At 50.2% G+C, this 141,323-nt stretch overlaps 3 protein-coding genes and 1 non-coding gene across 11 annotated transcripts; 1 reads left to right on the top strand and 3 right to left on the bottom strand.

The window, feature by feature from the left end:
• Positions 1-10,649: 10,649 nt before the first annotated feature.
• UACA (uveal autoantigen with coiled-coil domains and ankyrin repeats) lies at positions 10,650-33,049 on the bottom strand. The gene is made up of 19 exons (XM_074155734.1): positions 33,014-33,049; positions 29,148-29,281; positions 28,559-28,647; positions 27,341-27,405; positions 26,766-26,823; positions 26,178-26,248; positions 25,965-26,071; positions 24,869-25,050; positions 24,404-24,441; positions 23,339-23,404; positions 22,088-22,195; positions 21,000-21,032; positions 20,294-20,392; positions 20,054-20,090; positions 19,100-19,152; positions 14,980-17,703; positions 14,213-14,365; positions 13,216-13,281; positions 10,650-12,520 (listed from the first exon to the last, which is right to left on the bottom strand). The coding sequence occupies exons 1-19, from the start codon at positions 33,047-33,049 to the stop codon at positions 12,449-12,451; spliced, it is 4,191 nt and encodes a 1,396-aa protein (XP_074011835.1). The 3' UTR covers positions 10,650-12,448.
• Positions 33,050-64,234: 31,185 nt separating this feature from the next.
• MORF4L1 (mortality factor 4 like 1) lies at positions 64,235-88,111 on the bottom strand. 8 transcript variants are annotated; one of them, XM_074155730.1, is made up of 14 exons: positions 87,953-88,111; positions 83,181-83,227; positions 82,582-82,720; positions 79,994-80,061; positions 77,538-77,624; positions 76,730-76,810; positions 74,062-74,124; positions 70,083-70,108; positions 69,340-69,428; positions 68,940-69,041; positions 68,239-68,327; positions 66,833-67,005; positions 66,424-66,508; positions 64,235-64,946 (listed from the first exon to the last, which is right to left on the bottom strand). In XM_074155730.1, the coding sequence occupies exons 3-14, from the start codon at positions 82,600-82,602 to the stop codon at positions 64,862-64,864; spliced, it is 969 nt and encodes a 322-aa protein (XP_074011831.1). In that variant the 5' UTR covers positions 82,603-82,720; positions 83,181-83,227; positions 87,953-88,111; the 3' UTR covers positions 64,235-64,861. The 8 variants fall into 8 exon arrangements, with proteins under 8 accessions (XP_074011831.1, XP_074011826.1, XP_074011832.1 ...); XM_074155725.1 differs by lacking the exon at positions 82,582-82,720 and adding an exon at positions 78,056-78,121 and having other exon boundaries at positions 87,953-88,005; XM_074155731.1 differs by lacking the exon at positions 74,062-74,124 and having other exon boundaries at positions 87,953-88,081.
• A 192-nt stretch (positions 88,112-88,303) lies between these two features.
• Positions 88,304-88,376, bottom strand: TRNAK-CUU (transfer RNA lysine (anticodon CUU)). The gene has a single exon. It is a non-coding gene; the product is annotated as a tRNA-Lys (tRNA).
• Positions 88,377-89,564: 1,188 nt separating this feature from the next.
• ADAMTS7 (ADAM metallopeptidase with thrombospondin type 1 motif 7) lies at positions 89,565-133,199 on the top strand. The gene is made up of 24 exons (XM_074155749.1): positions 89,565-89,658; positions 90,446-90,798; positions 91,755-91,926; positions 94,438-94,634; positions 95,309-95,392; positions 96,037-96,161; positions 97,198-97,347; positions 98,036-98,179; positions 101,633-101,777; positions 102,237-102,329; positions 103,000-103,145; positions 105,481-105,650; positions 105,887-106,020; positions 107,942-108,062; positions 108,460-108,704; positions 111,824-111,965; positions 113,873-113,999; positions 114,531-114,744; positions 117,695-119,497; positions 120,958-121,110; positions 121,745-121,918; positions 122,517-122,663; positions 122,885-123,044; positions 132,457-133,199. The coding sequence occupies exons 1-24, from the start codon at positions 89,565-89,567 to the stop codon at positions 132,627-132,629; spliced, it is 5,466 nt and encodes a 1,821-aa protein (XP_074011850.1). The 3' UTR covers positions 132,630-133,199.
• The last annotated feature ends 8,124 nt before the right edge of the window (positions 133,200-141,323 follow it).

Below are 141,323 nucleotides of genomic sequence, written 5' to 3'. Positions count from 1 at the left end.
GGGCAGTGTTTTGGGGTTTAATAGCGCTCAGTTCCTGGGGCATCCCAGGGGTTCTGAGATGGGGTGACCCCCCCCCCCCGCCAGGTCTCAAACACCAACAAGTACGTCCCCTACCAACTCGTGGCCCGTTACTTACGGTCCTGAGGGGCTCAAATAGCCGATGTAAAACCTCCCAATGACAAGAACTCCTCCGAGGCAAGATGCCAAAGTTGAGCAAACAATTTGTACAGTATGTTAAGTGTCGGGGGAAGCCACGGAGCTTGTAACGAAGCCACCTCTTGTGTTTCCCATCAGGGGCAGGCAGGACCCAGTGCGCTACGGCAAAGCTACCGAGCCAGACAACAAACCACGGGGGGGGGAAACTAGGGGGGAAGGAGGGGGAAGCAAGGTGGAATTAAAAGATTATTTTCTGTGGCTTGTTGAACAACATGACGTAGTTATTCCTGGGTAGGGAGAGGATGGGTGCTTGCAAAGAGCACGGAGCCATCTGCTGCTCATCAGATTCCAAAGCAGATTACGGAATCTGGGTGGTTTGGTTATTTAAAAAAAAAAAATTAAAGAAAAAAATCACTTTTATTTCTGTTGCCCAGCCTATACAGCAAAACCCACAAGGGACAGCACTGAGGTGAGGGCAGCTCCCGCCTGGCACTTCAGAACGAGTTTCAGAGAGGAGTGGATGTGATGGGGATGGATGGGAAAGCGGAGCAGAACCAGCGAGGCTGCCCCAGGAGGGCTGGGTTCGGGCGCCTCGTCCTCCAAAGCACAGTAGCGAGGCTCAGCTGCATTTCCAGGAGACACCTCACGCCATACCCCATGGAACTACTTACCTTGATGGAAAAGGCAGCATAAAGGCCTGTAGAAGAGGGGAGAGAGCAGGCGTTAAAGCGGCTGTTTCAGATGGCTCCTGCCACACGCTGGAGTCCTCCACAGATCCCTCTGAGCATCAGGAGGAGTTGACGGAGAGCAGGCTGATCGGTGCACTCTCAGGACACTGAGGAGATGGTGTTGAGTCACCATCAGTGCCCAAGGAGAATGAAGTTTCCCAGGTCTGGAAGAGCCTCAGCACCCAAAGAGCCTGGGCTCGCTCTTCGGGAGCGCTGAGGCTGCAGAACAGCATCTGTGGTGAAGGACGACGTCGGTGTGAGACCAGAAGCGGCAGAGAGCTGGCCACCAACCAGTTCGGGACACAAGCGATGGGCACCAGAGCCAGGCAAGCAGCACGGCTTTGTGGAACAAGCCCTTCCTGACAAAGGCAGCCAAGGGAGACCACCAGGCGTCCCAGCAGGCACAGCTCCGCTGATCCCTACCTCCAGACATTAAAAACCACGAGTAATCCCACAGCACGAGGCTTCTCACGGGGCTGAGCAGCTCCGCTTCTGCCGAGGCAGGGCACGACTAACCCTTGCTTTTCAGTGCAATTCAATCACATCAGGACAGGGCAAACTACCCTTAAAATCAGAATTAATTGCAATGTCTTCCCCTAAGCACAAGAATTCAGAAGTTCTTTTCTCCCTTAAATTGCCTATTTATGGAGAATCTCATTTTAAGGTAAGTTGTAGAATGAGTTATTCCTTTTAAAGGAATGCATCTCCCACTGACTCTCCACCTCCTCCTCTTTGTGCCACACAACATTTCCACAGCAAACACAGGGGGAAGCTTTGAAGAAGTGCCCACACAAACACTCAGAGGAGAAACATCTCTTCCCGCTACCTTCTGCCCAGCGGTACAGAACACGCCATGCAGCAAGCGGTTTCCCTCCCACAGAAACGCTTCTGCCTAAGAGCATCCATCTCCTATTCCTTCGTGCTGGGCACTGGCAAAAGGCAGGATCCCTGCCACCTCGTCATCTGCCTGATGATCGTATCAGGCAACGCTTATGGCCCTTGCAACCACCCAGCTCTTTTCAGAAGGTGATAAGGCAGGAAACCACCCGCAGAGCCGGGCCTTCGCTCCTCTGAGCTTCCCGTGACTCGCAGTTAATGAACAGAATATATATATAATTTTTTTTTTTCCCCAGCATTTTTAACCTCTCCTGGGCATCTCTATTTCAACAGAAACACAAGAGCGTCTCACGCCGGAGATGGGAATACACCAGATAAGCACATTCCTGGGTAAGCACTTTGCATGGAGGTAGAGCCAGAATCCTCTCAGCAGCTTTCCCTCCCCCGTAACACTCGTTAGACAGTTTCTGACTTGCCGGATGGGTGCAGAGCGAACGCTGTCAATTAGCAAAGGCAGCTGGCACAGAAAGCCCCGGAGCCACGGGGCAGAACATCGTCTCTGCCAGAGCCTCCAGGCAGAAGCTCTGTAAGTACATCGCAATTAAACGCATTTGAAACTACCAGGGGAAAGTACGCACCCTTCAGAGACAAGTCTGATAGGAACCTCGACATGACAAGCAAGATGCCTTCTCCCCCCGACAGCCCAGCAGTCACTTGCCAAAACAGCAGTTTTGCTAGTCGGGGTTTATAGCCCCTTCTGCATCTTTATCTTGCCTAGAAAACCGTTCAGCCTTCTCTCCATCTCCCCAGCCCCCTCCCCTCCCAGGAAGGGCCCCGAGAAGCTGCCATTGGCAGAACATCTGAAGGTTGAGCAGGTTGCCCGGAGAAGCTGTGGCTGCCCCATCCCTGGAGGGGTTCAAGGCCAGGTTGGAGGGGGCTTGGAGCAACCTGGTCTGGTGGGAGGTATCCCTGCCCAGGGCAGGGGGTGGGACTCGAAGATCTTTAAGGTCCCTCCCAACTCAAACCATCCTGTGATTCTATGAATAACCACGTGGCCAAACCTGGACCTGGAAATTCACCTTCAAATCTCACCCAGCTTCAAGAAGAAAACAGGAATAAAACCAGCTTCCAACACAACAGCCAGAGACGAACCACACCAGAGCCCCTCTTTTAAGTGTTTTGATCCCTTTTCAGCTCCGAGGTGCCTGACAGAGGATGAGAACAGGCTGTGAGCGGGTGGCCCAGAAGTGCTGATCCAGTATAAACTCCCTGAGCCAGCTCAAACACATTCCTGAAGCGTTGGCACATCAACTTTGTCCCAGCCGGCTCTGTGCCAGATCAGGTCACCTCTGTCCTCAGCCCGGCATTATCTGATGGCGGAGGAGAGGTTAGGGCAGAGCAGGGACCATCTGTTATCCCAACGGCTGGCACCAACCCCACCAAAGCCAGTGCCGAGCCCAGGACTGCCTGTTCCAGCTCCTCTGACAAATCCGATGACAGGATGGCGCTGGAGGGAGACAAATTTGTCCTGCCAGGTGATCTGGTGGCAGACAGTTAATGATCGCTAACCCGCGGTCGGGAACACTTGGAAGGCAGCCCACGTCGCACAGCTACCGCTGGGAATTCCGCCTCATCCTGGGAGAGATCCCTAACAAGCGCGTACATCACCGACCGGCACAACCTCCCCGCTCCCGAGCGAGAGCCGGGGCAGATGGAAGAGGCAGGAAGACAGAGCAGAGCAGGTTGCCCCGAGCAGAACCACGCTCCTCCCAGGGGCTCCCCAGAGGTCCCACAGCATCCATTCACTCAGGGGTGTTCCCCAGGGCTGAGCGAGGGAGCGGTACCTCAGATATGCCCTTTTTTTTTTCTTTTTTGCACAGCTGTGACCGGTTGCGTCTCACCGCGCAGACTCCAAACAGGAGGTTGCTGTGTAGTAAAAGGGAGTTGCCACTTCTGTTAAACTCCCCCTACGAGTTCACCGAGCACCCGGAGGTTTTGTGTGATTTAAACAGCGTTTGTGACACAACATATCCGTCCTTCACTGCATCAGAAACAGAAGGGGTAAATCGACTCCTTACTTAACGTCCGACCCCAAACCGTATTTCTGTGATTACCTTTGCAATGCCCAGGAAATCGGAGCAGCACCCCCATACCCCACATCCCCTCTCACTAAACGTAAATAAAACCAGCCAAGCCAAAATACAGAACTCAAGAGACAAAAGAATATCATCCAGATGAACAAATTGTAGCCTAGCGTATTGTCCTTCTGGCCGACGTAGAGATATCATTTCATTGCTCTTAACAGACAGAGAGCCAGAGAACTTTTTTTTTTTTTTTCCAACTCACTTCTCCAGTTGGAAGTGTCAGACACAGCAAGAAGCTGATGCCCTCACTGCGGAACACAACGAAGTATTTTACTCACCCAGGCCAAAGCTTCGGTTGGGATCTCCAAGGGCAAAGCCCTTTGCGAGGCCGTAATGGCAGTGTCCTCACGGCTGCGGCTGCCCGAGCAGGCTGGGGAGGTAAAAACAAACACCTCCTAAGCTGACACCCCCATCGCCGGGGTGGGATTTCTGTTCAGTTGTTGCCTTTTTTTTTTTTTTAAAAAAATACGGTCAACTCAATTAGAATGAATAAAAATCCTCTTTAAAAAGCCAGCCGATAGCCAGTGTCAGTGCTTCCAGAGGCACAAGAGCACTTCAGAAGCAGATTGGTTTATTTGTTCCATGTAATTTACTTTAAAATGCGTCCCCGGATTCCCCATCAATCGCGTTTGAGATACTGCAAAGGTGACCCGGGAAGCTTCTAAATCCCGTGCTCTATCCGGTGCCACAGGGAAGCCCTGCGCCTGCCAGAGCTGGGCGTGTGGAGGGGGGGCACGGGGGCTGTGCTGGTCTCTCTGGTGGGGGGTGTTTAAATAATCTCACTCCGGCTTCCCGAGGTCAGGTTCCTGGCAAGGGCAGCAGCGAGTGTCCGCAGCCAGCCTCCACTGAGGGGCAGAGGAAGCACCCATGGAGTGGAACAGGACAGACACCTGCAGCCTGAAGCTGGTCACCTGGTGAAGCACCAATAATTCTCCAGCTCTCCCTCCCTTCATCCCCAAAGCTTTCAGCTCTAGGGCAGCTCAGGAGAACAAGCAGATTAAACACTCTCCTAAGGCTCGCAGAGAAATTAATACTCAGCTGAAGATGTCCCGTGCAATGTCACATCTCCGTCCTCCAGAACATCCCTCGTTGTGAGCAACAGAGCACTCCTCTGCTGGGACTGGGCCATGGCACGGAGCACCTCCCAGCACACGGAAAAGCTGTCACTGGTGTCCCTTCCTGAGGGTGGCAAGCTTTGGTCAGCTGCAGCTGAAGGAGCCTTTTCCTCAACAGCACCTCCCACAGCAAAATTCAAAACTCAGCCCCGGAGGAACAAGAAGATGAAAGCTCTTTTGTCCTGCTGCAGATAGAAAGTTCTTTCAGCCCTCCTGAAGTTTCAGCCCTGGTCTGGTAGGAGGTGTCCCTGCCCAGCGCAGGGGGTTGGAACTGGATGCTCTTTAAGGTCCCTTCCAACCCAAAGTGTTCCGTGATTCTAAGTGGGTACGCAGGGGAACACCCGTGGAATCCTGAGAGCCCTCTCCTGTGCTCAGAAGACCTCAGCTCTTTTTATACCCTCATTCAGCAGAGAGAAAAATCACAGGAGCCTGCCAGGATTCTCCAAAGCTGACCAAATCAATGTATTTTTGTACTTCTCTCGCTCTCCCCAGGTTGAAAAAACCCTAGGAGAAGGCTGTTACCCTTTTTTTCAGACCCTGCTCTCCCTCCACCCAAACCTCTTCCAAGTTTTTGCCTTTTACCAAAGAGCTGCCTCTTATCACCGCGTGGCACGACTTGAATGCCCACTGATCCTACAGCAGGATGTGAGAGACTGAACTGCCCGAGGCCAGGAGGAGACTGCTGGAATAAGGTTACCGTCTTTCTGCCTCGGATTTCTCCTACGAAAATACGCAGGAACACCAGAGGTCCCATGTCTTCCGAAGGCATCACACCCACTCCTTGTACATGTGGAAGAATCCAACACAGCACCTCCCGGAAGACCTCCCACAGCTCCAGCGTGTCAGACTTGGGAGCTGATACATGCACACACCAGTTGGCTTTTACTCTGATTTAGAGGAATTCGGCAACTCTGTTGAGTCTCAGATCATAGAATCCTAAAATGGTTTGGGTTGGGAGGGACCTTAAAGATCATCGAGTTCCAACCCCCCTGCCCTGGGCAGGGACACCTCCACTAGAGCAGGTTGCTCCAAGCCCCATCCAGCCTGGCCTTAAACACTTCCAGGGATGGGGCATCCACAGCTTCCCTGGGCAACCTGTTCCAGTGCCTCACCACCTTCACAGATCAGAGCAGGCTGCCAACAAACCGCCCAGGATTCCTAAAAGGAGACAAGGTCATCTTCCTCCAGGAAGAAGACAAGGTGAATACCACCATTTGCAAACCCAGGCCCTACCCCAGTCGATGCTGGAATTCCCAGCCCATGCAAGATCAGCATTTAAAGGTCTTGCGCCCCATCACCTAGACCTTCAGTTCCACTGCTGCAGCCACACACCTCCCCTTCCAAAGCCACCGCGACAGCTTCAACTCTCCCGTCCACCCAGCAGCGAGCAGTGGTTGCTGTAGACCCCCGGTTTCTGCAGGGGCGCAGGAGACGAGGACGCAGCCCCCTCTTTGCTCTCTCCCTGCTCCATTTCAAACCGGGATCTGTTCTTCAAATTCCACACACACACCCCCCCGCCATTAGAAGCGTGATAAACACACACCCCCTCGCAGACGTGGGGGGATTTGTGCCCTGCAGAAGCGCTGCTGCGGGAGAGGGGGCTCCGTGCCTCGTCGGGCAGCGCAGCGAGTCAGGAACGCATCCCCACGTGGTGAAGTTTGCCAGTTCTCTGCCTCAGCCCAGCGCGACCCAGAGCGATTAGTTCTGCAGCTGTTTTCAACCCGTGTCCTACAGGCATCAGAAAGCCCTCGCGCACACATCATTCCAGCATCCTCCTCGGAGCAGCAGCAGATATTCTGGGGCAATTTTTACACTTCAGCTCTGAAGCGGAAGGCAAGTGTAGGTACCTCCCTGCCTTACCGACAGGAATTGAAGAGTTCAGCGTTTCTGCCTGTGTCACCGGGTGAAACTCGGCTGAGCATTTCCGTGGTTTTCCAGCTTTACCACCCCAGCAGCAAGGCTGCCTTTTCTCACCAGAGAAGCCAGCGCTGTCCTGCTCCCAGAGATGGAGGCTGCCCACTGAAGTACAACTTGACGGGTCTCTCCGTATCTCCCAGCCCAGGCACCACCAGCAGACACCAGTGTTTTCACCGCCTCCCCTCAGCCGCCGCCAGAGTGGGGAAGGGTCGCTGCCTTTCCATCCATTCTTGAGCTAAAACTCAAACTTTTCGAGATGTGATGTAACTCGCCAGAGTCCACCCGCGGGCAGGGCTCTCCTTGCTGCAGCTGTCAAGCCTCGAGGGCAACGTCCTCTCTGATTTTAAGGCCACGCACTGGTAGCTTCAATATCATACCTCAGCACCCACTCTGCCATTTCCAGTGTGTTCCTGTAACTGCTCACCAGCTGGAACATATTCCAGTTTCATAATTGCAAGTCAGGCCCATAAATACTTAATGGGTATTTCTCAACCCAGTTCTTTTAAAAACCTGTCCGTTATTCCTGCTTGCAGCAAGTATTGCTTTTAAGTCCTTGGCCTCCGACAGACACACAGAACACCCCACCCACCCGCTTTGGCCGTTTCCCTGAAGCTCGACCCACTGCCATATTCTGGAAGGGTTTTTATTCTGGTACCCCACAACTGGTACTTCCCCCCCACCCCATCCCCAAGTTCCTATTCCTGCTTTTTCCCAGTGAATTTCTCATTGACAAAAAGCTATCTCCTTCACCTCCCCCATCCTCGCTTCCCTCAAAAAACCCTTCACTGCTTCTTTCAGAGGAATCTGCAATCTGGACTGCAGCTGGGTGGTCAGAAGATCGCCCTTTTTCATAGCTGTGATGTTTATAGACAACTATTTTAAACCAAAGGCACAAGTATTCCCACCCATCGAGCCCCAGAGCTGGTTGGAGACAAAGAGTCACTTGTCCAAGTCCATCATAACCAGAAGATGCTACAACTTCCCTCAATCCACACTCACCGTCTCTAAGTTTGTCCATTATTCGATGTCCCACAAGGCCTGAACCCCAGCGAGTAGCATGGCAAGACAACGACACCAACTAAAGTGTCTCTGCGTCCCAAATAATTCCTGTACCACACCTGACCCTCGAGATGAGAGGAACCCCGAAAAACCTCCCGTCTTACTTTGAAATACCCCCACATTAGATTATAAAACTCCAACTTGATGCCCTGCTGAGAGTTTTTTAAGTCTTCTCCGTTGTATTCTAAGAGCATATAAGCAAAAAAACCCAACATTTAATGAACTGTAAAACTAATTATGATGAAATAAAACTAGCTGTTCACAAAGTGGAAAAACATCACATTTTCATGTTCTATTTTCCTGTAAAATGTATTCCCTTCCCATCCTCTAGCATACTTTGCAAATGCAAAAATAAATATTCTTCACAGCAGAGTGCTGGCTTGAAGGCTACGAGTCCAACAATAAAAAGCTTCACAATTTAATGGCCCTTAAATGCTCAACATCTTTTTCACTTAATGTAAAATCCATCTGATCTAATAGCTGTGACTGAATTACATGTATGTTTTTTTCTATTAAAGTTAATTTTCTGAGTTGGCAGAGCAATACAAGCATTAGATTAAAAAAGCAGTAATCTCTATAAACTTTACAGGATTCAGGGATATTTCTGAGTCAGCTACTCAAAACAAAAAAAAAAAAAAAGAAGTCACATATTCACTTTAAAAAGTGTTATTCCATAACAGGAGCATTGTGCCAACAATCAGTTATAGGCTGCATTACCCTATTAATGTTGCTTTACTGTTCCATGGAGCAGATCCCAAAATGCCTCGTGAAGCACCCCCAGAACTCTCAGATACATTTCATTTCCACTGGACATCTTTGTGACCTCCCATTCCTTCCTTGCGTTTATCAGCGACATTTGTCCATGAACGCAGAAATACATACAGCTTCCTCCACTGGGCAGGTGACACCCCATGGCTGATTTCACCAAACACATGGATTATCGCTGCCACGGGAACCTCACTGATACACGGACACAGCCCAGACTGAACCTTCACCTTCACGAATCAATGAGCCAAAACCCCCAAACTTAACACAGAGCATTGCCAAGGGACTTGTTTCTTCCATTTGAGCCTGGAGACATCCCTCTTTGTGCAGTATTTAAACAATCCACACCTATTAAAACCCAAAACGCTAAGCTCACTTTCTTGCACGCTATGATTTTAGGGTATCACCAACACCAAGGTAACAAAAGTCTGAGCTACAATCTATTACATGAAATATTGAATTGCTGTGTTCCTAAGGAAATTCAGATTTAGTTGATCATCTCTATGGAATTCTTTATCTTGCATTTATTTCTAAAGTTGGACTTTTTTTTCCCAGGTAAGTACTTGAAAGCCCAGACAGGACTTTTTTCCCCAAGAGCAATCCTGCTGTTACAAACAGAGTTAGGCAAAAGACAAAATAACTGCAGTTAAAACTGCCACCAAGCTGGCAAGAGCTCTGGGGCGCTGCTCCTCCAAAAGGGAGACGCTTTCTGACGTGCAACTGGAATGTTACTGCAGACTATACACAATTGGGCTTGGTGGGTTTCCCTCTGCCCTGCTATGGGTCAAGGAGTGCAATAATTGAGTGTTTTCACCCAGCAGCTTGCTATTGAAGATGCTTCAAGCTGGCGTTTAAGTGCATGTTAATCTTCTCCCCTTCCTTTAAAACAAAGATGGCAAAAGTAAAAAAACTCCAGTAGAAATTATTTTGTCTACTAAGAAACAAATTAGCATATAAATATAATTGAAAAAGCTTTTAAATAATTAGCCTCACTCCACAGAAAAAAGAAAACAAACATGGTTGGAGATCAGAATACCCTTATATTACACCTGAGAAACTTATAAAGCTATCAGAAAATTATAAGTGGAAAGCACTTCACAATACCCCATAGATTAACAGTAAAGCTGACAGAACGTATCCGCTGGCAGAAGGACGGTTTAGACATATCAAATCTTGAAACAGTTCCTCTTCAGAAAAAACTCAAATATATATATACACACACTCGTATACTTTTTATTCCAAGGTCAAATTAGATCTTTACAAGAACCCTGAAGAGAACTTCTGCTGACTAACTCAGAATACAAGCAACTCCTCCAAAGATTCAAGGAAGAAAACATTCTTCTGGTCATTGTTTAACCACAGCGAAGTTTCACTAATCCTGCTCACACCCCAACAACCAAACAACCCGATTCATTTTCATGCCCCACTGGCTGGACAAGATATCCAAATAACCAAAAATTAAGTTAATGGTGAAATTAGAGAGCCCTTCCCTTTCAAGTCACACCAAATGAATGGACTTTGGTAGTGCCAAGCAATGATTCTGCAAAGATCACTCAGCATGAAATCAGGCTGCAGTGTAAGCTATTAACTGAATTTCTTTTCTTAAGAGCAGCAGTAGGACTTGGCTGGCTCACCCCAAACTACCAACTGACAGAACACACAGCTTGCCCCTTGCAGCGCAGGGGTGGCCAGAGTCCATTTACTCTGAAGAATTAACTGGTAGAAGGTTTTGAGTCTCGATCAACGACACCAAAATTTTACCAGCCATAAACTCCAGAAATAGAAGAACCCAATAATCCCAGTGGACATCTGAAAAATGTGTGACCTGGTATTTGAGATTATTCAAGCTAGTTCCACAGCCTTCACTACCCACACTATTTTGCCAACCTATTTACGTTTCTTTACCTTTTACAGAATTAACCACGACAAAAAGAAGAAAACTTTTTATTGATAAGGTAATACGGGAGAAATTTAGAAAAACACACATAGAACTCCCTCAATAAGGAAACATACAATATCAAAATACGCCAGAGTTAGTATATCAAAACAAACTCTCTCTAATAAGAGTTTCAAGTAATGCAATCATAAAAGAATTTGGCTAAAAAGTAACATATATACTGAGATGTTTTCTGTAATAGTCCTCTAAGAAATTAAAGGAAAGCAGCAGTAGATCTGTTTAACTACAGACACATATTTAGTAAATATATTAAGTGTATTTATATAATAAAAACTGCCCTGCACATTCATCACTAGGTCTGTATCCTCCTCTATGTGGCAGTTTTCTCTTCAATTCTACAAGACTCTGCCCAAAAAGGAACAAAAAAAGGAAACAAACATAATACTACTAAAAAAAGCAAGACCTAAGCCTGAGGTACAGCTTGTGGGGAAGCCCAGGCAACGCAAGGCAGAGAACTCTGCGCTCCGACTTAAGTCTTATTTTTCAGGAACATGGAAGAGGAAGTTTGTCTTTTCCGTGTCAGGATCCCAGATTCCTACTCACTAGTTATTAAATGCTTTCGACCGAGTAGACTGAAGTTACCACAGCTACTGATAGCACTTCCACTGTTTGCTCTATTACAGCAGCCACGTACGTTGTCAGACTCATTTCCCAATTTCTTCCTTTGAATAGTCCCAAATTTTGTGTTTCCTTTCATAAAACTTACTTATGGGAACATCATCCTTCAGTTAAAAGTGAAGCCCTGTCTCGTTTAATAGGTAGATTCCAAGCAAATAAAAATTCTCACTTCATTAATCCTTATTATTTGCATCTTTCCCCATAAATAAGATTATAGTACATAATTTACAGTTAAGAGGAAAATACCTTGAACTTCCATGAGATAGTGTTTGAAAATCCAATACCTGAATTATCTAGCGTACAGCTTAATGAGCTGCTCAGTCTGCACCCATATTAGGCCTAATGAAGAATGAAATTATAAAGAAGCAGGACTATTGCATTTAGATCAAAATGCTGCTCTGCAAACCATGACACTCCACTCCCAGACACCACTTTAGCCCACAGTAATCAGTATTACAAAGCATTCCTGAAAAATCTTGGGGAAGGGGAGGCAAACATAAAAGTTAGTGTTTTGATAGTAAAACCTGATTTTTAAGTCTTGCAAAAAAGCAAAGGCACTACATCTTAAGCTTATATTTAAATAAAGTCTGTAACTTGGCCAGCCAAGCTACAACATATACCTAAATACTTTCCATCTACCTTTGCAGCTGATTTATTAAGCGTGTCTTAGTGTGTCTTCATCAGCTTATGTGACAAAACAGCCACTTTCTCTTAATCATTAAAGGAGATATACAGCTACAATACTTAGCCAAGCTCATTTGAATAGAGTTTATTTTCAACCATACCATGAGAGTTCAAGTTATAGGATAAACTGGAGTTTCTGGGTATAGACCTTGCTTTAAAAAGTGGTCAATCAGACATTAAAATAATTTAACTACCATGTCATCATTTTGACATTCAGCTTGTCTATCAATTTTAAAAGACGTTCTACATCTTTTATTAATCTAATGAGAGGTGTCAGATCTGAAACTCAGTAGCCCTATTTTTCTGTTTTCCAAGAAGAAAATATTTCAGCTAAGTTGTTTCATATTTGGAGGTTCTAATTGCAGCTATGTTATCACGATTATATAAATCTCCTGAAGGTCATCACTACCGTCACCACAGCACTCCTACAAGACACAGCAGCCTTCAAGAACAATGGCACTAAGGACATCAGCAAACGAGTCCCTGTCTCATTCGGATGATCTGTAGTAAAGCAGCTTGGACGTCTTCATCCATGTGACCCTAGAGCAAGCAAATGCTTAGTTAAATTAGAAATCCCACAAAGTGTCAACCATCCATCACTAACATTGGGCTAATTTTGAAGAATCTCCTAAAGTCTTAATTCATTGCTGTATTTTCACCACTCTCTGGGAAAATCTGCAATATTTTAGGAATCTTGTTATTTTTCTCTCATGAGAAAGAAGGGTCACTGACACAGCAGTTTCCTTCATGAAAATACAATGGGGGAAAAAAAAAAAAAACAAAAAACTGTTCCTACCCTCCGGCTCCACAGCTACTGCTGTAGGAACAGTCCCTCTTTTGCATCCTGAAGTATCTGAAGTCATAAGACTTCATGAGAGCCACTGGATAACTCTGCATTAAGTTTCCAACTTCTACTCAACTTCTCTCCAGCATTACCTGAGCTGATGCAGAATTGATAACATGCTCACATCACCATCGCCCTCCAAAGCGGATTGTTACATATAATTACACATAGACAAATGGTAATAAGATGGTACAATAAGACTACAGCTGTGGTAGGTGTTTGCTTTTTTTGTTGGATCAGTCCTTTCTAAGTTAAAACTCTCAACATGAAAACACGTACTTGATGCTAGTTTCAAGTTTGAGGTCTTCCAGCACAGCAGTTAGAAATGTGTCTCAAGGATCTCTACATTGAAATGACAGAGTAAAACAATCTGAACTCGGGACTCTCATACCTGTACAGCACTGAGAAGATGGGTCCGATAAACTGAGACTACCTCTTGATGCTGCCTTTTAGCATCCTATAAAAGAAGAAGGAAGAGGAGGTCAAGTCATCAAATTTTTAATATCTACTCTTGCCTATTTCCAGCTTTTTGGGCTTGGTTTTGTGCCCTTATAGACTAGCCAGAGCAGAAGTTCAAGGTTAAAGTTAGCTATATGCCCGCTATTAATCAAGAAAAAAAGTCACTGCTTCACTTTTTTTCTTGCTTACTTGTAGCAAAGCAATGTTGCTGACAGGCTGTCAAGGAGGTGCTAAGATTAAACACTTTTTTCCTCAACAGCATTAGCTATTTGTTGTAAAACCACCCAATTTAAGAACACATTGCCTTGTAAGGGTCAACTTTGCAAAGATGTATTCTGCTTCTGTACAGATTTACAAACAACTAACTTTGCTCACGTACACAGCTTTAATGATGAGCTTTATTGAAGGGGCCACAAACGTGTTTGTGCACAAACTCCCAGCGCTTCCCATAAAGTGTTCCCCTTTATTGTTAGTGTTTAATAAGGAACACACTTCACAGCATTTGCAGACAAGGGAACACAGTCAAAGCCATTAAGGGCCACCTCACTTTCTTTCAAAGTGAGAAAATACATGACCGGTGGTTTTTTGAAAGAAAATATTAACCTGGAACTTGCATACAGAAACGGGCTTGGCGTGAACTATAGCAGCGTATCTCATAAGCACGAATTCTCTCTAAATTCTGTCTTTTTTATCCGGAAAAGTTCCCAAGTGTTGTAACTGCACTGTGTAGAAGGAAGCAGACAAGTTTCCAGAGAAGCAAGCAGTCATGGGAAAAAAAATAAAATTAATGAATGCTCTACTTTTGAATTTAAAGTCTACAGCCAACCCCAGGGCTCCAGTGGCCACATTCATATTTCCTTGTTCACACAAGGACTGTAAGCAACCGTGATGCTACCGCATTTCAGACAATGCCTCGCAGGAGTACTTACCGCTAACTGCTGCTGCAGGCTTTTCACTTGGTTCTGGAGCATTTCAACCTGCTGGTTTTGCCTCTTTGAGGGGATCCCGGTGGTGTATGTGAGCTGAGACAAGCCATTAAGAGCCTGCTTTAACCGCTCCACATCATTAAGCAGTTCTGTGATCTTTTTTAAAAAAAGCACACAAAAACCTCAGTATAAGGACGTCTCACCGAAACCTAATATTCTTTAACATTCTTTAAAGACTGATGAAAATTAGCAAGCATTGAAGGGTCTCTGTTCTGGCTTGCCATGGCACTGCCTAAGAGACTTCTCAAAGACAGAAGACTTCATTTTCATGCCATGCTATCACTGGTTCCCATCCCGCTTCCTAGAATTGGAATTTGTAAGGTCTGGACCCTGAGGGTCGGGCAGCAACATAAGTGATTTATGCTCTAAAAATATTCTAGGTCTCATTTCTAAGAAGAGCAATGAACCATCAGAAGGCCAGCCAGAGATGCTAAACAAACAGCTCCAGTGGAAGAATGAGCCGGTATCCCAAAAGTCTAAAACCCAGCTTGGATGAAGAGAGTTTAAATACAACCCATGATGTTCGAAGCACACAAGGAATTAGAAAAGCTTAGTACAATGCTAACAAAACCAGGACTTCACCTTAGCAGATGTGGGCCAGCCCAGGGTACCTAATGCTCAGGGGACAGAGCATTAGTAGCTCTATTTGAAGCCCAGCTAATGCTTTCGACACCTTCAGTTCAGGGGTATGGAACTACCCCACATCCTACCTTGTTATCCTTGGCCTCCACCTGCTTTGCAGACTCCTGTATTCTCTTCTGCAAGTCGATAATTGTCGTCAAGGATTTATCACACCTCTCTTTCTGGTCTTTAATTTCTTGCTCAATACTGCAGCTCCGTAACTGTAGCAACTCCTTCTCATCCTTTAAAGAGAGCTCGCTTTTTTTAGCTTGCAAAGCCTCCTCACATGCTTCCTCATACTTCTTGTTCATACTGGACAAGTTATCAGCTATGCTGTTAATCTGGGCCTCCAGAGTACTCTTCATGGATTTGTATTCTGAGATGTCAATCACTTCTTTGCTCTCTAGGTCTGTCAAAGCTTGCTGAGTAAACTGAATCTCAGACTGCAACTTCAGGATTTCCTCATTTTTAACTTGGTTTTCTTCTTCCTTTTCTTTCAAGCTGTTTTTGATGGCTACAATTTCTTGTTCGAGCGTTTCCTTCATTCGTATATATTCTACCAAGGGTATTGAAGACTTTTTCAGACCTGACAATTCCTGCTGTAGTTCTCCTACTTTTAGTGTTTCTTTGTCGTAACATTCCTTCTTATTTCTGAGGGCTTCCTTGAGCTCCTCTATCGTGTGACCAAGAGCCTTCTTCAAGGCTTCAATCTGTTCCGCCACCAGAAGCGGAGCCTGTGCAGCCACAGGCTGTGGGGGACTCTCCTGCAGCTCGTCTTTCTCCTCTTTGTCCCCTGTGTATTTCCCCAGCAATTCCCTCAGTTGCTGATTCAGCTCCTCCATTTTGCTTGTGAACATTTTTTCCATTTCCCGGGATTTCTCAGCGAGGATATAGTTCTGCTGCAGGTCATTTTGGATGGACAAAACACCGTTCTTGAGCTTTTCATTCTCCTCTTTACATTTCTGGGTTTCCTCCTCACTTTCTCTGCACTTCTGCACCTGCTCCTGCAACTGCGCTTTTAACTCTTTCACTGTGGCTTCGAAGCTTTGTTCTCTGTCTTCAAAGGAGGCAACCGGGGCATATTTTGACTGAATGCATTCTTGAATTGTGTCAAGTTCCTTCTTTTGGGCTTCAATTTCTTCATGCAACTGTAAAATTTCTTCTTGACCCCTCTTGTATTCAGCCGTAATGGCAGCATTGTTCTCCTGAAGTTCTTGCAGGCTTTTATTTAAAGCAGTCACTGCAGTTTCATGATCTTTGAAACTTATATACTCAGTCTGTAACTGGTTCTGTAAGAGTTTCACCTTGTTTTTCAGAGTTCTATTTTCTTCATTTACCCTCATGGATTCTTGCTTTATCTCTTCAGTTCTTTCCTTCAGGTCTGACAGCTCCCGATTAGTCTTCTCTAGTGTGTTATTCAAGACTGTTTTCATCTCCTCGTGTGTCGTAGCCAACACATACTGATCCCTGAGCGTCTCCTTTATGGCTGCATTTTCAGAGACTAGTTTGCACACTTTGGCTTGTTCATCATCGTATTTTTTCTGAAGCTCAGCAAGCTGCTTTTCAAGTTCCATACCATTAGATCTTAAAGCTTCCATTTCTTTTTTGTGCTGCTCTGGAGACAGGTATACAGCCTGGAAGTGGCCAATATTCTCACTTAAGCTGTTCTTCTCTGCCAGCAACTTCTCAGCTTCCACTCTGCTTTCGTTGTACTTCTTTGTCACTTCAAAAAGCTTTTTGGTCAGGTCACCAACAGCCAGGTCATTTGTTTTCTTCAATTCTTCGTGAATTTTTAAAGGCACATTCTGGCTTTTAATTTCTGTTTTCAGCACTTGGATTTGCTGCTTAAGCATCTTGTTATCAATCTGCAATCTTTCCAGTTCCTTCTGCAGAGTCTGATTCTTCTGTGATAATTCAGAAATTGTCTTCCCCAGTTCCTCATTTTTCTGCTCAAACCCACTCCTCATTTGTTCGTGGTCTTCTGGCCTTACCTGCTGAGCCAGTTTAGCTCTCTGACTCTCAGATTCCCTCTTTAAAAGCAGAATCTCTGCCTGCAATTTTTCGTACTCTCCTTCCATCTCTGCCAACTTCCTGGCTTTCTCATTCACTTCATTTGATAACGAACTCTTCATGTTTTCAAATTTCTCTGAAGTTACAGAGTGGGCTAACTTTGCCGCTGTTTCTTTGAGCTGCCCTTCTAACTCCATGACATTTCTCCCCCTTTTATCTCGCTCCATCTCCAACTTCACAAGTTCCTTCTGCAACCTTTTATTTTCCTCCACCAGCCTTCCTTCATCTCTCTTAAATTCTGCCACCAGCAATTCATTCTGCTTAATCTGGTTCCTCAGTTTTCCCACTTCAGCAGAGGCCCCTTCGTACTTCGTCTTCATTTCTTTCAACTGATCCTTCAGCTCCTCTGTTATTTTACTGTTTCCCGAAGCAGCTTCGTTAGTCAGGTGATCTTTCAGAGCTAGAAAGTGGGTCTGCATTTGCTTAACTTTGCCTTCAGAGTCAAACATCCTTTTCTGCACATCTTTTAAAGCATCTTCCAGCTGTTTTATCTGTCCATCAGATTCCGCCTTGGTTCTTTCACACTCTGATGCCAAAGCTTTACACTCGGATACCTTGTGAGACAGTTCTCTCTGCAATTTGCCGATTTCTTCTTTCGCTGCACTGTAGCAGGTCCTCACGTTGTCAAGTTCCTTCTTTAAAGCTTCCTTCTCTGAGCTGGATGACTGGGTAGGCAGGGAGAGCTCCAAGGGCCTCAGCATAGACCTTGACTGAAGATAAATTGGCACAAAAACGGATACGTGCTTGAGTTTGACAAGTCATATACACACGAGTTGTCATAGACATAACTGTCTTAAACCTCTGTTGATACGAGCATAAAATGTCAGAGATTTCTTTTTTTCCCTTAGAAACACACTAATCTACTCTTGCCCATATTACAGAACACACGCATTTCAGCTTTTAACAGTAAAAAATCTTGACTATAGCTCTATATTACTGTTTTTCCCCAATCATCGGACCCTACTGAGAATAAAGTGCAGGTATAGTGTATTCATTTTGTTTCTCTTGTTATTCATATTTAATGACTCATCTGCCAGAAGAAATTTAAGAGAATTTCCCCATCCCTCAAGCATGTGAATGTAATTTTAAAAGGAATCAGAAAAGAGTATGTCATGGTCAACAGAACCTTCTCTCTGAAATGTCTAAGGAAACAACAGTCATTTACTGTTGAGTAAAGGCTACAGAAAACCCCACAGAACAGTTTTGGTGGCCTGCCACATGCTCTTCCCTCCCAGCCATGGTGGCTATTGATGGCACAAGTTTGCTCCAATGATCTCATTCACGTCCCAGGGACCAGAAAGCAGTAGGTGGCTTCCAGACACGGCTGGCTTAAAGCCACTCAATTCCTGCTTGGGACATGGTTTGGGGCTTTGGGGTTGGTTGGCTTTTTGTGTCAACATTCCCACACACCCACCTTTTTTTTTTTTAAAAAAATAATCACATATCAACTAATTTTAAACTTCAACTAAGAATAAAAAAAAAAACTCCCAAGGCAATTGGAATAACCTGATGTAAAACATGGCAGAAGAGACTGGATTTTTCTGTCTCACCAGCAGAACACACAAATACATACACCAGTGAGATCTGGCAAGAAAGCACAGGAGGTACAGATTTATTTCTTGTCATCACTCACTCCTGGAAGCATTACAGCTGAAACACTCAAGCGTGAGAACAGCTTGTTGGTTAGGACCAGTCCCTATCAGAAATAACTCACTGTAAGGGTCTGATCAACCTCATTTATAACTGAACTGTTGCTTTAAAAGGTAGGTACCTATCAGCAAACAAAATTGGCAGGAAATTATCATATAGCTGGCAGGAAAGTAAAGTCTTCTAAATTTCAAGAAGAAAAAAAATATAGAGATGAAAAACAATTGCACTTTACACTGTGACAGATGATCCAGTATTAAGAATGCTCATTATACACCAGAGCTTTCAGCATTCAACAATTTCACTGCATTTAAAGCGATGTCACATTTGTAACTCTAGAGGGCACCAACAGTTAAAAATAAACATTGCAAAGCAAGTGGTATTGAAAATGCACTCAGCAGCAGTGTTTAAAATATGTACATTTGTAAGCATAGTTATGCTTGTGAAAGCTAAATATCTTAGCATTCTCTCAAGTAGCAAAATATTTATTACCTGTGATTCCACAGCAAACCCTTGGCCTTGCTTAAGTAATAAGTCTTCTTTTCCTAGATTTGCAAAGCAAACAGCATTTAGTCTCTGTTTAAAACCAGTAACACAATCACAAGAACTACGATTTTCCTTCCTAATTTTACTGTGTTCCATGGGACTGCACCAGGCTGCAGGCTTGTATTTAAGTAATTGGTATTAAAACAACTCCACCTTAAGCCACAAAGGAAGTCTGGACAAATTCTTCCTAATGAAAAAAGCCCCTGCTGTGCTAGTAAGGTAGATAAATTGTTCTGCAAAACAGTGCTGAAAGCCACCTTGCGCTGGCTGCGTGTCTGCACAGGAACACAGCAGGAAAAGGCATCCCCTTGTGCTCTCAATAAATGATCCTGACAGGCAGCCAAACAGCTCTCCCGACGGCTCAGGACAGATTAAGTAACATTTGAAGTTACACAAGAGCAAGACAGGCCTGTAACCAAGTTGGATGCAAGAGACTTCAGTTTCTGGAAATGGAATCATTCCTAATAGAAGCGTAAGCTCAGGCCTTGTGTTTAAAGTCTCTTTCAAACCTGCCTACACTCAGTTTTCACGATGTCCGTAGTTTTCTTGTCATGAGCTGGACATGAGTGTTGTTTAAAATAGGAAGAATGGAAAGGGGAAGACTCAGTTTGGAGCCCAGACCTTGATCAGCTTGTTTTTCACGTTATTAGAAGATGCAGCAGAATTACAGTGCATATTTCACAAGAGCACTCACTCGTGAGCGAGACTGATGGACAGTGCCCTGTAGGAACACAGCCGGGCTCAGCTGACTCCGTCCTGAGCCTGGGAGCATGGGGACACACATTATCCTTGGCTATAATTAAGACCAACAAAAGAAAGATGACAAAAAACCCCACCCTTTGTCTACATATTCCAACACTGCATCAGGCATGGAAAGTTTTAAGAATTAAATATACTTACTATTACCAAAGCCGCTTCCAGATCCCACAAGGTCAACCTAAAAGCAAAGAGCAACACACACAAAAATAAAAGCTGAAAATTCATTTCATATTTTTACTATATGTTAAGCTAAGGGTTCAAGGGCAGGAAAAGCTTTTACAATGAGATAACAATTTAAGACTTTCAAGAATTTAAAATTGCTTAAGTATTTACTGTTGTAAATACCAATTTCTTTATCACATTTCAAATCCGTTAACGTACTTCATAATATTTGAGTTTAGCTTTGAGAGCTTCAATAGTTCTTAAGCTTTCTTCCTGCTGCTTTTCCTTGGTAGTTAGGATTTTCTTCAGCTCATCTTTCTGAAAGAGAAAGAATGCCAATAGCCAAAGCCACAAGAAGGGCCAGATTTATAAGATCTCAAGCAGCTTAACTTTAGGGAGAACTTCAACCAAGATCAGCACCGAAAGAATCCCTACATTTTTGGTTCTAAAGTTCATCTACAACAGTGCTCCTCCACAAGAGGAGTCCTGAAGAGTGAGTCAAGGGAATATGGACCAATATAATTTACTATTAATTTATTCATGTTAATTAGTCTTGCATTACTGAAAGTCACTAAAGAGATACTTATCATATGAAGTCTGCTTTAAAGGTGCCATCGGGTTTACATATATTATTTGTAATAACAAATGCTGTGCAGCTGTATAAATGGAGTACATAGCAGTAGATATTTAGCATTTATAGATACTTTTTCTCTTCTCTGTAGCTTTAAATACCATTATTAAATGTGGTATTATATTTCTATAGAAGAATTTTCTATATTTCTATAGAAGAATTATTGTATTTAAAATGTATAGAATCTATAAAATTCTTCTTATAGAAGAACACATTTAAAATCTATATTTCTATAGAAGAAATACAGTAGAACTATTTCATAGTTCTACTCCAATTTAAGGTGATGTATCATACCTCATTTTCAAGATCATCTGCAAACATTTGCTCCTGCAAAAATAACAAAAAATCCCCCCCAAAATCATTTTTTTCAATAATGTTTAAGGGGCTTATACACAGTTCATTAGTTGACAAGTCTACCCCAGTCTCTAACGCTACGTGTTCTGACAGCTCCCGTTTCATGGCCCATCTAACCTCTGGCAAGAGAAATAAAGAACAGAAGTTAGGAATGTTTGAGATCTCTTGACCTGCATTCTAGGAAACTAGAATATCTCTTCAGTTATCTAGATCATATGCTACTGAGGCAGAAAAGTAGAGTTTTTCAGTGGAAGTTTGATTTTGGAGAGCAACAATTAAGCAGTGGGTTTGTTTTATAAAGGCAATGCTAAAGAGCGAAGCTGAGATAAGCCAATGATTCCAAGAAATATCCTTTCTGTCCACGTGCTGCATTAGGGGAAGCTGCATACAATTTGTACATACACCCCTACAAAAATACAGTGAAGGAACAAATGCGAGCCTCCACAAAGCAAACAAAAGAAAAAATTCTGAGTTTTTCTTCCTCAATTGTACTGGTCATATTTAGACCTCTAAGAAGAGGAGGGAACTTCTTAAATGAGAAATTCCCTATTGAAAACCTTTGTTTCTGTTTTTGCCAACTGAAGATTTTTCTCTGTGTTTCCACTTAGAGTAACAACTGGAAAAGAAGCAGTGGCTACAATCAAGTACTGACACACAACACCTACAGTTAATTGTGCAGATGAAGTTTAGTTTCCAAATTGTAACATGCCAGATCACCTCACAGTTCACATCCCATTGTGAAGTACAACCATAAATGTTCCTGCTCAAATGTACGGGTATCAGTAAGTGATGCTGTAACAGGTCTCCTCACAGTTTGAGCATCATTACAAGACCAAAGGCTTTTGCAGCAGAAGAAAGTGACAGTGACACATACAGGAATAATTCACAGGAAAGCAGGGAAGATTCCAGCCTAATTACACATGCACATTATCACACATTACACATTTCTACTTCTACCAGCCTTCACTGTCAGCATCAGTTAGTTACCACAGCTTTCAAGCCAGGTTATTCCAACACTAGATGTTTACCTCATTGAGTTGTAGCTGTAGCCCACTGATTCTGTCCAGCAGCATCCTTTGCTCCTCCTGCACTTCTCTCATTCGATCTTTTAAATCTTGATTTTCTAATTCCAATTCCTTAAAAAGTAAATAAATAAAAATTTAGAAAACCCACCACGACACTATACACACACTGGGAAAACTAAAGAAACTGAAGCAACAATTTTAATAGTCATTACACCAAGCCTTGCCTAACAAATCCCCTAGTGATTTTGTGGCCTTACTCCAGGTCTGGTTTGTTCTGAAGGTTTACGTAGCACAAGCTCCAGAGCCTTCAAGCTTTTCAGCTCTCGACAGCTCATTCTCATATAAGGGTACATACAAGTTTTGAAAATGAGCCGAGTAAGATTACACTCAATGCTGACAGCACTCCAGAGGCTGCTTATCTGCTGTCTGTTAACAAGTAAAAATGACCAACATTAAAACAGTTCCTGAAACCCAAACACTGCAGCCAAAGGTGTAACGGGAAAGCCTCACCGGCACGAAGCACAGCAACCTTTAAGTGCACTAACTGTTCCTGCAGCCACAAGAATCACTCCAGTAACGTATAAATCCAACACGTGAGAGCAACAGGTCTCTGCACCATCAATCAGTCCAGTGCTCACATGCAAACAGTAAAGCACCTTTAACTCTTGCCTGATAAAGTATAGTTACCTTAACTGTGGTAACTACTTTAGCTCAAACCAGAAAATTTACATTTAGAGATCTTTATCCTTTTATTACAAAGCATTTCAGAACGAAGGCCTACATTTTTCAGTGGTTTGTTCCCCACAGCTAAAAACATTGTTTACCTCTTTGAAAACTGTAATGATATAGTAACACGATGAGAAAATTAACAGTAATTAGTAGAACAGTTATGACACAGGCTGGTTTTAGTAAGACACTTGAACATCTCTAGAGAATGTTAAAAATATATCTTCCTGGTTTGTGACCCAGTTATTTTACTGCAGGCGAAAGTAGGAGGCAGAGGGTCAAGAGATGGACAGGGATAAGACACCAAGAGACTTCCAACTATTTGTTACACAAACAAGTACTTTTTTCCTGAAAAAGTTTACAGCTTATCTGTATAATTGCCACATTACATTCATGTAATTAAGTTTCAAGTAAACAGCAATATATATGACCCTTCTAAATGGAAATGCTAACGCTTATTTAACAAGCACATCTCGTTTTTATTATGTCTGGCTCATTCTGCGTGTGTCAGAAACCCTTCTCGCTTACCTGAGCATTATGTTCCTTCTGGTACAGCCTGACATTCACCTCCTCCTGCGCATGAAGCCGGTTCCACTTCTGGGACATATTAGTAAGCTGTTATTGCAACAGTAAAGCATTAATTTCTATTCCTGGTGCTCTCTGAAAACATCCGTTTCTGGGGAACAGGGGGTTGCTCTCAGCCTTCACGCCAGCTTCCACTGGGGGGCAATGCCACCAACACCCCCGTTTTGGCAGATGGCTGCTCAGCGAGAGGTCACTCCTGAGCTCACCCAGACAGGACACGGGATCCCTGTCAAAGCTCTAATCCTCAACACGCACATCACTGAATATTTTCCAAATGGAAACAGACACACTATCTGATTACAGAGGGAACCTTCGCAGCTACATATGAAGTTAAGAATTCAAAAAATACTGAACGTGTTGTGCATCATGGCACAGTCTTAATCGCCCTCTCAACAAGGCCAGGGGCACACTGCCTTTCAGCAGGCAGAAGCACGTCACATTTTACATCTTTCGATTTCATACAGCTATAAAGGTAATTTATAAATTGCCTTTATAGGGCAGCTTCACAGCAGAGACAAAAGCCCAGTGAAACTTATATCACACACCTGTAATCTTTTTTTCTGTGACATATATACTGAATACTTGAATTAAAAAAAAAAACTTGGAAAAAATCTCCAAGTCAGTTAAAAACTATTCTGTTTTATTCCCCCCACCCCTACTTGTTTTTAAAACATAAGGTGTCCCCCCAACACGTTGGGAACATAAGGTCAGGGACACGTCTGCAGGGCAAGCAGCTTTTGGATGTGCTGCAGTGACACAGCTCCCTGGTCAGCAGTAGCTCACGCCCAGCTCTACACAGCAGAAAGTGTAAGGAAGATGAACACTGGCCCCAAACCAGGCTCAAAACCCCCCAGTCATTCGGGGGCCTGTATCATAACTCATTTTTCACCCCAACAGGGAAATAGAAGGGTATAACGCTACAGAAGAATGAGACTTCACTGATGCTGTGTGGCCTCTCACGTTTATTTCAGAAACTAGTCTTAGGAGACACTGTATAGCAAGCCGTACCTTTTGTTCAGGCTGCCCCTTCTTCATGGTGTCTCTTGCTAAAAAAGCACCACAAAAAATAGGAAGTTAAAAATGCATTTCATTCAGACTCAGTCAACACATTCAGTTATTTCTATCAAGTTTCAATCTTGAGAGGACATTTCAAGAAATAGATTTCCCCCCCCCAGAATCTGGAAACATCCACAAGTACAAAGTTTTTCCATAAATAATGCCAGATAATTCCTATGATCGATACTGCAATGCCAGGATCAGCAATGTTAATACCTTGAGGCATCAGAGCCTGGATTAACCTTAAAAGCTTTACTAAAAACAAACAGAAACCAAAAGCCTTCTCTCCCCTCCCAAACAGGCAGTTTATCACCTTTTTGTTTAAAGGACTACAGCTGCCCCCCAAAGAACAGCTCCTGAAGACACACGATTCAAATGAAAGAACATTTCAAACGCTTATAGCCACGTTCTTCATACCTTTGCTGGAATCCTCAACGGCAGCTTTTATTAAAGCCAAAATGTCAATATTGTCACCAATTCTGGCATAGTAAGCACAGTCATGACCAAGGCCATCAGTCAAACTAACATCCGCGCCATTTTTGAGCAAAACTTCTACTGCATCCTTGCAGCCGTATTCACAGCCTAACATTAAGGCAGTCCTGAGGATGGGGAGAAAGAGCATTCAGAGACTTGGGGATCGGAGCAATTACAGAAATAGTCCTTCCTATACTTAGGTCCAATCATGCAAACTTGAGCCAAGGCATCTTTCCTCTATCAAGAGGAAAAGTCATTTAGTCAACGTCTAAATATTTGTTAAAAAGTAAACAAAAACACTATAATAAGCAATGCTTTCGTGAAACCCAGCATAAACCCACTGCCTTTGAGTGCTACCCAGTGTTTTGAAAACTTATGCGACCTTTGGCTTCCTCTCTGCTTAGATACAAACATCAATAGATACAAACAAAAGACAAAACGTTTAGCCAGAGTTGGGATGAGTGCCAGGGCGCCCTGGCAGTGCCTTCCCACCACTTGCCAGCTTCGGAGCATGCAATGCCAGTCCCATGCTTTGTCCCACAGCAGCCTCGTGCCCACTGGCCACCAGGCTGGCATCCTCCAGGGAATAACTGGCAGAAGAAGCGGCTACAAACAGAAAACCCCTCCCTTAACTCCCTCCCATGAATATAGAAGCCAACATTTCAAGGCCTTTAGGTCCTTTTGGAGCTCCAGTAGAACTCAAGTACTTCTCCACAGAGTAACATTTCCACCATGACCCATTTTGCTTATTAATCCCAAAGGGTGCAAGATGCAGCTTTGTACAGACAAACCCTTCAAACCCCAACTGTTGTTTCTTTGCTAGCAGTAACAAGCCTGTGTGTATTTCACATGCAAGAACAAGCAATATGAAAATGCCAACCTTATCTGCATTATTGAATTGGCATATGTACTTCTGAACTAAATCATGGGCTCTTTTCCACTGAATTTAGTAGATTTGTTCCATAGCCTGAAAGCCAAGGGACAGCTTTCTACCCTTGGAACGTCAGCAGGGATTCTGACACCACTCTGTGTGCGTTACCTGTTCTGTTTGTCCCTGGCATTGACATCCGCTCCTCTGTCTATCAGAAGCTGACAAACTGTGGGACGACACATCTGAGTGGCCAGCACTAGTGGTGTCCTCCCATCCTGAGGAGAGGAAGGAGGAAAGAGATAAGGAAAGGGAGAAAAAGCAGAGAAAGCACAAGAACTCCAGCAGGGTTTGTACAGGAGAGCGCTATAAGCAGCAACTTACTCCGTCTTTTGAGTTCACTGAGGCCCCATGGTCACACAGTAGCTGTATGCTAGAGGAACAGTCTGACATAGCTTTCAAGAGAAAAAGAAAGAACAAGTTATTCTGCTGAAAATCGCCTTCCTGAAACGCCAAATGCCTCTTTGGATGTATGTGCTTCACAAAAATTCATGTCACTAAGCTAAAACACAACAAGGCTTTGTGATTTAGTTCTCACATAACCATCTCAAAAGCAGGCAAAAGAAATCAAACGTTGCTGTTGAAGACACTGCAAAGCATAACGAGGGTGCAGACAACCCAGAGAAAAGGTATCTTAACCTTCTAACACCAGTGCTCTGAAACGCTGCTCGTGGGCCCTGCTTAAGATTTTACTAGACAATTCATAGGCATCAGAAGAGACTTTGAGACCTACAACCCCTGCTAAGCCCGTTAATGAGTTTGCTATTGAGAACAAACATCATGACAACATAGAACATTTTCTCCTACTACAGTCACCCAAATTAACGGAGAAGAATTTGGCCCATCTGAAAATTGATTCATTAATTAAATCTAGATTTAATACTACAATACCAGAAAAGCAAAACCTTTTACCTGCATCATGAAGAGCAGTTCTTCCTTGAAGATCCACATTCTCCGTTGGACAATTGTACTGTTAAAATAGGTAACCCCAGTTAGCAATTAGGATTCAGATTGCACTTCCAAACATGAAGTGTTTTGAGGTTTGAATTAAAGCAATAAAAAGTATAAACTGTCCAGGAATAAATGAAGAAAAAAAAAAAATCACAGAAACCTAAAGGCAGCCCCCCCCAATATTGTTTCATTAATGAAAGATTATGGATATAAATGCTCATCTTCTGAAGAAAACACTACTCTTGAGCAGACCTTTCAGTGTCACTGTTCCTAAATGCAAATGTATTCAGAAAAGGAACACTAGTCTTTAAAAGACATTCAACTTCATTTTATTTAAGAGGTAGAAATTACAACTTGATTTGATGGTCTGTATGTAGAGAGGAAAAGATGGTTATTTTCTTGATTTTAGCACTCTTTCAGTCACAACCTGCTATTCAATATGAAAAGGTCTTTTCCCCATGACTGTCTTATTTTTAAAAAAGAATGTATTTGTTTAAAAAAAAAAAAGAGAGAGATGAGTGGTATTTTTTCAGTACCTGCAACAGCTTCTGCAAACACAAAGCGTGTCCGTATTTTGCAGCTAGGTGCAATGCATTTCTACCTGAAAAGAGAGATCAGCATCCATTCAGGATCTGCTTTGAACACACAGTTAGAAATACCACAAACTCAACACTCCTGTGCTGTTTCTCACAGTCTGTTACTAATCACACAATGCTAATTCATAAGAAATTAATTTGTGCCTCACTAAAGCACAAGCACAGTTTATTTCATCTCAGCAAAAACCTGTCTTCTGCCTCCTCCGTGATTCCATGCACTTCATTCCTGCTCAAGTGTTAGATGTAGGAAACATCAAGACACAACATTAGACTTCTGGATTGATTTCCCAAGAGACAGTTTAGATAAACATCCACATCATTTTAGACACAATGCTCACTTTTTTTCCCCTTAATTCTGCCAGTACTGTAACTAAGTCATCTATTTCATATATACTTCACTACTTGCTAAACAGTCTTTTCTTGTTTTATTAGACAATCTGCAACTAAGGATTCAAGTTCATGAATAGTGAAATTAATCTCAAAATACTGCAAATGACTCCACATACAAATTTTTAAAAAATAAAAAAAAAAAATAAAAATCTGTCATAGAAAAGGAGGCTAGATTTCTGTAATGAAGCTGGAAACAAGGCAATATTTGGTTACCTCAATTTAACACTCAAAAATCCCAGGCAAAATTAGCAACCATTTTTAATTACCTCTTTCATAACACTTGCACATAAACTCTGATCTCACACACAAAGCAAGAAGGTAGCACAGAGGCACACTGAGGTTCTGTGGGCTCCGTAGGGGTGCACAACACCCACTACATCATTTAATTCCAAGCCTCCTTCCAAGCCAAGTACAGTACTTTACAAGTCTAAGGGAAACACACTTTGCATTTGAATGAACACAAGTTCATTTAAAACAGTTCTTGTATTGTTACTCTCAACCAGAAACACGGATCTCTCCAGTGAGCCTGGAACAGACTATAAATACAAGTTCACAAGTTCTCCTGCGTGTCAGGGGCATTCACGAACTTGTATTACTGGACAGGACCACTTTCATTTCAGCAACAAGCCACACAGATAATTGTTTTGCCCACCACAGGGATATCCATGGAAAGGAAGAACATCTATCCTATAGTTTAGCTTAATCTCACTCCAAAACAAAAACCAGGATGAGAACGTTTGTGAGTTGCAGCGAGCTGAGGAAGCTGACCTGCAGCATCAGTGGCTGTGATATCAACTCCGTGAACGAGGATGGTGTTCAAGCAATCCAGGTTTCCCTTTGACGCTACAACATGGAATCTAAAAAAAGAAATTACCTTGCTTCAGCATAGTTGGTTTATACATAAAACCAGTACTATTAATCAGGAGAGTCAAAGCAAACAGCTGCATACCAAAAGCATTACACAGCACAAAGTCAGCTTTGGACAGTGTTCAGCTCCAGTTAAGAGTTTTGCAGATCTTACTGGAAGGAACAAAATTACTTTTTGGAAAAGTAATCATTATTTACCTTGGATTAGTGAGCCAGGTGAAAAGCCAACATGCTTTCCATTGCTCTTTAACACTCAAATCTGGCAAGAGCAAGTATTTAAATACTGATCTTCACTTGGAAGTGAAGACTATTTATGAGAATTTGACATTTTAGCTATCTGGTACTCCAGTCTAGATGAGGCTAGAATCTAACATGATACATTACATAGATTTATATATTGAAGAGTTTTTAGAGCAGCAGCAAGATTTAGGAATTGAGTAACTTTCAGCAGCTTCCCAACACCATTACTGTAGTATTGGGTGTTACTTACGCAGATCTCCCCTCCACATCCAGTTTAGTAGGACTGACTCCTTTTTTGGCAAGAATTGACGAAACCTTTTCCACATCGCCCCTTTCAGCTGCTTTCATTAACCTGTCATCGTACTTGTTCCAGTCCGCATTCAGCTGTGTAGAAGAATTAGAAAAGCAAGTGAGCTCATGGTACTCTACTGATCTACCAAAGGAACTTCAATAAAAGGCAATCATACACAACTGGGAGGGATACAACAAAAAATACCTTGGTTTACAGACAGAGCTGTACCTGTTGAAATTTTTAGAGTTATTTATGTATAACATCACTGTGGCATTTCAATCAGGCTGTTAGCATTGAATGTCCAATGCTCCAAGACAGTCTGGATAAGTCACTTTGGTCCTGAAGGAGACCTTTAGGATCAAACCTCTTTGGCTTTCCTCATTCTGCTTTGCTCTAATAGGACTAACCTGAAGGCACACACAGTAGTTCCCTATCTTCATTTTCAAATGAACTTTTCAGACAGTTTCTCAGATTAGTTTGTCTGTAGACACCTCCTTCTGGCCCCTCTCTCTGACACGTGGGGCTGCCAGGACAGCAATCTTTTCACTGCATCATTACTTTCTCTTCTCTCATCACAGATACTTCAATCCTAACCAAAAAAATAAGTTTCTCCCCCCCACTGTGGCTGATTAACAAACACGAGAAACTGCTCCGTAGGGCTGTGACAAACCAAGGACTTTACACGACGCAGGAAGGGCTAGCATGTGTACTTGTACACGTACACACTTTGTAGGAGAACAACTTGGAACATCTCAAAACCATCACAATGTGTCTAGAAGGGACGTAGAAGTGATGCAGAGGGAGCCCCACATGAGCCCAGCTCTGCATTGCTGTCCTCGTACTCATCTTAACTCTCAAAAGCTCCACTGAAGGAAGGGGTAGAGTGTCCAGGGAGACCTGCAGTTCAGTCCCTCATTAATTGTATCAGAGAACATTCTTCCTAATGCCCAGTTACCACATTTTAATCTCTCCACTATGCACATTAAGAACTGACCCCCTCCTTTTCTCTGCAGCACCCATATATCTGAAAATCTGTCTCTTCTCAGTCTCATGCCCTTTAGGGAAGGCACATCAACTGTTCTCTCACATCAGCAAGTCAATTAACTCCATTAATTATATGAAAAATTGAGGTTTTATTGTCCATATTTATTGTCAATCATTTTAATTGTAATAGTCTAAATAAAATCAATTATTTCATTTCTATAGTATCTGTCCATGTCTCCAAACTTAAAAGTTAATAAACAAGGTGCAACACAGAGGAACAGGTAAGTGAGGAACTGCAAGTAAGAGCCCAAAATAGCAGTGCTAACAACTTCCCATCTCAGTAACCACCTCCACTATAAGCTTTCCAGTACTCATAAGAAAATTGTTTCATAAGGAAATGGGCAGATAAGACACAGCTGCTACAATTTTCCCCTCCATCAACCCTTCTATAGTAAAGGTGCCAGAGAACTCACCAGGTGAGACTAAGCTTGGAGAGAGATTTGAACAGGACAATTATGAGATGTGATCAACATCAGACTTCAGTTTTCATGAATTCAGCAGTCAGCGACACATAAATGTGTACTAAATTTAGCCGTCTCTAAGCCAAGTTCACATTTCTCAAGAACAGCTGAGCTTCCCAGCTTTACTGAAAGTCACACTGCTTTTCATGCCCAATGCATAACAATAATTGAAGAAAGAACATCAGAAAAGCCAGAAGCAGAGACCTCATTCTCCCTCCCCAGCCACTCACCCCCCACTGCATGTGCCTGGGGATCATGCTCTCCCTGCGCTGCCCAACAAGCTCATCCATAAGAAACATGATTTTTAACATCAAACAGGTGCACTAAAAATACGCAACAGGACAGTTTTTCCTGACTGCATCAGACTGTTCAAAGGGTCAAAATTAAGCGAAGTGTGGTATTCAAGAGATGAACATCTATTGAGCTGTAGAAGAAAGAAATTCAACATCTATAGCTTTAAATTACCTGCAATTACCAAAGCAATGTAGAACGCAAAGAAAGTACAAGTCACTCTGAATGCCTGGTGGTCTCTTTATGGTCTCAGACATTCATCACTCCTCACTTTTTTCTTGTTTACTTCAAATTAAGAATTTCAGGCCACAGGCCAAGCATCCCACCCCAAAACACAGGGCTTGTTCTCTTCTATTGCCTAAACCATCCTTTCTGAATTGCTTTACGCTTTTCAGGAAATTCTGTTCCATGACAGTAACCTTACAGCCAAGCTGGACACTGATTGCTTGATATTCGAGAAGTTTTTAACAGAAGAAAAAGGCTTATAGAGGAGTATTATATTTGAATCTAACTCCACGCAGCAAAAGAATTCACTGATAACAGCGAGATGTAAGAAGTCTGTAGGGTCATGAAGCTACTATCACAGCAGATCAGAAGTTCCATGCCTCACTGAATAAAGATCATTAGAACTGGTAAACCTAATAACTTCCAAAATAGAGCAGTTAAAGAGTAGCCAAAAACATTTTTGTTTCTTGAAGCAAGAAAGCAGCCTATGAATTGCATGTCCTTCACACTGGGTTCTTCACAATGCACTCTCCACCTCCCTTAAAGCACCAAACCCACTACACAAAAGTCTTACCAGTCTTCACGTGAAAACAAGAACAGTAACAGGTAAAACCCAAAAGCTATGTAATCTTCATGTTAAAAAAACAGTTACATTCTATCAAGACAGAACTACCCTCCCCTTAAAACTGCCTTGTGAGCAAAGACCAACATTTTTCAAGATTTAATGCAATAAAGTCTGGAAGACCCACAATGGAGTGGGCCAGTGCCAATTCGCCCGTTCCAAAAGGGCAAGAGCCCAGAGCTGCAGAAGGTCTCGCCCTGCACCAGAGTCAGGGTTTGCTGGGGAAAAGAGGAGAAACAGAAAAGAAAACCAAAAACCCACTGCCACCACCCTGCACCTGTAGAAGGATTTGTGTAATGGAGTTGCAGTCCTGATTATTCCCCGTTCTCACGATAAACAAGATTACAGTACTCATGAAGTCTTAGCAATAGCTTGTTCAGTACAATAGTTGCTAAAAGTGACATGGAGGAATAAAAATAGACAGCTAATGAAATTACAGCCACTAGTGCTGCCCAGCTAAAGTGCAGTGCCGATTTGTCAATCAATTAAAACATCTATTAGCTTAAAAGCCAAGCCAGCCTGGTTGGCAGAGGGAAGTCATTGCATCGGTGACATTACTGTTCACAGCAAGAGCTGCATTAATAGCCTGGGGAAAGACAGTATTCCTCTGCAGCCTGGCAAAGTTTCCTCTGCTAAGCTACTTCATTAGGCCAGTTTTATTTTTAAATACCTTAGAAACTGTACATGCAGGGCATCAGGCTCTGCTCCCTCTCAGTTCTTTTGCATATGATACATTGCACACCCTTAGAGGAAAGGGATCCCACCTTGCATGTCTGCCCCGGGTCCAGATTGCTGAGTTTTATACTTCCAGCTTATACCTGCTAGCACAATCTCACCCAAATCTCTAGAAATCCCTTCACCAGCCATTCCTTGCTCCCATTTCATAAGCCTTCTGATTAACGAGAGCATGATTTTAAAAAAAAAAAATACCATCATCTTAAATGTTATAACCAAAGGGAGAAAAAAATTAAGTAAACAGTACATCATAGGAAATGGATACAAAAATCAAATATTGTCACCCAAGCTTTCACATCGAAGGAAAATTACTTGAAGGAAGAGTTGCTGAAGACAGAAATAACACATTAATTAAAAAAACTATTACAAAACATTTACAAAAATTCAAGCTTTTGCATTTTGCAGTGCTAAGCTACTGCCAGGGATATGAAATCTAAGATACCTACTGTGTCTTTAGCTGCACAAGAAAACCAACAAGTCATCCTAGAAGCGGCAGCTTCTTGCTGCCAGAAGCGATGGCTTTATCTCGCATCAAGTTACAAACCACAGCAGCTCACAAAGCACCGAGCCAGAGTTCAAACGGGCTGCTTGGAGAAACGCCTTCTCTCCACCGCTCTGAAGTCATTTTGTTCCACCCTTCACTTCGCTGGGATCCCCGAGTGCGTTTTCCCCATCCTCAGGATCGTCTTCAGACTTCATAACTCCCCAAACCCCACAGGCTCCCCCTGGCCAGAGGCTGCCCGGGCGGTGAAGCCCGTGGTGGGTCCGGCCGCGGGCTCAGCCTGTTCCTCCCCAGCAGGTCCCCAAGAAAACCCTCCGGGAGGTTTTGTTGCTGTTGAGACAAACTGCCGGAGTGAGTCAGGCTCACGAGTAAATATTGCCCAGATCCAAAATATCTTGTAAACAATACGTAGACAGTCTCATCAGCCCAGATCTATTTTCTGATAATCCAGTACTTGATAGCCAAGCGATAGAAAGCAATAGCTATTAATACATTCTCCGCATGCTCCTGCCCTGAGTAATGCATTTTAGATTTAACGTTAACTAACGAGACAAGCATGCATGAAACTTTACTACAGTGTTTTTATGTTCCGCAGACATGCAAACACTCACTTTAAAATAACAAACATGTTAGTCAAATTAACTGTCCGCTGACATTAACGAAGGTCATACTTATCACCACTAATAACACAGGGGGACTGAAATACTCGCAGGAGTAATTTTTTCCCATTCCACCACACCACAAAGCCGAAACCAGACTCACGATCAGACTTCAGACAGTTACGACTGCAGAGCAGATGGAATGCAAGATCCTATTTTGACAGAAATGTAACCGATTTTAAATTAGAAAACACACATGCCTCTGCTTAAAAAAAAAAATATCTCCTTTTACAGTGATGAAACCCATTCTGAATAGAACCTGGTTTCAGCTTACTGCTGCTGCCAGTCTGTCTCCCAACGTGCTAAATGAGAGGAGTCACAGAGGCTGTCAAAACATTCAATAGACAGCGTAATGATTAACGGCAGGGAAGATGCAGACTCTCCTTTCACAAGGTTTAAATTTAAATGGAGATCTCCGGAGTGCCGTATTTAGAGGACTAGGTCAACACGACACGCAGCGCACTGTTCTGTCTGCAGAGGAGAAGCACGGTGCATGGCCAGAAAAACCACACACACGAGACTACAAATAACCTACTAAATGGGTCTTCTCAGGAAAAAGAGTTTAAAAATCACTCATTCATATTTGCACAAATTCACCCTTTCCCAGCATCTTCTAAACCATCCCACGTCATAGGCCGTGAGGGCCAGCCCTTTGCCTTGCAGCACTAATGTGTTTCTTCAAAGAACATTCCAAGACTTCTCTGCAATTAGTGTCCACGTGACAAAGCCACTCCAAAAGAGTGCAATGACTGTGTCATCTCAAGTTATCTTCTGACCACAACCAAGTCTGTCTCCTCAAGCTAAAAATGGCATTTTTTGGAAAAAATAAATGCACTTCACAAGTGACAGCAACAGCAAAAAAAAAAAAAAAAGCACCACACTTAACTGACATGAGTTTGGTGAGAAACCACATAGGTAAGACTAAGCCTTCCAGGTGAACAGTTTTCTCCCATTTATTTACCCCAAAGGTTTAATTTCTATCCATTTTTATCTGCCTGCAGACATTCCTCATGGCTCGTGAGCCACACTCATCCTTTATGCTGAAGATCCTCCCAAAACAGTCTTGACCACGAGATCTGAGATTGCTAAAGCGCATTCCCTGCTCCCGCCCAGCCCTGGCACAGACAGCAGTGCCCAGGAGACACAGCTCCCAGCTCCAGCAGCTTCGGGAAACACAGCCCGGCTACAAACTTACACCCATTAAATCGTTCTCCAGGGTGGCTCAATCTCAGAGAGCTTGGAGGGTTGAAACCCGTGAAGTGCGCTTGGGTTTGGTTACACTGAAAGAACACAAGTTTGGAACTTAATTCAGATTTGGCTTTTCAGAACAAAGACCATCATCATCATCAGATGACCATCAGATCCACCAGCAGCACAGCTCTGGAGGTGCCAAATTGCCAACTGTACCCCAGCTGCCCGGCTAAGGCCAATCCTGTCTGTTTCTGCGAACACAGAGCACCTGTTTCCCTAGGCTCAGCCTGTCGGGAATTCTTCCCAGCTCCGGGTCTCCAAAGATAAGGGATTATCCCATCCCCACCGTCTGGCCAGGATCAAATGCAGTGTTTGTTCCTATCAGCTGGTATCTGGTGTGCTCTCAGTTTAAGGGCTTTACAGCGAGTAGACACACCAGGCATCTGCGTGCGCTCTGCACCTCCATCTGGTGGTGTAACACCTCCAGGAGCGGTGCAGAGATACACAGACACACCAGCATGCTCAGGAAAAGAACAGAAACTGAACAAGCACAGAATCATAGAATTCTCTGGGTTGGAAGGGACCTTTCAGATCATCTAGTCCAACCATTAACCTAACACTGACAAAAGCCATCACTAAACCAGCTTTCAATCAATGATCTAAACTTCCTGGGCTACAGGGATTCTACCTACATGCTTAACAATTCTGAATGAATTGCTCTATTACCTTACCCAGTTTTTCCTCAAGTCCAAGTAACCTTTTGACATCCTCAACACCCTTTGGTAAGGGACTGTACAACTTAACTGCATGTTGCATGAACAATTATCTCTTCCTATTCCCTCTGAACCCAAACCCCTTTATCTTATCAGATATTTAGCAGATCAGAAGTTAAGCTACTTTACCTATCTGCAGTCCTCATCTTGCAGATCTCTTCGGACCATGACACAACACCACATTCCCCTGTGCTGTGTGCCGCAGCGCTCTCAGCCAGCAGACAAAGAACATCACCACTGTGGGTTTTTACTACGAGAGCACACAGCATAGTTCAGAGTCAAAGTTTATAGGAGACTAAAACTACAACCTTCAAAAACAAGCCTGTTCATCCTCCATCATTATAATAAAGTATTTAAATGAGAGCAGCAAGAGCATTAATGACTGCCACTAAAGGTATTTCCACTCAGGGCATATTTGGTACCCAGCCTAATTACTCTCACTGTTCCAAGCAAAGCAAGACAAGATGTTCCAGTTACTGAAGGCAGAGAAAAGGGCACACCGTTGCCGGCAATGAAAGCCATGAGGTGCTGTCAGCAAGGGTAGCTCTGATAGGCTACCAAAAATATATATATATTTGTACACTGCTGAAAACCTGAGAAGCAATTAGCAAAATTAATGTTTAAATTTTTTTTATTGCTATAGGATATATATTTATCAATAAACATAGCATCATACTTATGGAATCTAAGCTTGAAGCTGCTGGGCATCTTCTCCCTCTCAACTGAAAAAAGAAGAGCAAGTGGAGTTCCTGAAGCTGTGCACAGTACCACTGCCCACCCTGCCATCCCTGTCCCCACTGAGGAACTCGGAGCAAAGTGCTTTAGTGGGAATCCCAAGACACACAAGAGGAAAGAATAAAACTGGGGTTACAGGGACTCAAACGGGACAGACAAATGAAGATCCCAACCCTGAAGGCCTTTGGAAAGCAATCCACAATACCCCTTAATCCCAGCAGCTTTCTGCTGAGATTTTTCTCAACCCAAATATTCTCCGGAGTGAAATCCTAGTAGCCAGAAGGGAACTCACTCATGCCAGCAAGACGAGATTTCTGCTCACCAGTCTGAGCACGATCAATGAGGTATGACTCCTGTTTGAGAATGCACTGACTTTTTTTTTTTTAAAAAGGGCAATACAGGGCCAGGGACACAAGAAATACTGGTCTTAATATTGCAGTGAAAAAAATTGTGACATGTTCACTTGTTGCTGAAATAGTATTGCTCAGGAAACCTCCACCTGAGCTGGGACTCATCCAGAATCTCTAAACATTTTGCCTACACAGCTGCAGAACACCGACTGCATAAATAAACAGCTTATTTAAATAAAGCGTGGACAATCTTTAGCAGTCACCTAACTCACTTCAGAAGTACCAGTTGCAATTCAGAGCAGTTCTTAAACCTTTCAGCTTGAAAGCTGACATAAACCTGTGAAAGTGAACACAGCCCCTCGTCACTGCTGGGGTTAGGCACATAATCCTATTAATGGGAAAAACCAAACAGGACACATCCTCCTCTAATGCCATTAGCGGGTGACATAAGCACAGAACACACTGAGAGCAAAGAGCATGGGGAAAACACTGCCATCACGATTTACAGCAAGTGCTCACAAATGTATGAATGGTCCTAAAAAATTACCTAGACAAAAAACACTAATACTTTATGGAAATAGCTATAAAACTAACACTGCAGTTTCTGAAGTCTGAGAAGACAATTAGATAGAACAATTCTTGTCAAAGAAGAGACTGAGAACTATTAATTTTAGGTCCATCTTTGTCACAGGATATTAGTTTTTCCAGTTTAGCTCTCATGCAGTTTTCCCGCCGAGAAAGGCAGACACTCCCTGACAAAGGAGAGTTCCTTAAAAAATGTGCATGTGTCCCGTACGCCGAGCACAGGAGAGAAGGGCAGGCTCGGCACATCAATCAGCCCGTGCATTTAATTTTCCTGCTCGCTCTACAGAGGTCAGAGTACATTTGTGATCAAAACCAACATCTGAACAGACACACCCTGCGATTTTATATGGCACAAAATGACGATTGCTTTTGAAGTAGTTTGATTTATTTAAAGACCGCACAGACTGACAAAACAAAAGGCTAGGTTAGAATATTGAAACTAGTTTTAAAATACACACCAGGTGTAGTTCCCCCTACAGTACAGAGGCACATCAGCTCATAGCCATCTGTCTTGCAGGCTTTGGCTTACCTGCAGTTGCCTAGAAAATATTGCAGATACAACACTTGGGAAAGTGTTAGCTCACATGTTGGGGAAAATGGCATTTTATAAGCATATCTTGCTTATCAGGGTATGTCTGTATTTACACACAAATGTTCTGGAGTAAGACGTGCTGCTTAGTCTACATTAGGGAAAAACAGACAAAGCTTGAACACAGGGTTCTTGTTTCACCCAGCAAGTTCCCACATGCAGCATGTCATGTTATCACCTCAGATTCCGCAATTTCTCCATCTACGGAAAAGTCACTGAATGCTACAGAGTGGGTGAGGCTCAGTCTAAACAGTGCTCAAAAGCAACAGCCTTCCTAGGACCACTCTGGTTTTGTGCTGCTCTCAAAATGCTCTTGTCAAGAACTCCTAACAGCAGTTGTGCTGTTGCATGGCTTGTTTATATGTAAGTATTACCTGTATTAATTACAGGATGCACTCTCCTAAGGAACAGGGTAAAGCAAAACAAACAGTAACCAACTAAAGCCTCAACATAAACATTCCTGATTTTACCCTTTTCTTAAGGCATTTTCCTTCCTACTACAAGTCAGCATATCCCCTCAAGATCAAATTAAGTATCAAGAAAGTATTCAAATCTAGTTCTAGCTACCTATGTAACATCTCAAATAGTCCTCTCAAAACCATCAAAAGGGCTCTAATCTGTGTCAAACAGTACAATTCCATCCGCAAGGAGTGACATGGACCTAACAGCAAAGCCAGGTTCTTTCCTCCTTGGCTGGGGTAAGGGGAAAAACCACCAGCATCAACTACAACAGCACACAAGGGGCAGTGGAGGTGCCAAAGAACTCTGGGTCCAGCTTCTGAAGGATACAAAGCCTGCTTTAAAAAAAAAAAAAAATCTATTTTGTTTTTAAACACAACTTCCTCATGTTTCATTGTCAACATACAACTCAAGTGCACTTTATTGCTAAAACATCCTCAAATTCTCAGCCCTGAGATACTGACCAACTTGGGCACTAAAAGTGATCAGAATTATGCACTCTGGAAACAAACCGGTGTTTTTGCAGCTATGCTTTAAAACAGTCTGTTAAGTTCATTTTATGGGAACCGGGGCTGGCCTCACACACATCAAAGAACATAACACCCTTTTACAGCAAGGAGAGCAACGCAGCTCTCACCACAAACACGGTGGGAGCTGGGGAGCCCCGGCCCTGCTGCAACCCGGCTTTGCCCCACAGGTACCCAGGAGAAAGTATTTCCCCTTTAAATGGGGAGAAAGCAGCGGCGAGGTCAGAGTCCGTATGGCACTGCCTTCCTCCGACTCCAGGCAAACCATTAGCTTGAAATTACAAGGCTCTCGGGCAAGGACCGATTGATTTGTGTACTATTTACTAATAAAAAAACATCAGAAAATGTTGGGGCGGGGGGGGGTAGGGGGAGTGGGTGGTGAAACACAACATGATCATTACACTCATTGTAGAGGGAAGCAGCCTCAAGCACACATGGATGGAGAAGGGAATACCACGTTACGGTCTGACTCGATCCTGTTCAGCCACCATGAAGTGATGAAAACATGTAGACAGTATCAGTCTCTCAGATGTTATAAGCATTTGCTTGCTAATAAATATTAATATTTAAATACTGACAAAGTACTACGTAAGTTGTATCTGAGCAAAAGGTCAGAAACACTTAAAACAGATAACCAAACAGCCTTATCTGCATAATTATGTCTGCAAAACAGCTAAGGATATTTAACTTGCACACAGGCACTCACTGCACTTCCAATTTTTAAAATATTTTTAATTGCTACATTCCAAAATGATAAAGCATTGATAAAGACTCTTTTTTTAAGGAGCCTGAAAATTATAATGCACCTGTAAACAGGCTGCACCACAAAGCCTTTGCTGAACCACGAATTGCCTATCTTGACCAACCTCGCATTTTTTCAACATCAGCCACAAACATCACACAAACAAGCACCTAATTCTATTTAGCTACATGCAAATGAATCACAAAGGTGGCTTTTTTTCCAAGGAGCAAGCACATTAGCACAAGCCTTAATAAAGCTTCCTGGAACACAAACATACTCTAAAGAATAACCCCAGCCAGTCTGGGACTTGACATTTGAATATTATAGCATTGCTGATTCCTGGCTGCCTTGCCTGAAGATGGCATCCTAAAGTCACCTGAGGTTGCCCACAACAGACCCGGGGGAGGCAGAGGAGAGGGAAGAGTAACTTTGCTCCGGTCAACAGCAGCAATGCTGGAAAAATCCTGCTGAGAGATCATAGCACTGGGAGCAGCGTGGCTGACAAAAACTGTTCGTCTTTGCACAGAGCAGAGTCGTGACAAAATGGCCATGAAAATCTTGTTCGTTGCCACCAGCAGCACAAGTTTTTTTTCTTTTAAGAAGTTCAACACCCAAGTGATCTTTAATCTTTGGTTAAAACCAGGTTACCAGACATCTATTTTTTACTTAATTCCATCAGTTACTCATGCATATTCTACAGCACACTGGTGCCACAAATCATTTTTGACAAAGTTATTCTGCCGGACACACAAAGATATAGTGCTGCTGATTAATCAGCAAATTCAGACGACAAACAGTATCCTTCCATTTCCTTAATAAAAATGATCAAATCTGAACAAGAGGTGATGCCTCCTCTCCCTGCTGCTGACAGGGCAGTAGTAGCTGTTTAATTGTATATTGGGTCAACCCAGAAAGTTGCACTCCTTCCACAGAGTCACCCATTTACCAGAACTGGGCAGTCTCCACAGGAAAAAGCACTAACACAACTTTAAACCAGTTCAGCTGTCACTGACTGCACAACTTGTTCAGATATTAATTTAATAATCACAGATCATCATACCAGGGCAGGTGCTCAGATGTCTACCTTTGTTTCTTGCACAATGGTTTCCGCTAATTATAGATGATGTTCAGTTTCTCTTAATTAAATAAAAAGAAAATCCAACATCGTTTTTCCCGGAGGAGGAAGGATTGACAGAAGTTTTCACGTGGTTTTACATCTGCTCAGCCTCATTACTTGCAGGTGCTCCAGGCAGTCCGCTAATTTCTGAAGCGCGTGTGTATCTCACACCAGCTCTGTCTTTGATGTTGTATCTTAGGATGCGAACAACTCAAAAATACAGACCTGCTGCTGCTCAGCGATAGAGCTCCAGCTCTGCTCAAAGCGCTGCCAGGAATCCCGTGTTTCACAGGAATTAGCCATCCTCTGGCAAGGAGTCCAGAAGCCCCCTTCCCTGAATTCTAGGCCTCTTCACAAAGGACAGAAAAGTTAAAACGCCCACATTAATAAGATAATGCACCTCAAATTTAACGGAACACCTCCACACCTATTTCCCAAGTGTTAAGAAATAAGAAGGAAACCTCCTCCTCCCCCCCACCCTGAGTCAAACAATCTCACCAGTGAGAATCTAGCAAAGGTCTGAAATAAAAATAACTTTGCAGAACAATAAACCAATCTTTCTCCAACCATCTTCTCAAGAAAAAACAGTCAGTGAGCACCTCTTATTTGCTTCTTGTACACAGAGCTACAGACAGAATTTATAACTTTACCGAAAGAACACATTTTCTAAACACAAACTAGATCACAAACACACTTACAATATCAGCGTGTATTTTGGAATCTCAGCAATACCAGCAGTGCACGCTGCTGTTGTCACCCCAATAGGATTGGCTACAATAATTAAAATCTATCTTATAAATGTTGATGAATAAGGCATCATCTCTGACTCAGGGCGAGGACCATGCTCTCAAGGCTTCGTGCTCCACAGAACGTGGTGTTAAAGTTTCCAGCCTCCACCGCTGCAAATGACAAGCATTTGTCTCACTATTCAGAGCGCTGAAGCTACTGAACAGGCTGCTCGGATTATTTTCCAAGCACCATCAGCCAGCTGGAGTTCGCAAAACCAGATAGTTCCATTTTCAGAGAGGACGTTCTAGATAATTGTGGAATTGGTAGTAACTATCATTTTGACTTTCTGCTGCTTTTCATGGCTTCCCTCCATCGCGAGACAGGTAATAAAGTCATTTCCGAAAGCTCCCCACCAGAAGACAGAGGGCACGTAACTACTACCCTAACCTGGAGGAAAAATTTCAAAAGCACGAAGGGATTAAGTTTCTCTCCACCCCCCAGGAAATAGCACTGGGTGGGGACAGGAGAGAGGGATGAAATTTCTGAAACAGGCAGCTCTTTTACACTGGTTTCAAGCAGGCTCTATAAAGCTCCCGCTGGCAGGATTCCCACCCACTTCCCCAGCAGTCAGACACACAGACCTGGCTTTACCCAATCACCCCGCCTTCACCCTCACAATTAACACCCACCCACGGGGATGAATTAATGAATTATTTTTTTCCCCCAAATAGAAGGTTATAAGTTGGTGTTTGATTAGCTGGTAGAGTGATCATGTAACCAAAATACATAAGAAACAGGGGAAATATGAACATCATGGCTACAAATCCCTGTTTTTAAGGGATCTCAGGAAAGTAATTTCCCTTCATGTATTTTAGAATAACTTCAGCTCTTAAGAGTATTAAGACTGCGCAAACGTACTTTGAAAGAAAGGTTTATTAAGCCTCCACCTATGGAAGTGAAAAATCTCCATCTCTATTCAAAAACAAATATGGATGCTGTAAGTGATTGTTTAAATTTAATTATTCTAGGCTTATTTTGAAATAACAAACAGTTCTAAAGTATAGGACAATTAATGAATAACATAAACTGATGCCAGCCTACACATGGCAAATTATCATAACAGACATCTGAATCACTCCTTCGCACGGTGAGATGCTCAGCACAGTGATGCACTTCCACACTGAGCTGTCATTTTGTCAGACGAGTTTGGTCAGCAGTTTACAAGCCTGAATATCTGCATATCTTTCAAATGAGCCATTATTTTCAAGTAATAGCTGCATATCCAAGACAAATGTGCAGGAGTATTTTGAAGATAGCTAATATCTTAAAAGACAGCTGATAAAAGTCAGTGTACCATATTAACCTGCCCTTTTCCACTATTCCAAGTAGCCAGCGGCAAGTTCAGCAGAGCAGGGCAGGAGACAGCAAGCAGCTTTGGAGCCCAACTGCCCCGGCAGACTCCCAGGGAAGCATTTACTGAATGGTCACAATTAAAGACGATTTACCACAAAGAGTCATTTCCCAATATAGCTTTCTCCAGTCACAAAGACCTTTCTCACCAAAAGTAATCTACAGAGATGAATTAAGGAAAAATGAAAACCAATAAGGTCACTTAAAGCCAGCTAACACTAGCCTAAATTTTGGAAGCCATAGAGAACAAGATACAGACAACTGCATCACCACAAAGGTACCACATTTCCAGAGGCTGCAACTCCCCCAGGCCCAGTACTCCCAGGCTGGATGATCAGAAAACGCAACTGTGTAAAGTCACTAACCACTCTGAAAGCTTTTAGCGCACTTTCTGTGTGCTGGGATAAGTGCCCCAATTTTGCCACAGGAATTACTAATACTGAACAAGCTACTGACAATGCCTTGCACACATATCTCGGCAAGCCCCAGGGCAGGTCGCCAGTCCGAGCTCAGCACTAGCTCTTACAGGAGGAAAAAAAAAAAAAAAAAAGGCGTTAATTTCTGCTATAGCCAGAAAGCAAAACTGAAGGTAGAGGTGACATGCATTTACAGGCTTGCCTTCCGAGCTGCAGGTTACCTAGGGCAGGCTGAACAGGAGGCCGTGTGTAGTGTATATTCCCATCCCGCTCAGAGACTCCCTCTCTGCGGTGCCTGCTCCCCGGGGGCTCACCGCCTGCCCCCGCGCTCCAGCCCCGAGGGACCCCCACTCCTCCAGCAGACCCCCAAGGAGCTGAAGCCCAGCTCCCCCGAGTGCCAGGGTGCTGCCGCCCCACGGCTGCCCCACAGAGCTCACTCCCCACAGATCCCAGAGACTCTACTCCCCTCAGTTACCCCAGCTCTCTGCCCCCCAGCAGAGCCTCAGCTCCCCAGGGAGCCGGGGCTCCCTGCACTCTGACGCCCCACAACGCCCAGCTGCCCGGCCCCTTCTGCTCCTCTCACCCCGGCTCCCAGGCACCCCACAGATGCACAGCCCTCCTGCCATATCCACCCCCGGAGGCCTCAGAGCCTCCCTCAGCTCCCCCAGCCTTACCCCCAGGCACCCCCCGGCAGAGCCCACCTTCCACCCCAGCCCACCGCCCCACAGGGCTGCGTGCCCACTGCCCGCCCCCAGCGCTCAGCCCCACCGCTCCATTCCTAGGTAACCCCAGGGGGCTCAGCTCCCACAGCACAACAGCCCCGAGGCCCGCCTGCCCTCACGGGAGCCCGCAGGCCCCCCGCCCCCGGGGAGGCCCCCTCTCCCCGCCTCCGCCCCCGGCCCAGCCCTGCCGGCACCCACCGCGCTGCCCCCGATGACCGCTTCGTGCTTCTTCAGGCGGGACTTGAGGCTCTTCATGGCGCGGCCCCGGGCGGGCGGGCGCGGTACCGGCCCCGCGACGCGCACCCGCCGCCGCCACGGCCGGGACGGGCCGGCCCCCGCCCGCCGCGGCACCCCTTAGCCCGCCGCCCCGCCCACCCGGGGACTTCCAGCCAATCGCCGCCCGCCCGCGCGGGCGCCGCGGCCAATCACCAGGCGGAGCGGGGGGAGGGACTTCCTCGCTTTAAAGGCCGCCTGAGGGGGGTGTGGGCGGGAGCGGCGTGGTGGAGCCGCCCGCCCGCCAGGGGGCGCGCCGCGGGCGGGGCAGGGGCACGCGGCGGGCGGTGCGCCGCTCTGGCGCCAGGGCAGCCCCTCAGGGGCACCACGGAGAGGGCGGCCGGGCCCGGAACCATTGTGGGACACGAGCAGGGCCGCCCCGCTGTCTGTGTCCCGTCCCCCGGGAAGACACCACCGCCATCCCTCTAAGCGTGACGGGTTGGGGCGGGGGGACAGAGCTCCTGGGCCTGGTGGTGAGAGGGAGAGGGTAGGAGCCTGGTGTGCGCTTGCCGTGAGTGGAAAATGCAAAGGGATTGCTGCCCTTGCAAACATCATCCTCCCTATTAATAAAGGAGGCGTTTATTCACAAGAGATCTTACAAGCCGAGTAGAGGCAGCATTTAAAACAATGTAATTAACCCCCTGCTTGTGCGTAAGGAATGTCTGAGGGTGGCAGTTTGCTTGTTCTGGTCACAGCTTTGTTCAGCCCAAAGTCTATTGAACATCTCCTTTTCATCGCATTACTCACAGCCCTGTCACACACAAAGGCACAGCTCTGGGAACTTTAAGGTCATGCACGGTTTTGAGACTGTTTAATTACAACCCATGGATTGTGTTTAAACTCTTAAAACCTTGCTTATTACAGCTGGATTGGAGTTATTCAATCAATATATCTCTCTAATGTAAGCAGAGCTCAAGGTAAATGTCACTGCTTTTTAATCAATTCAGGCAAAGCACATATTCAAACCGGGGTTTCTCTACAGGGGGCCTGTTGAGAGGGAACGATACCTGGTGGTTTTGAATATAGACTGTCATTTTGTGCACATCGGTGTCGCTGGGAGGTACCGGCGTCCTCTGAAATTAAACCCTTCCCCGGAGGAGGGTAACCCCCAGCCTGACCTCATCTAAAAGGGATTAAGTCCGGATCTGAACCCTTCGCAGAAACCATGCTCGTGCTCGGAATGCCATTTCGTGGTTTTAGGGTTCTCCTCCCTAAAAAGCCTGCACTTTCAGGCAACCTCTCTCCTTTCAGGAGCCACCTCCTTTCCCCCTCTGGATGCCTCCATGCTTTTAAGGCACCGACAGAAACTCCGAGACCGGCTTCTCCTCAGAGAAGAAACAAAAAGCCTCTCAACACCTCCATCATCCCACCAGCACCGCTCCGGCTCCCACAAGCCTGTAAGTCCCCCTTCAACCCTGGATCCCACCACGTCAGCCTGATACGGCCATGCTGTCACCCTGGCACAGGCAACGTCACCCTGCCTGGCACGAATCGGAGGGACGTGGGGGGTAAAATGACAGCGGCAGCTGGAAGCTGGGGAGATCAGGATTCCCCGGTTATTCCCTGCCCATGGCGGTACAAGCAGTGGTTCCCTGTCATTCGCCGAAGGCACGGAATTGGAAAAGCAAATTCCTAGAGCGCGCCCGAGCTGCAGCACCCCAGAAGGGTGTTTGCAAAAGGATCTGCACAAACCTGAGCCAGCAGCGTCGTGTCCACTCACCAACCCCAGCGCAAAGCTAAGCCCCGGCACCAGTCTGAGCTGGGGCGGGCAAACTGGTTTGAGTTGTTCAAATCTCTGACAGCCTGCTGAGCTGTCGCAGAAAATAGTTGGTTCATTAAAAATAAGCTTTTATTACTGAAAGTTTCAGCTTTACAAAATGCTACCTGACTTCCAGGACCAAGCTAACAGCAGTAGCTTTCTCCTCCTTCCACCAAATTTACGCTGTCTAAAGGAAGCTCCCTCTGAGCCACCCCAGTAGGGTGGAAAGCAGAATTTTAAAAATAACTCCTTGCTGTCGTGCCAGTGCTGAGAAGCTGCACGCGGCAGTTCCAAGCACTCGACCAATTCCGGAGCCGTTCCCCGTCCCCAGATAATCACACGTGTACACGCGTTTGCACCGACCAGCTGGGGCTCTGCTCTCCTCAAGGCTCAGCAGCCGCCGCCGTAAGAGGATGGCATCTGCCCTGACAACCAGCTTCCTCCTGCTGGAGTTGGTCCTGGGCGAAGCTTGTCCCCAGTCACACCACGTTTCTGATCAGCCAGATCAGCCGGAGCGGAGCCTTCCCTTTTTTTTCACCCATCAAAGCCGAAAGAAAGCTCCCTATCCGAACACCATCTCTCAGCCCTCGCCATGCACGTGTCAGCACAAGAACAAGATGTTTCACGTTAAATTACAAGGGACTGACTCGTGCGTTTGACTGGCATCCAGGCCGTGCGGATTCCGGAGGGAACCCAGGGAATGGTACCTCTTCGGCAGCACGTCCTGCGGCTCCCCCCGTGGACTCCCCAGCCCAGGCCGGCCATAGCAGCACGGTCCGGACGGATGGCCATGCTCTGGCCCTTCCTCAGACCGTGCCACCAGAACTATTCCCCGATTCTGAACACAGCTACTACAGTCTTTTTCTCCAGACTTCTCACTCTGCTCTCCAAATTCATTCAAGCTGCTGCTGCTAAGGTTCTTGGCGTGTAGTTCCCACTACATCACTACTCTTCATTCCCGCTCTGCCTATTAGCTGGACACATCCCCGTTTGTTCTGCAGCTCGCTCTCACCATCACTCTGTTACCGGTTCTTGGCTTCCACTGCCTCATTCCCCGCTTGTCCGGCTAGACTTTCTCCCTGCTCCCTTGTAAGCCACTCTGCTTGTGTTTGCTTCGCGTGGGCACAAACAGCAGAGCACAACCCGAGGGTGGTTAGATAAGGTCACTTCACAGCTGACGAACAGAGAGGCCACATGGAAATTTGCAGCTCTTGCTGGAGCTTTGTCCCACCGTCCCCCCGACTCCACATGTTTCTTTCTCTGGGGCTTTATCCTTCAAACCCCGTGTTTCTTTGGAACGACGGCTGACGGGGGCTGTATATCTCCTCACACACTGACATCGGGTCTGGTGGATGCCCGTTAGGTGTTCATCCATCAGCGATACGGTCCGCGCTCCCCGCTGCCAGGGGTGGCCAGCCACAGGGACTGCCAAAGCGCTGCTGGGCACGGCCGGGCCACACGCGCCGATACACACTTAGTGCCGTTTCAGTAGCCATGGCTCAAATCTGATCTAAACAAGCCACTTGTGTAGCTCAGAAACTATCACACCCTGTATCTGCTCAAATCTTTCATTTTTGTGACAACCTTCGCTTACAGCAGCACAACAAAGGGTATATTTATTCCACCAATGTTTGTGTGATAAGTACTGAGTTAATGGCACACACAATTTGCTGGCCGGGCCCCTAACAGGCCTGGGATCTAATTAATCTCTGGCAAGTTCCCCTGAAACAGAAGCAGTGCTGGCCTGCCCATGGAGCAGTGGAGACAAACTAATTGGAGCCAAGCCTCACAGTGAGATGGGGGAAGGAGTAGCGTTGCCGTGGTGGAGGCTTTTTCAGAGTTACAGCACCAAAGTCTGTGTTTCTGCTCTATCGGAAGAGCCCCGTTTGTGCAGTTCTCTTACCCGCAGTCGGAGTTCAAGGAGGAGTATTTGACAAACCAGCACAAAGCCGGATGGTCACCACTCCACCAAGCGGGGTGATACCGGCTTCCCAAGGCTGTGAGCAGCAGAGACAACCGAGCAGCGGGCTCCATAGGGACAGTGACTCCAGGACCTCCACCTGCGCTCGGTGACGTCTGCCTGCGGCCACGCAGGGACCTGGCTGGGGAGCACCCTCTGAACCAACCACGGCATGGCAACATGTCTCCAAAAAGAGTCCCAAGCAGCTCTGGTTCTCAGCTATTTTGTAAGACAGGGAAGCAGATCAGTCTGCAATTCTGCGGGCACTTGGTTCATCAATCGGTTTGTACCAGGACTTACAATCAAACCCCAACACGACTGAAAGGGAAACACACTCCTCGCTTTCTATTTCTGCCTGGGTCATTAAATTACCCAGACACTTCCTGCATCACTTGCTGCCTTAATCATCTGGGTAAATTAATCTCCATGCCAGGCACACGCATGGAGGAGGAAATAATTTTATCTCCCTTTGCTCTTGAACCCATGAAGAGTCCATCTTCACTGCAAGGGTACAGCGGGGCCTTGTTCTCCCGGGATGTCTCACAGCCCGGACGGATGCAGAGCACCCGGCAGAGCCACACTTCTCCATCCACTGCCTTCCTCAGCTGGGTCCCGTTCCTCTGGGAGCAGCCTGCAGCGATGGCCACGCAGAACCGGAGCACGTACGAACAAGGCAAGGTGTGGGAAGTCTTCTACAACGCACAGGCAAAGCAATCCAGTGTCCAAGCTTTTTTTTTCACTCCTTTCACCCCCATTTTGTTCTGGGTTCCAAGAAAGGGAGAAGGGAGGAAACATGTTTGGTCGGAAACCTCCGTGCAGCCAGTGTTTGCACAGCGGGCTCCTGAACCAGGCTGGCATGGTGCCGAGCTCAGGAAAAAACAAAGCCTGTGCCAGCCTCTCAGGAGCTGAATTTGACAAAAGCTCGGCTGCCAACTTGGCCGCTCTCACTTACTACTAGCGGCTATTCCAGAACAGTGCCCGGCAGTCACAGGAAACCCACGGAGCGCAGTGCCCAGCCCAAGATCGTGCCCGTGGCAGAGAACTGCCCGTGCGGAACCAACGGGGCAGCAATGGGAATGGAAACAGGTGGGATGCGACTTTCCAAAGCTGCACGTCAGGTCAGAAGTGGGTGTAGAAACTAGGGCTGCTGCCTGCCGCCAAGAGAGCCAACAGAACAGGCTGTCCTGTGTATTCATCACTGATGGAAACACACCCCAAAAGAAGATCACATGCCAAAGGAAGGGAATCTGTTTGGCAGCGGGTGCAGGTGAAGCTCAGGTTGTGGATGAAGACTCAGACAGAACATCTCCTCAGTTTTCCATACACACACGCATTTGCAGGAAAGTGGAAAATTTAATTTTCATGACCACATGGGACTCTAGTTCTGGCTGTAAGGGGCAGATTTTGCAATATTGCCAGGGAAGATGTACATGTAAAGGCATCTTATCTTGGGTCTCTATCCGTTACCAAGCACCTCAGCTGCTGAGAGAAAGCAAAGATGTTTTCAGAGAAATTAAATTGTTGTGATGAGGCTACAGCACTGAGAGACAGCCGGTAAACCCGTGATGTTTTTAGCACTGTGGTCTGCAGCATCCGGGTAATAAATTGTATTAATTAAGCAGCACATTCCAACAAGCATAAGGGAGCTGAGTTTCCAAGTGAAACTCAAGGCAGTGTGTCACAGACCGAAGTGTTCACCCCAAAAAGCTGTGGTTGAACCCCGTGTAACACGCACTGTGGTCGTACCCGAGGATGTGAATGCTGCGTAGCCAGAATTAGAAGCAGAAGTGGGTGCAAGAGACATGCCAAAACCTTCTCGCATTCACACAAGCGTCAGGAAATCGTCGCCACTAGATTCTGGTTCCCTGCACAGCAAAGAAAAGCGGGGTTTGCTCCTGCCTCTGTTTATCAGCAGGAGCTTCAGTCAGGTCATGCAGCTCCTGTAGCACAGGAGCTTCTGTCCAAGGGCCTCCCGGGACACCATGGTCCCCTGGGCAAACCTGCAGAGAGGGAAACGGGCAACGCTGTGCCAAGGGAGAGCCCAGCGTGGCCCCGCAAGGCCCAGGGGATTAGCTGAGCAGTTCAGGAATGGCTGTGGAGGCAGAAAACACGAAATGAGCATCTGGAAACGTGGAGATCCCGAACTCACGCTGTAAGCGCTCCCTGACAATAACTCCCCCGGGGGCTGGCTGACAGCAGGGAGCCCAAGGGGAGCCGCAGGGGCCGTTTCCTTCTGGCAGGCTCCTACGCTGCCCGGCTGCCACGTCTGCCCCCGCTCAGAGGCAAAGGGAACATTAGCAGCCCCCGTGCCTGCACCAGTGCGTCTGGGGCTGAACCAAGTGAAATACGGCAATGGCAGGACACAGCCCCATCGCCCATGGGCTGGTTTGGTCATAGAATCATAGAATTGTCCAGGTTGGAAGAGACCCTTGGGATCATCGAGTCCAACCATCTACCCTACTCTACAAAGTTCTCCCCTATATCACGTCCCCCAACACCACATCTAAATGGTTCTTAAACACATCCAGGGATGGTGACTCCACCACCTCCCTGGGCAGCCTATTCCAACGCCCGACCACTCGTTCTGTGAAAAATTCTTTCCTAATGTTCAGTCTAAACCTACCCTGCTGGAGCTTGAAGCCGTTCCCTCTCGTTCGGTCACTGAGATAAAGCTTTACCATAAATACAGTGACAGGGAGGACAGACAATTAGAAGGGATAAAGAGAAGTGATAAGGAGTCTGAAGGAATGTAAAGATCAAAAGGGACTTAACCAGAGCTGAGTGCCTTCCTCTGCCTGACAGAACCCACCGGCCAGGGAGTAACCCTGCTCCACTTAACCGACTGATTCATTTGCAGGGAAAGAGAGAGAGAGAAATGTGTCTCTGGGAACGTACAGTGTGGAAATCCACCTGAACACTAGCAGGGCTGCAGACAGGTCTTCAGGGAGGCGATGCCCTGTCTGTGGGGAGCCAGCCCGGTCCAGCAGAAAGCGTCTCAAATGGCTGTTTGTCGTTAGCACGTCTTTCTCCGTGCTCCCTGGATGGGTTTTGCTGGCTGGGTACACTGGAAACCACAGCTCCTAGGCAACACCGGTCGCAGTTTCCAAAGCTTTAGCGGTGGAGTCAGTAGCAAAGGGAGAGCTCTTCCTGAGCTGCTTCTCCTTGTATGTCTGATGTCTGGGGTTGGACCATTAACAGCTCGGAGCCTTGTTTAGGCTTAAATGGATCAACAGGGAAACCGGAGCCCCTTGACCTTCAGTAGCTCCCTCACACCATGTCTCCTCTTGGGAACTCCTGTCAGCACAGGAGAGATCCTTGATTCATGTTTAGGTTGATGAGGAGCAAAGCAAGCAGGATCTCGGGTTAGCAACCATCCAGGCATGGATTTGCAATGTAATAACAGCAACCACAGCGGCTCCCACGATAATCCTAAGCAGCAGTGTCTCCTGAAGCCAGAGAAACACCACACAGCTCTCCGAGCCCTGCAAAATAGCTTCATTCTCTCTGCCGTACTCTCTCTGCTCTCCATCTGGTCTGATCAGCGGGCAACCAGCGGGGTTTGAAATCCTGCCTTCTGCTGAGAACCTGCAGCAGCAAAACCGGTGGCCACAGGAGGAGCGAGAAGGGAGCAGAGGAGAAAGGGTAACGCCAGGAGGATGGAGTGCAGCGCCCGGGGTGACCTGCCAGGCTGGCGCAGGGCTGGCAGCTGGCACCCGCGCTGCCCTGCTCCTGCACCTGGAGACTTCATGATCCTGCAAAATACATCTTCTGCATGCGTTTACTGCTCCCTCTTGGATGCCGGCCGATGGTAAACAGGGTGTGAATTTCCTGCGAATGGGATTCGGTTCTGGAAAGGAGCTTTGGCTCACGCTAGGCAGCGACCTGTACACAGAGCCGGGAGCTGACCTAGCTGTGGAGCAGAGGCCTCGGCCCTCGGAGCAGCCCTGGAAGAAGGTGGCACACTGTGTCCCGATTCCCGTGCCACCCCACAGCACGCCGGACAAAGCCCCTGGGCAGCGAGAGGCTGCCTGAAATACCTGCCTGTTGGGTTCAGCAGCCACGTAACATGAGCCCGCTCCCTGTGCTGCCAGAGCTATTCAAGGAGGGATTTTCTCAAAGTCTCGTCATTTCAAGAGAGGGGAAAAAAAACTCCCCCACGGGTCAAAGCATCCAAAGAGCCTGAGAACAGCACTGAAAAGAGTCCTTTCCTCTGCCCCTTTCACGTGTGCCAAGTGCCGGGGCGCTCTCAAAGCAGGCACCAGACACTGTCTCGACAGTCCAGAGCTCCTCCAGCACCGCCGGGATGGTGCGTCTCCCCCAGGAGGGCACATCCGCCTCCGAGCATCCCAGGGGGGCGGCTCACTGCCTCTCCAAGAGCACCCTTCTCTGGCTACGCGGGCAACTTCTGCTCCCAGGCTTGGTGCCTAAATTCAGGGCTTATTTTAGCTGGGGAGACTCCAGCCCTGCTAAACGGTGTCAGTCTTCATCTCTCTGGGATTTTGTTATTTGAACACACTCGTTTGCTCAAGTTTTTCAGGTCGAGTGAGCAATCTGCATTGTAACTCCACTGATAAAATAACCTCTGTCCTGCTAACAGGGCAGCTCCCACTCTCAAATTCCTCCTCGCGTGCGACCTGGGAGGCGCTCAGAGTGGCCTCTGCAGCAATAAGCTCTGCAGCAACAATCGCCCGCGCGTGTGCGATTGCACGGCACCGCTCCCTCTGCACCGTCCCCCAGCCAGCCTTGCACGGGTAAATCCAGTTCAGTCCCAGTTTGCTGGACTGGAATGAACTCTGCCGTAAGGATTTCCCCCATATTCCGCTCCACAGCAGATGGCTCCGTGGCCACAGCCTCCCTGCGTTTTCCAGCTCGAACGAAAACAGGAGGCGCCTGAGTTACTTCCGAAATATTAACTACAAAGAGTCGGAAAACACGGGTCAGGGTAAAGCGGGCAGTGAAAAGCATTGGAACTAGGATCTGAGGAGTCTAATACAAAATAATAGTAAGTGGTAAAACCCCAAAAGCTCAGGAGACGGTGTTCAGGCACAAAGCCTTTCCCTCTACGAACTCCAGCGCAGCAAGGCAAGCCCTCCCGTGCCACGGGCTTTGCAGTGAAACCGGCAGGTGCACACAGAGATGCTCTGCCCGCACGGACCTGGGGGATTTGTGGCTAGGATTTGTGTCCTGGTTTGCACATTCGGGCCTGGAGAAAAACCCGGTGTAGTTTCAGAGGCCCGTCGGCCACCCGGGCTGGTGGCGTCTCCTGCAGCCCCGCTGGGTCGCCTGCCGGTCCGTGAGACAGCCCCCGGCACGTCGGGTCCCGCTGGGATCGCGGGGGTGTCTGTGCTAACACCAATAGCCTCCCGCTTTAACGTGCCCTCGGAGGAGCGTTCCAGGCTGCCTGCACACATCACTCCACCATCACTCCACCGATTTACAGCTGCTCGATGTTTTGATATTTTTCTTGTTTGTGCTGATGAGGGAAAGAAAACTACTTGTATTATAAATAAAAGCCTAAATCCCGGAGCACAAGACCCAAACGTCGGGGCAGAGAGCCTGTTGCCAAGCCACCCTAATCCGAGCACTTTCCTCTGCTGTATTTAGCATTCCTGACAATGGAATTTGGACTAGAGCTAATGCTGATTAACATTTCCATGTTAATTATTTCACATAATCTTTTCTCCAGCTGTGGCAGAGACCAGAAACACCCAGTTACACTTGTTCAGCCTCTGGTGAAGCTTTCCTAGCTCTCGCCAGCCACCGGGAGTGAAAGGCTACTATGTTTAACTGATCCTAATATGGTTCAATTCCTAAAGGCAGGAATGGTGTCCTTTCCCTCTAAACCTCCGCCTGGATAACAAGATTTTGATTGCAGGCTAATCCTGGGGTGGGGAAGGGCGGGAGGCGGTTGGAATGAAGCGCGGGAGGCAGCAGCGCGGACAGGAGGCAGCACTGGTAACCGCCAGCCCAGAAATAATACATCTAATTTTACACCTGCACTCATTCTTCCGTGCGGGGGATTCAGCGCAGATATACCGCCGCCTAAAATTAGCGCGTGTCACAGACGTGATCTTTAACATGTTAAAAGTAGAAACGTGCCGATGGATGCGATGCTCTGGCCCCCTCGCTCCGGCCTGTTTCCACTCGGGGCTGGCGGGGACATACCAGACACGGCTCGGGGGCACCCGCAGCGTTTGGTGTCATGGCTTGGGCAGCGCGGCACGAACGTGGCCCCCGGCACGGTGCTGCGTGCCCCCTGCCTCGGGGCTCTGAGCGGAGCAGCCCCCAGCCGCTGCTCCCGAGGGACAGGAGGTGGTGGGGTAAAGGAAGACAGCCAGAGGAGGGGCTCTAAAGCTCGACCACCGGATCTTTCAGTCGCTTCTGTCAAAGGCCGGCAGCATCGCGGCAGCTCGGGGCGGTGAGAGACGCGGGCAGCCCAGCGTGGCTGAGCAGAGGTGAGAGGGTCCCCAAGCCCACCTCTGGCAGCTCCCTGAGACCGCACACCACGGCTGGCAGGTCTCTGTCCTACAGCACGTTCTCCTTCCAGCACCAGCTGCTCGACCTCCTCTCACCTCCTCCTGCCTCAGTTTCCCCTGCTCCGGTGATTGATTTCACCTCCGTATGTGCCTCAGAGGCCTGGCTCAGGCACCAGCTTGGGATTATTCTGGGGTAGCTGAGTTTTCCCCCATTTAAAAAAAAAAAAAAAAAAAGCCAAAACTCTTTGTGACACACGAGTTCTCAATCAAAATTAATTTTTATAAATCATTAATTCTCCCAGGATGAAAAAAAACCCAAACCACTAGCATGTGTAACTGCATCTCTTTGCAGGACGTTATCTGGGCACTGAGATACCTCTGCCGGATGACGGTGAGAAGAGGATCTCAGGAAAGCAGAGGGACCTTCACAAGCAGCTTGTGGACCCTCAGCCCCACCTGCGGATGTTGGCTTTAGGGCAGGACCGGCATTTTATCCGCCTGGACGTGCGAGCAGGTGAGGTTACGGCTGCCAGCCGGGTTCAGCTGGGGCAGAGAGACACATCGGAACAAATTACAGGGAAGAGCTGCTGATGTGAAACTCCCGTGAGAAAGAACAAACAGGAGAAACTACTCCCCAGCCGCTCCCAAGGGCTAATTGCTGAGCGCGACGGACCAAGAAGCACACGAGGAAGGCCCAAGCAAGTAATTATCCCGCCTCGAGAGGAGGATCACCACCTTCATCTCAGCCGGGTTCACGCCGAGGCTTGGAGGTTGGTGCAGGTCAGGGCTCCCGACCGGCAGCCCCATCACACTGGTTTGGGCACGGTGGAGATACCGGCCCCGGGCTGGGCTGGTGGCAGGACCAGGACATCAGGACTGGCAAGGGCTGCCGGCAGCAGGCAGGAGCTCAGCCAGCCCTGGCATTCCTCACTCCCGGTGTTCCCAGGGGTCACACACCATCACTGATGTACGTCAGGCAATCCAGGGAATAACCAGGGAAAAATCCCTTGAAAATCAGCACAGCCCAGTCCCTGCCACGTGGCTCTCCTGCTCTGTCCCGGTGTCCCTCAGACGTCAGCAGGCACCGGAGCAGCAGCGCTGGGCGGGAACCCAGCCGTCCCTTCCCTTAAGCCCTGAGCATCTTCACAGCGTGGGGAGGGGACCGGGCTCAGCAGCTGAGGAAGCCGGTGCTCGGGGAGGTGACCGGGAGCAGAGCTGGGAGAGAGTGTGGAGCCCTCGGGTCCCCACCTGCGGAAACCTGCCCCTTTCCTGCCGATGCTCAGCCCGTTTCCATGGAGAGCTCAGCAACGACGATAAGAAGAGGCGAGAAGGGGTGGGAGCTTCATGAGTCCAGTTCAGAGAGCTGGGCCCCTGAATAACAAATCCCTCTTGTTTGTTCGGAAAGGGGACGCCGGGTTTCCACTCTCCACCCAATTAAAACACAAAAGCAGTGATTGCAGCAGCAGGAGCGCCCGACTGATAACGAGCCCGCAGCCCTGCAGGGCAGCCACCCCGGCCACAGAGCCGGCACACAGCGGGGCGCCTCAGGGTTGGGCTCCACCATGCCCCAGCCGCTTTCCTCTCCCTCGGGGTGCTCACGGGGGCTATCGCAGGGCCAGGAGCCAAGGTGGATGGGTCACACCATCTCCCGTGCATGGGCTCCCAGGTTCAGGTGTGCCCGTACCTCACCGGAGACCCACCGACCTCATCTGCTGTGCTGGGGACCTGGTAAAGCCACCATGGGGCCAGCGCACGAGGAAACAGCAGCCAGAGGACAGCAGATGGGAACGGGGCTGCGTTTCATCCCGGACACCAGCTCGGTGCTCCAGAGGAGCAGGAGTCACCATCCCCAGCGTGCTGCAACCTGGGAGGCCACGGGCGCAACAGCGATGGCAACAACCTCCAGCAGGAACAAATGCAACAACAGGAGAAATACTCTCAAAAGAGCACCTTTGCCAGGAGCCGTCCCCAGTTTAGGACCAGCTGGTGGTTTTGCTCCCAGAGCACACATGGGCAGCACGTCTGTCCCCGCTGTGGCGCGGGTGATCCTCGCCTCCCTGCACCCCAGCCACCGGCCGCCCTTCCCCGGAGCCACATCGCCACCAGCCTCTGCCCTGTCCCGCCGGAGCTCCTATCTGATGCCCTTCTGGGCACCAGCCACCTGGGACACCGCTCCTTCCCACCCAGCTTCTCCAGCCTCACCTCAACCTCCCCGGTCCGCCGAGGGCTCTGACGCCGGGGACAGGCAGCTGCGGGCTCCCAGGGTAACATCAGCCCCCGGTTTTGTGTCAGTGTCTCTGCCAGCCCCGGGGAGCCCCGCAAGGCGCCTGCCTCTTCCCTGCCCGCTGCCCCCAGCCCTCCCGAACACGCTGCCAGACAGCAGCACAACAAGACGGAGCGGGCAGGCACCCAAAGCTGCGGTTGCCCGAGGGGTCGCTGCCGGCTGACCCCACGCTGGCTGGAAGGAGGGCTGTCCTGCACAGTCTCCGGGCAGCGACGCTCCACCACCCCACAGCCCCACAGCCAGCACCTTTCCCAGCCCTCCCGGGGCCCAGACGCAGCCCCACGGGGACACATCAGGCGCCAGCTGAGGCTCTTCGAGGCGGGCAAGCTGGGCCCACGGTGCCATCGTCCCCGGCTGAGCCCGCCTGGGCGAGGGGCAGCACTGCAGGGACGACAAACCAGGTCTACACCGAAACGGCACAGGGACCAAAGCGAGACACCGAGGCTGTTTTGAGGGCAGCGCAGCAGCTTGGGGGTATTTCTCTCTTTTAAACATCATCTCATTTTGCTATCGAGGGACTCAGGACTTCCCCTGCCGGGTCCGTGTTCGCCAACTATGGCTCTCAAAGCTCCAGGGCAGAGGGAAGGCAGCCCCTTCCCCACGCTCTGGTTTCCTCCAGGGAATCGTCCCCGAGCCCCTGCGGGTTTGGGTGGCCCCTGCCCCGCTCCCCAGCTCCAGCACGCCCTGGCAAAGCGACTCGGCTCCCTCCTTCCCGGGGCCGGCGACTGAATCCAGCACCCAAAATCCAGGTGGAAAATGGTCCGTGTCAGGAGCAGGGAGGGCAGCTGGCGGGACACGGCCCCGGGCGGCAGCGTGCCTGGCACGCAGCGTCTCCCTGCCCACACAACAGCTTCAGGCAGAGTCACAAGGCAAACAGAGCAACGAAAAGGTATGCGCAGGCATGTCTGGGCACCAGGGCGCTTTCGCAAGCCCCTCCTCGGCAGCTGAACGCCTTCCAGGGAGCTGCTGCAGAGCCCCGGGGTGCACCCGAGAGCTCCTGTGCGCTGGAGTTAAAACAAGGACGAGCCTTTATGTCCCAGAGGACAACTAGAGACAAAACACCTCGGCTTCTCTGCTGGTCCAGCACGGCCGGGATTCCCCCCTGGGGGTGGACGAGGGGCCGAGTGTCTCCCAGCAGTGCCGCGCTCCTGGAGCCTCATCCCTCTGTGCCACTGCAGCGTCGTCTCACGCTGCGAGAAGGTGCCTGGTGAAGTTAGAAGGGCCAAGACCTGCAGTTACTCTGCTGCCCCCGGCCTTCGCTGGGAGGGTGGGGAGTTTCCCACGAGATTGTTTTGTAGTGGCATAGAATGGTTTGGGTTGGAAGGGACCTTAAAGCCCACCCAGTGCCACCCCCTGCCCTGGGCAGGGACACCTCCCACCAGACCAGGTTGCTCCAAGCCCCCTCCAACCTGGCCTTGAACCCCTCCAGGGATGGGATGCAGAGATCTGGGAGCGGTTGGAAACCCTGTTCTGACGTGGCAGGAAGCCACATGCTGACATTTTGGAAAAGAGCAATTTTTCGGTAAGACTTTTTTTTGCACAAACATTCTCCAAATTTAAAAAACAAAACCAGAAAAAAACCAATCCCAAAACTTCCTAAAACATTGGTGTCCCCCTGCTCCATAAGGAGACGCTTCCCTGCAGCTGCCCTGCACGCCCCGGGGGACACGAGGTGACCGAGCGAGTAGGGGAGAGAAAAAAAGAGAGAGTGAGAAGAAAACCCATAAAGAACTAAAAATGGTGCAGCCCCGTATTTCATTTGCGGAATTTGTTCAAACGCGCAGTTTCCCCGCAGCCTTTCAAAAGCCTCTCACGCTTCTCCGCAGAATCCCTGGGGACTGATGTGATTTCGCAGCAAATCTGCTCCTAAAAGCCGCTCCTGGGAGGAGCAACGTGTCGCGTCCCGGTCCCTGGCCGCGCAGGGACCACCCGCAGGAGCCTTTGCTGCTTATCCCTAAATGAAAGCACCGGGGGAAGGAGAGCTGGTCTCGGCCACCGCTCTCAGCTGGTGACACCCGCGCTGTCACCCAGGCTTTGATCTCCGCAGTCTCCAGGAAAGGTGAAGGAGGGAGAGCGCACACACGCTCGCTTTCTCCAGCTCCATTACCTGACCTCACGCAGCCGTGACCTCCCTCCGCAGCCCCAGGAGGAGGAAGTGTTTCCAGGATGATTTAGTTGCTCCTGAAAGGGCAGCTTTAAAGAATAAACTAATTAGCAAGCAGCCTTTGTTTCTGCATTTAGCAACCCTTCGGTGCAAATTAAAGGTGAGGGGCAGCGTCGGAGCCGGAGCCGCACGCGAGCCTCGCCGGGAACTCCTCACCCTCCTGCCGAGGACGGGTCTCTGCACGGGACCGGGAGCACGAGGAAGACTTCGGGGACAGCGAGCGGCTCCAGACAGGGTGCTGCATCCCACGGCCCCCGGAAAGAGCCAGCGTGGGCTGTGATTTCCCAGCGGGAAGGATGCCCTTGGCCCCAGAGGCGGGGGACGTCCCGCAGGCACTGCTCATGGGCAGGGGGAGGCAGAGCCCCTCGTCCTTCCTCATCCCTCGACCCTGCTGGGGCCTTCCCTTCAGCATCAGCTGGAGGAGGTGGTAGAGAAAACCACCCGGGCCATTTATCCGCTGCGCTCCAGCTTCCTCCTCTGCTCACTGCAAATCTTTCTATAACGATGCTGACTGTGGCTAATGGGGTCTCCTCTGTGGCTTCTGGGGGTCCCCCCAGGGTCCCCTCCCTTCCCCGGTGGCAGGTGAGCTCCTGCAGACATCCCAGCTCCCCGGGCAGTAACTCCAGTCTTCTCCTTCCTCTCCCTCCTGTGCTACAGACCCCTCTCCCTCTTCACACAGATATTTAACAGCATCGGGGAGGTCTGGGCGATGCTGTGCAAAGGGGTTTGGAGGGAGCAGCAGGCGATTGCTGCCGCGGCTTTCGGCACTGGGGGGGGGTGTCCAGATTTACCGAGCAGGGAGGAAAACCAGGTTTTCCAGAGGGACACGATGTTCCTCGGAGTATCTGCTCCCCAGACACGCCGTGCCTCCAGGTCCCCAGACCTGGTGTAAGATGCCAAGGGGGAAAAAAAGAGAGAGGGAATGCCATGGAAATCGGAAGTTAATGGTGCCCCCCCAGCAGCCGCTGGAGGGTTCTCGAGGGGAGACAGGGTTTCTGGCAGAGCCGGGCACCCCCTGCTCCTTCCCGGCCCCGGAGCAGCTGCAGAAACCTCATTTACTTGGAGAGAAGCTGATGACGGTTTCCTGACCCCCAGGGAGAAGGGGGGGCGACACACACCGATGGGCCCTTTGGGGCGATGGGCCGGTGGCACTCGGGGAGCGGGCTCTGCCGGGGCCCTCTGCGCTTCCCCACCCTTCAACTCGCCAATTCCACTTGCTGTTACTAATTAACAGGAGCGAGCAGGGCACGGATTTGGCCTGATCCCCGCGTGGCATCAGAGCGCGTGTAAAGCCCGGTGAGCGCCTGCAAAAGCCTATTACAATTAACAGGGAGCCACACGGAGGCTTAATGGACTTTGGCTGCAGCCCCACGGGGGGGACCTGTGAGCTCTTTATTCCCCGGTGTAAGCGCCTTACGGGCCACACGGGCGGCTGGCACCCCACAGCCCCCCCAAGGAGGGGATGCGATGCCCCCGGCACATCCCAAAGCCCCACGGACACCACGCACCCGGGGAGGACACCGGGGAAGCGCTCACCCGTAAGGATGCCATGGCTGAGCTTGGGAGAAGCTGCAGGAAGCGCTCGGTGGTCCCCTCTCCTCTCCCCTCCGCCCCGGGGACACAGCGCCGCGGCCGAGCAGGGAGGGACTGGCCCGGAGGATGGAGGAGCATCAGGATCCCATTTGAGGCAGGCGCTGCTGCGCTGGGCAGGCTCCGAATGGCAGCAGGAAAAGGAGGCGAGGGTGCACCCAGCCCTCCGCACCCCACGGCACAGGAAACCACCCCGGGACCGGAGCAAAGGAAGGAAAAAGGCGAAACAATGCGTGGGGCAGGACACGGGGCTGAAGCGGCGGCCGCTGCGCAGCACCAGCTTCCAGCCACCGAGCCAGGGTCACCCCGAGAGGCGGCTAGTGATCACTGCACATCGACAACCGCCAAAATAAAGTATTTTTCCTTCTGCAGGGGAAAACTTGGCCAGTTGAGCTCCCCCAGGCTCGGTCGCTCCCTGCTGGGTGCCGGGAGGGAGGCGGGGGCTCTTCTCAGTCTACTCCGTGGGGGGCTTGTGGTGCCCCACTTCCAACCCCCTCCCCTCCAGGCCACCCCCTGCGTTTCCTCCTCTACAAACGCTGCGGCAGCTTCCCCGGGGGGTGTAACCCCGTCCCAGGCACTCCAAGCTCTGGCCCCTCGAGCCACACAGCCCCCCCAGGGTCCGCACAAGGGCTGCGAGTGCCCCATCCGCCTCCCCAGGCATACGCGAACCAGACGGACAGACGGATATTGGCACAGCTCCATCACCCCTTCCCTGGCTCAAAAGAGAGTCGGGTAACGAGGGAGACGAGCCCCCAGCGGTGGTCTGGCCTCGGACCCACGAGGTCACCGTGCCTTGGGACAGGCCACACATGCCCCACAGCGTTTGGAGCAGAAGGTGCTTTTCCTTGAGCGGGTACAAGGCACATGTTGCAACCCTTCACCTTGAGAGAGACACAGCCTGTGCTTCAGCAGGGCTTTAACTCCCAGCTCAGCGTGAAATTGCTGTTTGGAAGCAGATAATTAATGCCTCGGGGCAGGAAGAGTTCACCCTTCCCGGGAGGAGCTGGAAGGAGCAGAGCCTTCCCAGCTGGGAGAGGCACCATGGCACCAGGCACGTCCTCTCTCCCTGGGGAGGCCGAGTGCCACCGGAGCAAAACCCTGGGGGCCTTCCACTCCTGCAGCCAAAACGTCCCCCACCTGAAATGCCCTGGGCAGGGGGACACGGGGACAGGGCTGCCTCCGACTGCCTGCTCGCCTCGCTTCCCGGCACGGCGGCCGCCTGCGAACACAGCCAGGAAAAAAGAATGGATAATTTCTCCCAAATTCAGCACAGGAGCAGTAAAGGAGGGAAGTGGAGCAGGCTCCCTCCGTGCAAGAGGGAAACTTCTGTGACCCTCCCGGGGTCACCCCTTGCCCGAGCTGGCAGCACCTCCGGCTCCCTGGCCCACCCTCATCCTGGCTGTCCTGTGCTTGGCTCTCCAGGGGGCTACCAGGGAGCCCCAGGTGCCAGCCAAGGGGTCACCAGAAGATCCACGCGGGTCTCGGGTACAAACGCTGTTCCGCAAAGACGAGCGCGCCGACAGCCAAAGGTTGTTTTTGCTCTTGGGGCAGCTTGGCAAAGGATGAACACATTGTTCGGGCTCAGAACAGAATCTTGGCTCTTCATCTGGGTAACGGCCATGATAAATAAAAAGCAGTAGCTAATTAGCCTCATTAACCCAGTTAACAATACCAGGCACTCAGCAGAGCACCCATCTCCTCACACCCACTTTCCCCCACAGCTCCGGGGCTTCTCCTCCCACCGGCCCGGAGCTGGGCGAGGGGATGGGGAGTGGGCGAGGGGACCTGCAGCCCCCTTCGCTGCTGTCTGTGTGTCTGTCCATCCGCTCCTCTGGACAGATTCCTCTGCAGGAATCCACCTTCCCAGCACCGCAGCTGCTGCCCAGCACTGCCTCCGTTTCCATGGCAACCTCCACTCACATCATTGCTCAATATTGTTCTTTTCCATGAAAGGAGAGATCCCGCTGCTCCTTTAAATAGCGCATTGTTGGTGGAGCCCCAGCAGACCCCCCCCTCGCCCAGCACCACCCCACACAAAGCACAATCAATTTAGTGAGCGTTTTGTGCTTTGGAATAAAAGGGCAGAGGGAGGGCAAGGACCCAGCTGGATCTTCGTCCAGGCACCCACCTCAGGAGCCACCAAGAGCCTGGGCACGGTCCCGTCTTCACACACAAGCCACAGCACGGGAGGGTCGCTTGGCCCCCACGGGAAGGGCCACATTCACACCCACGGGCACCGGAGCAGCCCCTGGGCAGAGCAGGACCCAGATCCCCACATACTCCTGTTTCCTGCCATCACGTCTGAGATCAAAACCTGGTATTTTGCCTTGAAACAGCAGCTCCATCGAGCAGAGCCAAGTCCTGCAACGCTTGTGATAGATGTGATCAAAAGCCTCCTTCCCCCTCCCATCCTCGCCCCAGGCAGCGCCATGCTCCTGGCTGAAGGGATGTGGAATTCACCCGGGATGGAGTTCAGGGCTTTGCTGTCCATGGGGGATGAAGCCACTTCCAGGGGGAACCCAGCTCCCGGCCCACGGACACAGGACCAAGGTGAGAAAGCGCTGGCCACGCAAAGCCAAGCCGCTGTGCCATGACCCAGGGGCTGGCTGGATTCTCCTCTCATCGAGGTGGGGAATTAGCATCCAATTAATGAAGCGTGTGGACACACGGCTCACAAACAGCACGGACCTACTTTAAAAGTGACCCAAATGAGCCCTTACGGAGTTTCTCAAGAGGCCCGAAGGCAGGAGGAGCCGTAGACAAAAGGCCTGAAGAGGAGATTGCTTCCAGGCAGAATTGCGCTGGGGGCTGGAATAGCCCGATTTCTGATTTCATGGTGCCTGAGCAGAGAGAAGCTGCTTTGGGAAACACCCAGGAATCAGAGAAAAGAAAACAAAAGCGAGACAGGACAGACTGACACAACAGAGCGAGCCAGGAACTGTGCAGCCGACAGAATTCCATCAGTGACCTTCCCAGAAGACATGTGTGAGCTCGCAGGGAGCTTCAGCATCCAGGAGGAAGTTCTCCGCGTCTGACACCGAGGGGCCGAAGCCAAGCACAACATGTGTCTGCCCAGGAATTAGCACACGCGGGGCACCCGGCAGCTCCCGCCCCACCTCTGTCAGCGCCACCTCTTATCTCTCCAACAACCATTTCTTTACCACCCATTTCAGCTCTTTTTGCCGTGGGATTGAGACACGCATCGGAGCGTGGGGAATTGTAACAGCCTCCAGAAGGACATTAAATCCATCAGCCCGAGGTGCAGGTCTCAGCACACCCCGCTGCCCCCCAGCTCTCCACCGCAGAGATAACTGCGCAGGGAACTCCGAATCGGAACAGGAGAGGGACCAGCAGAAGCCGGGCAGCGCCTGCTCTCAGGGTCCTGGCTCTCAGGAACAAGCCTCTAAAGAATTCTGCAACAAACACGGTGAAACCGCGTTATCGCTGCTTACGGACCGGGCACTGATCCTGGAGGAAGAGAACCTGCTTCACCCACCGGAGCTGGACGGATGGGCTGTAACTACAACTCCTTAAGCAGCAACACGGCGTCTCCAAGTTAATCTTGCAGAACTTTACACTACACTTCGCTCGCACCCGACAGGACGCCATCACACGGCAGCGACCGATGCAAACACAAATATTAGAAACAACGTTTGAAATTAAAAAAAAAGTTTATTTGAAGATTTGTAAAACAGCTCTGTGAAAGATCAACATTTTCCAGGACACTACAATATGATAATGCATTTTCCTATGGTTAGAATATAAAAAAAAGTCACAGTCCTTCAGCTACCGAGATAAAAGCATACATTTATGGACCAAACATTTCACTTCCAACACCGAGAAAGTGAGTGGGTTTGAAAGTCAGACTCATCGATAGCACCAACAGCGGGTGAGCACCACCCTCACGGCTCCGAGAGCCTGCGGTTGTCGTTACCACGCAATAAAGCCAATTAGTGAAGCAAATCTTAACGTCAGAACAGACCCACGAGCACGGACGAGTTCACACACCGAAACATAACGCATTCTTTTACGTTCCACTGACGCAAACCACAGCAGCAAAGCCAGAAACACCAAAGAGCTCCCGTTAAACTCCAAGCCCCCGTTTGGGGACAAGAAATCTTCAGAACTTACAAATGCCGGTTCCACGTTAAACACACAACTTTATTCACTCTCCGTTTACACAATCTGTGCAATAGAGACCCGTGCAATAGGAAGGTGAAGAACAGGATGCAGACAGTACGACAAGGATGGGGTTCTCGGGTGGCTGCAAAGCAGCAGAGGATTATACTGCTTTCCGATGGTACTCGGGAGGGGCTACTTCATAGTCACTGGCACTAAACAAGGCGGAGGAATTCTTCGCTAAATACCTAGGAAAAAAAATAATAAAGATTAAATTATCTTCTTGCCCAAAGTCTCCATTGTTGAGCATCACGCGAGTGATTTGTTAGAGGTGTTTGCCGAGACCGTAACGCCCGATTTCAGGAGTAGAAAACCAACATGTATCCACTACAGTCAGCTCTGCAAAACAATTAAAGATTTGACAACTCATTAAAAAAATAAAATAAAAAAATCAATTCATCAATTATGAACAAGCACTGTGTTTTCTTCAGAGTTACCCAAAAGACTATGATCAACTCAAGACTCTGGGACTCTTCCCGACAAGTTTGCCCTGGAAATCAGGCCCATCCATCTCCAGCTCCGCTGCACAGCTGCCTTGGATTTGTGAGGGTTTTCTTCCAACTTCCACCAGTGTATCCACAGTCACACAGAGGAAAAACTGGCATTTACTGGCAAAACAGCTTAACGCTTTGTTCCCCTAATTATTTACAAACCAGTATTTCCAAACACTATCAGCAGAGCCTTAGATGAAAATACAGAGAACGTTTCTCCTCCTCGTGACATAATCACAAATGGAAGTTTAGGGCTTTAGTAAATTTGCCCGAGAAACCTGCCAGCAGAGCAGAGGCGAGGAGCGGTGCCCGCGCTGAGCTCAGTGCCTCAGCCCGCACACCCGGCCTGTCTGCGTGGACAGAGGAGCTGCAGCAGTGACACACCGAGATCCTGCAGCGCGGCGCAGATGGAGGGAATCTGTGGAAGCCACGCTCGCACAGACGCACAGGGGAGCACAGGTCTGAGACCCGGACACTGAAATGAAGTTTAATTCCATTTGAGAATCTCACTTTCAGGAAACATTTACAGGTGAGCCAAGCAGCAAGTGATCCATAGCTCCCGAGAGCAGCCAGGGAGCGTTTCAGCACCTGCCTGAAACCAAACATCTGGTGGTTTTAGGTTTTTTCCCCCAAAAAAATTTCACATTAAAGTTTAATATTATTTGGATGGGGTTTTCATCCTCAACATAATGTCTCCAGCACCCCAGGGCACTGCAGGCACTAGACCTACGACAGCAGTTTGTCCCAGCACTACCAGGAGTAAGGACCGTCAGTTTTTAACGCTTGCTCAGTTGTGGTTGAGGAACTGCCGTGTTCTTCAACAGTTTGCTGTAATTGGCATCTGCTTTTTATAGCAACCACAAATAAACATCGAAGCATTTATTTTGAAACAAGTAGCAGACGTGGACAGTTTAAAAGTGCAGACTAAAGAGATGCATAAACACACGGCTAATTAGCAATAGCCTCCGTGTAACTGGAGAGGAATTAAAACCAGTCTGAGTCCTGTCCCCGTACAGCTGAGTCTGAGGAAGCTTCACTCTTGCCTTCAGCCAAGATGCCACATGTAGGCCCAAGATTTTTTATATATATATGTTAAATAACAACTGTTGACATTACATTAACCTGTGCTTACTTCACTTTTTCTTTCTTGCTGAAAGACTTAAGAGGTACTTACTTTAAGAAGTCATGCAAATAGTTTAACAGCAAAGCCAGGCTCTTCTCATCAAGAGGAGTGTAAGCCAGCATAGCCCCAATCCGAACTGTTCCAAAAGAAGCAGCACTTGTTAATTACAATAAACAACAACTTCAGCAAGTATTCAAGAACAGTCTAAAACCTTGCAGCAGCATACAAAGCAGCCCAGGAATCTATTCCAATACATACAAGCCCACTTAAAATAACCAGACTGTTGAAAATCCGTTTCCGCCCCAACCCCCTGAATGAGCTTTTTATACACATGGAGTAAGGAAAATGAAACCACATTTCATAGCTACTTGTCGAATTTCTGCAGTTCACACCCGGAGTCAGGAAAAGTCAGCACCTGAATGCTTCTAACTGCTCCCCAATCTCCAGATGTTGTACTCACCAAACAACCTCAGTAGGTGTGGGGCACCGTAGACTTGAGACATTGGAGCGTCTGGGTGATCTGCTAAGATTTCAGCATATTGGGGCCTCTCAAACTTGTACAGCAGTTGAGTTCCCAACATGACATTGAAGTATTCTTTGATTCCAGCCACGACCTCATTGACCGCGTACTCCCTGGTGAACAGAACACACCAGGAGTCTTGTTCTAGTGACCGGATGGACACAAGCTGAGGCCTGGGGACTCCATCAAACTCTGAAGGCTCCTTAAAGATCTTTAAGATTTTTTCAAGGAAATTTGTCTGGAGACCTTAAAACGTGCAGCCACAGGGAGCAGCCTTTCAAGACCTCCTTTGAAAATGGACTGTTCTGAACTTAGGGAAAGCAAGAAAAACCTTGCTTTTAGTCATCTACTCACATAAAGAAACTAACTCTTGGAGCTGTCCTCTCAAAGCAACGGTAAGTATTTCCAAGGACATCTCCCAACTCTTCTCTTTTCAACCGAAGTTAACCCCAACTCACAGCAGTTTAAAAGCACAAGACCACAATGATCAGAGCAAACTCCTGCTTAAGGCAAAGGGACAGTCACCCAACATTTCAGGCAACTGACCCTTTCTCACTAGGCCTCTCAGTGCCGTATTCCCACAGCCTCCAACCTCCCAGCTAATCGGAGGGTAACTGCACAGGAATTAGCAGTGACACTGCACATCTGAGAAGTACAACCCTCGCTCCACCCTGCAAACAATGCAAACAAGTTCAGAACAGACATTAGGACAATTACATGAAAGAATGATGAAACACCCTGACAAGTCAACAATGTGCTTCCTCTTGAATGGAAAGAGATAACTTCACGCTTCTAGTTCCTCTCCCTTCAAAACAGGAAAGCTTCGTTCAAGAGTAAAACACACCTTCTTTGTTGTCAGGGCCGGACTGCTGTGGTAATTACAAATAGGAATCTTCAAAGCTATCAAAGTAATTAGCTTTGTCCATCTGATTCTTTTAAAAGTCATCATCTACCTCCCTGTCCCCCCCACAGTAACTCTCTGCTCATCAGCAGGCACCTCTTTGAGAAGTTTGTTCAGCTCATACGTAGCAAGTGCCGCTGAATTTATTCACCCAACATAAAGGCCTGAGCCAGAATGAAGAGACAGAGAACTATTCACTTTGCTTCCATCAGCTTCCTTTAGGAAAAGGCTTAGGGAAAGCAGAAATAACACCCTGAAAAGCAGGACTGCATTCCTGAGTTACCCCCTCAAAGATTTCTAGGTTCCTCAATCACCTTGGGCTTGGAACACAAAGCTGAACCTAAAGCTGGGACGTGTTTAACAACCTTACTAGATTTCCCACAAAACAAGAGTCCAACAACAGCAGCAAAAGAAGTATTTAAGGTTTGAAGTGACCACTACTTACTTGTTATCAGTATTTCCTCGTGATTTTTTGTAGTTTGCATAATCCTCCAAAATGGAGTCAACGTTCTTCTTGGCAGGAAGATAGAAGAGCTACACAAGAAGCAAAACCAAACAAACACAAGTTGTCTTAATTTATGCAAACGTTTATATCTGCATGCTACATTTAAATCAACATCCACAACAACATTTCTAGAATAAAATTAACAGGTTCAGATGTTAAGTGATACTAAAGGAACACCCAACTGTTTCAGTAGCGCATACCAAGAACAAAACCTGTAACAGTGACTATACCCATGTTTCCATTTAACATTTGCTCAACAGCAACCTGACAATGAACCGCTGAAGTCACCACAAAAGTCCAAGGGATGCAGCAAAGCACACACAGCCCCTACAGACCTGTCACCGGGCCATGCCGCAGTCACAAAGGTGTTTTTTGAGGCATGGGACCCACTTCACTCATCTGTTTCCCTTCATAAGGGCTCTACAGTCTGAAGACGAGCTTACATGCAACTGCCAAGCCACGGTCCCGCTCACAGGAGACCTTTGGTTAAAATCCAAGCAGAACAAGAACTGTCAATAAGCCACCAGGCTGCTGGCAATCTCTACAAGAGATTTCACTACGCTGCACTTGAAAAAGGATATGAAATTCCAGTTTTAGTGTCCTTGCCTATACGTGGCCAGATTGTTCTTCTGACAAATTACCTGCTTTTGCCTGGTGATCAAGTCCCAGTCATCTACCAGCCACGGCTTCAGCTCTTCAGGGATTTTCACCTTAACTTCAACTCTGTTCATAAATGTTTCTTCCTAAAAAAACAGCAAAGCCAGACCAATGAGTTTCAGACAACTGTCCAAGCTAAGAGTCACCCATATTCCCTGTTTTCACAACTGAAACACATCACTGAACTGTGGAATTACTACAGTAACTCCTGTAGGCTCCACAGGGCACAAAGAAATAGCTTCTTTTTCTCAAGGCCTCTGGGAGCCTTCATTTTGCACGTTGTAGCATTTCCCACTGCAGGACGGAGCACTGCTGTCTGCGTTCCTGAGCAACGCAACCTCCCTGTCTGCTCTCCAAAATCCTGTGAGAATCAGAAATACCTACACTTTCAACCGTTGGATCTACTCGCGCCCTCTTCTTCCTGGGCGGCTGAGGAGTCTCACTGGAACTGCTCCCTTCTCCAATCCCCGGAGCTGCACAGAAAAGAGACATTACGCTGCTTAAGAAATCAGGTACCTCAGTGAGAAATACCAGTAAAAAAAAAGATTTAGAAGGATTTAAATGTAAGACACCGATTTCTCTCAGGCCACCTTTTCATTTGTTTTTTTTGTTTTTATTTTAAGTATTTCTTGTATTCTGCAAGTTCTGCATATTTTCCCTTCCAACTCTGACAATTCCGTGATTCGTGACAGTTGTTTAAGCTGCTATATTTACACTGATCTGAAGATGGCAGTTTCTGCATTAAAAACAAACCAATATGTCAGTGTCTGTAACATCCTTCAACAGAACCATTGGAACCAGCAGCTCAGCTTCGCAGATATGTCACCTCTCCATCTCAATAAGGAAACATGTTTGACTTATGAGATTATTTCAACAGCCCCATGGTGATATCACTTTGCTTTTAATTTGCAAGAGGTCAAAATCTTGACAGACTGAAACAAGTAGTTTGTGTACAAACCGGAAAAGGATGAATTCCTCCCAAAAAGGAGAAGGGACATCTGCAGTCCAAGAGGAACAACACAAGGAGACAGTAAATAAGCTTAGCTGAGGCAGATTTAAGATCTTATTCCAGCTAAGAATCCTTCACTAGGGATATCCACTTATATACAAAATAAAGACATACTTACTTTTCTGTTTGTTCTTTTTTGTTTTCCTGCAAGAAGAACATAGATTATTGCAAATATAGAGACAGCACTACCTAAAGAATCGAAAAGCACAAAGCCAGAAAAATCATCCTAAATTGAGAACAATGAGGGAACGCTCAGTGGCCTATGGAGTGTTTAGATAAAGCATAAAGAAACGTCAGATATGACTTAACATCAACTATGATACTACAGGGTTTTCATGTAACGGGTTACAATTCACCCTTTTGGGGGGGGGGGGGGGGGGGAGGGGGAATCCCCAAACTTAAACCTACAAAGCCCCAGAAGGCATGCCAAGAACACACGAGTATTTGAAAATGGTACTGACTGACACTTAGACAAGTAACATCTACAGAGGTTTTATACTTTCCAAGTGCTCTTGGAAAACTACACTGGATTTGTTTTATTTCTGTATTTCAGGAATCACTTCGAGACAGAATACAGGACAAGGAAACAGAAGTGCTGGGAATTATCAGATAAATCTCAGTCAACTGAGTTAACTTCCAATGAAGTATTGGAAAAGGCCCACACTTTTTTGCCACTACAGCAGTGGAGGGCAGTTTAAAGAGCACTACAGGAATTACATGCACAAGGCCACATGCACTGCCTGCAACCCCATCAGCAACCTTTAAATGAGATCACAATTGTACTTCCCACTTATTAGAAATGTTTGGAACAGTACTAAATAGTGCTGTCCCTTATATTTATCTTCTTCCAAATGCTTCTCTCAACACTTACTGTTTCTAATTTACACACTTCTCTAAAGTCTCTATCCTTAGCCCTTATTTTTATTCCAAATGAAGAACTGTACTTCCAAAAATGTTAAAGACACCTGAAATACAATGCACACGAGATGCAAGTATTCAGAAAGGTCAGGAGTATCAATGACAAAATTAAACTACCCTAACGGGTATTTTTGTTATTATCTGAACTTTCTATATTTACTAACCATTTTCAGAAAGTTTTAATTAAGAGTACTACTAGTCATGTTTTCATTTGCTCACTATTAATAGGACTCCAGTTAAACCTCTCAAAAAATTGCAGATTGTGTGGATAGAACTCTTTACCAGTAGAAGATTATTTCCTTGGAAATTCACCACTATCTCAAGTGACTCTTGTACTCAGGCTTTGAACTGGGTTTATATGGGTCAGGAAGTAGCAAAGTTTCTAGGAAGGTCTGAAGATAAGAAGAGTGAAGCTTTTTTCAAGCTTCCAGTCACAAACAAGCACCAGGCTTAAAGTGTGGGCAGAATAAATATCATCTCTCTCCCAGAAGAAGGAAAAGTTGCCAAGTCAAGTCATTGATAACAGACTTGCGTATTGAAGAGAAAGTCTTTTCTTCCAAACCTAGAGTAAACAAGGGGGAACAAGGAGTTCTTTCCAGAATTAAAATCATAATAATGTTAAGCATTAGTCTAGAAGCAGAGCCTTCAAAAACTGGGACAGACAGGCAATATAAAGAACTCAGAACTCAGTATAAAGAATTCAGAGAGTAAAACACATCTATGTTATTGAAGCACAAAGTCTAGCATAAACCATTTCAGGCAGGTGCTTGTGCTCTCCCACCTCATTCCTTATTCCTTGTATTTCAAGTTATTTGCCTCCGCTTCAAGTCAAAGCAGCCAGCTGTTTGCAAGGTCTAAAAGACAAATCTGAGTTCATCAGAAGAGAGAGAATGAAGTATCTGTCACAGAACCCTGGGTACCACCTCAAAAGCCAGCAATCTTGGCACAAAGGAGTTAGTGTTAATGCTCAGAGCTCTAAAGTGGAGTGAATTCTGGGACATGTCTAGAGAACTGTCAGTAGAAAAAAATAGAATTCAACACAGACAAATGACATCAGGAAAAATCCCAAGACTTTGGCAGGTTAACTTACTCCACAACAGTAAGGAGTCCATGACCAGGTAGATAAAAAGTGTTGACCAGGCAGATAACAAGTTATTTTACTTTCCAAAAATCGATGTGCCCTTTAAAGGGACTTAAGAGGTCTGTTAGAACCTCCCTACAATAGCTGGTTAAGGTACAAGCAGCAAAGAACAAAGAAATGCCTGAGACCAGGTGGTAGCTATGAGTTCAACATCTGTAAATGCCAGAAAAAGGAGATCAGGTGCCAGTTTACTGCTAAAACAACAATTGTTGCTAAACTGTAAGAAATCATAAAGTCTCTGCTAATATAAGGTGACTAGTAATAAAAAAAAAAAATCAAGTGTGAAAATAAGCATGTTGGAAAAACGTATGAAATTGCTCAAGCAGCTTGGTCACTAACTCGGCTGTGAGAAGAAGCATTCCCAGGAAGGTTTAGTTAAACCATTGAACATTATTAGCAAAAGGATAAAAACCAAAGTCAGGGTTATATACACACATATGTTTCCTGTGCTGGGTCCTGCAGCCTGACCTTAGGAGGCACACAATCAAACTAGAAGGGGTAGAGAGAACAAAGACAAGTTGGTCGTGCCCAACAGGTTCCCCACCAGGAGTAACCGGGCAAACAAGGGCTTTCTCAACCCAACAACTGGGCAGGAAGAAGAGGGGGAATGCGGTAGACGTATCACTAGCAATAGAAGGTGAAGCTCAAAGAACTAATTAATCTTTCCTCAAGAGAGATGAAAAAGACCAAAAAGCCAAAGCAGCAGACATTAAGAAGCCAGGAGTCATCCTCTTTCCTCCCCTCTTCAACACAGTACTCAATTAAAATGAGAACACGCTGCCCCAAGATGATGGGGATGCCAGAAGTCCAAATGGTTCAGAAATTATAAGACAGTCCTGCAAAGGGTTATTAAACCCATTGTATGCATACAGCCTACAGCTCTGAAGCCCCTTAATTACAGACTGCTGGAAGCAAAAAGGGTATTTGGGGAGAACAACATTCTAGACTTGATTATCCCCAAGTCTGTGCTACCGGTGACCGGCAGCCAGCGGAGAAGGGCAGGAAAAGGGCCCAGCTGGAGCCAGTGTAGCCATTCCAGCAGCAGCAGCATATGCTTTGGAGTAATATGTTCAGATTAAGAATAAGACTTCTATTATAAGGAAAAAAACCCAGTAACTCCCAAGTTGAGATACTGTTTTGAGAGCATCACTGATGAGACTGCTTGGATATATATATCATTTAAAACCAGATCCTACTCTCAAATTTATTATTCAGTGCCACATCTTCCCTCCAGAAAACTCTCAGTTGCCCTTCTTATTTTCCAAGCACCCCTTAACTCTGATTGTTCACTGATTTTTTCAAGTTAGTTGTATTAGGCCCATGAAAGGTAGCAGAAGTTGGAATTCAGCAGAGCTACTTATAAAATTGGCTGGAGAAGCCACTATCTGTAGCCTTGTACTTCATTTTTGGCAACCTGCTATAAGCATACAATTTTTTTTCCTATGATAGCTTCTAGTTATGGTTAAGATGAATAATTATTTTACAAACAAATGTATACAAGCTGCATTCCATGCATATTTCTATTTGAGCAAATACTGCTTACAAATAGTCTCAAAGCTTTTTGAGCCACTTGCTGCAATTTACAGAAACGGTTATTCTGGACAGACTCCAGCCAACAATAAAAATACAGGACATTAAGGAACAGAAAACAGTGCTTTGTTACCCATGTCCATGGAAGCAGAACTCCAGACCAGCTGCAACCTTCTAGAACTGTCTACTCTCAAAAATCTGAAGTCAGGTGTCCTCTGCTTCTTTTTAAAGAGTGGACACACTAAATGCATTTGCCTACTCATATTGTGCCCTACCCCATCTGAAAAGGTACATATTTCAGAGAAACTAAAAAGTGGTACTGCATCCTGGCTTAAAAAACCCCAAACAAACAATATACTGCAGTACTTATAATAGTTAACTGAAGTGCTACCAAAGCTTACATTATTACAACCGAGGACTTTAAGAGTCTCTAAAAGAAATCTACAAAAGCAAGGAGATTTGGATTTCAGGATGAAAATCCTGGTTTGACAATCCATCCTTAACTCACCGCGTCGATATTGTAGGGGTCTCCAAACAGCAAACAGTATGCGCTCCATCTCGTCTGAAAAATCTAGGCACAATGGGGGTTGAGTTAAGGAAAGAATGTCAGACCTCGTGTTTAGCCTTAAAGAGAATCTATTTAAGATTCAAAAATTTACCTTTTTAGCAGCATATTATAGTCTTAACGAACATTCCTGGAGGATAAATTGTGCTTAGATTGTTATTTCCTGTCCATTATTGTTTGGCTATCCGCACAATAAGTTTCAAAATATAAGACACCTTCCCCTCTGTTCAGTCCTCCAAGAATGCTATAAAAGGTAAATTTTGAGGCCTAAATAGGTTGACAGTGTTACCCTTCTAGAATAGTTGTGTGATCAGTTTCTCCCCCTCCCCACCATCAGTACTTTATGTGTCTGCAACGATAGATTTACAACAGAGAACAATCCAGAAGTTTTATTTTGCAGGTGTATTTTGAGATTTTTCAGAAGGCATCTTGCCTTTAGCTGTAAGCAGGATCTGAGCAGCACCAGTTTGGTCAATGGGTATCACAACCCTGCATCGCTGCTAGGGTAAACTAAAGTATTTCCTCTCCCTCGGCCTCCAAACAGGGAAGAAAAACAGGGAGACTTTGTAGAAAGAAGCATAGGTGTAATTTAGAAGGATGCATTGGATGCTGGTAATGGCTAGAGACTAGGAGCAAGATCAGTGCAACAAGCGTATGGGACCCTGTCATAACCAACTGCCACAATGCAAGACTGCTGTTCTAATGACAATCGTTTTCCTTCTTCCCCTTTACAACTCTGAAAAGCCACCATTAAGGAATTAATTTTTCCAATCAACATGAAACAGAAGTTTCAGAGAATTAGCTTACTCTCTGTTCTGCTATGCTGGAAACAACCACCCCTGCTCAGGACAGCGATGACAGCGAAGAGCACAGTCACTCCCTTTCCCCAACTGGTTTCAAATAGAGAGTAAAGACAGACCTGGTAACGTGCTTTTGAGCTTTGGAGTTACACAGAGGCTTAAGAAGAAGTCATTTATGCTGTGTGGGTCTCCCTTGGACGCGACATTACTAGGTGTGGTTGAGAGGATTAAGCCAACTTTGATTTCAAGCACAGGTTAACATTGAGCATTTACTCAGCCAGAACAACTCATCCCAGCACAACCAGCCTGAACTACCGAGATGACTAAAGCTGACAGAACGGGGAACCTAATCCTGAGGTTACTATTGGGATGTTCTCTATAATGCAAACTATAGACATGCACAATTGAGTCATCACTACCTGTGTCAAAGTTACACATGAAATTAATCCTACTCCCACTGAGGAAAATGCAAGAGGACTGAGGTGCAACAACCCCCCCAAGCAGCCGAATAAGCAATGGTCATAATTTAGATCTGCTTTAATTAGATTTTAATGACACACATGAGGAACTGTGTAAACAGACATTTAGTTTGGGTTTTTTCCACCCCCAATGACGACACACAGGTGACCAGGTCCCTGGCAGACGCTGGTCCTGAGCTGACGGAGCACACCAATGCCGTGGTGGTGAAGCACCTCAGAACCCACCACAACAGACCCCAGGGAGCACGATCGCAGCATTATGGCCAGATCCATCTACTCCCCAGAGACTAAGGGACAATTTACAGCCCTGGCTGGGCTTTGACTAACGCTACAGCGACATCTGCATTCAGGATCCAGAGAAAAAAACCACTGTACGCACTACCGCTGCACTTCTCCAATCAATGATACGTCTCTCAACACAAGGCTGCCCATAAATGAGACATGAAATCTGAGGCTGCTGCCAAATGCTCCTTTTAGGAACTGATGTCATTTCAGCAGCTTCCTCACAAGGACTAGAATCATAAATGAAGTTCAGAGTTCAAAACATCACATTGGTAATGACCATCTTCATGGTTAAGAGAAGCACTACCCCAAGCAGAAGAGTCTCATGGCACATCAGCAAAGCAGTAGAGCTGCACTGACGTACGAGAATCTAAACGAACACCAAACAAGCCTATTCTGAAAAACAAAAAGGATGGAATGAAACAAATCTGAGAGTTGCAGTCTGAATTTATTTTTTCTACTAAATGTCTGAGCTTGCTTCTGGTCTCTTAAGATGTAAAACCATTTTTAATAGCATATGGGTTTAGTTTTGTCAAAAACAGCAAAACAAAGGCTCTTTAAATGCAGTTTTAACAATTGTACCATAAGAAGGCAAGGCATCTTAAGGATTTTGTTCAAGAGTGCTTCCACAGCTTGGAAGAATTGTAAAATTCTATACAGAAACCGATTTCACGGAGATATACGAGTCTTACGAGGACTCACCACTTTTTGAGTGTCAGTTCACTAACTGAAGAGGAACAGAGTGCAAAAAGTACAGTGTTAGTGTCTACTCAGGACCTCGATTCCATATTAAACACTGCACGATCTAAGGTGGCAGTTTTAATGAAATACTTCAACAAAAACCTTTTTGATATCACAAAAGCAAAACACAACTTCTGTATGGGTTGTGTCAGAAGTAATGTAGTTTCGCCTGCAGAACCATTCTAAGAAAAATACTATTTCAAGATCAACAGAAACTGACAAGCAAAAGTTTAGGAGTTTTTTTGGGTAGGGTTTTATGGGTGGGTTGTTTTGTTTGTGGTGGTTTTTTTAGAATAAAAAGCTTCTTACACTTCAACATTTTTCTGCTGCAGACCAGAAGTCTTCTTGCCTGGAGCAGCACCTCTCATCTTCCCCTCTGCATATTGTTCCCTTTAAAAAGAAGGAATTAATAAATAAGACTTTAATGGAAAAGGAAGCTTGTTTTCTCTGAAAGGGTAACAGGTTACGCAAAACATTTAGAGAACGTCTATTAAATGGCTTTGTAAATCAGTATGTGTCATGAGCAGGAACAAATTCAACTCAGTATCAAGATTTAGGCTTCTTCATACAACACTTAGCAGTATGAACACTAATTTTCTACCCCCCCCCAGCATCCTTGTTACTCTGATTCATGTGGAAGCAGCACACTGCTTCTGAAAAATAAAAATATAAACCAACTTCTCAATAAAGAACTTATACTAAAGAAATACAAGATTAGCATTCATAAAAATCGAACTATTTGTAGGCATCCTGAAGCCGTCTGAGAAAATAAATAATTAAGTGGTAAGGATCTTCAGGATACTGCACAAGGGTCCTTTTCAGCCACGTAATTTCCCTCTCAGAGGAGGTGCCTGCCGTTACCCAGGCTGCCTCTCCATTGCATGAACCTTCTCTTCCCTAAAACCTCAAATCACCATTGTAAAAACAAGTAACAGCTTGCTCTTTCTAAACTGCTAGAGGACAAAAAACACACCACCTCTGTCAGCCAAAGCACCACAAGAATAAATAAACATTTTTTTTTTCTAATCTCACTAACTCTCCTTGATACATACTTCTTGGATTGAAGCTCTATAAAAAAAATAATTTACTGACAAGGGCTTCTAACAAAAACACTTACTGATTGGCCTTTTGAAGTTCTTTTTGTTTCTGCAAATTGGTATCCACGTATTTGAGCACTCTGCTTTCTGGAACCCATTCATCCCAGCTGAAAAAAAAAATATAAAAAAAATCAAACCATCATTCAAAACCATGACATAATTGCATTCTACACACAATCGTCAATTAAAAGCTTCACAGAATTGGAGCCTGAACTCGGCTTTTGTGTCAAGTCATGGACTGGCACAACTGAAGGTGGAAGTTACCAAACACATTCCCCACTGACTGTAGCTGTAACGGTTTTTCTAGGGAAGTGTAACCCTTAGTCATTTCCAAAGAGTTTCCCAAACTCGAAGGATGGGCGATTTAGGAGGGAGGGGACTGTCTTTAACTTAAAAGAAGCATCTCAGGAGAAAAAAAATAAAAATTCTACACTTACTAAATTATGGGACACCTGTAGCCGTAACTATATTATGAAGCAAGTTTCCTTTATCTATTCCAACATTTTATAGGTTAACAAATTCAGCAATAAGATCTTACTGTAAGAAGAAGAGCTCTGATTTCTGTCTGTGAAGGAAACCAAGATGGCATGAATATTTGAAGAATCTGAAGTGAACGATTTAAGAGAACAGGTGTTGGGGAAATTGCCATTACGAGCAAGAATTCCACTTTGACAAAGAGTGGATAATCTGAGCAATCTGACAACTTATTTCAAATAAAACACATTAAAAGTGGCCAAGTTATTCTAAAGTATGCAAGTTAAAGCTCTGCATATGTAGAGTTCTGTGTCGTTTTTTCATTTCACGGCAGTAGCTGCCAGTCTTGGAACATCAAGGTGGCAAAACCAGTACTACTTACAGGAGTACGAGGTCTTCAGGAATGTTAAGACAAGGCCAGTTTAGCACCCAAAAGTCATGCTAAACGTGCCTTGTCTTAAGACAGACAAGCACGTGCCCAGCTGTACACACACGTTCTAAGACTACAGTTTTAGGATAATGCTTTGGTCAGATATTTAGGCCACTTATCTTCATCCTGCCTGTACAGCTGTAAGAGACCTTCAGAAGAAGTGCTATATAACCGTGTGGCACACTACCCTGCATGAGGGGGAAACTTTTTTGGTATCCTAACTGTTGATATTTGCAAAAAAAAAAATAAATTAAGAAGTCAAGCAATTAACAAATAACAAAGGACCATAATTACAGAAACCAAAATTAAGGAGCCATATTGCCCCAGTTGTCTGATCTTGCAGCAATGCCACTTTTAATGTAGTTAATTGGAAGCTTGAAGGCAAAAAAACTCAAACAGTGTGAGCAAGAAAAGCAGGAGTCATGACATCACTTATGGCACCCTTCATCAGAGATAAACACAGAGAGGAAGTATCAAATTTATGCTGCCTCATTAATATACAGCAGCCACCATAAGAACCAATTCCGTTCCCTGTAACTGCCAGTGTTTAAAATAAAACATTTATTTGTCCATTTGGCAGGATGGGTGCGTGGATACATTTTAAAAAGTTACATATTAAAACATGAAGTTAGCTTTTAGCCACGTCAGTGAGATCAAGACAGCAGTGACTCGGAGCCTTCACTCCAGAGTCTGCAGCACTGAAATGAAACAAAACCAAACAGGAAAAAAGTGCTCTCTGAAAGGCTTGGAGAGTCTGAAGAACTGAAACTTTTAATCACTAAAAAAACACCCTGCACTCTTCCTAAATTCAAAAGCTAGTGGCAGAACAGAATTCAAATGAAAGAAAAAAAGACAAGTACATAAATGCAATGACCTCATGAAAGTATTCACCTTTAATGGGCTGAATACTTATTTCATGGCGGCACTTTTATTTTTCAGAAATCTCTCACCTAGAATCCTACCATTTTGGCAGGAGGGAAAAGCATCTCTAACTCTGCCTTAGCACAAGAGGCGAGAACTGAAATACAGGCTAACCCTGCTCCTGTGAGGGACTAAACAGCCTTTCCCATTCTGAACGCAGACCTCACCAAGGCACGCTTCTCCAAAGCTTTGCTACCAAACTTTCCTGTCAAAAAGTGGTATAAAAGTGAAGTAGACTGAGTATTTGAGTAGAGTTTTGCTCCACCTCAGCAGAGGTTGCCTCTCCTACCCACACGTAACAAGGAAGTTTTCTGTACTAGGTATTTCTGCCAGGGAGGAATTCCGGTAACTATTTTCAAACTTGAGCAAACAGAAAGCTATAAAGCATCCCCATTACTCTCCTGACGCCCTACGCCAGTTTGTCCGTGCAACCAGAGCTCTGAAGGAAATGGTTACTTTGGCAACATTTTCTTTGTGTTACTATAAATCATTGGCTTCAGTATAAAAATCATCTAGGTCCATTTCAGAAACAATCTCCTGACGACATGGACGTGGCAGTGCTAGTCCATCAAGCTCGCATTCAAACTGACAAAGCCTGCATTTTCCCATAAAGGAAAATAAAACCCTGTTTTCATTTTATGCAATACTTACTTTTTATTCCAACCACTGTAATGGATAAAGTATTTCACTTGCTTGTCCTTTATGGCAACCTTTACACACTGGAACAGAGAAGAAAGTTCAGTCAGTACCCCTGAGAACAAAGACATCTGAGCGAGTTGCTTTTTCAGCTGTCGGAGTGTCAGCACGCAGAGACTCCCGTGCAAGCGACAAAGACCGGCAGCGATTTCCCAGCAGAAAGTGAGATCTCTAACAAGCTACTGCCTATTGATGGATTTGGAAGGGGCAGGCAAACAAGCGGCTCTGCTCAGCTATCCAAAGGGACACCGTTGTTCCCGAGAAGGATCAGAAAGCCCTGAGGATGACGGGATGACAAGCGGTCCCTACCCTAGCCCAGGTTCGCCAAAAGCCATTCACTGGAGCTGTTCACATGCAGGCCCCTACCTCACAGACAGGGAGGCTGGCTGGAGCAGGGGAGTCTTCAAAAGTAAAATAAATAACATGGATCTCTACAGCCACAGAGAGAGCATTATATTCAGTAGAAAGAGTTGCAGTAAGGGCTTTTTCTAGGTTAAGAATGTGTACATGAGGTAAATAAAAACAGTAATTTCCATCAAAAGACTGGCCTATGAATACAGTAACTTCCTCATATACTGAGGTGAGACCATGAAGAGGGAACACAAACGTAACAAGGTTGCTCCAACCACTCCACAGTATCACTCAGCTTCAGAAAGGTCCCTCACAAACTGTTCTAACTTATACTTTAGCAGAGCCCTACTCGCAGCCTGCAAGACCCTGCCTCAGCTCAGAGGAACATGGTCAGATGAGCTGGAACAACTGTGCATGCTGCCCGATGGCAACTCAACTCCCTCCTACCCCTGTGGCCCAGCACGCAAAAGCCCAGGCCACCACTTCCATATAAAAGAAAAAACCACAGCCACAGACATGCCTGTTCCTGCGAAAAAGCCCCAACAGCCCAGAACAAACTACACAATGCTCACTAGTTCAATTATGTGCCCACCACATGTCCCTGAACTTCTTGGCGATACCAAATTAAATCCACCAAGTTTGGCACTTCATCCAGAAAGTTACCCAGTCTTGTTCTGGAGATGCTGAGATAGATGCCACTGTACCACCTGAACAGTGAAATACCGAGGATGTTGTAAAACGTGAAGCAGCACCCTCTCTTTGGCTCTAGCTTTTAGTCCCTTTTTAATGATGTTTTCCATTGAAGTAAAAAATTACGCACAGAAGTTCTAATTGCTGTGTTCTTGCCGCGCTAATTGAATCAGCTCTAAGTATTTGAGAGGGCAGAGCCTTCTGCTACACAACATTTTCTCAAAACCACTGCGGTGACCTCAATGCAGTGTACCCTCTTCAGTTAAAAAAAAAAAAAGGTCAACATAGAGAAGAACATCCTATTTCAGTACTAATCTCCAAAATGCCACATATGGAACAAACTCAGTCCCACCCAGACTTGTAACCAGGAGTGAGGGTGCGTAAATCCAGTGTGATGTACTACTGTACCAGTGGCTCATTCTGACAGTCCTGCAGTTAAAGCCAGTCAAATACAGACTGTGCTTAAAAAGTGTCTACTTGTTTTGAAGAATATGAGAACTGAGCATGAAGTAAAAGATTCAAATATATTTCTGTACCAAAATATTTTCCTTCCTGCTGAAGAAGTGTCTCAAGTGAATCTCGTTTACCTCCGCACTGTACAGAGATGTACAGTTACAGTTTGCCATAATTTTTCATACTCTAACACAAACAAGTGCTTCTGTGATCATCTTGCTACGGGAAGTCAAGGATGCGGTCACCAGGAATAACTTACGTACTGAGAATCACAGAAGAAAAATAGATCAAAGGAACAGGAAGAAAGCTAAGCTTATTACTCGTTACTGCCTACAAAGCACCTCTGTAAAATTAAACTCAATTCCTTCTGTCATTTCAGGAGCCCAGAAGTATCCAGACTCTCAACACAAGCAGCCAGCCCAAAGCTACCTCACCAACTGGGAAACCCCTTCTACACCAAGCTGGCAGAGGCAGGTCCTGCAACGCTCGTTCCACCTCTGTGTAAAGGAGAAGAGGGGCAGGGCAGAGCAGGAAGCACACCGCTCCAGCAGCCCTGGGCTCTTTAATTGACAAACAAGTTAAGGTTGCTGCTAAGAGGAGTTTGTTTCCACCAAAGCAGAAGCCTGGATTGCTCTCCTCTCTGTACCAGCACCTGGGTAGGCGCTGGCAGAAGACAACACTCTGAGCACACATTCACAAGAAACTTATCCTCCAGTTCTAGAGCAAGGGAGAGAACAGAGTAGAATCACTGAAGTGAAAATGTTTTAGACAAGCCACATCCCCTCTCAATGCTCTGGATGTTATTTTGACATTAGAATGACTACTTCCTGATAGCACTGGAAGAGATGTCAATGATTCTAGCTGCCTCCCTGCTACTACCTCTCTGAAGCTGTCCCGTCAGTTAATGTTTACTGATGCTAAAACCTAAAAGATTTAAATCTCTGTGTAAGGTGCTCTAGGAATTTCTGCAAGTCTTCAAATCCACACAGCTACAAAAGCCCTTTTCTTTCAGTTTCAGTGGAAACAGGCAGTCAAATCAGGAGCTATACCTTCAGTAAAACAGATGGCATGGCAGTGACATCTGCTTAGGGTCCAGAAGAGAAGCATTTAATGGAAAGAGCTGCAGCAGAGGCCTGCCTGAAGCAGCAGGGATACTCCTCCAAGCCACACACTGGCAATGCACCGTTTCTGCAGTTAAAAGGCCAGAATTGAGAATGCCAATTCTTTTGTCACTTGAATCCAGCGGTATGTTCCACCGCGTTGTCCCATTTGAAGACCACTCATTGTACGCAGCCACCCACACCCCTGAGGAAGCTCAAACTGCAGGTAATTACTAGCTCATGCATCAGCACCAAGTCCTACAAGCACAAATGCTCTCCAGGGTTGTGGGAACACAGCTCTATCCCATGTTCAACACGTAAGACCAGCTGGCCTTCAGCAGTATACCAGAATAGCAGCAAAGTACCATTGGGGTTTCTGAAATTTTTCTATAATACAGAGGTCCGGGATTTAAAACTAATTTCATACGTTATCAGGTTTTCCTTCACTTTAGTTAATCCTATATAGTGAGGCACAGCAGGTGAACTAATACAATTTATTTTGGTGGGGAAGAGCCAGAGCCATTTGCAGCAATAAGAACCACACATACCTTTGCTTCATAAAGGAGAGGTCCGTGAAAACAAAGCACTCGTTCACCTGAAAGAAAATTGCAGATAAACATCTTAGAACACCACCAATGTGCCATTTCTGTAAAATACATGTCATCAGGTACAACACAGCATGAATCCAGTCTCAACCTAGAAAGACAAAGGCAGACACTGTTTTAAGAAGCAAATTCACTCTCATACAAAAGAGGATCAGAGCTCTGATTATTTAGGTTCCTGAGGACCTCCCTGAAGGAGAACACAAGGACAGCCTCATGCAACCAATGTCCAAGCCTGCCCCGAGTTTTGCAGAAGGGCTGGTTACTTCAGCAAATAACTGGCACCAAAACTTTCACTCCTGCCCACACTTCCAGCCACTGCCAACTCTAGTTACAGACACCCTTCTATCCTGCTGCAAGGCTGGCACAGAGAACTCCTTCAAAACCTTGAATTGCAGATGCAGACACCAAAACACGCTGCCTCGATACAAAGGGACTACTTCAGCCTAAGAACTCAAACAGTGAGCGAGTAAAAACATCTTACTGCAAGGGATTCTTTAGTCTCCACGGCACGGCATTTTGATTGAGAGCAGGAAATTAGCTCTCACATGAGAATCACCTCTGTGTGTTAAGCTTCTGACACAAATGAAAGCAAGTGTTGTTAGTGCTCCTTTTCCTGCAGGAAATACATCACCTGCTATTTCTAGTTCAATGAAGTCAGGAAGAGAGAGCCCCTGACATTGTTTCCCCATCCGACTTGTGGGACAGAAAAACGCCAGGTTGGTGCAACGGCAAGAAAAATTATTCTCTTTGTGGCTTTTAAGTAGGAAGAGATTGTTCTTCAGTCTGGGTTTCCCTCCCCCCGCAATGGCAAGGTCTAATTGTGCAGTTACCTTGGGGGAATTTGAACGTACTTAACACAGGATATCTGAATACAGATGTTTCCTTCTTGAAAGCTGCAGTACCTCACATTTTCAGAGAGACAAGCTGCATAATACGCTCCAGGGTGTAGCACACATCCAGTTCTTGCCACTGGTTCCAGGACACAGAGAAGAGAAGTATCCCAGTCAGCAAGTGTGCTGTGCAGCACACATACAGAGTCCCCAGCCTGGGCTGGGAAGGAGGCGAGCAGAAGCCAGTCTCACCAGTAACACAACTCTGGATGCCTTCTTCCTTGTGAGCAGCTCAGGAATGACTGGGGTGGGGAAGGACCAGTTCACGGGCTATAGGTTTAAAAATACCCCCCACTATAAATTTTACTGCTCTTCAAAACCACTTTCTGCACAGTCAAGTGATAAATACAGTCAGTGGCACATTGCGCCATTAACTTTGACTCCATTGAATCCCGTACAATTCTGGCTTTATTTGCCTCTCTACCCCACAGACACATAACACGATGCTGACGGAACTTCCAACCAGATGGGCTCCAAAGAGGCACTCACTCTGCAAACAGGAATTGAATGTCCCCATATCTCAGGGTTTTTTTGGCAGAGCAGTTCTTGCACTCATTCCCCAAACACACTTCTGGCAGGGTCAGGGCAGTTACACAGTTTATCAGGTGGCTGATGACAAACCACCTGATTTTGCCCAGAGCAGATGAGGGAGGATTCAGACACACCATTTCACCACCAAGACTGGGAGACAAGCAGATACAGCAACAGCCTCTTCAACCAGCACAGCTACTGCCACACTTCATCGGACACATCCAGCCCCTGATTGAACAAGATGCAACTATAAATTTACTACTTCATTCCTACGTTGACCAGAAAGAACTGTGCATCCTTGAAGATGTCATTATTATCCAACTGGTAGGATCCCATGCTCTCCATAGAGCTGAAACAACTATTCACTGCAAAGTCTAAGAACACAAAACTATGTCAGAAATGTATTTCAACTGGCAGAATGCTTCTATGTAATGAGAAAGAAAAAGGTTTAGAATGGTTCTTACAGAAGTGACAATTTTGATACATTCAGTACTTTAAAAAAAAAAGTCTTTATAATCAGGGCTAACAATGAGAATTTACATTATCCTCATACATCACAGTGCTCACAAGTGCTGCTGGAAAACACATCTCTATTTCAATTATTATGCAATGTCTTTCTACGTAAGATGTCCACACTTACCAAGAATTATTTTATTTATTTAAAAAAAAAAAAACAAAACAAAACCACAACGTGAATCTCAGGTTTGCAGAAAAGTGTTCTGTTTTCATGATAACCTAACAGGCTCTTGCTCCTGCCCAGCTGGCTGCAGACACGCACAAGGCCTCTCCTCCGAATCTGCGGCCCATTCTCTCCTACACGCTGCTCATGGCATCGTCAAAAAGCTCCTGGAAGTCAAAATTCAACCACCTACTCCTCCAAGCGTTTCACGTGCAGAGTATTTACAGAAAGAAGAGGTTCTCAATCTGTGGATCAAGGACCTGGTACAACTATCGATGAAGCCTTCCCATCCATGCCAGAGCAGGAGGCTGCCCAGCACCTTCAGGACAGACCAGAAAACACAGACGTCTCATGGGCAGAGAAAAGAAAACTGCCTTAAGCAACTCAAAAGCTGAACCTGACATCTCAGACTCCTACATATTTTATATTTGCTTTAAAAAAAGGCAGTATCAAGATGCAGAATACCTGAAGTACCTACAACACTTAATTCATAGTTGTCCAAATGCTGACCTCATTTCTCATGCCTCCAGAAAAACATCAGTCCCTTCATTTTACGGGGCACTTGCACTTCTAGCTTGACATTTAGATTTTTCTAGCTCCTATAGGCTTTCGCAATAAATTCAGTCTCCTCCTCATCCTTTGTGAAAAATGCCAATATGGGTAACTTCTAAGTCTACCTCCCACTCTTCAGTGTACATTTAGCCCGAAAATCTACAATTAAAATATTTTTCATTTGTCTGCTGTAAAGGGCCACAATAAAGCATTTACGCTTTAGGCCTGCAGGAAGCTTTACCCACAGCACTTTTCTACCTTTTAGTGTTACCGTTGAGATCACAAACACATTTACATTTGTGGGAAAAAGCCTAAAAATTTTAATGTCTGTATTAAATTTATGTCGCTCATATTCCTACAGCTGTGAACATAACTTCAGCCTGGAATTCTGAAATTTACGCCTGAATTCTAAATTTCAGCCTGAAATTTAGTTTCTGCAGTCCACTTAATTTCACATTAATTTCACATTAATTTCACATTAATTTCACATTAATTTCACATTAATTTCACATTAATTTCACATTAATTTCACATTAATTTCACATTAATTTCACATTAATTTCACATTAATTTCACATTAATTTCACATTAATTTCACATTAATTTCACATTAATTTCACATTAATTTCTATAATGTGAATCATACACTAAAATCTTGATTATTTCTGCAGATTAATAATACCATGGGTATTAATGTGACATGGAATGCTGATGCACGATTGAACCTGCTCCGACACAAGCGGCCATGAAGCACATACAATGACAGTGCTGTTCGAGCTACCCTGAATGGCCACCTTCCAGTCATTCTTCTGCAAACTGCGCTTTTAAAGACAAACCACAATTGTGTTGAAAGTCTTGCTTAGAAGCCAAAACGAGAGACTGGTAGAGAGAAGGGGTGAAGTAAGTTTTCCTTTACCATTGCCTAGCTTGTCTACCAGTGTCTAGCGTTTTCATTTACCTGTATCAACCACAACCATTACCTAAAATGTATGCAAAATAAGTCTCAAAAAAAGCATGATCCTAACCCTTATTCACCTAAAAAAAACTGGTGTTTTGTTGTAAATATGAATTCCACCACAACCACCAGCTGTAGCCCAAATACTGCCCCATGACTCCTCCCGCATGAGGATCCCTAACTGAGCTCCCTTTCAAGGAAGGGTAAATAATAATCACGTTTCAAACTCAAGAAAATAAAAATCCTGGTAGACTTAGATTTCAGCAGCTTTAATACCTATGAATGTCCATGCCTGCAAGAAAATGAAGCACATTTAGAATAACAAGGGATAGGAAAGCCCCACGTCTTACTGGTAAGGAAGGATGATGAACAGGAACGAGGAACAGGAGAGGAAGAGAGACAAAGACAACAGGCATTCATCTTCTCCACATATCCTCACACTGTGAGGGCTGAGCAGCGAAAGCTAAAAACCAGTCCCCTCCACTGAGGTATCATAAACACTGGAGCCCAAACATGGTCGAGCTGAAGGCCTTACCGAAATGTTGCCTCAGAGCCACAAGTACTGTCGGATGCAGCACCGTAATTATCCTCTGCTTTATTACCAAGCAGAGACCTGGGGAGGGCAGCGGCTGCCTCCAGTAAGGGCTGGCCCACTGGAGCCCCGACGGCAGAGGGGCAGTTGTTGACCTGCCAGCAGCCCCCCTCCACGGCCACGCGGCCCCTTTGCGGGGCAGATGTCCCCGCCGCAGGGACGCCTCGCTGCCACTCTTCAGAGCCGAACAGCAGCGGGATTTCGTTTTTTCCTACCGCCACAACCACCACCACCCCCCTTCAAACCGTTTCCTTTGTTTCTTTTCGGCCCACCCACCGCCACAGAGCCAGGGAAACGAAGGGGTTTTAAGCCAGGCGCTCCCCAGCGAGATGCGGCAACGGGGCCCGGCCTTCCCTCCCCTCAGCCCCGCCGCCCGCTCCCGACCAGGCCTCTGCCCCCCGCCTCCCCTCAGGCCTCGCCTCGGCCTTCACCCCGCCTCAGGACCCCCTGCCCCACACCACCGCCACCCCCGGCCCCCCCACACACCCGGGCCGGCCCCCCTCTACCCACACTCACCCTCCTGGAATTTGGGCTTGGGGTCCTGCTTGGGCGCCATTTATAAGTGACTCTCCCTCCTCCCGCCCCCTCCCCGCGGGGGCCTCACCACCTCCGCCGCATTCTGCGCGGCCGGCCCCAGCCCCCCCCGCGCCGCGCACGCGCGATGCCTCCCGCCGCGCCTCCTCCGCGCGGCATGCTGGGACTTGTAGTCTGCGGCGGGGCGGGAGATCCCCGCATCCAGGGGATCCGCCCCCGGGCCGGGAGGATAAAGTACCAGCTTGATTGCTAGTTGTTGGTTGCGGGGGCCGTGAGGAGCTCGAGAGGAGAGGAAAAAAAAAAAAGAAAAAAAAGCAAAGGCAAAAAAGCATGCGCCCAACGTGGGGCTCGAACCCACGACCCTGGGATTAAGAGTCCCATGCTCTACCGACTGAGCTAGCCGGGCACTACGGCAGCTGTTTTCCTACTACGACACTCGGCAGCGCCCGCCCCGGCGCGGTGGCCGTTCCCCGGCGCGGACGCCAGGGGGCGCCCGGGGGGGGGGGGGCGGGCGGCGGGCACGAGCCGGGGGGCGCGCTGCCGCCAGCTCATTTGCATAATTAGCATTATCACTTAAATTAAAAACACCTTCCCCCCGGAGCCGGCAGAAGCGGAGCCGTAGGTAAGGATGGTAGGGGGTTGTCAGCGCCCTCCGGACCGGGCGCGGCCCCCAGAAAATGCGCTTTTTCTGCTTTTCTTCGTTTATTCCGCTCCCTCCGGGCGGGCGGGACGTGGGGGCTCGGGGAGCGGCCGGAGAGGGTCACGCGCTGCCCCCCCCCCCCGCCTCGGACCCCGCCTTGTTTTGTCACGCTGGACTCGCATCCTACGCGGGATGTATTTTGTGCTGCGCTAAAAGGCTGGATTTTGCTCGGAAATGGTGGTTTCTGGGCGTCCCGCGACCCTTCAGCTCACACCGGGGCTGCTGGTGGGGGCTGCCCGCCCCCCAGGCTCTCTCAGCCCCCACTCACTCACCCCTCAGCGCAGACACCCCGCGCTCCCTTTGCTGTTCCGGGAGGAAGGCTTTTAAGCTGAAAAAGGGGGGATTTAGGTGAGATCTGGGGAGGAAATTCTTCCCCCTGGGGGTGGTGAGAGCCTGGCCCAGGTTGCCCAGAGAAGCTGTGGCTGCCCCATCCCTGGAGGGGTTCAGGGCCAGGTTGGAGGGGGCTTGGAGCAACCTGGTCCGGTGGGAGGCGTCTGGGGGGGCTTCAGGGTCCTTTCCCACCCAAAGCAGGCCGTGGTTCTGTCATCCAAGTTTTGTATTTCCCGCTCGTTTCATCCTGAGAAGAAACCAAGAAGCGCCGGTCCCGGGGCTGCTCCCGCGCCTGGGAAACGGCGGCCCCGGGGAGGCACCGGGTTTTTTTTCCATTTTCTCACTGAAATTCGCGCAGCCCCTCGGCGGGGATCGGAAGGGGGGGGGGGGGGGGCGCGGAGGCTCTCACCGCGGCCGCGGGGTGGCGCCCTCGTCCCGCACCGGCGGCGGGAGGCGCGCGCTGCCCGTCCCGGCCCTGCCCGCGCCCTCCGCAGGCGCGGAGCCCCGCCCGCCCGCCGCGGCCGCTCCGCCGCCGCCGCCGCCCGCGCGCAGCCGCCCGCACCCATGCCCGCACCGCCACCGGCCCCGGCCGGCCTCCTGCTCCTCGCCGCCGCGCTGGCCGCGGGCGCGCAGGCGGGCGGAGGGACGGCGCGGACAGGTCCGCGGAGGGAAGCGCGGGTGGAGTTGCGGGAGGGGGGGGGGGGTGTGAGGCGCGGGGATGGGTGCGGGGATGCCGGAACCGCAGCCGGGCAGCCCGGTGTCCGTCCGTCCGTCCCCGCGCCGGCCGCTGCGGGGCTCGTCCCGCGGCTGCGGCGGGATGCGCGGGGCCGGGAGCCCGGGTCCTCCCCCCGGTCCCCTCCGGCCGCAGCGCTGCGCCCCAGCGGGGGAAGCTCCGGGGCGCTCAGTGCCCGGGGATGCTTTGCCCCGAGGCGGCTTCCGAACACCGCCTCAAAACTGGGATTTGGGGCTTTTTCTTTGTTGGGTTGGTTGGGTTTTTTTGTTTGGTTGGGGTTTTGGGGGTTTATTTGTTTGGTGGTTTTTTTTATTTTATTTTATTTTATTAATTTAAAAGGCGGGAAGGTGTGCGTGGATACCGGGAGCTGCCCCGGCTGGAGCACAGCCCCGGGGCTGTGCGGCCCCCACATTGCCCGCCTCCCTCCCCCCCTACCCTGACCCTGACCTTAACCCCCCCCCGGGGCAAATCCCAGCCCCTGCCACCCTGAGGGCAGGAGGGGCTGCCTGGGACCCCAGGGCTGTGGGGTTCCTGCCTTTCCCCGCTCCCTGCCGTGCCTTTGGCACGCTTTCGGACACCAGTCACCAGATCCAACTGGTATTTGGGCACCTGACCCCTCTGGGCTGTCTTGGGAGTTCAGCGGCCAGCCGAAGGGGTGGGAGAGGGGAGGTGGTGACCCCCAAAGCTAACGGTGGGACCCCTGTCTTCCCAGAGCCTGCCCCGCCGTACGCCAGCAGCGACATCGTCCACCCCATCAAGGTTGACGAGAGCGGGTCGTTCCTGTCCTATGACCTGTCCCACCGAGCTCTTCACCGGCGGTCACCTTCCTCCAGGAGCAAGTTCCCGGCCTTCTACCAGCTGCACTACAAAGGGCAGCCCCTGAAATTCAACCTCAGCCTCAACCGCAACCTCCTGGCGCCCGGCTTCGTCAGCGAGCGGCGGTACGGGGGCATCGCCGGCGCCAAGATCCAGCCCCATGCCGACAACTCCTGCCATATGATCGGGGAGGTGCGGAGCCGGGCGCGCACGGGGGGGCTGGCCGTGCTCAGCACCTGTGACGGCCTGGTGAGTACCCAGATCTTTTAGTCAATAAGGAGAAAGCAGGAGCCGGGTGAAATCCCGTTTTTTTCTTTTTTCTTTTTTTTTCCCCCTCCTCAAAGCAATAGCAAAATTCCCCCTGGCAGCAGCAGGGCCGGGATCTCTTCGCGTGGGTTTGATGCGGCCGTGGATGAGCCGACCGTAAATTTCCCATGGATTCCAGCGGTTTGGGAACTCTCTGGGACTGTGTTTACTTGTTTGTGTCCAAATTCCCAAAGAGAGCAATTCTCCTATCGCCTCCGCCTTCTAGTACAGAAACGTAGGATTATGAGAAACACATCTGATCAGAAGGTGTTGGAAGCCGGGATGTGTTTCTGGGAAGGCAGCTCTTGTGTAGTGAAAATCCTGTGTGTTCTGTGAACGCCTCCCCTGCCTTATTCCACTGCAAATATTTTCGAGGGCAGTAGTGACCTGTAAGAGTGTAAGTTTTGCTGGAAGGCGAAGTGACTTTCACAAATAGGGCTCTTGTGTCGGCACCCAGCAGGGCAAATTTGGGACTTCGGGGTAAATGAGCGTATCTGCATTCGCTGGCATCCCACTAGCGCGGGGACCGGCTCCCCATGGGGTTTAAAGCCCCCGGGGGGGTTGCGGAAGCGGTACCGTATCGCTCGGTAGCTCCCACGATGCGCAGAGCCCCGTTCCTGAGCCGGGGCAACGGGATGGCAGAGGTGCTGGGGTTCCCTGGAGGCAATGGGTCTGTGGCAGGGGGGGACATTCTCCTTCGCACCTGGTGTCTGTGGGTTTGGAGGGACAATAACTCCATGGGAGTAAAGAAGCTACGCCCATAAAACCAGTTTTTTCAGAGAACACCTGTATCTTCCTGGAAAATGTTGCAAACCCTCTCCCGTTCCCGGGTTCTTCAGTGTGAGTCTGTGCTGGGTGCGGGGGGCTTCACGGTGACAACTTTGTCTCTCCTCTGCCAGAAAGGTGTGTTTCGGCTCATGAACGAGGACTATTTCATCGAACCGGTGTCCACCAGCTCCCGGGAGGATGGAGCAGCGCAGCCCCACAGGATATACAAGCGCCAGGCACCCCAGCACGGGGCAGAGCCGGGCGGGAGGCCACGGGCTCCACGGGAAACCTGTGGCGTGCAAGGTATGGTCCTTCCTCTCACCTTTTTGCAAGGGGCTGGGTCCTGTGGTTCATGTGAAGCACCTGGTGGAAAGATAAAGCCTCAGCCCCCTGCCTTGCCTCCGCGGACTCGTTAGTTTTCCTGTGTTGAGCTCCCAGCACCCGCCAGTGACACCAATTGTTCTGGGTTTGGAGTTCTGCGAGTTGGGCTGGAGGAACCTCCTGCCACGTAGGGCTGGAGAGAAAGGAAACCCTCGGACCAAAGAACTCAGCCTTCAGCAGGGAGGGGATGGACGCTGTGGGGTGTCCTGCTGCGGGGCGGCATCTGGCGTGGATGGGTGTCCCGTGGGCTGGAGCTGCTCGCTGACACAGCCCGGTGGCCCCAGGTGACCCACGTAACCGTTCCCACAGCCGGTTTTATTACAAGAAGTCTCATTCAAATGGCTACTCGGGAGAGCTCGCTCGCTGGGCGCCGGGCAGAGGGTTTGTGGCATCAATGGCCGGAGCCCGCAGGTCACAGGAATCCCTGCAGAGCACAGGGTTGCTTGGTTTTGTTTTTTTTTTTTTTTTCTCCTGCCAATTTTTCTGTATTTGCTTATGTTTCTCACATACATGACTCAATGCGTGCCCCGAACCTCGGGCCGCTCACTCATTTTTTCCTCCTGGTCCTGCCAGCGTCCCGTGGTGTGGAGACCGAGGATTTGTTCTCATTTCCTTGCAAACATCGGTTTCTGACCTGCCGGGGCATTGGACTTCTGGAGTGAAACCCGGTCGCTGCCCCGGGAGTCTGTGCAGGGCAGAGAGCTCCTCCCAACTTCTCCTCTGGCTGGAGCAGATGGGTTGGATGAACTTCCAAGCCCAAGGTTTCAAGTAGTGAGGAATTCAGTGCATCCCCAGCAGCTCACGGGCTCTTTACTCCTCGTCTGCATCAGTGAAGCTGCATCTGCCAGGCAGCGCATCTTGTTTTGCCTGTTTCCTAGAGCTCTCCGCTTTCGGAAACTGGGTTGGGTTGGTTTTTTTTTTTTCTATAATGAAGTTATCTGCAGGCATTCTTCTGTTAATCTAAATTAATTATTTAATCTGTGGTAATAATCATAATGGCTCCTTCTAGACTTTGAAGTCCGCTCATTGTAAATGAATTTCACTGGGTGTGACGTGGCCCGTGTGTAACGCACGTGGATCTCCGCTGCAGTCCGGGCTGGCAAAGTGGATGCGATGTGTCTGCCCTGGAAAGGAAACCAGAATTCTGTCGGATTTTAATTACTGCAAGCCTTTAGTTGGGTACTGATGTGTTCCTGGTTTTCTTTGCCGTACACCAGGCAGCCAGGTGGCGTTGGGCTGGTAGGTGTTACTTGGCCTCTGTCAATGCCCGGTGCTGTGGGTACAGCTGGGGGAGTGTTTAAGGGGGGTCTCAAAGGGAAAATTCCCTGTGAACCTTCCCTGGGAGCCCGGGAGCCCTCCGTGCCCATCTCCTCTGCAGTACCTTCACGTCCCGGCTGGAAGCTTAGCGGCAAAGGACACAATGGAAACAAGCTCCAAGGAGGCCATTGCGATTAAACTGTCACAGTGGTATTAGCAATTCATCAAATTATCCAGATACTTGGGATTTTTCAGGCTGGGGGATAAAACACTCTTTCACGGCTAAAGTACAGTATAGTCCATAAAATGTGAAAGTCCATTGTTAACAAAGTAAGGCTGAGCCCGTAGAAACTGGCCATAAAAGCGATTCCCACTGTGTGGGATGAGGTTTGTAAAGCCTTCACCCAGCTTGGGGCTGACCCTGACCTTGATCTTGGAGCAGCGTCACAGGAAAAGTCTCCGTGTGAGAATTCCCAGTTGCTGGTGTGCGTGAGGAGCATCCGAGCGCTCCTCCGCCTCCCGTCCCCTTGCGGCCAGTGAATGTTCCCCTTGTTTCTCCTGGGGAAGGAGCAGGGCTCGGTCTCCACGTGGCTGAGGAGATCTGTGCGGTCCTGCAGCGTCTCCGTCTTGCCCCGGGCACTGATGAACTTCGGCATTTGGCTCAAGACATCAGTCCAGCTTTGGGGGGACGGAGTTTGTCATGTTGGGGAACTGTCTCTCTCTGCAAAATCCGGATTTGTGATGATGATCAGAAATGTTCAGCCACCGATACTTCCCAGTGGTACGTGCTCAAGCTGCTCTGCAGGGTTCTCTGTAAATTCAAACGTCGATACGAACCCAAAGTGCTCTGCCCTGGGATGCTCCACGTTCCTCGTGGAATATTGCAAACCCTGTTCTAGTCAAAGAAATTACTCCAAATGCTTTATTTTTTTTTTTTTTCTATGATGCTAATGTTGCTGTGCAAGGTCAGAGTCTTCAACCCCCACTAATTTTTTGGAACATACAGCACAGCGAAATACATGTAGGTTACGGGTCTAGGCGTGGTCCTCCTCCTCAACACCAAAAGGTTATTTCTTTGAATTAAAGAGGCCTTGATGACATTTTTCCAATGCTGCAGATGTTTTACTGAAAAAAAAAAAAAAAAAAAAGTCTTTTTTCCCCCCTTTGGTCCCTCAGAATCTCAGGAAAGCCTGGAGAGGTCTGAGAAGCGACGGGAGCGATGGGAGCAGAAGCAGCACAGGAAGAGGAGGATAAAGCAGCGCTCCATCAGCAAGGAGAAGTGGGTGGAAACGCTGGTGGTGGCAGACACCAAGATGATAGAATACCACGGGAGCGAGAACATAGAGAAGTACGTGCTGACCGTGATGAACATGGTGAGTCCTGCTCCTCTCAGCGGCAGAGCCGCCAGGTCCCTGGGGTCACGAGGCATGAAGACCGCTGGGCTCGCTGGGACTCATCCCTGGTGGGACCTCAGCAAACCTCTCACCAGACGGGCTCTTCCCACCCGCAGTTGGCTTTTCAGCGTTGCTCAGTGCTCCCTTGGCTGTGGGAGGATGGGTCGGTGTTCAAGGGATGTTCTTTTCTCCTTCCCATTGTGGGGATGGGACACGTGGCCTCCCAGGGAGATACCCCGAGGGCAGGGATGCTCCAGGGAAGGGAGGTGGTGGGTGCTGCCCACCCTGGGTTTCTGGGGGCTGGTGAAGACACCCAGAGAGTCCAGGCTTCCTTTGAGATGTTAAACACATCTATTACGGAGTGAAAGCAGAGGTGTTCCCCAGGGTGTTTCTGGTTGAGTTTCAATGTGCAGCACAGATTATATCGATTTTAAACGGATATCATCGCACTCCCAACGCTTTAGTCCAGGTCTGCATCTGGTCTTGTCTTTCATTTTGGGGAATTCCCCGAGATGGTGTCAACAACCTTCAGATGCTTCCCCTCGAGCTCCTGTTCCCCTGCAGATGTCCTTACTGGCAGCGGTGTCACGGGGCAAGGTCGGTCTGTCTGTCTTTCTTTCGGGCTTTATTTCTTTGGCGTTTGCCTGTTGCAGGTGGCGGGTCTGTTCCACCACGCCAGCATCGGGAACCCCATCAACATTGCGATTGTGCGACTCATCCTGCTGGAAGATGAAGAGGTAAAAAGAAAACAGGGTGACTCACCCTCCCTTCCTGGCAGCCAGGCTGGGACGCATGGCGAGCTGGCCTTGAAAGCTCAGAATCTCTCTTTTGTGCTGTTTTCATGGCCTGGATGGATTTGTGTAGGATAAATGCAGATGCCCGTGCCTTGCTTCCTTGTCTTCTGCGTGGGCTGCAGCCCTGGTGCAGTCAAGGGGACGCTGTGGTCAGAGGAGCTGCAGAGTCTCATTCTTACAATAATTTAGGATAACTCGGCGTCGCTGCCAGTAGCGGAGGGAGCGGGTCGCTGGCTGTTTGTGCTCCCAGCTGCAGCGGTGGCTCTCAGGGAGCCTGACGCCGCTCCGACGGGCTCCCCAGCTGTGTCCTTCCCCATCAGCCAGGACGGGATATTTTCCCGCAGTGTTTCTTAGCCCCCGGTATCAGATAATGTAATGTTTTGGTTGAATCACAGATGAAAAGAAAGCAGAAAAGGATTGTATTCCCACCCAGCCTACAACCTATAAATATGGAGCAACTCCATCTGGATGGCAGTTGCTCCTGATTTCACTCTGGTCTGTCTGAGATCAGTCCCCTCCCTCCTTCATCCAAAAAACCAAGCAGATCTGGCAGCAATATGACAGCAGCCTTTTAATTGTGTTGGCAGGAGGATCTGAAAATCTCCCACCACGCGGACAACACCTTGAGGAGCTTTTGCAAATGGCAGAAGAGCATCAACGTGAAAGGAGATTCCCATCCCCTGCATCACGACGTCGCAGTCCTGCTCACAAGGTATTGTCCCCACGTGCTAATTCTATGCTGTGCACGCTACGCTGGGGGCTAGAAACACGTCTGCGGGCGGGGGGACAGAGAGGCAGCCAGGGGAACATCTCACTGGGAGCTCTTGAAATCTCACTCCCCACGCCTGAACCCTGGCTGGACACCTGCACATAAGATATGGAACATGAAATCTGAAGATAAACTGGTCCTAATGGCTGGAACTGGTCTCAAATCTCAGGTTTAAAACTGGAGGGGGCTCCCGGTCGGCTCCCAGTTGAGGTTTCCAAACCGGGTTTTCACCGTGGCTCTGTTGCCAAGCCCCTGAATGGCTGGATCCTCCTGGGAGATGTACACAAGGATTAACTCTCCTTTTTGCCTTGGAGGCTAATGCTGGGATTGGCAGAGGAGCCTCTGAGGAGGCCCGTGACCTCCCATGAAGCTCGCAGGAATTCATGACTCTGGCCAAGTTTATATACCTTGCAGTCAGAACTGGGTTTGATGGTTTCAGGCTGCGGCAGCAGCTTGGCTCTTGGCAGCGGCGCGGTGGCTTGTGTGATGATTCACAACCCACAACAGTTTTATCTTCTGTAGGAAGTTCTCTTTGTAGCAAGAACTAAGGCACTTAAGGCCATGCACTTCAATGGAGTTGTTCTTCCTGGGTGGCTGGAGCTCCTCCGCCCTGGACCACAGCACCCCCGGGATGTGCTTCCCCAAGCAATGTAGTAATTGCTTAATTATCCCCAACATCAGCTTTATTTATACAATGGAATACGTGTAGCCAGGCTGGCTAGCAGTTCCCATTAATCAGGCTTAATAATAAGCCGGGGATACTGGGAGAGTAAAGGGGAAAGGAAAGATCGTAAATCTTTCCGTTGCGGAAAGACGTTGGATGTCTCCATTCTGGCTTCTGTTTGGCCAGTGTCCGTCTGTCTTCCTCCATGGGCTGGGACGCGTCCCGTGCTCCTTCCCGCGCCTCGCGTTGGCTCCTGCCGCTTTCACACCCCCTCTTTGCTCTGTGTCTGTGTGTCCGTCGTTTCCACGTCCCCAGGAAGGACATCTGCGCGGCAATGAACAGACCCTGCGAGACCCTGGGCCTGTCCCACGTGGCGGGGATGTGCCAGCCCCACAGGAGCTGCAACATCAACGAGGACACGGGACTGCCCCTGGCCTTCACCGTGGCCCATGAGCTCGGACACAGGTACCACCAGCTTCCTCCTCTCCTCTGTCCTCTGCGCTGCTCAGTCAGGGATGAAAAGGCAGGGGTGGAACTTGGGAGAAGGTTCCTGAGCGGTCCCTCGCTGGTGCAAACCTTCCTCCCTTCCCGGGGGAGTTTACCCGGGGAGTTTAATTTCTGAGATAAGTTTTTGGTTGCCCCGGGTTCAATGAAAAATCGCATAACCCAAGGCAACCTGGGCAAATGGCATTTGTATGTTGTCCTGTGTTGCTGGTGCTGAGGGTTTTGGAGAAGACAGTTTTAAAATAGGGTCTGTGTATAGAATCAGTGACAGAATTTTGCTTGCCCTAATTTCAATTAAATTTTGACAAGACCACTTGGGTGTCACAGTTCATAATAGATATCTTGATATGGCAAGCCCATGTACCTAGTAAGTTTAATTTAATCTTGTTCGATAGTCTCATTACGTATTTCTTGGCCGAGTTCTGAGTAAAAAAAGCTGAAATAAAAGCATGGGACAAAGTTTGGGGCAGTGTCCCTGGTGTGACTAAAATGTCCCGCGTGGCCAGATCCCCCGGTCCCGTTAATGGCTGGAGCTGGGCCGGTTTGCGATGTCCGGCGTGGCGTGTGGTCGTGCCGGAGAGCGGCGAGGCTGCGCGGTTGTGGCGGCGTGCGGCTCACCTCTCCTTTGTGGGGCTGTGCTCTTACACAGTTTTGGGATTCAGCATGATGGAAGCAGCAATGACTGTGAGCCAGTTGGGAAAAGACCTTTCATCATGTCTCCACAGCTCCTGTATGACACGTCCCCACTCACCTGGTCCCGCTGCAGCCGGGAGTACATCACACGATTCCTCGAGTAAGTCCTCCCTTCCTCTTCCTCCTCGCTGGGGGGGTGCTGGGGGTGGCTGGGGGCTTGGCAATCGGCCCCAGGGCCCGTGGGGATGCTTTTACCTCGCTCGGCTGCCTCGCTCGGCTGCCTCGGTCCTTGCTGCAAAGGATGGGGGTTCCAACACAGAAGCAGCGCGAGCGTTTGGGCGGTGGCACAGGGGTTGTGGCTTGAACAACTAAAGCCAGAGCGGTTTTTCTCGGAGGCTCTGTGCAGTTTTCTTCGGTGCTGTGCCAGGAGGAGATGATGTTTGCCTCTAGGCAGGAGGCATCACGTGAGGAAATGAGACCGAGCCAAATTCTTCCATGTATTTGTTTATTTTTAGCACCCCGTGGCTGATTTTTCAGCCTGTTGTTATTAAGTTCCTAGGAACACAGCCCAGAGGCTTAGGTTTGTCAGCCAGTGTCTTGCACGGGAGAAACATGTTCCTTCCTTGCCGCAGGAGAACAGCGAGAGCAGCGGCAAGAGCCGGGTACGGGGAGGGCTGAGCGAGGGACCCACAGTTACATGCCAGGGGGGCTGCCTGGGGCTGAGCTCCCATTCCTAAATCCTAGCCCGGAACATGTGGGGGCTTGCTTGGCCCCCTCGCAGGGTGAATTACTGTTGATTTATGGCTTTTGATGGAACGGAGCTTTCTCGTATCCGCAGCGTTCTTGGCCCTCTGCTTTTAACCTTCACTTTTGGATGAAGAATTTCCTGCTTGCAGTGACCTCGGGCTGCTACGAGCTGTGGCGGGGAAGAAACAGAGCAGCTGGAGGCTTCTCTGGTTGGGTTTTGGTCTCTCTGCTCCCCCCAGGAGGGGCAGCTCTGCCTCAAGAGCGGAGCGGAGCCCGGCAGGCGACTTTCCCCGGCTGCGACATCCCCCGGGCGAGGGAGATGCCGTTGCCAGCACAGACATGAGTGCGTTATAATACGATGCTGGCAGGAGAACGGGAAGGAGTGAGCCAGAAAATGGGACCCTGCTGACCTGGGGTTGCTAGATGTGCTTGGAACAGGCCTCATGTTTTTTAAAAAAAAAAAAAAAAGCACACTCAGATGCTGATTATTATCTTACAAAAGATTCTTATTTTACAAACGCTGCAGAACATTTAAGCGTCTGAAAATGATTCCCATCTTCAACAGTGGCACGGCCCCGGGGCTGCTGGTCAAGCCTGGGGTGCAGCTGGGGCTGGGGGACCCTCTTGACGAGGCTGTGGGTCAGGGTCCACGTTGGGGCGATGGAAGAGGTCACCTCCCTGCTGCGGCAGTGGTGACCCCCAAGGGAATGAGCATCCCTTGTTCAGGGGGCAGATGGTGATGCTGCTGTGGGTGAGGGACCGCTCTGCTGCTCCTCGCTCCAGATCCGGTCTAGCCCTTTTTGGTGTTCCATGATTTTTCCCCCTAACCCTGGGAGGAGCTGGAGGATGCTGTAAGGCTCTTCACTCTCCATCCCTCACCACGATGTGAGCTCTTTCCCAGCCTGGCTGGGGGAATACCCTTGTAAAACAGGGGCGGGTGTCTCATGGATGCCCTGTCTGCACCACGATGGTGGGGAGCAGCTCCCTCCATCTCAGCAGCAGCCTTGGCTGCGCTGCAGCTTGTCTCATCTCCCTTCAGCCTTTTCTCTAGATCAGACAACCAATTTTTTGGCCTTTCTGCACAGTGCTGGGGGTCTTCAGCCATCATCCTCCCGTGGGCTCCTTCCAGCCCCACCTTTTCCAGAGCCTGGGAATGGCAGGTCTTCTCCAGCCCTGCCTGCTCTATCGCTCCGCTGCCGGGGCTGCCACATCCCCTCTTTGAGCAGCTGATTCCTCCCGAGCTCCAATCCTTGCCTTTGTTCTTATTGAATTCCTTCCTGGCTTTTTGGACCCTTCCTCCAGTTCTCCGAGTGCTTTTGGAATTTTAATCCCACTCTCAAATGTATCTGCAGATCCTCCCAGCCTGCTCACAGATGGGGATTTAATCACCATCCCATCTAGTCCATCATCCGGCTCGTTAACGAACAGACTGAGAGAGGCAGACGCAGCGCAGACCCCTGTGCATTTTTACTGCGGCGTGGGGTTTATTGCATATCCCTGCAAAGTCAGAGGGAAACTCATGCCAATTTTTTGCTGGCTCGATAATATGTTTTGGCCAACTGAAGAGACCAGTAGGACGATTGTAAAATATTTAATGAAGGAATAGATTTTGAACACAGCACTGGAAAGCTGACAGCAAATCTAAATCGCCCTCCACCCCAGGACAGAAAAATCTATGTACGTGGTATTTTAAGGGGCCGTCTCCAGCCAAGAGAGCTGTTTGCAGGCGTCTGGTGTGGACCTCACTGGGGTGGGATGGGAAAGGGAGGAGGGGGTGCTGGTTCTGCCGGGCATCACCCCATGGCACTGCCGGCACCCCAAGGCAGGAGCTCCCCCCCAGCTGCTGGCCCTGGTTTCTGTGTTGCTGCTTTGGGTTAAAAAGGAATCTTGTTTCAAGTTAATTTAGACCTGTTCCCCATCACAAAGACGCAGAGTAATCTAATCTGCTGAGAAACCCTCGCCGGACACTTTGCCTTTGCTGGAAACAAGTTTGTTTAAATCAACAGCGAGAGCTCAACTAGCGACAATTCCTGGTGTGTTTGTGAAGTACGGCAGCGAGAGCACGGAGAGCAGCCGGGGGCGGCCGGCAGCGTCCCCCGTGGCTCCCGCAGCCTGGCTGCCTGCCACGGCCAGCCTGGAGGGCTCAGTTTTAATATCTTTTTACTAAAGATGTCCCGTCCAGCACAGTTTGAGCACTGTTTGTAGCGGCAAATACGAGGGCGAGTGTGTTTTGTTGCTGACAACCTACTTTATTTCTATTAGCAGGGCACTGACACAAGGGTTGTGCTCTCGGCGGGGACAGCTCTGGGGTCAGTGTGATGCAGGGGCGCGGGGACAGCATCTGGTTCTCAGCAGTGAAATGTTTGTTCAATGAAACCCTTCACCTTGAGTGGCGAAAGCGGGGTCCCGGCTGAGGGCTGAGCCGATGACCTGGTCACAAAGCTAAAATCCAGGGGGATTATTCCCAGGGAAAATGGCGTTTCTGGCTTTCCATCGGGGGACGGGGGCATCTCGGGGGGGAAAGGAGGAGTGAGCAAGGGACTGGCCCCGCAGCTGCACAGAGGAGCTGCTGCTGCCTTTGTCCCTTCGCCTTCCCCGTAACCCGCTGTGCCCGGGGGCAGGAGGGTGGGCACTCTGGGAGCGGGCACCCCAAAAAACACCCACCCCGAAAAGCAGGTGCTGGCACATGCCCACCCGCGTGCTGGAGCAGCTCCAGGGTGGGTTGGAGAGCCAGGGTCCTATCAGCTGGAAATGCCAATTGCTTCTTGTGGTGGTGGGACAGTAATGAGCTGTTCGATTCCTCCATTAGCATCTGGTACGGGTGTGCCGGGCCGGTGGTGATGCCGCTCTGACCTCTCTCTTTCAGCCGGGGCTGGGGGCTGTGCCTGGACGACCCCCCTGCCCGGGAGGTGCTGGACTATCCCTTGGTGCCCCCGGGTGTCCTCTACGATGTGGGCCACCAGTGCCGGCTGCAGTATGGCCCCTACTCCACCTTCTGTGATGACATGGACGTAAGCCAGGGTCCTCCCCAACATGAGCTGGGGGGGTCGGTCTCTTCTTCCAAGGAACAGGCTGGGACAAGAGGAAACGGCCTCAAGTTGCTCCAGGAGAGGTTTAGGATGGGCGTGAGGAAAAATTTCTTCACTGAAAGGGTTGTGAAGCCTTGGCAGAGGCTGCCCAGGGCAGTGGTGGAGTCCCCATCCCTGGAGGGGTTTAAAAGCCGGGCAGACGTGGTGCTGAGGGACATGGGTCAGTGGTGGGTTTGTCAGTGTTGGGTTGGTGGTTGGACTCCATGATCTGAAAGGTCCCTTCCAACCCAGATGATTCTATGATTCTAACAGGGGCTCACGTGGCTCTGAGGGGCTCTTTGGGGACTGGGGGGCTTTGCACAGGGTGATCCTCTCCCTGCGAGTTAAACTTGTGCCGATGGGTTTGGCGGGTGCCGTAACAGTGTCCTGTGCTTTCTGCAGAGCGTCTGCAACACACTGTGGTGCACGGTGGGGAACACGTGCCACTCCAAGCTGGACGCTGCCGTCGATGGCACGGCGTGTGGGGAGAACAAGGTAACGGGGAGAGCAAGGTAACGGGGAGCAGTCCCCACCACGGCTGCCGAGGCTCCTTGTCCTGCTCACAGGGGAATTCCGCAGAGAATTCCTCTCCCTGCTCTGGGGCACAGAGGGTCTGGCAATCTGGAGGAGCCACCATCTGTCGGCAGCCAGCTCTGGTCACCCTTGCATGGGTGACATACCAGAACAGGGTTTTCCTGCTCAGGGTAGCATAAAACTATTACAGAGTTATAAGAAAACCTGTAGACATCCCTCCTCGCTTGGTTTAGTGTCCCCTCCCAAAGCCCTGGTCCCAGAGCACCGGGGATGATCCCCGTGAAACCTCTGTGCCTTTGTCCGTGGCGATGCCTCGCTGACCCTTCCCTCTGGGCTGAGACCGGGCAATGAATCCCCTTGCTGAGGGGTCCCGGGGGAGGTTTGGGTGTGTTTCCTGGGGCAAATCCTCAAACAGCCCAACATCTCCGAGTTTCCCGTCACGTAGAGGTGCTCCGGGCTCTGGCAGAGCCCAGCTCACCCCCAGGCACCTCGGTACGAGCAAAGCGTGGATTTTCACAGGACGGCACGGGTGCTGGGCTTCAGTGCTCCCTTAGCCAGGCTCTCCGACTCAACATCAGTTATTGCATCCTTAAACCTTGTTTTTTTCTTCTTGTGGCCTCTCCCTTTGCAGTGGTGCTTCAACGGCGAGTGTGTGCCCGTGGGCTACCGTCCCGAGGCGATTGCCGGCGGCTGGAGCTCCTGGAGCCCCTGGGCATCCTGCTCTCGCAGCTGCGGCGCGGGCGTGCAGAGCGCGGAGAGGCAGTGCAGCAGCCCCACGTAAGAGAGCCCTCCCCACCCCCTGGAGCTCCCCCAGACCCCATTTAGAGGAGAGGAACCCAATGCTGCCCCATAAAGCCAGGGACCATCACCTGGCCACCATGGTCCTGCCCCTGTCTGTGTTGCACGGCTGGGCTGTGCCGTTGCGCAGTCATCGGTGTGAACACTGTGCTTTTGAAACACACTCGGGGGATTCATTTCACGGGGTTGTTATTCCTTTCTCTGGGCAGCAAACGCCTCTGGAGGGGCAGAGTTTGCTCTGTCGCCTTCCAGGGATGAGTCGCTCCTGCTCCGTGCGGGCAGAGAGCGGGTGCAATAGGACTCAAAGAGCAAAAGCTCCGTGCCTGTGGTTGTGAGACACATCCAGTGTCCTTTCATGACAGAAAAGAAAAATAAGTGTTCTTTGAGCCTGATTCAAAGTCGTTTCAAAAAATCCTGCTGCTGTTTATCCCCCTGGTGCTTTTCATGAATGATTTCTGATCCGTGCCTGGCTGGAGGCTGCCTCCCCAGCCTGCCAGTGCTGCAGCCAGTGCTGGCTCCCACCTGGAAGCATCCGGGAACTGATGGAGGAGCAGCCTTGTCCATCCCGTGATTTCTGGGCTGACCCATCTGCTCCCCACATGTCCCCTTTGTCACCAAATCGCTGTTGCATTGGATGCAGCCAGAGCCCCCGGCTTGCCCAGGTGTCAGAGCGCCCGGGGCCGGGGAGAGAAAAGGGCTTTGTGAGCAATTTGCCGGTGGCAGTCGCTTTTCAGTGGCGTGAGGAGCTCTGAAAGCTCCAGAGCAGGGTCTCTAATGAGCCCAGATGCGCTCTCTGCCCAGCTTCTTCCTCCGGCGCGTTGTTTTTCACACGTGCTAGTGAGCTGTTTGAAGAAGCGCTGCGTAATCTCGGTCCCGGGTCAGGAGCTGGGTTTGTGTGTGACATGAGTTCTGTGGCAGAAGTGCAGTTGTAGTTTATGGAGTGTTTCAAACCCAGCTGCGGGCAGGCAGGAGAGCAAGCGCTGGAAAAGCAGGAGAAGTTCCCCGGGCAGTTGTTTGCTTTGGCCGCTGTAGGTAAATCTTCAGCTTTGCCTTTTGGATGGAGTGAACAAATGTGAGCACTGGGCAGTCCTCCTCCCACAGGCATTTCCTCAGGGCAGGGTATGTAAACACAACCCTAAAATAATACTTAACTTTATTCTCGTCAGCAAAGTGTGCCCGGACTTAAATGATCAGGGGAAGAGTCATTTTCATGAGGCTGTAGGGACGCGGGCCATGGCGAGTGCCGTGCCCAAAGGAAGAGGCAAGCGTCAGGAGACGGTGGCAATATTTTGAGGGTCTGTCGGCATCTAAGAAAAAACTATTGTTGCTTTTAGAGTCCCTCTTGCTTTAAAAAGTCCAGTGGCAGCTTTGCCATTCCCTTGGGCCATAGAGGATCAGAGTCAGCAGCTCCTCCTGCCTGACCTGGCTCGTGTGGGAGCACTGGCATCTCTCAGCCACGGTACCCAGGATGGTGAGGGAGATGTTTTGCCCCCGGGGAAGGGTACCCGGCTGCAGCTGCAGGAGGTGGGAGGGCTTCGGACATGAACGCTGCTGGTGACACCTGGCTTTAACAACTGCTTTTGTAGCATTGTACGCCAGACCTATAAAATTGGCTATATTTCCAGCATTAAGGAGAGACTGTCGAGGGACAAGACCAGAGATGGAGCTAACCTGGCTTGAGAGCCATCACTCAGCAGAAGCTGCCTTTGGTCCATGGTCTCACCCTGCATGGTCCGGTAGCACAACCCGGCAGCCACAGCAGCAGCAGGGAGCTGAGGGACTTGGAGAAGAAGGGCATGGGCCATGGTTTCCATGTATTTCAAAAGCTTGCCCTGGGGAGTGGGGCTGTTTCTGGGGTGGATGTTGGGTTCACAGCCAGCTTCCTTCCACGAACACTGCGGGAGAGGGATGTGTGGGTTATATCTGGGAGAGCTCCCCAATGGCTCCAGGTGGACTCAGGATTGACCCAGCTTCAGGAGATCAGACCTTAGCAGCAGGTACAAACCCCCCCTCCCTTAGCTGGGAAGGAAAAGGGAGTTTCCCCTTTGTGTGCGGTAGGCCTTTATTTGATAGGGCAGAGGGTAATGGGTTTAAACTGAAAGAGGGGAGATTTAGGTTAGATACGAGGAAGAGGTTTTTTACAACGAGGAGTGGTGAGACACTGGCCCAGGTTGCCCAGAGAAGCTGTGGATGCCCCTGACGAGGACCAGGAAGATGTCCCTGGCAGGGGGGTTGGACTAGATGATCTTTAAGGTTCCTTCTGACCCAAACCCTTCTGTGATTCTCTGATTTTGCCTTTTCCTCCCACAAACAGGCCGAAGTACGGGGGCAGGTACTGCCTGGGGGAGCGGAAGCGGTTCCGGATTTGCAACGTCAGGCCGTGTCCCCCCGACAAGCCCTCCTTCCGCCAGGTCCAGTGCAGCCAGTTCAACCCCATGCTCTACAAAGGGAAGCTCTACAAGTGGACGCCGGTGCCCAACAACAGTGAGTCAAGGGCAAAGCCCGCTGCCGGGTCTCTGCCTCCAGCCCCAACAGAATCCCCGAAACCCAGTCTTGCCGACAGCTTGATCTTGCTGTTCGCGTCTGTCGGATTTGCCTTGCAGCCTGTTTATGCCGTATTTTAAGTTATGGCTGGGCTTGCAGGGTTAATTTATGTTTTGGGAGGTGGTTAGGTGGCCCCCAGCTGCTGGGGTTTAGTTTCTGCCTGTTGGGTTCCCCAGTTAACCCCTGCGAGCTGCACTGCCGGCCGGAGGACGAGTACTTCGCAGAGAAGCTGCGGGACGCCGTGATCGACGGGACACCGTGCTACGAGATGAACGCCAGCCGCGACATGTGCATCAACGGCATCTGCAAGGTGGGTCCCATGCCGGGGAGGGAGCCCAAGGACCCCCCCTGTGCTCGGGGAAATGCAGGTGGGTGCCGTCACCCATCACCCATCCCTTAGGCGAGCCCTGTCCCCCCTCCCACACGCACCAACGGGCTGAGATTGCTCGTTTTGTCATTCACCGCTCGGAAAACTTTCCTTATTTCCACACGGTACGGCCGTATTTCGGCTTCTGCTGGCTTCAGGGAAATAGAGCACAAACCCAGGGAAAAAAGGAAAAAGTTTCAGCTGAAAATAATGCCTGGGATGTGAAAGGGAGCGTAGAGAGGATGCCCAGCCTGGAGCTGGCAGCCGTGGGTCTGACCTGCAGCGATGGAGATGCCTCCCCCACCTTGGCAGTCTCTCCCAGCGCTGGGATTCGCTCTTCCTTTTGGATTGCTATTTTAATTTCTTGGAAGCTCTCTCCAGATGAACTGCGATGTGTGGCAGCATCGCTCTGGCTGCTGGCCCGGGAGGGCATCTCCCAGCGCGGGAGGCACAGGGATCTGGTGGAAACGGCACGGTCAGTGCTGAGTGAGAATCGTCTGGGAGGTGCTGGTGTGACTGGGGAGGCTTTGCTGAGCTGTGCCCTGGGTCCCCCAGGGGCCTTCGCTGGCAGCGAGACAGCCCCTTCATTCACACCTTCCCTTTCCCTCGGGAGGCGAGCCCGATGTTTAGGAATAAACGCACACTTGGCATTGGATATCTGTGAGATCAGGAGATGGTGGGAGTCGGAGCTGCCATGGTCCGCGGGGCAGATTCCCACCGTGGGACGTACCAAAGCCACGCTGCAGCAAAGCCGGTGTCACCAGGGACTGGCACAAGCAGGCAGGGACACGGTCGGGTCTGCCCTAGTGTTAGATAAAGATAAAGACTCTCTGAAAGGCTTTTTGTGGAGAGAAAAAAAAAAAATAAATGTTTTGGACGGCACAAAGAGCAGCAGGAAATAGGGACAATCATCAGCCAAGGAGTTTCCTTGCAGCCTCTTATATCAAAACCATTCGTGGAAACTTCCCCCTCTCGCTGGCCGTGCTGCGGGCAGGGGCCCAGCGGCAACTGGAGGCTTTGGGAAGGTCCCGTTTCCTCCTGGAATGGGCTGTAAGTTACTTCAAAAGCCGCCACGTGCCGGTGCAGAGGCTGGAGGGGGAGCGCAGGGGTCGTGGCTTTCATTTGGCGCGTAGGATGGTGCGATCCAGCGGATGACAGCACCTTTACCCAGAGCTCGCTGCACTCAAAATCCCCATCACCGCTCAGCCTGTGACACCAGAGTTAAACCTGGCTCACGACAGGCCATGGCAGAAGCTAAAATAGTGCTGTTTCTGCAGAACGTGAGTGCCAGCGGCCCCTGGGCACCTCCTCGGGCAGCGAAGGCTGAAGGCTCCAGGCACAGGACCCAGCGGGTCCCTCCGGGGTCTTGGCTGTGGTTTTTAGGGTGCAAAAATCACAGGGAGTCTCTCGCTCCGCACGGGTTGAGCGATTTGGCATGAGGTGGGGAGAGCTTCAGCACAATATAAAAAGAGTTTTCGGGAAGTGGTTTGAAGCAGGACTAACAGGGCCGAGGACCAAGGGGCTTTCCCAGCTCGGCTCAGCCCATAACGTGTGCCAGCAGGCTCTGCTGCCCAGGGATTCGGGTTGGAAAAGGTAAAAAATGAGTTGTGGGTTGTGCTCCTCACTGCATATGAACAGGATGGCAGGACCACAAGGATGTGTTAGAGAAACCCGTATGGCAGCCAAGGTGTCTGTACTGCCACCCATCCTGCAAAACGACTCCAGCTCGCCCCATTCTCCCATCCATGTTCCTTATTTCCCACCATTTAGGACCGTTGCGTCTCTCCCTCGTTCCTGCCGCGCCGGCAGCCGCTGGCGTGGTGCGAGGCCGGGGCGGGCAGGGGCTGACGGGGCTGCCTTGCAGAACGTGGGCTGCGACTACGAGATCGACTCCAACGCGGTGGAGGACCGGTGCGGCGTCTGCCACGGGGACGGCTCCACCTGCCACACCGTCAAGAAGACCTTCGAGGACAGCGAGGGGCTGGGTAAGGGCAAGGACAAGAGGAAATGGGCACAAACTTGAATGTAAGAAGTTCCACCTAAACATGAGGAGGAATCATAGAATGGTTAGAGTTGGAAGGGACCTTAAAGATCATCGAGTTCCAACCCCCCTGCCATGGGCAGGGACACCTCCACTAGAGCAGGTTGCTCAAAGCCCCATCCAGCCTGGCCTTAAACACTTCCAGGGATGGGGCATCTTGCTCAGTGATGGGCTCTCCCGGCAGGGAAGGCGGCTGGGCTCAGCGCGAGGTGGGGTTTGGTGCCCGCTGGTGCCTTACAGAGGTGTAAGGATGGACATGACGCTGGCACCCACCCGAGGGCATGGGTTGTCTCTGCCCCATCTTAGACTCCGCCAAGACCAATGCTCGGTTCCATCCCCAGGTTACGTTGATATTGGGATTATCCCGGTGGGAGCACGGGAGATCCGGATTGAAGAAGTTGCAGAAGCTGGGAATTTTCTGGCGCTGCGGAGCGAGGACCCAGAGAAGTATTTCCTGAACGGCGGCTGGACCATCCAGTGGAACGGGGACTACAGGGTGGCAGGGACCACCTTCACCTACAAGAGGACGGGGAACTGGGAGAACCTCACCTCCCCGGGGCCCACCGTGGAGCCCGTGTGGATCCAGGTACGGTCTGGGATCTGCTGGTCATTGGGGTGTGTGATGGGGAGGATGGAGGGGACAGAGACATGGGATCTCCTGCCTTCCCGTGCGGGGCTGAGCTGCTGTGGTCCGTCACGACACTTCCCTGCCATCTGAGGGATGGGGCTGTGCATCTCCTTCATGAGCCTGTTTCTCTGGGAACCAACCTCGGGAGCAGCCAAGTACACGCTGCTGGGCCAGGGAGTGTTCCCAGCCCGGGCTGCTTCCAGCTGAGCCTCGTCCCCTTTGGAGCGTTCCTCAGCACATTTACACAGCAGAGAGCGCGTGAGGAGAAAGAGCCCGTTTCCTGAGGCCTTTCCCGTATCTTACCGAGAGCAGGGGAAGAGCCTGCAGGGCTTCTGGCAGGGCTGGCACAGGCGGTGGGAGCTGGGAGCCCTTGTGGTGCCGTGTGTGGTGGCAGAGGGTGTCCCACTGGCACCCCTCGGCAATGCCACGCTCCCACTGGCGCCGTGTCCCCCTCTGCACCATCTGACGCCGTGGCAAGGAGCTCGGACCAAGGGGTCCTGCTCCCTGGCCCAAACCCTGGGTGATGCTGGCCAGGGCGCTGCAGGTCAGGCTCTGCTTCCTCGCAAAAGCCCTTCAGGCAGAAGGTAAAAACCCAAAAGAAACATTTGAAATCCTCTGCAACAACTAGAAATTTCAAGATTTACTCTTTTTTTGCATGTGGGAATTTCCATAAAGCTACTTCCCTTCTCAGAATGAGTCTTTATGGTTCATCAGACCCCCGAGGCTCTGAGGAGGTGAGCGATGCTGCCTGGCTCAGCCGTGGCTCCCAGGGCAGGGGAGTGCACCCAGGACCTGCTGCTCTGCCTGCCTGGGCCTGGGCAGAGGAGGTTACAATTAACCACATAGTCAAAAAAAAAAAAAAAAATTAAAAAAAATATTGTATTACAGCAGTGAGTTTCCAGGAGCAGAGTTGCAGACAGGAGGAGAGCATCTGCCCGTCTCCTGCTGCCATCAGGGTCTTTGCCCCAAAGCTGTGGCCCCAGGCTGCCCCATGGCTGGTCCTGCTCCGAGCCCCCGGCCGCTGCCCCTGCTCCCTGGGAAGCCCCTTCTCCAATTCATGCATCCCACAAACACTTTTAATCTGAGCCCCACTCAGCCATCGCTAATCCCCTCCTCCGCTGCAGCAGCGGCAGCGCTGGGGATTATCTGCAAATTGCCTTAATTTGCAAACCAATCCCACTCTATTAATTTTCACCTTGTATCCAGGGAAAAGTCACCCGGGGGATTACTTCTCAGCGTGGCTTTGTTTCGTTAGGCTTTGCCCAGCTTTGCAGGGTTGTGGCTGTCGGTGGGGAGGGCGGTGGGAGGGCAGCGTGGTGGGGGGGGCTCGGGGGCGTCCCTGCCAGGCGGGTCCCTGGGAGTTACTCGCTCCTGCTGCCTTGCTGGGCTCTGCAATTCCTGCCACTGGGAATGGCCACCGGGACGGGCAGGAGTGAGGGATCTGCCAGTTCATGCAAAGCTGGTGGGAGCCAACATCCTCGTGCCCGTGAGGCCAAGCTTTTCCAGGGAGAAGCCGGTGGGAATTGCCCCAGGGGCGATGGCACAGCCGGCACCGGGCTGAAATTCCTCCTGGTGCGAAGTAGAGGCAGTGACCACCACGGAGGTACATCCCTTGGCCCCGGGGCCCCCCAGCCCGGGCAATTGTTGCTCAGTCCCATGCACCCTTCCCGAGCATCAGCCCCTCTGCCGAGGCTCTCGCCCTGGAGCCCGGCCGCGCCGAGCAGCCAAAGTCTTCGCCTTTTTGCCTTTTTTTTTCAGCAGCAGCTGGGATGAAATGTGAGCGGGACGCTGGGCTCGCCTGCCGCCAAGTGCTGCCGTTAATGGGAGCGCTGGCGCGCTCGGCTCCCGCAAATCACTTTCTGGGATTCGTAACCTAATTAAAACCTTTTGACAAAAATGTTTCAATATTCATGAAGAGGTTTTGGAAAGTAGCCCCTGCTCCGGCCAAAGCTCCAAGAACAACAAAGCTCTGGCAATAATGGGAGCACTTAGGCTAAGAAAAACAGGGGTTAGCTCCCGGCCTTTGCCCAGCGCTGGTGCGGGAAGTGCCGTGGGCAGGATTTGTGTCAACCACGGGAGCCGCCTCCTGCCTGTTGAGAGCAGCGGGAGCCCCTTCCAAGTGGGGAGCAATTAATTAATGAAATCCCTTCAGGAGCACTTCGCCATCGGCCATCACTGGTGTTTGTTGCCAGCGGCTCCCTGCTGTTTGCCCACAGCCCCTTTGTCCGCTGCACGAGAGGGGGTTACGCTGGGGTGGTGCCCAGGGCACATCAGTGACAAGTTGGAGGTGCAAACGGGGACCAACCCGGGTAGCCGGCACCTCGAGCCGAGAAGTGCTGCGGTGCTTCCCCAGGGAGGTTGCTGGAGCGGTCGCAGCTCTCTGGGACACGCAGAGGTGAGGAGATTCGATTCCTCCTTTGCGGGGCTGGACGCTTGCTGTCCCCTTCCTTCTGCTGCCATCCCAAAGGACAGTCAGAGCCTCCCTCCACACCAACACCCCTCGCTGCAAGCTCAGGAGGGATGGAGAGAGGCAGACGTGGCTCAGCATCCTCCCGACCGGCGGGAGGGTTGTTCCTGCCCCGTGGGCTGCAGACCCTGGGCTGGGCTGGGGCCGGTGGTGGCACATGCAAAACCTCCTCCCCAGCAGGGAAGGGGGCATCTGGCAGTCCTGGGCCCTTCAGCGTGCTGAACCTTGAGAAAGTCTGCATTTGGCAGTGGGACTGGATGGGATTAACAGGGGAATCCTTCCAGGTTCTTCATCAGGGGAGATGTAAAAACAAATTCCTGGTGATGCTTAAGCTCTCAGTGTTATTTTTTACCATTACCTGGCATTTCCACAAGCCCAACGCTCACAGCAGGGGCGGCTCCTCTGCTCCTACGCTATTTAGCCATTTGCTAACGCTGTTTCCAAAAGGATTTGCTGCTGGGGCACAGGTAATGCAGCCCTGGTGCGGAGCCAGATGGAGAATGGCATCTTTATGACCATGCTGGGCAGGCTGTTATCTCCTGAAAAGGGTGCAGCAACCAGCCCCTGCTGCTCTACTGTCACCTCCCTGACTGCCCTTGTGTCCCCACAGCTGCTGTTTCAGGAGACCAACCCGGGTGTGCGGTACCAGTACACCATCCAGCGCCCGGCCGACAGCGAGAACGAGATCGAGCAGGCGGAGTTCCTCTGGCGCTTCGGCTCCTGGACCACGTGCACGGCCACTTGCGGGACCGGTGAGTTGGGCTCCCACGGGGACCCCAGGGCTCGGTCACAGGCAGTGGGGGAGCAGACTGTGACCCCCTGTACCGCGGGGATGCCTGAGAAATTCCTGGGTCTTTGGTTTCAGGAGGTCTTGGGGGGGAAAAAAGCGACATCTGCTGAGATCACCACTCCCCGATGCCCCCACCGCGGTCGCCCGCTGGACCCCGTGCTTTATCAGTGCTGTGCTCCTTGCTGGGTGTCCTGTTACTGCGCGGGGCATGGGGGTGACGGAGACAAAAGAGCTTTAGGGGAAATCCAGGGAGTTTCAAAGGGCCGGTCTCCCGCCTAGCTGGGTGTCTCTGGGGGAGATGGTTTCCAGGGTTTTATGGAGAGCACATGGGAGGGTGCTTTGGGGCAGAGCTCTGGGATCCCGCGCTGCCCCGTGGTGTCAGACACTTGCTTCCCCCCTCCTGCTCCGCTGTGCCACCAGCTGGGTGTCGTGGGGCAGCTGGTGGAGGGGGACGGTCCAGGCACACTGCAAGGGGGGAGGCTGGGACCAGCGAGCGCTTCCTCGAGAGCGGTTGCCACTGAAAATAAGGGAATTTGAGGATGGTCATATTTTCTAGGCAGCACAGAGTGCCGGGAGATGTTTCCTGCATGTTCTGGGAGATGGCTGTGGATCCCAGCCGGGAGCAGGGGGGTTGTTGCTGCGGCAGGAGCTGGGGGGGCGTTTTACGGACATTTTTGCTCAGAGCTCTTCAAGTGTGGGTTTGCATGGACCCTGCAGCATTGAGGAGGACGGGAGCTGAGGGCACTTGGCTTTTGTTCAAAACTAGCTTGTTCTGCAAGGTTTGAGCGCTTGGCTTTCAGAACAGAAGAGAAAGAGGAGCAAATTGGGCAGGAGGTGGGTGAGGATGCTCACCTTGTCCAGCCGCAGGCAAGCGGCCAAAGGAGGACTGAACCCCTCTCCCTGGGCTGGATGATGGCAGGAGCTGAGATGGGGGTTTGGGAGAGCTCAGGCTGAGCCTTTTCTGTGGGGACCAGCCCCAGGACCCCATCCCCGCCATCCCCATGAGCTCCCGAGCACTTGAGCCAGAGCATGGCTCAGCAGCTCCAGCAGGCCCCTATCAATCTCAGCTGGTGGCAGGCGTTATTATTTACAGCGCTCCCAAGCCATGGGTCAAGTACGTGTTGCAAAAAGGGGGACAAAAGCAGGCGGCAAGGCAGTGTGTGGAGGATGAGATCATCCGGAGAAATGTCCCGTGAGTGCTGCAGACCGGGGGCAGGAGGCTTTGACAGATTTATCCACCAGCTGCGGCTGCCAAAAAAGAGTTGGGCTGCTGTCAGTTGTCCCCCCTTTGGACACAGCCTCCAGAAAGCCTCTGTGTGTGTGTGTACGTACATGTGCACACGTGCTCCGACGGCTGGATGTGGCTCTGGATGGTGCTCCCCCCGCGGGCTGCAACATCTCCACCGTTCGCCATCCTGTGCTCCTCCTTGGCAGCTTCAGACATGGTGCATCCCGCTCCTCGGCTCCAGAGGCTTTTCACACCTGACGGGACCAGTGTTGCTTCCTTTCGTCCATGCATGTATCCTGCCATCCACCCATCCACTCCCAGGTGTCCCTGGCCCAGGGTCATTTCCAGCCCAGCTGAGCTCCGTAGGTCTCATCACAGAGGTGTCAGATTGATTCCAGGTGTCCGGCTCTGCTTTTCCCACACTGGAAACACGGGTGCCATTGGGTTTCATGGGGGCATCGGTACCTCAGCAGAAGTGGGCTCTCGCCTTCCAGTTTTGGTGGTGGTTTTGTTTTCTTTTGCCTGTTTTTGGTGGCTCAAACTTACCTTAGGGCCTTCTCTCGCCCGCTGGTGGAGGATGCTCGCTGGTTTGGTTCTGTCCTGGTCTGAGGTTCGAGCCAGTCCCTTGCCTGTGTCCCCAGGGGTGCAGCGGCAGATCGTGCACTGCGTGGAGAAGCTGGCGGGCATCGTGGAGGAGCGGTTCTGTGATGCCCTCACCCGCCCTGACGACCAGCAGAGGACGTGCAGCGAGGAGCCCTGCCCCGCCAGGTTTTGCAAAGCTTTAATCTCCAAACTGCCCCAAGGGATGACCAGGGCTGGGGGGGACCTTGGTCACTGCCGTGCCTCGATGGCACCAGGATGCGTGCAGCTATTTACACCCCTGGCTTTGCAGCTCTCCTTTCCCTGGTACTTGAGAATGGGCTCCCAGACCCTTCGTTGGTCCATGGGGGCAAATCCCTGTGGTTGCCCAACGGCCGCAGTGTGTTGCTTCTCTGCAGACCATGAGCCACACGAGAAGGCACCATCCTGGCAGGGCCGGGAGCCCCTCTCTGCCTCTGTGTAACCATCCCCACACAACACAGGGGCTCCTCCGTCCCTGGCCCTCACCTCGGGCTGAAACACAAGCCGCGGTTGGGATCCAAACTCCCCCATGACTCCAGGCCCCACTGATCATTACAGGCTGCTGAAGGCCATGTGCATCTCGTGTCCATCTCCTGGGCTAAACCCCACTGCCCCCCAGCACTCGGCATGTGGGGCACGGCTGGTGGCTGAGGTGTTTCCCCTCCCGTCTTTCCCCAGGTGGTGGGTTGGTGAATGGCAGAAGTGCTCGGCCACCTGCGGCCGGTCGGGGCTGATGAAGAGGACGGTGCTCTGCATCCAGAGCGTGGGGCTGGACGAGCAGAGGGCCCTGCAGCATGCAGACTGCCAGCACCTCTCCAAGCCAGAGGCCACGGCGCCCTGTCACCAGGAGGTCCCCTGTCCCTCCGAGTGGGCCGTGGGGAACTGGTCTGAGGTGAGGAGGGTCAGGGAGGTCCCGCAAAGCTGTGGGAGCTGGGGACAGAGTGCCCGCAGGATGTCCTTGGCCTGCCTGAGAGCCATGGGTGTGCTCCTGCTTATGGGAAAAAATCATGGATGTTTTAATGTGGGCTCAGGTGGAAGACCAGCTCCCACGGATGGGAATTGTGTGGCACGGGGAGGTCTCAGAGGGAGGAAGGAGCACCGAGCTGTTGGACTCTGCCCCATCCTCCCTGAAGGATGCTCCGTGCTTGGTTTCAAGGAGGGCAGAAACGAGGGGGTTTTCAACCCTTCAGTGTATTTTCCAGCACCACAAACCTTCCTCCCCTTTTTTTTTTTTTTTTTTTTTTTTGGCAGAAGCCTTAAAGATGATTCTTGCCAGCTGAGGCGGGTGTTAGGGGCAAGCTGGGGTCTGGGTGCCCCAGGCACATGTGTGCTGGCCAGTGGGCATCTCCTTCCCAGGGGGGCAGAGACAGAGAGCCCCTCAGCAATGCTCCCAGGGAGTGGGGGAGCCATCACAAAATTTTCCAACAATATTTTTTAAAGAGAAGGAGAGGTGAAAAACAAAAAAAAAAGCTCACATATAAAATTCTGTGGGCACCCTCTGTAGCCTTTATTTATTTTTGTATTTCTGTGGATCAGCTTAACCGCAGGTTGAGGGTTTTAACCAGAAAATTATATCTCCTAATTTAAGCAGTGGTTTCAAAAAGTGTTCAGTGTGAAAACAAGTATTGAGAGAGAAACGAGAGAGCCTGGGAACTGAGATTGTTGCTAAGAAACAAATGGAATAAAAATGCGAACAGAAAATTTGAAGGCTAAATGAGAGCTATTTAGAAATATTTTTCTAGGGGCCCACAAAAGCCACAATTGCCGGGCTGAGAAAGTAGAGTGCAGAGTTCAAAGGAAAAAGCCCGCGTTGCCCGTGGGTCTGTGCTGTGCACGGAGCCAGCACAAGCCGCCACAGTCCTTCTCTGGGGTGTTGATGTCGAGGGAACTGTGAGCCCAGGAAAAATGTGCTCGAGGATTTGAGTTGTCTGTAATTTTTCTGTCCTCCTTTCACTTAAATGAGAGCCCTCTTTCTTCTGCGTTTCCACCACCACTGGTAAGTAGAGAAATTTGAGGGGCTCAGAAGCTTCCCAGAAATGTGGTCCTTTTGTCCAGCGATAATAATGGGGGTTGTTGCTTTTCCTGTGCCAGCAGACCCTCGGGCAGGGCGGAACCCAAGGGGTTATTTGCAGTTTGGGTAGTGTCGTGGTTTAGCCCAACAAAGTGCTTAAACACTGGGACTTAGTGCCTTCAGAAGGACCCTAAAGCGGTGTCCAGCTCTATGGACTTTCCAAAGAAGTTATCGGTGTGTTCAGAAATATTATTTGTTGTCCATTAATAGGTGAGGGTCTGCCTACGGGAGTGTCTGTCTCCTGCAGAGCCCATCCCACCTGCTGTGGTACCTCCTGCAGAGGTGTCCCTGATGCTGAACCCTCCTGCAAGCTCTGGCTGCTCCTCCACGAGGCTCCTGTAACAGAAATGATTTCTTGTCCGTGTCCCAGAGGCTTTCCCGATAAACGAGCCTTGGCAAATAGATCCCCTCCTTCCCCCTGCAAGAGCTACCGTACCTGGGGTTTATCTCCTGGATGGAGCTGGAGGCATTTGCTGAGAACTTCTGGCTTGAGGCACGCACTGTGGGAGTTAACCTCTGTTTTCCCAGATTTAGCAATGCCAATCCCAGTGGGGAGAAGCAGTTTGCCTGCCCCCCTCCCACAGATGTTGGTGTGTAGTATCAGCATCTCCTCCAGACAGCCTCTGCCTGGCAGGAGATGTCCCACAGGGTGGGCACCCACCCGGGAGCCCACCAGAACCAGCGCAGGGAGTGGGGCAAGTCCTGACCAGGCACCCGGCCCTTGCAAGGATTGAGCAAAGACAAGAAAGGCTCAAAATACAGGAGTAAATATTGTCTGAGGAGCACATCACCCGGAGAGCCCAGCCCAGCAGCTCCGCTTCTTCCACCTTACCCTCTTCATTTCCACACGCTGGCGGCCATGCATCAAACCCTCCCCTCAGCCCCTCTGTTTCCAGCCAAATAGTAGCGATTTCAGCAGAAATCCCCTCCCTTGGGTCTGTTTGCCTCGCTGACCATTTGTTCTTCTTGGCTGGGTTGTAGAAGGCGCTTTGATGTATGTGACTAATGCTCTGTGCATCTGTCACCCCAAACCGCAGTGGCCTGTGGCTTGTGCAGCCCACATGTGATCTTAGCGCTAGCATTTACTTATGCAGCAGAAAATGTTGCTGTCCTTCTTTCCAGCTTGTGGGTTTCCTTTATGGTGAACAACCTCAAAGAGAGCATTATGGTGGAGGAGGGGGTGTCCGCAACAAAGCTGCTCGTTGACCTTTGCTTTTTCCCTACTAGGACAACACCCATGTTATTATCCCCTGCTTCAAAAATTTCTCTTCTAGAAGAAGAGATGCAATTCATGGCGATAGGTCCTAGAAAAGACCTGTTAGGTCATCTTGCCCAATGTCTGTCTCCTGGGAATATTGTTTCTGGCTGGAGAGCAGGTCAAGGATCACCCTGAGCAGGGTACCCTGCAATACCAACCCTGTGCTGGGACGGTCTCTAATGGGGAGACAGCCCCGGAGGTAGATTTGGCCGGTAATAACACTGCTTACCAGCGTGACCAGTACCCGCTGCTCCTGGGACCCCATGCCCCAGTTGGGACTGATGCAGGAGACCCCCAGGTGGGTGGTGGGAGCGTGGCAGAGTGACGTGGAGCATCTTCTCCCTGTGCCCAAAGCATTACGGCACCCAGCACCCGCTCCAGTATCTCAGAGGGGAGCACCATCGATGGGAATGGGTTGTGGCGCCGCTGCCAGCCCCTTTCCTGCTCCTCCTGCTGCACCCTCCATCGCCCATGCTCCCATCCCTCACATTTGCCTTTCTCCTCCTTTCCCAGTGCTCCGCGACGTGTGGAAACGGGACACAGAGGCGCCCTGTTTACTGCAGCAACAGCACTGGAGCCGCCTGTGACCCCGCAGAAAGACCCAGCTCGGAAACTATTTGCTCCCTGCCGCAGTGCCAGAAGAAATTAGACAATGCCAACATGGACTGGTCTGGCAGTGGATCCTCCAGCAGAGAGATATTCAATGAAATCCATTACGTCCCCAGCAACCACATTGCTAAATTTAACCCCTTAATTCCAAATATTCCGGAGTCCAACGATGTCAATCTCATCACTGAGGAGGACTTCTCAGCCAGGAAGGGAAATGTCTTTGTTGACGATTTTTACTACGATTATAATTTTATCAACTTCCATGAAGATCTGTCTTACTATCCCTTCACGGAGAAGGAGACGAAAGGCGAGGAGCCTAAGCCAGAGCTGAGCCCCAACGATGTGGAGGGGTCTCATGAGGTGCCCGCTGATGTCCTGCACACTGTCAAGCCGGGAGGAGAAGCAAGTGAGGACCATCTGGTGACCAGCGAAGCGAGCACTTCTGCTCCCGTGCACGGCGAAGGAGAGATGGAGCCTGGGGGTTTAGCCATGAATGACCTCCTGAGCGTGGTCCCTGAGGATGTGGGGACAGCCGCTCCCAAATATGCCATCCCTGACTTCATGGGTGAGGAGGAAGATGCAATGCTTGTGCCCCGCTCTGACAACCACCCGCCCACCCAAAGCAGCATGGGTTGGGGCTCTGCAAACAGCCAGGACCACCCACCCCTGGCCGAACCCTGGGCAGCCATGCCCACGGGGACTGGTTCGGGGCAGGATGCTCCAGCCCATGGCCTTGCTCCTTGGGCTCCTTACCCGACTGATCCCTCCCCACGGCAGCCTTCTGGCCAGGACAACGATGGCACAGAGCCCTCCGACAGCCTGGGAGAGCTGGGGAGCAGCAGTGAGGGGCGTGTGAGCACAGAGGGGCCGGGTGATGCCAACAGTGAGGAGCACGACGTGGCCGGCTCTGCGGGAAGAGGCCATGAAGACTCGAGGGAAATGGGTCTTGTCATCATGGGTGATGCCAACGGTGCTGCCCCCAAGGCCACAGAGCAGGAAGAGTGGGCAGAAATGCCGGAGGGGATAGCGGGCATGCAGGAACAAGCCCATGGGACAGAGAGAGCAGATCTTCCCTTCCCCACCCCACAGGGACTGTGGTGGGAGACAGGTTGGAGTGCTGGCAGCACCCATCCTGCTGCCAGACCCTATCCCATGGGTGCTGACGGGGGTCCTGGGGGGCAGGCAGGGCACCAGCCAGAGCTCCACACCCCCACCTCCCTCACCTCAGCCCCCTTGGTGGCCACTACAGCCCTTCCAGCAGCAGTGTCCTTGTCCCCCACCGTGACCAGGCTGGCCACCCAGCTCTCCTCTAGCGGCCTCACCCACCAAGATGCCCTGGCACCAGCCATGCCCACAGCCCCAGCTCACAGCCCTCCAGTGCACCCGATAGAAGCATCGTCCTCTGAGTTCCCCCCGGTGTGGTGGACCGTGGGGGTGTCCCACCACCCAGAGCTGGCATCGCCCCGTGCCCAGCAGACCTCCCGTTGGCCCCCAGTCAGCAGCACCAAACCAGGGGAGAGCTGGCCCTCGGCAACCTCAGGGACATTTGCTTTCGGTGATGGGGAGCACAAGTTATCCCAGCCCACCCCCGCCCCCCCACCACTCCAGGAGAAGGAGGAGAGGGAGAAGGAGAAGGCTTTGCTTCCACCATCGACCACCACGGCAGCCTCTGCGATGCCCAGCTGGGAGGTCGGGAACTGGAGCGAGGTATGTGTTGAGTCCCATTAAAAGCCTGATGTGGCCAGTGTGGAGCTGAGACCTGTCTCTCTCCTGGCTGGTCTCTGGGGCAGTGCTCGGCAGGGAGGGACCGGGGGTGGTGGCAGCACACAGCGGGCAAACACAGAGCCCCCACACTGGGGCTGAGCACCCAGGGGGACCCCCTGGCACGGGAACAAGCTCCTGCCATTGTATAGGAGAGAGCATCTTAAAATACGCCATGAAAAGGCACAATTTTAAATGTCAAGTGTGAGGCACAGCAAGGCTGCAAATTACCAAAGGGAAGGGCTGTGCTGAGTGCAGTGAGTGGGAGATTATCAGCAATTATCAGCTCTCGCCTTACTGCCTGGCTGTCCCCAGGCTGCTCTCTGCGTAGCGTTTGCAGTGACAGACAAATGGCTGCTGCAATTCATCGTAATGGGCTTTTATCAGAAAGCACAAAAATAACAAGCCTTTGGTGTCGTGGAGCACCGGAGACGGGGCGCTGGGGGAGCCTTTTAAGAAGGGCTGCACAAAGGACCCAGTAATGGTCAGGACAAAGCTTAACATCAGCAAAAATGCGGTCCCAGATGTGGGTTTTATAAAAGGGCATTGAACATCGCTTGAGCCGGGGTGTTGGAGGGGGCTCTGCCGCGGGGATGGGACTGGTGGCAGTGCTGTGACACAGAGGTACCTGGCTGTAAAAGCCCTGCAAAGGCTTTTAAGATGGAAAGGCTGCTCCAAAATAAATCAGATCAGTCTGGCCAGCGAGGGGTGGATCCCAAGGAGGAGGTGGAGGCACTGCCCTTCAGGTGGAGAGAAATCTTTATGGGAGCTCATAACACTGAGAGAGCAAGGGACAGGCAGTGCTTGTGACAGGCATGAAGCAGAGCTTTATGAGACAGCAGTCAAATGGTTCAAGCCATTAGTGCTAATTAATAGAGACCTAGCAACAAGAAAAGCTAAAGCCACCCCCCAGCTGCAGAGATCCCAGGTGCTGCCCTGGTTTTCCACCGAGATGCAGGTGGCCGTGGCCAGGACGCTGGCACAGGGGTGATGGCCATCGCTGCTGGGACTGGGGTCATGGCCTGAGAATCCTCCTGGAATGCACAGGGAGAGAAAGGACAGTCCCAGCCAGACCAGAAACGACTGAAATGTGCTATGGAGGAGGATTTTCCTTGTCCTTCCCCCAAACCGAGGGCTGCGTGATGTGGGACTGGTTAGAGGAGCCCCTGGCTGTGGGGGGTTCTCCATGGGGCTGGGTCCAGGCGGTGATGGGCACAGCCTCCGGGAAAGCTCCTCTCTCCGCGTCACCCCGCATCTCTGCCCCCGCACGCTCCGGTTTTACTGGCACCCCCACAGAGGGGGTGATGAGCCGCGTCCCCGGAGACCTTTCTGCTGGGCCGCTGGGCTCCGTCCTGGGCCAGAGCCAGCCACGGGGCACGGGGGGCAGCGTCTCTGCTGTGTTGCAGTGCTCGGCCACCTGCGGCGTGGGCGCGATCTGGAGGAGCGTGCGCTGCAGCAGCGGCAGCGACGACGGCTGCGCCGCGGCGAGCAGACCCGTCCCCGCGCGGAGGTGTTCCCTGAGACCCTGTTCCTCCTGGCGCGTGGGCAACTGGAGTAAGGTAAAGGGGACGTGCAGCCCAAAAAACCCATGGAAAAAATCCCCGCGGCTGGAGCGGGACCCGCTCTCGGGGCGTGCTCTTGCCCCATCGCTCGTGGAGGCAGAGGGTGAAGACTGGTACTTGCCACAGGGTTTAAACCGCGCCATCCCACAATAATCTTTGCATTTTTCCTGCTCTTGGGCTGGTTAAAAAAAGCCAGGAATTTGCAGAGAGCTAAATGAAGAGGGGTTTGAAAGTCTCTGGAAAACATTCTGGCCAGCCTGCCCGAGGAGGCGGTGTGTGCTTTGGGTTGGGTGAGTCCAGCAGGTTCAGGGGTGGGGAACAGCCCTCCCTGCTCTGGGGGGCACCGTCTCTTGGCTCAGCAGAGCGGGGGGTCATCAGTCAGAAGGAAAGGCTTTGTTGGGGTTGCAACTGGAAGCCGATTGCTTTCGGAGAGACGGTAGTGACAGGTTCAGAGCTGCACGGACCTTTTCTCTAGCTTGGACTAGAGAAGGAGGTGAAAAGAGGTTGAGTATCCAACTCAATCCAACCCAAGGCAGAGCGTGTCTCTGGGGTCACCTCCCTTTGCCGGGGCCATTCCCCTGCCCTGGCCCCTGCCACCCTTCCCTGGCCTGATGCTCCTCTTGTTCCTCAGTGCTCCAGGAGCTGCGGTGGGGGGACGAAGGTCCGGGACGTGCACTGCATCGACACCAGAGACCAGAGGCTCCTGCGGCCCTTCCACTGCCAGGCTGTCCTCTACAAACCACCAGCACGGCTCCCCTGCCAGAGCACGCCATGCCTGGACTGGTACACGTCCTCCTGGAGAGAGGTAGGGGCTGCTGGGGAGGGGACTGCCTGTGGGGGGGCAGCGCTGGATCCCCAAGCATCACAGCGGGGCTTTGCTCCTGCCTGGGAGAATGCGGCAGGCATGTCCGTGACGGGCTATTTCACACCCACAGTTACTTTTCCTCTCTCTCCCTGGAAGCACGTTTGGCCAAACGCTTGGCATTTGCTTGCCCAGAGCAAATGCTCCGTAGCTGGGCAAGCGCATGGCCGGGGGGGCTGAGCTGCCCACAGCGATGTGCTTTGCTTGAACACCCCCCCACCCCGATCGCAGCCGGCAGGGAGGCAGCGGGCTCTGCCTGCCTCTTCCCACGCCTGCAGGATTTAAGGAGATGCTTGCAGTGGGTCTGCAGCATCCTCCTGCCTCTGGGACCCTCCCAGCCAGTTTCGGGCACCAGGAAGGCAGGCACCCGCTAACCGCAGGGCTAAAAGCAAGCTCTCCGCCTGGGAAGCAGGTTTTTCCTGTGCTTATGTATTTGTAGGGTGGGTTTGCAGCATATTTCCTTAAAACACCAATGGATGGAGCGTGTCTGCCTTTCTCTTGCATGGCTGGCTTCCCCTTTCTGTGGCTGGCTTCCCGGCAGTGCTCGGAGTCCTGCGGCGGCGGGGAGCAGGAGCGGCTGGTGACGTGCCCGGAGCTGGGCCGCTGCGAGGAGACCTTACGGCCCAACACCACCCGGCCCTGCAACACCCACCCCTGCACCACCTGGGTGGTGGGCTCCTGGGGAGAGGTGAGTGGGAGCCCACCGCTCCTCCCCACGGGGCTTTGGCTCCAAATGCAAGGAACGGGGGCAAAAACCCAACCCTCAAAACCAAACTGAGGGCTACTGCCATAAAAACCTCCCGGGATCTGGTGCTGCCGATGCAGCACGGGGTTGGGGGGTGGCAGTGTGGGGGTGTGGGGACGGGACACCCCCCCCCCGGGGCTGACGGGGCTGCCCCGCTCCCGCAGTGCACGGCTCCCTGCGGCGGGGGCATCCAGCGGCGCCAGGTCAAGTGCATCAACACCAAGACGGGGCTGGCCGAGGAGGACAGCAGCCTCTGCGACCACGAGCCCTGGCCCGAGAGCACCCAGAAGTGCAACCTGCAGGACTGCGAGAGCTCCGAGTCAGGTAAGCGACCGTCCCGAAAGCTGAGAGTCTTTTCTTCAGTGTGGTTGTGCTCCCCAAGAGCCTGCGTACGCCGTTTGGGCTAAATGCTGCCTTTTGAGGACATGGCAATAATTGTGGAGATCGGTGTGAAAACCACCCACGCTCTCAGTTAAGGAATATTACTTGGAGAGCGAGTGGCTCCTCCATCATCAGTTTTATGGAGGAGCAATGCATTGTCCTCCATCACTGTCCTCTGCTGTGGTTGGAGACACTTTTCCACCCAGAGCACCAGTGAGGGCTGATACAGCAGCACCCGGTCAGAACCTCAGGTGTGCCCAGTTTTTACGCTCGCTGTGGGTCATGCAGCAACGTGACGAGGCACAGCACGGTGTCTACGTGCCACGTGCTGGGGAGGTTTCAATGGCTCGGCGTTGGTGGGCGTAGGGTGGGCATGCTGTGTGCCGGCTGGGTGGTCCGCTCGGGCTCTTCGAAGCCGTGCCGTGAAATGAAGCAAAGGCCGTGTAAGAACACGACCCGTTTCAGGATCCCGTAACCGGAGATGTTTTTTCTAGCCAAGTTTAGACTCATTGTTTATTTTTCTTCTCCCCACTTTTCACTTCTTGGGTCCCCCCGGACAGTCTGGAGGAGGGCGCCGGCAATAACTGGCCGTGCTGAAAGACGAGTGACACTCCATTAATTTCCCTGGGGCGGGCCGTGCCCTGCGCTCTCCCCGCTGGCTGGCGGCGTGACGCCGTCCTGCTGCCAGGAGGGGACCCCAGGAAGGGATGGGGGGGGGGGGATGGGGGGCTGGGCATGGGGAACGTGTGGTGCTGGTGGTGCTGCCAAACTGGGAGCTGGTGCTGCCAAACTGGGAGCTGGTGCTGGCTGCAGCAAGGGGAGCGATGCGGGAGGAAGGAAAACCGGTCAGCCCACTGAAACGCAATGTACCCATGGGAAGATGGAGGGGGTGTTTTATACAGGAGCTGTGCAAGGCTGGCTTGGCTAATCAATAATTAAGTGGGAATGTTATAACCGTCTATAAATACCCAGAGCATTCAGCTCCCAAGGGGCCGAGTGGGGTTTATTTTCTGGCACGGATGTGAGCTGGGATGTGCTTGTCGGAGGCAGCAGCATCGCCCAGGGAAAGGGACCACTGCCACCTGCCCGAGTGACCGCGCCGGGGGTGGCATCGGGCACAGGGACCCGCTTCAGAAGCGACATGTAATTCAGAAAAAGGGAAACCAGAGAGAAATATCAAGTGATTCACCTCTCTGACCGCCAGAAAGCTGTTTAGTGATGAAGTCCTGGATACAAACCTCTTGAAAGAAGCCAGGGTGCACCATGAGAAAGTCAGATAAAAGACCGGTTCTCCAACATCCTTGGGTATGTCCGAGTTCATGCTCCAGCGAGTCAGTCCCGTTTTACCCTGAGCCGTGTCTGACAGCTTCAGTTACCTGCAGCCGTGGTGCTCTGCCGTGCCACGGGCTCTCGCTTGGCTTCTCCTCTCATCGTCGCTTGGAGAGACGTGTCCCACAGCACCGAGCAGTTCCCCATAAGCCAGAAACCTGGGGGCTGCAAGGGTTAACAGCACTTAAAAGGGAAAGCAATATAATGAGGGGATTAGATGGCATTGATAGCAGCATGTTAATCATTAATCGACCTTATCTTTCTAATGTGTCTGGGCAAAAAGGGGAAAAAAAAAAAAAGCTTTTTGTCTGCCCAGAAGGAAACGTTAGACCCTCAGGAGGTTTACTGCAAAAGGAAAGAGCAGGAGCCGGCCCCATGGGCTGCCCCACACCTCCCTGCAGGTCCCCCTCTGCAGCCGGGGACACCCGTCCTCATCCTTCCAGCTGTTTGTGTTTGTCCTGTATCCGGCCACATTCCTCCTAAAACCTGTTCTGAGGAGGGCAGAAGCGGTGGCTTTGGTTAACTGGGATTTGGAGACTGTGACCGCTGGCCGTCGGGATGCTTTTAGCCATTAAATCCCTCCTTTTCGGGGGCTGCACAACCCTCCTGCGTTTGTAAGTCCGTTGGGCAGTTTGACACTCGGGAAGCAATTAGTCAGGCTTGGGCAGGAGCTGATGTGTGGTTCCGGCTATTTTTGTCAAGGGAAAATATCCGAGCTGGGCTCGGCGATGAGAGCCGTGGAGCCACACGGCATGGCCAAGGTTGTACCAGAATAACCACTTAGATGTGTAGGAAGGACACAAATAAATGTTAAAATCCTGGATTAAAAATGACATAAATGCTCTGGCTGTAGCCCAGCGCAGGAAACGCCTCTTGGAAATACAAACATTTCCTGCCAAACCATGAAGAGGAACAAAACTTTCACATGGCAGGAAATCACAGATGTGTAAATCCACAGGCAGAGGCTCCCAGAAAAGGCATGAATGTAAACTCCAGCTCTTTCCTGTGTTTTAAAGGGTCGTTACTGCACAAGATTGATGCAGGCTGGGGTGATTCATGTGTTTATGTTAGAAGCACAAGGAGCCTCTCTCTTGCCTCCAAGGTGAAGTGCTACCAGCAAAATCCTGCATTTGTCTTTGGGAGCAACTGTGTTCTCACTGGACACAAAAACGTGAATAACCCCAGTCGAGTTTAAATGTTAAAACTGTTATCGGATGAATTTTTAACAGAGGTGGAACAGATCAAACATAAACATCTCACTGGCAGTCAGCTCTCTTCAACTAGAGGTCAGAATTAATTAGAACCAGAATCCCGTTCTGTTGCCAGGTTATAAATTAATTGATGATTACAAAGAGGTTCTTCTTAAATGTGGCTGTCGTTTTACAGCTGCATCCAGCTGTGAGCGGAGAAGATAAGGTTGGCCGTGTCCTTAGGTGGCTCTTGGGAAGCATCGGAGCCCGTCAGGCACCGGCTGCCTCCGTGCGATGCCCCAGCAAGGCTGGGGACGTTTATCTTACTCCGTGCTAAGACAAGGAACTCAAACAAACACGACTCCAGTGCAGGAAAGTCTTTAGGGGTGCCGAGAGCCATTGCTCACCCCCAGGCTGTGGGCAGCCGGGAAAGCCCTGCAGGTCCTTGCTGGCATCCAGGGGATGAGGGGGACATCGCTGTCCCCCTGACAGCACGGGCTGGGCCACAGGAGCGGGAACAGATTTGCTGGACCTGGGGCAGGGCTGCCGGGGAGATAAGAGCAGTCTCTGGCTGGGGGAAGCCCGTTGCTGTCTGATTTCCACCCATGCCCTAACTCCGAGCCGTGCTCTCACACCCACATCAGCCACTCCTGTTACCGGATCATCTCTTCTAACTCGGAACGCTGGAAAAAAACCCCTCACAGCATGTTTGTTTCTGCCTTTAAGTATTACACTTGGTTTTATGGCCGCCTTGGGAAGGAGCTGAGCAGCAGATCCCGTGTGAGAGCTCGGAGAGGCCGGCGCCAGTTTATCCAGCAGGTTGAACAGTTTTAAAACACAACAGCAGCAATGGCTTTATATTGGAGGAGGATGCTAATGGGTGAGCTGGGCAAAAGCTGCTCCACTGCTGTGAATGTAGTGGCTGTGCCTGCACGATGGCTTTTGGCCAGACCTCATCAGGGATGGGTGGAACAGCCCTGCTCAGGGCCGAAGGCTTGCAGCCCGTGGGGTACTCATCGTGACAAATGCCATAAAATTAATAATTTTCCTCATGCCTGTTTCTCTGGAGTCTGCGAGTTCCCCGAGCTCACACCAAGCAGGTGTCAGGCAGGTGAGGGCTCTGGTTCTTCGCTCCAGCCAAGGCGCTTTAGCAAACAGGACCGTTCCCACAAGCCTCTCAGGCTTTAAATACCAGCGAGGGAAAGGAATTAAGGTAAAGCATTCAGCTGGCCCCAGAACAAATATGTACAAGCTGGCCGTGGATATGGTTTCTTTGGGAAGGAGACAAAGGTTTCCAGCCAGCGGGAAGGAATGGAGCGGGATGGAGTTCAGCCGTGTGTCCCGGGAGTCGCCAGCACAGGCTGTGAGAGGGGCGATGCTTTGGGGGGGGGGATGGAGGGGTGCAGACCCCCCCCTGCACCAGGGACATGCTGGGGTAAATCCCAGACACCCGGCGCCCTCCGTTTGCGGTGCTCCGGGCTCATTATCCAGGGTCTGGTTGGTTGTATTTCTAGTTGCCTCAAGATTAATTGGAAATTAAATGTTATATTCCTCCTTGCTTTGAGTAGGGAAATGACACTATTCGTGTAGCGTGGAGCTGAATTTGCCCGCGAGGGACGCAGACTAGAAATAATTGCAGCAGATTCCAATTTTCTCTGTCATTTGAGCGTGTAAGCCTGTATCCAAGTGGCAAGGCAGGGAGGTGCCGCCAAGCCAGCCATCAAGTGCCCTTTGTTTACTGCTAATTAACAGCAGCCATCAATGAGAAATGGGTGCTCGGGAAAGGACTCCCCGATTTTATTAAATGTAGGAGAAATGAATGTTACATATTTGAGCTTTATGGAGAAACGGGCTCTCCATGACACGGGCTGGCAGAGGCTGTTCAGGCGTCCCCCTATCGTCCCATCCTATGGAGGGGATCGATGCCGATGCCAGGTGGGAGCCGTGACGGTGCTGTGGGGTCCCTGCAATGCGCCCAGACACCGGCCCACCCACGCTGGGTCTGCACAGCAGGTCGGCACGGCACGGCTCCCGGGAAAACCTGGGCAATGGGAGAAAAAAACATAATAGACATCAGGCAGATGGAGCAGGAAAGGCAGGTTTCCTCACCCCGACGAGAACGGTAGGGTTTCCTTACAGCAGTGCTGCACGCTTTTGTGTAAATGGCCTTGGTTTGACCAGCAGTGGTGGGACATGCTTCTCCTCCGGCAGTGGGAGATGCTTCTCCTCTGGTGGTGGAAGTTGCTTGTTCTCTGGCTGTGGGAGATGCTTCTCCTCTGTCCATGGGAGATGCTCTTCTTCTGCTGGTGGGAGATGCTTCTCCTCCCTCCTCCTTGGCAACCAGTAAGTAGATTTAAGTTTTGGAAAAGCGTAAATCTCAGTGGACTTCAGTGTGCAGTGCAAGCAACTAGGAGGGTACAGGAATCTGCTGCTCATCTGCCCTGGGTGCGGGTGTCCAGGTATGGGGCACCCTGTGCGGGCACCTAAGGGAGCTGGTGGCTGCAGCCTGGGCTCCTCTGCCAGGAGCCCCTTGCCAACACCTCCGATAACAGCCTGGCAGGGAGGAGGCAAAGCCTAATCCCAGCAACGAGATATTAACCTTTACTTAACTTTTTTGAAAACTCTCCAGAATGCATCAAAGGCATATTTTTTCCATGCAGAAGAAAGACCTTTAGCAGAGAGGATACTGGCCTTGGCCTTGAAGTGCTAAAAATGGGGAAAGCAAGGACAAAAATGAAGACACGGGGCTTTACCCGTGGCTGGAGGAGCAGCTGCGCTCAGCCACGGGGATACGCCGGCCGTCACCCTCCGGGGGTCCTGCCTGGACTTGGTTTCCCTCAGTCCTGGAATAGAGGAGGGCTCAGCGCTGCTGCCGAGCCCGGTTATCCTGCCTAATCTCTGTGTTATAAAAAAGGCAGAAAAAGCAAAGACCCCCTAGATGTGTCACAGTTGTCTGCTCAAGCCCGATGGCTCCTTGCAGGGCTGGCTGGGCTGTGGGAAGCTCTGGATACGGTGTGTTTAAAGCGGTTTTGGATTTTGGAGAGAAAGCTGGGGGTCACTCAGAGGCTCATTTCGGCAGAGCTGGCTTTTTCTCCCCCTCCCTGCACTCGGGAGAAGGAAAGGGAAGGCAACGCAGGGGTGTAGGGAAAGTCCTGGCTGTGCCGCAGCTCTTCGGAAATTAGAATTTCTCTCTGTGGGATCCAGAGGCTCTAAAAAATGGATAATCCCTCTGAAACTCTCAGAGAGCACCAGCATTTTCCTCCCTCTGCTCTGTAATCCCCAGGCTGGATGCTCGGGGGGTGTCGATGGGAGCTGAGCGAGACGTGCCGGGAGCAGCAGGGCTCACCCCTGAGAGCCGGTGTGGCTTCTGTGCTTTTCTCCCAGTTTCCCAGGCTGTGGCCGTGGCGGTGCCTGGCAGCGGGGCGCACGGCATGCCTGCTGACCGGTGACCGTGGCTCCGGGGCTACCTGCCATGAAATGTGCCGCTTTCGCCAGTGCTCGTTCCCGGGGGCACCGCGGGGCCCGGAGCAGGAGCCTGGGATAATACTTGCTAAATTCAGCACAGGCTCTGAGAGCATCCCAAAGGGCAGAGGTCACCCGCTGAATTCTCTGCTTCTGCTAGCTCAGCTCTACCCTCAACCTTTCCTTGTTTTTACAAAACCTGTTCCAGGAAGTTTATTTTTCCCGAGCATAAAAGTAAATGCTTAGGTCTGTATGGCAGAAGCTTAAATGAAATTTAAAGCGACTTCCACGCCAACTTAAAAAAAACAACCAAAAAAAGTGAGGGTTTTCAGTTTCTAATGTGCTGACTTAGCCTGGATTTTAAAAGCCCTGCTTTAAGCTATTTCTTTAGCCTAAAATTTGGCATAGACTTGAACACTGGAGTGTGTGTTCAAATGAAGTGTTAGGATTATATAAAAAAAATTGTTAATAGGAAAAAATAACAGTAAAAGCATTAAATGAAAATTGGGTCAATTCTGCAGGGACCCTCTCTGAAGAGCTGAAAAATTAAGTGCTTATTACAGCTTCCCTTGCCCAAGACCAAATTCCAGGGAGGAATCACGAGCTCAGCCAAGATTTTCAGACCTGCGCTTGACCCCGCACACATCCACGCCGAGAGGAGCCATCGGAGCGGAGCACGGAAAAATGATGAGCACTCAGCAACTCCCATTGACTTCATTTTACTAAAATGCTTTGGAAACCCGGCGTCCTGCGGCGGCGTCTCGGGGAAGGTCAGCAGAGGGGCTGCAGCGGTGCCTCCAGCCAAGGGTGGTGGCTCCTCTCCACCCGCCACCAAAGCCATCCCGTCTGTTATTCCGCAGCAGGCTCCTACCTTTGCAGATAACATGGGGGTGCAAAGAGAAATAACTCCTGGCAGGAGACCTATTGGGCTTATTTACGCCTGTGTCCGGCTCTGTGTACTGCAGGTACAGGAATTCCTGTGCTGACCTGTTGGAAAGGGATCAGAGAAGAACTAAACCATCACCTCTGCTCCTGGAAAGCGACCTTCCAGGGAGAGGCTCCAGAAGCGTGGCCTTTACCCCTCTTTCAAGGGAAGGCAGGAGGCAACTTGGTTGCGATCCATAAATAGCTTTCTAGGAAGACCGTTGCGATAAGCAGAGGGCTCGTGGACAGAAAGGAGCCCAGCAAGGCACAGCAGCCACGGGCTAAAAATACTGGGTCCTCGGTGGGGGTCTGCCCCGGGAGCATCGCCCCCGACTGACCCTCCGAAGCACCGGTGACGTTCCCATCCATCCATACGGTATTTTGAACTGAGGTCTTCTAACCACCGTGGGGTTTTCACTGCGGTTACACTTGCTCCGTGCCATGCAGTGAATAAATAACCCCCCTGCCTTCCCTGTCTCCTGCTCGGTGTCGCTTCCAAAACCAGGAACCCAAACCACCACGAGTTTATGAATCCCACGGGAAGCACGGGGCAGGCAGGAGGGGATTACCCATCCCTCCTGCCCCGGTGGAGGGTAAACGATTGCCAAATCCTGCTCGAGGGGAGAGATGCTGAGAGGGGTGTGCTCAGCCGGAGCTTGGCTGGTGCACCCCAGTGCTGCTGTCGCCAGCTGTTGGGGCAGGAGGAGGGGGCTCTCCAGGCTTTTCTTTCTCATCAGCCACCCCAGAGGTGTTTCAGCATCCCTGCTTGAGATATCCCTGTCCTGCCGCACGGGAATACATGTATTCATGTGCTCAAATGTCCCATTGCAAAAGGGCTGTGGGGGTTCAGGGGATGCCGTGCGGAGCCGCAGGGATGCTCCCAGGGAATACCATCCCCCAGACCCCGATGGAGCATCGCACGAGGGAACTGTTCCCTTTTCCCCACTGGCTCTGGAGCTGTCGCGTGGTGTGGCTGTTCTCACGGCAGGTTTGGGTCGGGCACCGCTCCCATCCCATGCTTCTCTGGACTTCCCAGCAATTCCTCATCCGCTCTGCTCAACCAGCAGGAAATCCCCACGTTATTCCCCAGCATCCAGGGGGCTGGACCAAACCCCCAGCCTGGGAGCGTGATGCGGGGCTGGGATCGCAGTCCTTCGGAGCCAGCAGTGCCAGTGGCTTCTGTGTTAAACGCTTTCTTCAGGGCACAGAGACACTATTGCCGGGCAGAAATAGCTGTCGCTCGAGAGGAAGAGAGGAAATACCTCTACCGAAATAGAAAATTAATTTTAGACCAGTATTGTGACCTCCTTACTGCTGGGCTGGCGGGGGGTGAGGGCTGTGATTGAAATCCCGAACGGGGGGAAAAGTCTCTGCTCTGCATCTGCTGCGTCCTGTGCAGTAACGGCTCATCCCGTGGGAATGGGGGCAGCAGCCGTTCCCTCAGCAGAGCCTTTTGTTCGCAGAGGGGAGATGGCGAGGGGCAATGGTCAGCCAGCTCCCCTGGCTCGGGCCCGCTGTTTCCCCAGCAGAAAAATGTCCTCCGGAAGAGAAAAGCCTGTTTTCTTGCCCCATTTCTGTGTCTGCTCAGTGTGGTCCCAGACGGAGGGTGACCGGGGAGAGGCAGCGTGGGGGGACCAGGGGGTGCTGGCCCCAGGGAGCATCAACTCTGCCCTTTTTCAGAGAAGAACTGTCATTTATTTTAATCACCTGTAGGGGAAGTAAAATTAGACAGAGCTCCTGTAATTTAAACGAGTCTTCCACAGCTGGTGAGATGCTGGAGGCTCAGTGAGGCGCACGCGTGTTTTGACATAAAGTAGAAAAGGAGGAAATTAAAAATGTAAGCAAACCAACAGTATGTGCCTATCAACAACGCGTATTTGGTGATGGGTCTCTGCCGCTGTAATTAAGCCGAGCTGCAGCCTGTTTGAGCCCAGTCTGGCTGGGGATGGAGCTGGGAGCTGCCAGGGCAGCGGTTCCCAAAACAAAGCCTGTCCCCGAAGCAGGGTCGATGTTGTTCTGAGGTTTGCGAGACACCTGCAGGAAGTGACCCAGATGATGCGGGTTCTCAAAATAATCTAAACACAAAGAAAAATGAATTCTCACCTTTCTGCCGCCTTCTGCTGGGATTGCGGGGAAGGTCTGGGGACTGGGAGGGGGGGGTTGTCGCCTCTCCCAAGCCTCCAGCACAGACCCTCCTCCCCGGGGAGAGAGCCCCAGGCTCAGTCCTGCTCCCCCAAATGGTTTCTCCACCCTGGGAAGGTGCTGCAGAACTGCAGACAAGAGCAGAGCTGTTATCTCTGGTGGCAGTTAGAAATAAGGCGGATGCTGGGCACCCAGGGGAGGGTGGGCTCTGCCTTTGCTGAGGTCTGTCTTTGTCTCGTGCCAATTTTTGCATCAAGTGCAAAATCCTTGCATCAAATGCTGTCCCTTCCCTCTCGCCTCCCCTCCAGGCTTCGTCTGCGAGCGTGACCGCTTGACCTTCGGCTTCTGCCAGACCCTGCGGGTCCTGGGAAGGTGCCACCTCCCCACCGTCCACCTCCAGTGCTGCCGAAGCTGCCGCCAGCACAGGCACGGCGCGGCGCCCGGCCGGGACCGCGGGGACGAGCGGGCCTCCAGGAGGTGACAGGACCGTCCCCGAGGGCAAGAAGCGCCAGGACCCACAGCGGCTCCCGGAGCGGCGTGACGGCAGCGGGAGCTGGGTGACAGCCAGGACTTGCGGCTCTGCCTCGTCCCGCGGCGGTGCCGGCCGGTGCTCTTTTCAAAACACGGGGAAAGGCTTGATTTCTTTTATTTGTGCTACACTATAACGGTGCTCAAACCATCGGTCTGAAAAACAAGGTCTGGTGTGGGCTGAGGATGCGGGTCCCGCTGGTCCCGCGGGAGATGCCAGGGCAGCCGGGACCCTCCGTCGGGGAAACATTTTGGGGAAGGGAAACCGAATGTAGCAATAATTCGGGGGAGGCCTCTCAGAAACGCTTATGGTGCTATCATTTGACATTTTCAGCCTCTTGATGGTGTTGGCAGGCCAGCACAAAACTCTTGACTTTTATTATTATTTTTATATCTATGAAGGGAGCATCTAGCATTCCACCAGCACAGCCGACCATTCGGGTTAGGGGTTTGGTTTTTTTCCTTAAGGGACTTGAAGCTGGCAACCCATTTCTGTAATTTTCATTAAAATGTTTACACACTGAAGCTGAATAGCCGTAATTTAAGAGATGGAGACAGGGCAAGAGGACTAAAGTATCAGCTTGGGGTACCCCCAGGAGTCCAGGGCTCGCGCTGTGTGCGAGGGCTCCGTGGCCCCGTCTCCCCGCTGCCGGCTTTCTCTGCCGAAGCCATTGCCCGGGTCGCTCTGGAGCCGAGGGGGTGCTCGCGGGCACTAAGGCACCAGTGAAATGACACCTTGGTTTTGGGGTCCAACAGTACAATTCCTTGCCTGTATTTGTGGGGGGAGAGTGGGGAAAGCTGCAGTGCATCCCCTTCGCTCCATCCTTCCTCGTGAGCAGCAGCACGCCTGGATTTCTGTCTGCCGTCACGGCGTAGCAGTTTGATGGTTGGTTAAGGTGTTTCTCTGTCTTCTTAAAAGCTAAAGACCTTTTTCCTGCTTATCTAGCTTCACCTCTGTTAAGCTTAGCTGCTTCTTTTAACTGGAATATCCGATATTGTAGGAGGAGCGGCACTCCCTGCCTGCCGAGGGAGGATTTCCTTTTAGGTTGGTCCCCGGAGGAGGGTCAGGAGCATTTAGGTAGGAATTCCTTTCCGTATTACTCTTCAGGCTATGGAGGACGCCCAAAATCTGGGAGACCATGAAGAAAATCGTACTTGCACTGGAGGGGGAGAGGCTGGAGCCCCTCAGGGCACGTGCCGTGGGGTGGCACAGCCCAGGGTGGGTTCCTTCCTCCCCCCGGCTCTCTGGAGCAGGCCCAGAACGGGGGAAATTCCTGTCTGTCATTTCTATGTAAAACACAAGCCATGACTTCACCATTTGTGTTTTATTCCTTTTCCAACGTGGTGTAAACGTTTCTGTTCCAAGAGCCTGGGTTCAGTCCTGTTCCCCTTCTCCCCGGCGCCGTCTGTCCCATGCTCCCAGGTTTTGCTAAGGGACAGCCGCGAGGTGTGCCGGGTGTAATGGCTATAGCTCACGAGCATGTTAATCACGGAATTGTCAGAGTTGGAAGGGACCTCTAGAGATCATCTAGTCCAACTCCCCTGCTAAAGCAGGATTTCCTATAGCACATTACTCAGGACTGCGTAAATTCAACAGTTACTGAAGGAAATGGTAGGGTTTCGTATTTTCTCCTCCCCTTGGGGCATTTGGAGGGATTTTTCCCTGAGAACGCAGTTAGAAGTGGAGAGGGTTTAGGTACCGGCAGCCGCGGGGGTGCGATTGCTGTGATTCTGTGATTGCTCTCCCAGCCGCCGCGGGAGGGGGCAGTCAGATTGCCTCTGACGATCCTTTGGGGATGCCCTCCCTTTGCCGCTGGGATTTGCGTGATGGAGAGGAGAGCTGGGATTTGCATGATGGAGAGGAGAGCTGGGATTTGTGTGATGGAGAGGAGGAGAGCTGGGAGGACGGGGTAAGCGCTGGCCGCCCGCTGGTGCCTCGCAGGTCCAAAGGCTCCAGCCCCCGCCTTGCGTTGATGCCTGCTCCGGTTTTTGCATTTTGCAGTTCATTTCAGCGCTAAATCCATTCATTTCGGCCAAACCCGTTGCACCCTCCGGGCAACGGTGTTGGGAACGCCGGAGAAGCGATGGCAGGCGAGGGGAAGACCGTAAGGGCAGCTGCTGTTTGGTAAATGCCTCAGACTGGCCAAACGGAATCCTTTGGGAATATGCTGATGAAACGGGCCCTAAATCAAAGGGACTGAGCCTCGGCGAGAGCTCTGCGCGCCGTGTGCCGTTTGGCAAGTGGGTTTTCTCGTTAGCCCGGCAGTGATTCGTGCAGCCACGAGTGGAGCCGGTCCCTGAGCACCCCGGGGCAGGAAAGGGGACTCATGGCCAGAGCTCAGTGCTCACCAGCACCTTCACAGCCCCGCAGCCCCAACCGGTCCCTGTGGCACCGGGGACGCAGCAGCCAGGGAAAACCTTTCAGTTCCCACCCAAAATCCTTTCCGTTTCAAGAAGGGCCAACCCCGACGCCTCCGAAGCCTCGGCGTTTGCAGAGCAGAGGCGGGCGCCCCGGCCCCGCCATGGCTTTCAGCTGTCACAACACGGCGGCGGGGCTGGGGCGTCCCTCTGGGAAGGGCTGAGCGGAGCCGGTTCCCAAGCGCTGGGACCGGGAGCAGCGGGAATTAACATAAACCAAGAGCGTGGCCAGTCCCCGAGCCCAGCGGCTCCCAAACTGCGGAGATTGCTGGTGGGCACTGGGGCTGGAGAAGTTTGCGTCGCAGTGTGGGAATCGCTGCAGCGTGGGCATTCCATCTCACTTTTAGCCACGTGATAAGCCAGGCCTCCTGCAGGCACGTAAATAGGGTTAGAAGTAATAATCACACACACCTTGCCTGAATACCTGCAGTATTTGCTTTCAATGAGGCACCTACGGCGTGGGAAATGGACTGCACCGGTAAATGAAAATCTCTGGGGAATTGGGGCAGTTGTGGCCCCGGTCCTGCCTCTGAACACCCCAACGGCAGGAGCGGCTTCAAGCCCCGGGGCCCCAGGGGCACGTGAGAGCAGAGCTCCCCGTGTCCCCTCCCTGCAAAGCCAGACCCTGCCCGGGAGCAGAGCTGGGTATTCACTCCTTTGTTATTACCCCTGTGCACGCTCTCTCCTCGTAACCAAGGAACTAACCACAAATGCCTTTTTTCCTTCTTTTAAAGATGCTTTTATTAATGTGTCGACACAAGAAGGATGTTACTTCAGAAATAACTGCTGCCGTAGTGTGCAAAGGGAAGCAGGAAAGTAACTGTGAACCAAAAGTGTTTGAAATAGAAAGATGCTTTTCCCTGGGGTATCTGAGGATGTTTTACCAGGAAAGCAAGGTTGTTTTTTTTTTTCTGGGTTAATTAGAGCAGAGTATGAAAGAGAAAAGCAGGAATCCATCAGCCCCGCACCACAGAGGCCCCCGAGCTCCACGGCCACTGTCCTTCAGCAGCAGCAGTCCCACCACCGCCGGGTGGGATGCACCGGTCATGCCAAGAACACGCGTGGGTTTGACCGGAGCCCCCGGCAGAGCCTCCCCCACGAGCCTCGGCTCTGCCCAGCGCAGATGGGAGAAAAGCCCCGGGTCACTGGGGATACAGGATGCTGGTGTCCGGGATGCCTTCACTTTGTCATTCTAAGATACTTTTGGTTCATTACTTCAGAAAGACCCCATTGAAGCCCAGCGCTGCAGAACTCCCATGCTTCATTTGGCACACAGTAAAGGGGGGGATTCCCACTCATTGTGAGCCGAGGCAGCGGGGGGGGTCGAGGTCCCTCTGACCTTTGGCCACTCGGTTTTACTTGGCCCGTTTGAAAAACGTTCATTTTTCCCCGCTGAGCTGTCGGAGGCTGCAGGGAATTTTGTTCTTGCAGCCCGGTCACCTCCCAGCACCGGCTGGACGTCTGCACTGGGCTAATGGGGGCTGTGGGCTGGTTTTTAAGGCAGGAATGCGCATTTATACAAATCGAGGCAAGCTTAACTACAACAGCAACTGATGCCAGAGCCTTGTCTCCTCTTTCAAATGAGCTGTTCTTAAAATTTTATGTCATGGACAACTTCTTTGGGTGCGTGGCATGGACTGTGCCTTCCTCTGCAGGTGGCTCAGGCTGGCTGAGACCTGCTGGCCCCTGTCTCTGCACATATAGGAATATGTAAATACATATATATGTATATAAATATATATATAATATATAAAAATAATATAATAAATATACAAATATATATATGTATATAAATACATATATATGTATATAAAGGTATATATTATATATGTATATAAAGGTGTGTATATATATGTATGCATATAAAGGTATATATTCAGCAAGACCCCACTGCTAGGATGGGGAATTGGGAAAGCCCCTGTATGGTGTAAGGAGTCGCCTTGAGCATCCGAAGGGTCCCCGGGCTCCCTGGAGCAGGGGGACCAGGGGCTGCAGCAGAAAAAGAGCAGAAATCACCGGGACATTGAGGATGGAGGAAGAAACCGACTGCTTTGGGCAACACCGTGCGATACACTCCACAGCACAGAGCTGCCCTTCGTCCCGGGCTTTCCAGCTGGGAAAGATAAAATAAAAGAAGAGAATAATTCCTCTTATTTGATAAAAGACAGACAGTGGAATTTATTTTTATGTGCAAGAGCATTTTCAAGGAAATAAGTGGCTCATCCAGCAGGAGAAGGCAGATAATTTACTGCTGTCCCGCACCTCCCTCTTTGGCTTTTGCACGCAAACGCCTCTTGCCTCTTTGCCTTCTCCCCCCCCCCCGCGCTGCAGGACTGGGAAAAGACTCTAAATGCACTTTCCCTGGGAGCCAAGTCTTTGGGAAATGTTCAGCTGCGCTGGAGCTGGGAAACAACTGCCCCTTCCCATTCAAATGGCTTCATCCCCAGGGACTTCGGAAGGGAGAGGCAGGAGGGATGTGGATGGATCCTGCTCTCCCCCATGGCTTTTTGGCCAAAAGTTGTGAAGTTCTGCATTAAAATGGTTCCAGTGGGATGAGCAAATCTCGGGTGCAGCTGCTGCAGGGGCTCCTGAACTCGGGGGCCCTGTCGGTGCCCAAGGAAGATCTGGGAGCATCCCTCCGCAGGGATCCTCAGGCTGGCTCTTGGTCCCAGGGCAGCCGCCTCCTCTGCTGCTTTAAACCCCAAACCCCAAGTGTTTCAGCAGCTCATGAAGGAGGGGAGAGCTGAGGGGAAGACAAAATTCCGAATAACGGGAAAAGTCAAAAAGATAAAACTCAACCCAAATGTAGAAAGTTAAAAACAGCGATTTAGGCAAATAAAGCTTCGCAATGGCGAGGAACCCCCTTTCCAAAACTTTCCTCAGGGTTGCACTCAGCTGTTAGATTTCAGATTTATCTACTCCATCTCTTCCCAAAGCGATCCGATGCCCTTGCTGCCTTGGAAGCCGGGCTGAGTTCCTTTGGTAAATAGAGACGTGGTCCATCCGAGCCTCCTTCGCCCGCTGCTTCCACATGCCCCCGGGGCTCCTCGCTGGCCCCCCCGTACGCCCAGCACCAACCTCTGACAGACGCTCCTAAGTAGTTTTTTCCTATATTTTCCACAGAGGAAACAGAACAAACAATATGTTTGGAAAAGAGGATTTCAGCTAAGCTTCCTGAAATCTATTGTAATCTCCAGCTGGTAATTACCCAACAGGGAGGGAATTGCTCACAGGTTGCACTTGCTGGGTTTTTAGACTAACAGGTGACAAAGCCACAGAAGGCAGGTTTGGGACAAGGGCAAACCCTCACGTTGTGCAGGCTTCATTCTCAAGAAACTGTTGATGAAGTTAATTTTAAAAATAGTTTGATTCTGGAGCCAATCAGCCCTGAAGTGCAGGTTTGAGATGCCCCGCTCGGATGCGGTTTGGTAGCTGGATGCCAGCTCGGGATGCGCAGGGGCGGGGATACGGGCGGCTCAGACCAAACCAGAAGACAACTTAGGTTTAGTGCAAATGAAGGGTGCACTAACCCCCTTCGTCAGGCCGCTCGCTCCTTCAGGGTAATATTTAAACCTGGTCAGTTGGCTGTTTTCATTACAGAAATACTGACTGCAATGAAAGACCTTCCCCCCCAGATTCTGCTGGATTCCAGCTGCGGCTCCCGTTCAAACCACCCTGACATCCACGAAACTGAACTTCCAAAGGACTTTGCATAGTTTTTAGTTTTTTTCAGGACCAATTGTAAATATAAAACCTCCCCCAAATGTTTTCTGTTTCTCTGTAGGCTTTCAGTTTATGCTTTTATGTATAAACATCCGATTTTGCTATAGCTCAGCCGTGCAAACCATTGACATCAAGGCACCGTCGAGGCTCAGGGTCCCCATCTCTTCTCCCACCTCCCCCCAGTGTCTCCTAAATAGCCTTTTCTCACCGCCCCCCCTTATTGGGGGTAGAGATTAAATCAGCCATCTCCGCACTGTGTCCATCGGGGGAGCTGGATCCAGCCCAGTTTCTGGAGTCAGACGGCAGGCGTGATTTAAGAAAAAGTTTTGCAAGACGCAAGAGCTCCCTTTTAGTGGGCAACAAAGAATGTGGGAAAGAAGTGGGCTGGGATCCAGCGGGAAATTAGTGAAGAAGCCTTGTGACTATAAAAGGAGACCGAGGCCGGTGGTGTTAAACCAGGGGAAGGCGAAAGGAGGGTGCTCAGACCCAACACCCTGCCCTGCGGCTGCAAAGTCTGCATCGTCACCTGCCCCAGGGTTTTGGGCCATGTGGGACAGGGGACAGGAGAGACTTGGAAAGGTAATGCCAAGCAGAGCTATCAGATGTAATTAATATAATGAGGCCTTCTAAAAGAAGCTGAGCCCAAGGTCTTGTCTGTCAGCACAGCTTAGTTGAAGGAAGCAGCTCCCAGATGTTCATCAGTGGAAACCTCTGCTGAGCCCAGCCAGCCCCGGAGGCTTCCCGCAAGCGAGGGAGGACCTGGAAAACCCAACAAGACATGGACCTGCTGAAACCAAAGCTCTGGGGACACACCGACAAGCCTGGTGGCTTCAGCCTGGGTGGTGGCGAGAGGCTGCAGGGACACAGCAGGCGCTTGATGGTGGCACTGGCACTGCCGATGATGGGAAGAGGTGTGGGGCACTCTCCAGCCCCATGGCCACCACCAGGCTGGGGTTGCCCAAGGGTTGGGTAAGGCTGTCCTGCAGGGTTTCTTTTTCCAGCAGGAGGGAAGGAACAGGAGTATTTTAAACAGCCACCTCAGCTGGGTGACCGGGAGATGGGCGACCACCAGCAGCATCCTGGCAATCAGCAGCAGGATGGTGCTCACAAACACTTTGAGACCCCTCCTGATCGCAGTGCCACAGGAGAACCTGTGCAAGGAAGGTGTTGGGGCAGTAACCCGTAGCTCAGGTTTTGCTGTTGCTTCTATTTATTCATGGGGATCTCCTGAAAGCCTCTCTGAGAGGAGCCAGAGGCTTTTGGCTTCAGATTAGAAATCAGACTTTGTGCCTCCCCTGGTCACCTCCAGACATTTCCAGAGCTGGAGACAGGAAGGAACTGAGAGCTCGTTAATTGGGAAGCAGCAGGCATTTTATGGAGGAGGTTGTTTGTGTCTCTTACTAACAATAACATTTGAAATGCTTCCGCATCTCAAGAAGCAGTTGGGTCACCCTCTCCAACACCTGTGTTTTGCAGCTCTCAAATCTTACCCAAGTGCTTCTGTCCCGACCAGATGATCTCAGCTGGAGTATTTCAATCCCCAAAGAGCCAGAGGGGTCACCAGTCCTTCATCAGGAGGCAGCGAAGTCCAGACAGACCAGGAATATCTCACAACATCCATCACACCTCTGCAGCCACCAACAAGAGATGGGTTTGTTTTATCTTGTTTTTAAAACCTCTAGGCCTTGTGCTGCACAGAAACGTTTCACAAGGACAGCCTCGAGGGTCAGAAAAGCAAAGGCAGGACAGCAAGAAAAGGATTTGAAGAATTTAGCTGTTTTATCTTTTTTTTTTGGCTTTTCTACGGTGGCCGATGGCTGTCAGCTGCTCAGGGGTCACAATCGAGCAGGGGAACAGCCCGGCTGGGGACGTGGGGCAGAGCAGGAGCAGCAGGAGCCCAGGGCTGGGATGCTCCTCACCCAGCAGACACTTACCGGGTGTCCCATCGCTCCGTGGCTTGCTGGTGCCCTCTGCAGTTGCTTTCCCTCATTGTAAATGCAAAATACTAATAATATGAGGGAACAATTTTATTACTCGATGAGAGCAAGTGATGACAGGTGACGTGTCCCTGTCTTCCTGGGTTTGGAGAGACATCGTGTGGTCCTCAGGCACCTAAAACCCTGCCCAATACCACCCTCCTTGACCTGTTCCTCCACTCGTCAGTGGCCACCGTGACCTGCTCGCTGGCCCTTTCTCTGCCGCACACAGTACGGCTCCACCGGCACAGTGACCCCCAAACCCTGTGGCTGTGGTGGGGGCACAGCGAAGCCTCTGCCCACCCCGCTCTGTGGGGCAGCAGCAATGGGGGTGAACGAGCTCCCAACCCCAATTTAATAGGGAGTTGCTGAAAAGTCCAACGGCTCTGGAGCTGCTGCAGGATTTAAAAGGCATGATTTCAGCAAAGGACAATGAACTTGGCATTTTATTTTGCAAAGGAGTTTGTTTTCTATATATATTTTTTTTAAAGCCGATCTAGAATAGAAGCTGTCTTTAAGGTCTTGGGGTT

Source organism: Numenius arquata, chromosome 11, assembly GCF_964106895.1.
Source record: "Numenius arquata chromosome 11, bNumArq3.hap1.1, whole genome shotgun sequence".
Lineage (NCBI taxonomy): Eukaryota > Metazoa > Chordata > Aves > Charadriiformes > Scolopacidae > Numenius > Numenius arquata.
This window is presented reverse-complemented; position numbering and strand designations above follow the sequence as displayed.

Bases quoted from the DNA above. Each gene is read 5' to 3' on its own strand.
- UACA (XM_074155734.1), bottom strand. From the start codon at position 33,049: ATGACTTGTTGGTTTTCTTGTGCAGCTAAAGACACA. The intron at 26,249-26,765 runs GTAAAAGGTTTT...TTCTCTTGAAAG, and splicing joins AACTGCTCTTCATGATGCAG to CTATGTCAGACTGTTCCTCT. The intron at 23,405-24,403 runs GTACGGCTTGCT...ATGTCCCAGAAG, and splicing joins AGGGGCAGCCTGAACAAAAG to TGGAACCGGCTTCATGCGCA.
- MORF4L1 (XM_074155725.1), bottom strand. From the start codon at position 87,992: ATGGCGCCCAAGCAGGACCCCAAGCCCAAATTCCAGGAGG. The intron at 80,062-83,180 runs GTATGTGTGGTT...TCTCTGTTCCAG, and splicing joins CTCTCCTTTATGAAGCAAAG to TGTGTAAAGGTTGCCATAAA. The intron at 77,625-78,055 runs GTAAGATCTTAT...TTTTTTTTTCAG, and splicing joins TCAGAGCTCTTCTTCTTACA to CTGGGATGAATGGGTTCCAG.
- ADAMTS7 (XM_074155749.1), top strand. From the start codon at position 89,565: ATGCCCGCACCGCCACCGGCCCCGGCCGGCCTCCTGCTCCTCGCCGCC. The intron at 114,745-117,694 runs GTGAGGAGGGTC...CTCCTTTCCCAG, and splicing joins CCGTGGGGAACTGGTCTGAG to TGCTCCGCGACGTGTGGAAA. The intron at 121,919-122,516 runs GTAGGGGCTGCT...GCTTCCCGGCAG, and splicing joins ACACGTCCTCCTGGAGAGAG to TGCTCGGAGTCCTGCGGCGG.